This window comes from Diospyros lotus, chromosome 11 (assembly GCF_014633365.1).
Source record: "Diospyros lotus cultivar Yz01 chromosome 11, ASM1463336v1, whole genome shotgun sequence".
NCBI lineage: Eukaryota > Viridiplantae > Streptophyta > Magnoliopsida > Ericales > Ebenaceae > Diospyros > Diospyros lotus.
This window is the reverse complement of record NC_068348.1, coordinates 24,659,628-24,795,940: the sequence shown is the minus strand read 5'-3', so window position 1 is coordinate 24,795,940 and position 136,313 is coordinate 24,659,628. Positions and strand designations below refer to the sequence as shown.

The 136,313-nt window shown below is 35.5% G+C and overlaps 3 protein-coding genes across 24 annotated transcripts; 2 read left to right on the top strand and 1 right to left on the bottom strand.

Moving 5' to 3' along the window:
* Window positions 1-21,478: 21,478 nt before the first annotated feature.
* On the bottom strand, window positions 21,479-26,308 carry LOC127813702 (G-type lectin S-receptor-like serine/threonine-protein kinase SD1-1). 6 transcript variants are annotated; one of them, XM_052354814.1, is made up of 8 exons: window positions 25,225-26,304; window positions 24,594-24,872; window positions 23,468-23,596; window positions 22,907-23,049; window positions 22,588-22,798; window positions 22,241-22,484; window positions 21,982-22,132; window positions 21,479-21,895 (listed from the first exon to the last, which is right to left on the bottom strand). In XM_052354814.1, the coding sequence occupies exons 1-8, from the start codon at window positions 26,210-26,212 to the stop codon at window positions 21,590-21,592; spliced, it is 2,451 nt and encodes an 816-aa protein (XP_052210774.1). In that variant the 5' UTR covers window positions 26,213-26,304; the 3' UTR covers window positions 21,479-21,589. The 6 variants fall into 6 exon arrangements, with proteins under 6 accessions (XP_052210774.1, XP_052210775.1, XP_052210776.1 ...); XM_052354815.1 differs by having other exon boundaries at window positions 22,241-22,481; XM_052354816.1 differs by having other exon boundaries at window positions 22,907-23,046; window positions 25,225-26,303.
* Window positions 26,309-37,230: 10,922 nt separating this feature from the next.
* LOC127813645 (G-type lectin S-receptor-like serine/threonine-protein kinase SD1-1) lies at window positions 37,231-123,435 on the top strand. 11 transcript variants are annotated; one of them, XR_008026162.1, is made up of 8 exons: window positions 85,033-86,451; window positions 120,447-120,572; window positions 120,860-120,999; window positions 121,118-121,328; window positions 121,618-121,861; window positions 121,973-122,123; window positions 122,224-122,970; window positions 123,320-123,435. XR_008026162.1 is itself a non-coding variant. In XM_052354717.1 (8 exons), exons 2-8 carry the CDS (start codon window positions 118,643-118,645, stop codon window positions 122,527-122,529), a joined length of 2,475 nt encoding a protein of 824 aa, XP_052210677.1. In that variant the 5' UTR covers window positions 117,418-117,603; window positions 118,144-118,642; the 3' UTR covers window positions 122,530-123,280. The 11 variants fall into 11 exon arrangements, 9 of the variants coding, with proteins under 9 accessions (XP_052210679.1, XP_052210675.1, XP_052210678.1 ...); XM_052354717.1 differs by lacking the exons at window positions 85,033-86,451; window positions 123,320-123,435 and adding exons at window positions 117,418-117,603; window positions 118,144-119,939 and having other exon boundaries at window positions 122,224-123,280; XM_052354719.1 differs by lacking the exons at window positions 85,033-86,451; window positions 123,320-123,435 and adding an exon at window positions 37,231-38,641 and having other exon boundaries at window positions 120,935-120,999; window positions 122,224-123,289.
* LOC127813647 (G-type lectin S-receptor-like serine/threonine-protein kinase SD1-1) lies at window positions 96,110-105,153 on the top strand. Of its 7 annotated transcripts, none has more exons than XR_008026164.1 (9): window positions 96,110-96,347; window positions 97,415-100,135; window positions 101,253-101,378; window positions 102,836-102,969; window positions 103,085-103,295; window positions 103,465-103,708; window positions 103,819-103,969; window positions 104,076-104,477; window positions 104,826-105,153. XR_008026164.1 is itself a non-coding variant. In XM_052354725.1 (9 exons), the coding sequence occupies exons 3-9, from the start codon at window positions 98,833-98,835 to the stop codon at window positions 104,379-104,381; spliced, it is 2,475 nt and encodes an 824-aa protein (XP_052210685.1). In that variant the 5' UTR covers window positions 96,110-96,347; window positions 97,415-98,634; window positions 98,706-98,832; the 3' UTR covers window positions 104,382-104,654. The 7 variants fall into 7 exon arrangements, 6 of the variants coding, with proteins under 6 accessions (XP_052210685.1, XP_052210687.1, XP_052210683.1 ...); XM_052354725.1 differs by lacking the exon at window positions 104,826-105,153 and having other exon boundaries at window positions 97,415-98,634; window positions 98,706-100,135; window positions 104,076-104,654; XM_052354727.1 differs by lacking the exon at window positions 104,826-105,153 and having other exon boundaries at window positions 98,474-100,135; window positions 104,076-104,654.
* Window positions 123,436-136,313: the final 12,878 nt, after the last annotated feature.

The following is a 136,313-nucleotide window of genomic DNA, read 5'->3' as shown; positions in this document are numbered from 1 at the left end:
TGCCATCGGTTACCAATGTCTCCTCCACCTCACCCACTCGACTACTCTCTCTCTCTCTTCACCGTATCTTCTCCACGTGCACCGCACTGAAGCAAGACCCATCCGGCCACAAATTGACTTATTATCTTTAATTCGATCGTATTTTCATCGTCAAAGTGGTCCCGATCTATAAATAGGTAAGTATTTTCATCACAGATTTATGATATATATATATATATACATGGGTGTCGAGTTTGGTCAAAAGTTTAAGCTTAGATCTACGAAGATTTGACCGTTGAATTTGGTTGGTTTTTGGATATGTTGGTCGATGAGGATAAGGGTGTTGAGTGATTGCCTCTAATTGCCAGAAATCACCGGCCATGGTGGCCGACGATGACTGCCAGTGCATTGGGTTTGGCCGAAGGGGCTGAGATCTTTTTTTCATAGAACTCGATAGTGCAAACATTTTAATTTAATTATAACATCATAAAAAAAATTGTGCAAAAACTTCACATTAGGTTCTTAACCAGTGACTCTGGCTCTATGAGATTTTATTTTGTTTGCATATGTGATCCAATGCTGGGTTAGTTATTAGAGGTCACTTCTCACTTAATGGAAGAAATAAAAATAATAAGAGTGCTTATTGCAGATGACATTATTCCGTAATGAGTTTGATTTGGAATTAACTCTTGACTTAGTTCTGTGGTTATTACTCCGCAAGGCAGGAGTTAGTTCATATATTCCCTTTTATATCAATACTTGTCCCCGTATTCATGTTTGGTCTAAGCGTTTGAGAGATTAGTGGATAATGCTTCCATAATAACCTCATTGTTAGTAGATTGTTGTCTTCGAATGATTACTCCTTCAATTACATATTTGAAACTATGTTAACTTAGAGATTGTGTTTTCATGTTAGTCCTTCAATTATATATTTGAAACTATATTGATTTTTTATTCTTTACTTAAATTTAATGTCAACAATTATGGAGAAATTTTTCAAAAAGACAACTCCATTTTCTATTGAAGAGTAAAATACTAATATAGTTAGGAATCAAAGTGAAACTGATATTGTTCAATAAGAAAGTGATATTTGCATGGAAAGTAATGTTGTTCGGGATCAAAATGAAATTTATGATGAAGAAGATATTCGGGTTGAAATGGATGTTTGGGATGAAAATATTTATAATAGATTTGATGTTACTCAACTTCCTACAAATCTTGGACTATGAATTCCAATTATAGAATATGATGTTAATGTACAAGATGAAATTCGAAAAGTATACATACAATTGGATCAATGTCAACCTCATAAGCATAAATTTTCACATACAAAAATTGAAAAATCAACATTGAGATGTTTCCAAGCTTCTTAGTTTAATGAATTTATTTCTTGGTTAAAATATACATTAAAAAAGATGTAACATTTTGTTTCTATTATTATCTTTTCCAACCAATTGTAGAACGAGGAAGTAGTGACACTTCTGTTAAAAGAGGGTTCTCAAATTGGAAAACGAAATAAAAACTTCAAGAGCACGTTGGAAGTCACAATAGTCTACATAATAAAGTTTGAATTAAGTTCAAAGCCTTTATGAATCAAGAGAAAGATATTTGGATAATTTTCTTGAAGCAAGCATAACAAACATGAAATGACTATCGAATTCTTTTAGGTGTGTTAATAGATTGTATTCGATTTCTTTTACGACAAGGACTTTAATTTCGTGGACATAATGAATCTGAAGATTCAAATAATAAAGAAAATTTTCTTGAATTGTTAAACTTTTTGGCATATCATAATGATGGGATTAAGGCAATAACTGTCAAGAATGCTCTTGAAAATCTCAAACTTACATCACTTGACATTCAAAAAGATATTATAAGTGCTGTTGTTTTTGAAACAATAAATATCATTATCAACGAGATTGGTGATGGGTTATTTTCCATTTTAGTTGATGAATCTCGTGACATCTCAGTTAAGGAACAAATGTCTATTGTTTTGCGTTATGTGGATAATTAATAAGGGATGTGTAGTTGAATGTTTTGTAAGTGTCAAGCATGTTTCGAGTACCACAGCTCTCTCGCTTAAGGATGCTATTAATAATTTGTTCTCTAGATATAAATTGAGTATATCTAGTTTGAGAGATCAAGGTTATGATAGAGCTAGCAATATGCTAGGTGAGTTAAATGGTCTCAAAAGTACTTATTTCAAATTAGAACCCAAGTGTTTTTTATATTCATTGTTTTGCACATCAACTTCAACTGACTCTTGTAGCCATAGCAAACAAGCATGTAGAGATCGAAACATTATTTGACTTGGTTGATAGGGTTATGAATGTTGTTGGAGGATTGGCTAAATAGTGTGATCTTTTTAGAGAAAAACAAAGACTTCAAATTTTTGAAACACTCAATCATAATGAAATATCAAGTGGACGGGGCATTAATCGACAAACTACTCTTAAGCGTTCCGGTAATATACATTGGGGCTCTTACTATGATTCTTTATTGAACTTGATTCACATGTTTTCACCTACAATTGATGTCCTTGAAATAATTGCTAATGATGTTCTAAGTTCTGAAAAAAAGAGATGAATCACGTAATTTGTTGAGTTTGATAATAACATTTGACTTTGTATTTAGTCTACATCTCATGAAAAATATTTTAGAAATGTCAAATGAATTCTCAAAGGCACTGCAAAAGAAAGATCAAGATATTGCCAATACCATGAGATTAGTGAAAATTTGTAAAGAACAGTTTCAAACAATGAGGGACAATGGATGAGATTCTTTTTTGGAAACAGTTTATTCTTTTTGTCAGAAGCACAATATTGATGTTCCCAACATGGATGATATTTATAAACCTCCAAGTCGTTCATGGCATAACACTCTAAAAATGACAAATTTGCATCACTTGTGGGTGGATTTCTTTTTATGCAGTCATTGATATGCAAGTTTAGGAGTTGAATGATCATTTTTCTTAGGTAAATAGTGAATTATACCTTTGTGTAGCATGCTTGTGTCCAGATGATTCATTATCTGCTTTTGATGAGAATAAATTAATTCGACTTGGTGAGTATTATCCTGAAGATTTTTCATCAATAGATTTCTTGGCGCTTGATAATATACTTGAAACATATATTATTGATGTATGTAGTGACAAGAATTTTGAAAGACTACAAGCCCTTAATAATCTTACACAGAAGTTGACAAAGACAAAGAAAAATTATATGTATCTATTAGTTTACAAACTTTTGACACTAGCATTAATTTTTCCTATTGCTATTGTTACACTAGAAAGAGTAGTTTCTGCCATAAAACTTGTCGAGACTTGGCTAAGTAATCGAATTGGAAATCAATGGTTAAATGATAGTTTGGTTGTGTATATTGAAAATATATATTTAATGAAATTGATAATGATATTGTTATATGGTGTTATCAAAATATGAAAACACATCGAGAACAATTGTAATAATTTATTGATATATTTTTTTAATATTATATTATTTTAAATTTTCTTGTATTATTTAATTTTTGTCCACTTAAAATTGCTGACTCCACCCCTGTATACGTGCGAATGCTGGAAATATTATTTGTTGATAGTAAATGCAAACTAATGCTGGAGATCGATGGTTGAATGATAGTTTAGTAGTTTATATTAAAAAAGGCATATTTAATTAAATTAGTAATGATGTTATTACGTGGTATTATCAAAATATAAAAACGCATCGAGAATAATTATAAGGGTAAATTATATGAAATCCCCATGCACTTAGGGTCATGTGCAACTTACCCCCCTATATTTTCGATTTCATCAAAAAACCTCATTGCACTTTCAAAATGTTGCAATCAGCCATAATTTATTTTTTTTTTTACATAATTTTGTATAATAATCTACATACAAAATACATAATTCTACATATATAATTTTAATATATCAAAAAAATATAAAATTTTGTATTAATCAACCAATAAATTACATAAAATTATGTAAAAAAATAACAAATTATGGCTGATTGCAACATTTTGAAAGTGCGAGGGGTTTTTTTGATATAATCGAAAGTACATAGGGATAAGTTGCACATGACCCTAAGTGCAAGGGGGTTTTATATAATTTACCCTAATTATAATAATTTATTGATATATTTTCTTTAATATTATGTTATTTTAAATTTTTTTATGTTATTTAATTTTTGTCCACTATACTTAAAATTGCTGACTCCGCCTCTGTCTACGTGTGAATGCTGGAAATATTATTTGTTCATAGTAAATACGAAACTAATGTTGAATAATATTTTACTACATTAATTTAGGGGGTGAGCCACAACTGCAATGCTTTGGTCGTTTCATACCACAAACTCACCTGCTGGCCGCTGCAGCCACTAAAAGCAAGTTTTGACTATTAGTGGCAGCGCTCACCTCCATCGGTGTCCCTGTAATACGTTAATGTCTATTTTTCATGCGGGCACTGACATGGGCATTCATATGAAAACTCAACAGAGTCTGAGAACTTCACCAATCAAACATGGCACGTTGGTATTGGTCATGCCATGAACATGGCCACCCACGCACGCATGCACCACCAACTCCACATCACAACTTAATTAAGAGTTGAGTGAGGCATTGAGTTTCTTATTAACAGAATACAGACATATCCCAGATCTCCTTAGACAATCAATCAAGGATCTCCCTTAGACAAGATGTATAGGACAAGGGATATATATACCAAAGTCCTACACTCCACAGAAATATTAAAATATTCTTCTTTTGGATCTTTCGTCGTCAAGCTTCCGTCGACGTGCAATTTTTCCCAAGACAACTGATCTGTTTGATTGTTACTTAGTTATCTTTTTTCATACAAAAATTCAGCTTAATATTCTTGTTTATTATAATTTTTACTTCTTTTACGGTACATACATTGTATTATTATTGTAAGAATTTAATAGAAGAAGATTGGATTGGCCATTCATTTTTTCAGAATACTAGCCCAATGGCAATGATGATGATGGGCCCTTGCAGTTGCATACCCAATGAGCAAAATCTTCTTTTTTGTGCCACAACTGCCGAGCATTCTCAAAATGTTCAAATTATTTACTTTCCATATGTATACACGTCATGTTAATAGTCCCCAAGGAAAACAGACAGCTTCTAACTTAGTACATTTTATAATGAAAAATGTCACTTATATAAATAATTGAAGAAAATAATTAAAGGTGTTAAAATTAAAAAATATCCTTATTTTATTTGTTGTTGTCACCTCTGAATGAAGTCTCAAACTTCATCTAATGATGAAATCCGATGATTGATGATGAAGCTCGATCTATGAAATCCAATCGAATTTGGTCATAAGATAAAGTCCGATTTAATCATCAAATTTGTACGTCTTAAAGCATGGTCCTTTTATAATTATGCAGTGTTCTTTCTCTCTTTCCTTTTCCAAACAGGAAATATGATTTCCAGGATAGCCATCACCGACGCCATTGTTGGCCGGTCTTCTGGGCATTTCTGCACGCACGAGAGCCCAACTTGGATGGATGCATCTCAGCACCGGAGGGCTCAGGCATTGGAACTGAACCCTCCATCGATGGGTCTAATAGCTCCTCGGCCTTCCCTTCTGTCCAAGGCTTCCATGCCTAAAGCATACATCACATCGTTCGGTTTGGACCACTATACAAATTTAACATGATTTTGATTTAAAAAATATCCACAGAACCACAAACTCCTCTTTAATGGTATAATTTTGGAAGAGATAAAACTGAAAAAACTTTCACAATCTTCCCAACTTCAAGTAACTGGTTAGTGTTTTACTCAAATGACAATTAACGAAAACAAAAATGAGGAAATGTTATTTTTTAAAAATAGAAACACTGGAGAGATACATAAATTAAAAAAATATAAGAGTTTTTTTATAAATATAATTTTTAATATAAAAAATTATAAAACATATTTATTCAATTTAAAAATAAACATAAATTTCATAATGCATTTAAATAAATTTTTAAAATAAATTTTAAAAAAAATTAAAAATTTTGAGTTAGAGACGAAATTTTTTTTTATCCATATTCGTGGATGGAAATGAGTTTCCAAAAACGCTTTGATATTTTTCTTATATTACAAAATGACCACGAAAACTTTCTAAAATTATAAAAGTAGATCAAAAATATTTATTAGTATTTTGGAATTCAAAACGTCGAAACAGTGCCCCCGAGAAGCAAGGGTGGGTCCAAAAATTTAGAACATAGGGGCTGAAAATTAAGAAAGTCAATGTAATGAATTTATATATAATAAAATTTATTATAATTTAATTTAAAGTTGTTCTCGACAAGATTTTAAAGCATAAAATTCATCTACAACAGAATTTATATCTATTTTCTCAATCTACAATACAATCTAGATCTATTAAAATTTGAAAATTATTTTTAGAGATTCTTAGTAACTTTTAGAATGTTTTTAAAATTAAAAAAAATAAAATAAAATGCTCAATCTTATTCTTACTCGCATTGAAACTAGAAGTTAGGGTTTTATACCTAGATTGAGAACCCTCACCAGTCATCGGTGCCTTTAGAGGGACGAAAATTTGTGTAAAATTGATGTTTGAAATTTAGAGCAAATGGTAGAGATTGATAAATTGAAAAGAAATGAAAACAGTGAAGGCGTGAAGGAAGTTAAGAATAGTGTTTATGAATGTGAAGGAAGAGAGAGAACGGGAAGAATTTGATGGGTTTGGGTATTGGGTTAATTCAAAAAAATTTGATTTGATCCTGATTATGTCTTTGGTTTGAGATAACATATTTGAATTGAGACTCGAAGAACATAGGCTAGTTAAAAGAAATATGGGCTGACAATTTAAAAATTAAAAAATAAATAATTTACATGAATTTGGACTGAGACTAGTACATGATCGAGTCTAATCCTTTTCCAGATTTGCCTTCTGCTAAGATGTTTCGATATATCATAGAATGACACTAACTATTGATTCATGGCACGTTTTGTAAACACAAAACCCCAATATATAACTTGGTTAAATTACAATTTGATTTGGTTGAAATCACAATTTGATAAATAATAATCAAATTATAAAATAATAAACAACAATGCAAACTTAAAATAAAAGAAAAAATAAACTAAAAAAAGTAGAGTCAATTTACCCTACTTTTTGTAGACAAGATACTAACACAAATGTCTCAACAATTTCTAGAGTTCAAAGTTATTTAAATTTATTTGTTATGTATTTTCACCTTTATAGATAATTTATTGTAGATGCTGTTAGTAAATTTCCTCTGTTATTAATTAGTTTCCTCCCTTTTAGACTTTGTTATTTCTATCATAATATACATATATATATATGTATATATACACTTTAACTCGATTAATAAACTTACGATTATTTTATTTAAGTCATCAAACCTCTTTTGAAGGGCAAGAAAAGAAAATTTATTAGGAACTGAAACCGGGATTAAAATCTGTTAGTAATGAATGCTACTATCCATTCCGGAACATATGTTCGTGAGCCCATGTACCAAAATGCCAAATCTAATTATTTTAATTGTTATTATAAGATACAATAATAAATTTATTTAAGTGAAAATATGTTGCCTAAATCTAGGAGGATAAAAACAGGTACAGGGCGTGGGAAGGTCCCACGCAAACACTTCAATACTTAAGTCGAACACTGAAAATGATAAAATACCATATTAAAACTAGTATTAGAAATGTACAATTTTTTAAAATAAATGTCTCTTTATTTATAAAAAAAGTATGGAATAATCTGAAGTAATACAGAATTAACATTTTTACAAATAACGTTTATCTTGATTTTTTCTAACTCGGGTAGAATTAAGATTTTTACAGATAAAATCTATCTTGATTTTTTCTAACTTGGCTAGAATTAAGATTTTTACAGATAAAATCTATCTTGATTTTTTCTAAATTTGATTTAGGATTCTTATAAATAATGTCTATCTTGACTTTTCCTAACCTTGTTAGAATTATGATTCTTTTGAATAACGTTTATTTCTTATAGATGATGTTTATTTTCCTGAAAAAAAATTTAGATGTTGGAATTATTTAGTTTACGTGTTGTGTGAGACTTTCATGTACAAGAAAATTTACATATTTTATCCCAAAAAGTTATTTTAGACTTTGGGATTTTTTTAATCTCTTAATAATTTTTTGTATATAATGCAACATTAATAATTTATATTAAAACAATACTTTAAATAATAAGAAAACCATGGATTGTGGACCCTCCCTTTTAAGGTGTAAGAATTTTTTTGAATTGCCCTCTAAGTGTATGGTGCTGTGGTAAAATACTTGAAGTTTTATATGAAGTATCAGGATTAGAATCAGTGCAGAGACTTGTTGAAAGGTTTAAGTTCTGCGTGGACTGTACTGAATGTTCAACTATAGATGTGTATAGATTGTATCCACATTCGAATTTATCTGAGAAATGTGTCAAGGGGAAAGGTTACCCGCTCTTATGGATTAGTCAAGTAAAGTTCAAGCACCTCAAGTGAATCAAAAAAAGAAAAAAAAAAAGATTTTTTTTGAATTTCAAAAGAATTAAATTGCATTAGTTAATTAGGATTCAAGGTAAAAATTTAAGCAGTGCCCGTGCAATTTACAAAAAAATTGTCGACTTAAAAAATTAATTTGATTTAGTTAGTTAAGCAAAAAATTAAACTAAATGGTGATAGAAAAATTTAACCAAAACAAAGGTTAAATGAGTATGTGTAAAAATATTATATTATAAAACTGTGGCATGTGTTATACACGTGTAAATTTAAAAATAAAACATTTTAAATGAAGATTTATTAGATGTCAATTTATAGTTGTTGTCTAGTTTTTATATATATTTTAAGAGAAAGTTTAGTTGATGGTTAAAGTTAATAAAATTGTAAAATTAAATATTTTATATTTACAATGTCGTGAGATTAAATCTCAAATTTCTAGTCTCCAAGAGACTTGTAAAAGAGGAAGTTAATAAGGGTGATGATGGATTTTTTTGATGTTTATGTTAATCTCCACATAAAAGTGTAAGAAAATAAAAAAATTATAGTCTAAATAAAGTTATATAGTTCTCCCTCAATCGAATGAATTATTTCTTATTTATAAAGTTTGAAATTGATAAATAAAGACTAATTCATATTTTTTGGATAATCTATTTTGAATTTTTAGATAGAGATATCGGAGATAAGTTTGATATATTGTTGGATTCAAGAAAGACGTCCGAAAGGTCTCCTTGATGTACTTGAGAGAGATTTTCGAGAAAATCTTTGGAGAACAATTATGTCATAAAGGTCTTTTCAATTTCCTTTTTTAAACTTCTTTCTCTTTAATCTATCTCGGGGTTAAATCTATTTTTGTTGGACACAACACTTATATAATAGTATATATAGTTGTAAAAAAAAAAAAACAAAACAGAAATTGCCTGGCAAGTGTCCCGGCGTTGAATGTCCGGCTCAGCCAGACCAGGGCTGCATAAAAGGGGCCAAGGCTCCAATTGTTATACTTAAAAAAAAGGGGTTTTAGGTGCGGTCAATGTTTTTTTCTCACATTAATTTTATTTTCAAAAATTGTCTTAATTTATGAAAAGAGGGTTAATTTTATCACATGAAAGGTCTTGAAAAAAAGTAAAATACTTTAATTTAAATAATATCCGAATGAATCAAAATTAAGACAAGTATAATGATTTATATATATACTAGGGATAACCCGTGCCTAAAGGCACAATATAACTAAAAAAAATTGAATATTAAATTTAAACGCGAAATAATCAAACATTAAATATGGTTATCAAATAATGTATAACACCTTACTTACTTTGCAATCTAAAAGAAATTAAAATTAAAATGCATACAGTTAGTGTTACTGATATCAAATTATAACAACATAAGAAATTTAAATATTATATTATTATACACCAAAAGAGTGGGTTAAAACTTTACAAAAAATGGGTTAAAGTTTTCCAATTTGATAATGTGAAATTACCATTAGATTGAATATTTTTCCAAATTGATTCACCATTGATGTTCATTAATATTGCAAAAAAAAAAATGCAATAATGTTCATTAATATTGCCAAAAAAAATTATAAATATAAAATAAAAAATAAAAATAAAAATTATTGTATACTTGTTAACGTTTTATAATAAAAATAAACAAAATTACTAAATTTATATAATAAAGCACATCAATACTCTATAATCTGAACAAATTAAATTAAAAATTAAATATCAAACAATACATACCAGACGCCGCCAGGGACCTTTAGAGTCCCTGACCGTCGCTAGTCGAGGGCTTCAAGTGCCCCTGACAATGGCCGATCGGTGGCCTACGGGTCATCTCGAATGGCCATCACCCCCTTACCAGCCCTCGCAACGCCCCACCCCCATCCGACGTCTTTCCCTCCTGCCCTCCTCATCGCCGTCTCACTCTCGGGCCCCCACAATGTTTAGAATAAATGTTTTTTAAGAATCACATTAAAATGATAAAATTAAAATCGGAGCACAATTTTATAGAAATGAAATTAAAACCAAAATCAAAACCTAGTATGAATAATTATCACTTCGAAAGTCCAAACATAAATTTATGCAAAAGAATAAATAAATTTCAACGGATAACAAAGTCATAGTGAAGATTCACCAAAAATTTCTAAAATACAACATAGAATATTATCTTCCCTTAAAAAGGTGCACAAAAAAAAACAAAACATAAACTCTCATGTATATTACACATAAATGTTAAAACAGTCAATTTCTTTTTAAATAACTCCAAACAAACAATCTCTTCCTTCTCAGACCAATTTTGTTAGATAGTTCCACAACAAATCACTCACTCTCATTTTCTTTTTAAATAATGCTTAAAATACATTCAGTGCAAAAGTTTTTAAACTTTCAACTCTCGCCACTGCCATTGACTACGACACATGGGTAAGAATAATTTAAGTAAGATGACATAATGTAAAAATTTGACACATGATAATTAATATTTTTTGATAAAATTAAAAATAAAATAATATTCCTTATTTTCTAGTGCCATATATTCACAGTTTAGTTACATAATAATATATGATTAGATAATTTAAAATTACCATTAAATTTAATATTTTTTCAATTTGATTCACCATTAATGTTGGGTTAAGTGGGTTTCTGGGCAAATTGGGTCTTTATAAAGGATTTACTTAGTTTTAGGCTTAACTTTTTTAAGGTATAATAACAATTTCTAGTTTATAGAGAAATCATCCTACATTAAAAATAATTCTATTTTTATTTTATTAAGAGCATCAGTATGTAAATTTAATTTTTTATTAAAAATAAATTTACAAAAAAAATTCTTAATTAAAACTAAAGCTATATTATATGAAATAAAGGTGAAAAACAAAATTTAAATATAAAACAATATAACATCTCTCTAAATCATAACTCATAAATCATCATTTCTTTATATCCACACAACTCAAAAAATACATTTACATAAAATAAAAAGTGACATTTCTTGTATTAATAGACCAAAATACATTATCTAAAAATTTGTAATTTATCTAAAACTTTGTTAATGGACCAAAATACATTAATATTTACGTAATTTATTTTAAAATTTTAAGAAAAAAAGAGAATGTATAAATTGGATCTAATCAATTAGTTAAATTTAATTAAAGAATGTCAATTAAATAAAATGAGCAAATTGTATGATGGTTAATGTATGATGGTATTTACTATTTATATATTAAAAATATAGTTCAAATTGTAAAAATGAGCATATATTGTAAATATATTTGTATTAATATTATTAACAAATACAATACGAATTAACAATTAAATTACAATCAAAATGAATTATATAATACTTTTTTTTAAAGAAAACAATAAAAAATCACTATATATTATATTAACAAAAATCACTATGTATATTATATTATATTGGTTGTGCACGTTGGCACTAAGTTAGAGTCAGCATGAACCTATGGGACCTTTCACAAATACCCACTTGCAAGGTTCTCTTCTTTTTACAAATACCCACTTTCCCTATCTCTCTACACAAAAAGACATGCAAAAGGGTACCGTTCTCTTTTCCCACCACCCAACAACTTATCTCTACTTTCAAATTATAGCTATCAATGTACTAAAATAGCTCAACTAAAATGGTATATTATTCGCCTTCAGTCATATAGCTCAACTAAAGGAACTATATGCATTAAAACTATATACACACATTATGCGTATATTATTGTATTACACCAATTATAATTAAAATAATAAAATAAAAGTTGAAAACAAAGACGAACACATTATCTATATTATATGTATGTATATTACTGTATGTATCTGAAATGAAACCAAAAGAAAAACTTCCCAGCAAAAGATTCCAACTTCCATTTTTCAACTCACCCTAAACAAATTCAAATGCACGTATTAACACAGAGAGCCAAGAATCTGACTTTCATTCTCATTTCTCTTACCCTCCTTTTCAAATCAACCAAACAACAACTCAAACACACACATAGAGATTGATATATAAACCCATATATATATATACACACAGAACACACATAATGAACACACGCACACAACACAGATACATATACACAACAAACATCACACACACATACATATACACAGCAAACATCACAAACACACACACGCCGTTGCACACACCCATATATATAATATATATATAGATACATGCAGAACACACGCACACAACACACACATATCACACACACACAACACACACATACATATACACAGCAACTGAGATCTGGCCGCAGCAGCCAACGGTGGAGGGAGGGGGTGGGTTTGTGAGAGAGAGGAAGAGAGAGAGGCCGTGAGTGAGAAAGAGAGAGAGAGAGAGAGAGAGAGAGAGAGGCCACCGCCATCAGCCGTTCGCCACCGCGGGTGACCTCCCGCGTCTCTGCTACTTCGACGGACAATGCAACCCGCCGGGGTGGGTTTGAGAGAGAGAGTGGGGGAGAGATAGAGAGTGTGAGAGTGAGAGGTGAGAGCGAGTGATGCAGAGAGTGATAGGAGAGAGAGATAGTGGGTGAGAGGTGAGAGCTTGAGTGATGCAGAAAGTGAGAGGTGAGAGAGAGTATGAGAGGTGAGAACTTACTGCGTGAGATTTGATCGCTTCTGATAAATGAAATGAGGTAGAGATTGGGATTGTTGGGCGGGAAATTTTTTAATCCCAGCCCTCAATATTTCAGAAATTGATCACAGCAATCAAAATATCTACACATTTTAGACAATTCAAAAACTGTCCTGATTTATTATATAGATATATATTGAGAATGTTATATTATTTATGTCGACAACATAATATTTATCTGATATGAACAAAATGAGAGAGGGAACATGCCCCTTCCCCCCACCCCCAAACACCCCCTTTACATGTTTGTGTCAGACAAATTCAACATGAGAATGATAAATATGATATATATATATATATATAAACACATAAGCTGTAGTCCACCATTAATGACTAAACAGACAAGTGGGGAGAGCTTGAGAAGAGAGTTTATGAGTAGAAAGAGGGAAGGAGCTAAGAAGTAAGAAGCTTGTGAATCTTCTTTGTCCTATTTGGGAACAAAATAATATAATTTATCTTAGAAAATTTGTCTCCAAGTCTCAATTGTTCTACAAAATAGAAATGATTAGAGGTAAAAAGCATTTTTTGTATAAATACTATAATATTTAAATTAGATTTTTAAATAAAATTATAAAACTCTTTAGCAAGGTTAAGGTGTTTTAACCAAGAAAACGAACTTTTAATTATTTATAGTTGAGCTACAACAATAATGATAACTATCTTTAATTTCTCGAGATTGATATTGATGGAGATATGTTTGCACGTCTCTATTATAAGAAATACATGTGCTCATATCTTTGTTAGAGAGGTTTCTTGTCTGTTCTTGTGGAGTCTTTCAAAAGGGTCTCTCGAAGACTCTCATCTCCTTGATCTTGAGCCCATGTGCACATCATTCTTCAAATAAAATAAGGTGAGGGGCGTGAGTAAATTTTTGCATTAGTTGACATGATTATTTGATTTCATGAATGTTATTTTAAATATTTTATGAAAAATATTAAAAATTAGTATGTATATATTTGTTAGGCATTTTTTGAAAATACATGTTATAGGTAAATGTTTTGATATATTCAAAATTTGTTAAAAATGCTACACATACCAAATGTTTATGTAATATTTGATAAATGTGTAGCTCACATTTATCAAATAATCAATTGGTGTTACTTTTCTCTACTTAAAGGGTAAGTTTTGTGTTTTTATTTTTAATTGTTTTGTAATGGTAGATTGTGTATAGTTGTTTAAGATTAATTGAGATATTATGGCTATTTTTTTTGGGGCATGTACATCTAATTCTTTTTGGTTGAGAAATCATGTAAAGGATTTAAGATTTATAATTATCAGTCAAAAATAAAACTACAAACAAGTTGTGTTTCAAAACTAATGTCAAAAGGGATTCTTGGTTAAAATTAAAACTATACAATTGTTAAATGTCCTAAATTGTCAATTTAAGGGTTTAGTGAATTTTAGCCATATATATATATATATAGCGAAATTAAAACTATACAATTGTTACATGTACTAGATGGGTGATTCATGTTACGAAAATGCAAAGGAATAAAATATTTAAAATTTAAATAAAATGTTTAATAGTAATTATTTACTTTTTTAATTTTTTAGGTAACGTTTTGAATAAAAATGAGTTAGGGTGTAATGGTTGTTCCTTCTTGTCCAAAGGAATGGTCGAAGGCGGGTTTGCAACGACAAGGAATAAGCTCCGATAATTAGTTCGTCGGGGGGTGGCTGACACCTGCAACCACTTTGATGCTTAAGTAAGTAAGAGAGTAAGTTGGCAAAATATTAGTAGACGCTAGAGATGAACATACTTTGGCTTTAAAGAGAGTTGATTTATATAGAAGGAGAAGAGATTCTCCCGCATGCATGCTTGTATCAGGTGTTACAGAGTGATAGGACTAGATATCCGGCTTCGACAGGGCTTTTTGATGGTGACTTGGTGTTGACGGGACTCTCATTAATGAGGATGAGATATGCCATTAATGAAGATAAACGCAGGAACATCTAACACATAATGGTGAAGATGACTGTCATAGAGTAGCGTAAGTTTAAGATTGGGTCGTGCGTCGACAATCGGGATTGGGCGATGGGCCGAGAGTTGAGATTGGGTCAATACGGTCCAATGGTGAAGTTGTTTAAACAATTAATTAGTTTTTAGGGATTAAGAGTTTAAATTTTGTTAATGTATTTAACTTTTGTTTTTTAAGAAAGATATATGAATGATATTTTAAAAATACATTTTATTGACAAAGATTCACAAAGTAAAATATAATGTTTGTTTATATAATTATTAGAAGTACTGTATGTGTTATGCAATTGTAAAAAAAATAAAATAAAATATTTTAAATTAAAATTTATTAGGTGGAGTTAGTAATTGTGGTTTAGTTTTTATATTTTTTAAGGTAAAATTAAATAAAAGTTAAAGTTAGTACAGTGTGAGATTCAATAGTTAATATTTACGAAGTTATGAGATCAAATCTTAATGATTAAATTTTATTTTTATATTTTAAACAAAAAATATAAAAAATATTTTGTAAACTAAATTTAATATATGATTTGATAATACCAAAACACTCCCTTTACATATATATAATAATAGTGTAAATATAGATATAGATATAGAATGGATAAAGGCTGCCACTGTCATAAAGTTTTCATCCAACGTCGTCGTTTCCAGGTAAAATCCCCTTTTCCCGCCCTCTTGAGTACGTCTTGCCATCATCATTATTTATTTTGAGTTTCCCTTCCTCAGCAGTTGCAGTCCCCTCTCTCCATCGGAGGTACGCTGATCTGTCGCCGGCGTTGCATTGCCGATAGCCATGTCGGAAGCTTCTGTTCTCCGACTGTTGCCTTCTGTTTCCGTGCCGGTATGTTTCTCTCAACCTCTCTTCATTATTGTTTTAGGATCTATCAATTGAACGATATAGTAATGGTCAATTGATGAAGGATAGGTTGAATTGCCAAGATAATCGAACGCTGAAATTATGAGTTGCACTACCATCGGTTAGTTACCTATATATACATACACGTTATAGTTGAAGGTTCCAAGACATACACTGAATGCTTGCTTGAGAGAGCGATTGGATCGGGACTCTTCTAAATGTTCACTCAATTACTCTTCCAAGCCCTGGTTTGATTTCTTTATGATTGAAATTGGAGACTATTCAAAATACAACCGTGAATGGCAATTGCTTCCTTCTTGATTATTTAATCCTGCTCAATGCTCAAACAGAGCTCTACCCGGGTTAGATGCAATTAATTTGAAGAAAAAAAAAAAATATACACATTGATGCAGTCTTGTTAATTAAAGGTAATTTTGCAACTATGTACAAATCTCTGAATCCACCTCTTACGGTACTATTGATCTGATATTTGGCACAAGAGCTTCTGTACAAATAGAAAAATCATAATTAAATAAAGTGTTGATAGGTATGCAAGTTAGTAAGTAGGGGAAATGGAGACAAACCCGAAATACACATTATTATTCCCTTTTGGAAAAATTCGCAAAAATTCACTCTTCCCTTCCAAATCTTTCACTTTCCCTTTTAAGACCCCTCCAAATTGATTGGTATTACAAATTTGAATCAAATACAAACTATACTTAAACCATAATCATACACACGAATATAAAATTTTACATGAAAAATTAAAATTAAAAAAAAATTATGAGCAGAAAAAATAAAATATCATTAAGCCAATATTATTACAACAAGGTGATATTGTTGCTATCAAAATATCACTAAGATAATATTGTTGCAATTAATTCTAGAGCATTGAGTATATATTTATAGACCTAAAATTATCTATAGATATATACATAAAATTATATCATGATCAATCTTCCTTAGACGAGACAAATTTTAGTAAAAATCGAATTTGACAATATAATAATCACATTCAAATTTGAAGTCATAATCACGGTTGAATTAGGAGTTCCAATCTCAGTCAAATTTGAATTCTAGGTTGCAATAATAATAACAAGTTCCAACTTGACATGAAATTCAAATATGAAATTATTCAAAATTCTTTCTTCTAATAAAATTATGGAGAATTAATTTCCCTGATGAATACCAACCAAATTTGCACCACAAGGAATACCAACCGAATCCACACAAAATTTATTATAGTGAATATCTTCAGTTACACTTAAAGGATAGATAATGAGATCATTTTCGATATATTTTTATTGATCTTAATAACTTCATATTCTCCAATGTAAATCTATCTTAATGACTCCACCTTTATGTAAATTCATTTGTGTCAAATTTGCACACATCTTAACGAAAATTAAATATTCTTATCCAACAAAGAAATATCATATTTTAGAGTTCAAAGTAGCCATCACGAAGATCAAATAACTCTAAATAATTTCAAACGATGAATAAACAAAAATCACAACAAAAAATAAACCAAAATACCAGACCTGGGCAGCAAATTTGGGCAAACAAACATATTTGAATATGTTGGATATGGGTTGGTAGATTTGGAGTGGGTCAGATCCCTTGGTGGGTCGAGTCTGGACTAGATTTGGGTGTGCTTGAAACAACCAACAATAACGTAAGTACTTGGCAACAGTAGTTGCAATGATATACGACGAAAAAGACCAATGGTCGTCAATATGCAAGGGGACGACTATCGATCAGAGAAGGTTATGAGACAAAGATCGACGACGACCAAATTGAGGCGGTGATGTAGAAGGCAAAAAATGTAATGACCCGTTAGTAGGTTTAAGAGTTTATTAATATTTTATTTATGAGTATTGGAAATTTTTCCCCTATTAAATTAAATGTGAGAAATAATTTTATGTGGAAAAATATATGTAGGTAAATTATGTGTTAAATTGGTGGGTTGTGTTTTAATTAAATGGGAAGGATTTTGATTGGGCTTAAACCACATGTTTTGTGATGTGTTTAAATTAAATGAAAGTGGGCTTGGGTCAAGTGTTTAAGGCCAATGAAAGTGATGGGTTTAGAAGAAATTCATGGGCCTAAAATGAATTGGGCTTTTGATTGGTTTTGGGCCATTGGTAAAGTGGGCATTAGTATTATATATATATGTGCATTATTTTGTGTGTGCAAAATTTGTGAATATAGAAAAAGAGATAAGAAAATGAATTAAAGCCAAAAGTAAAAAATGAGCATGCTTTATGAATAAAGGTGAGGGCAAAGATAGGATTTGCATAATTGATTTGATAAAGAAAAGAGAAAAGAAATGAAAATATTGCAAAATGCCTAAATGGGCCTTGATATTTTGTGTGGTGTGGGTTGTGTGGAGGGAAAAATGGGAAAATGAGGTGGGGGTAGATGGAGTTGGCCTGAAGGTCACTTCTCTCATATTCTTCTTCCATTCTTTTTTTTCTTCTTCTTTCTCTTTTTCCTTGGTTCTCTCGACAAATTCTTCATCTTTATCTTCTTCTTCTTCTCTTTTTTCTTCCATTAAGTGTGGTGGAATCAAAGTCAAGGTGGGGGGATTTAAAGCTCTTGGAGTGCTTTTCTTCCCTTGGTTTTTAATCAAAAAGGCAAGCATTCATCTTTTCTCCTTTTATCTTTTAATGCAAGGTTATGTCCTCATGTGTAATCCGATTGTATTTTTGCATCTTAAAATGGTGTTTAAAAAGTTTGAGTTAAATGAGTTATTTTTCATGTTTTTCTAAAGTTGTGGGTCTCTTCTTGAGTCATTGTGGTGTCCCATTGATGGTTTCGTTGGGGCTTGATAATCCCATATTTTTCTTTCATGGAATGACATTGTGGGTTAAGAAGCAAGAATATGAGTTTTTGGGTATTTGGTGTCCATTTTGTGAGTTTTCGGTGGGTTTTTGGCCATTTTTCTTCATTCTTAACCAAGTCGACTCGGATTTGCCTCGAGTCGACTCGGCCGCAACTTGATTGCACTATGTATGGTTCGTTGTTTTGGCCATAACTTTTGATGTAAAACTCGAAATTGTGATATGTTTGAAGCGTCATAAACTAGACTTCGAGGGTTTCGATTTGATATATAATATTATATATTTTTGATATGATTTGAGTTGGTTAAGGATTTTCTAAATCCAAATCAAGTAAGATTATTAAAATAAGTTATTTGTAAATGCTTCATTTGATATCCCTCAATCCTCTAAAATGATAGGATGTGGTTGAAGACACCTATACGTATATATATGGGATTCATGTGATGATAGCATAAACGAGTTGCATAAGGAAGTATGATAATCATTTGGGAAGTTAATAAGAAATGTTCTTAGTTGGCGTGTCCATGGTAACTCATGTGTGTTGCATGACTTTCGTTATATGAATAATTGCCCTTAATTGATGTGGTGAAATCTATTCAATGTGAATCGTGTGGAGGAGCCAAGAGCTCTAATGGGAATCAAAGTGAGGATGTGTGAATGCCATTTATCATTACATTGTTGTGGTTGTATTGCATGGCATTGTGTTTTTATATTGTCTCAGATTGTGATGTTGGATCATAGGTTGCATTCATTATGGGGTTATGCTTGTATGTGATGGGGGTGTGAGCATTGACATGACACAGTTAGTCTGTGAGTACTGACTTGTGTATGTTAGGTAAGCATATGCATTAGAGCATTTGTGTGTGTGGATTCTTTTGTAGGCGTAACATGGCCTGATGCTTGGCTTATGGGGGCCTGGTCATCACGTTAATGCTGTAAGAGCCACTACTTTCCTTATATGCTGCATTGCATGGTTTCTTTGCGCATGATGGTGATGGTGGTGGAAATTGGCTTATGCTTGTGATGCGTAAGACTGTAAGTGGAGGTACACAACAATTGGATCCTGTGATGCGTAAGACTGTGGGTGGAGGCCCACAACAACTGGATCTTGTGATGCGTAAGATTGTGGGTAGAGGCCCACAATAGCCTGTGACCTTGATGAGATTGTGAGTGATGTGATACATGATGATGATGTTGATGGATGTGAGATAAGAGCCTCGGCCTCATGTTCTTGTTTTGGTAGCCTGTCTTTGGCTGCAACAAGTTTGTATACAGGGTCTTAGGCGCCATTATGTGCATTTTCTTATGTGGGCCCCAAAGACCATATGTGTGCATTATGTGTGCATCCATGCATTGATGTTATGGTTGGGTAACGTGTGATATAACTATATGGCATGGATTGTGTGTCATTCATGCTTTTGGGACTAGTGTGTGTCCATATGTGATATGATATGAATGATGTTTAGGGAAGTCTGGTCATATCTGTTTTCGTTGTTTTATACACTTGCCCAGCCTTAGGGCTCACTTTGAAAAAATAGTTTTGATGAAATGTAATAAATTATAATTTCTTGGGAGATGATGTTGTCAAGCGTAGAAGGCATGGATTCAAGTGAGGTTTACTTGTCAGGATTGTGATTTTTCTTGGCTCTGAATGGTTCATGCCTTCATATATTATCCTATTGATGTCTCTCTTGTGCTATATGCTTGCTGAGTCTTGTGGCTCACCCTTGTTTCTTTTGTCATTCCAAGTAAGTGGAAGATAATTATTTTGGGCGAGTTCTGGTTAAATAAGTACAGAGATGTCCCGGTCTCAAAGATTCGTGGGTATAATTTGAGGGCATGATTAGAGGGTTTCATTTTGTATTTAAAGCCTTAATGTCCTTTTATTTTTAAAATGAATGGGTTGTAAACCCGAGTTTATGATGTAAAGAATGATATATAATGTTTATTTTGGCTTCTATTGATAGTGAGCAAATATGGAAATAAAAAGAATTTTTGGCTAATTTTGAGTAATATTTGTATCTGTATCCATCTTGAATGGACATTCTCTCGGATTTCCTATGCTAGCGGGTAATCCGGGAGTGGACCTTGACAAAAAAACTCGATGTCAACAGCAATGGTGGATCGACTTCAGAGGGTGTCGATGAATGGAGGCTAAGGATGAAACAAAGGTCACAATGATGGCTGACAATAAATGCAGGCAACAGTGGGGATGGCAGTTGAACAAGATGGTGGCGAATGAATGACGACAGTGGCTGCTAGGAACCCTAGCCAAAATATGGTGCAGAAGTTCCAGATCCAACAACTAATGGTTTGATCTAATGGCTCTGATACCAGTTTGTTACGGAATTGGGTTGAAAACAAATCACAAGCAAACCATCAACCACACAAACAAATATAGAATTTTACGTGGAAACTTAAATCAAGAAAAATCACAAGTAAAAAAAATAAAATATCACTAAACAAATATTACTACAATAAAAGTGATATTCCTGCTATCAAAATATTACTAAGATGATATTGCTGCAACTAATTCTAGAGTCTTGAACACCTATTTATAGACCAAAAATTATTTATAAATATACACATAAAATTATATGTTGATCAGAAGATGATTTATGAGAATATCCTATAAATGAGATAAATCTTAGTTATAATCAAATTTGACAACATCTTAATCACAATCAAATTCAAAATCATAATCACAGTCAAATTAAGAGTTCAAATCTCAATCAAATTTGAATTTCGAGTTACAATTATAAGAATTATTAATTGTTCTCATGGGCATGTAGGATGATATTTATCGAGGCACTATTTGTGTCATAGTCATCTCATTGGTACCTCCAGTACTCTCAGAAAGCAAATAATCAGCCTCAACGTAATTCCTCTCCGTATAAAAGCCAGGCTTCTTGGGCTGGGGCAACATTACAGTATCAGTAATCAACATTAAGAGCACCGAAGCCATGCTTGGTCTGTCTTCAGGGCTTTTCTGCACACACAGAAGACCAACTTGTATATACTTTAACAACTCTGACGCTGAAAAGGGACTCTCCACCTTTGGATCCAAAAGCTCAATTCCCTTTCCTTCAATCCAAAGGTTCCAAGCCTGAAATTGGACAATATACAATAAAAATGGAAATCAAGATTAGATAAATGAAAACTAGAAGCTTAGGGCCCCAATTATAAGCTTACATGTCCAAGAAGATTAAGGTCATGGTCTGGATGATGGAACATTCTATTCCTTTTGCCACTAATTATTTCTAGAACTATGACTCCAAAGCTAAAAATGTCTGATTTCATTGAAAAAATGCCATCCACTACATATTCCGGAGCTATGTAACCACTGCACATGTTAAGAAACAAATTAGAAGCTACTGCAAAATGATATTAAGACATATATCAAATCTCCGGCTTAGCTTAAAGCAATGAAACTTACAGTTTGGTAACTTACTAAGTTCCAACAACATTTTTGGTTTGTGCTGATGATTGATGACCTCCAAAAGTTTTAGCAAGACCAAAATCTGAAATTTTTGGGTTCATTTCACTGTCAAGTAGGACATTGCTAGCTTTAAGATCCCTATGAATGACTGTCAATCTAGAGTCTTGGTGAAGGTAAAGAATCCCTCGAGCAATCCCAACGATTATATCCAATCGCCCTCCCCATGCGAGCAAATTTCTTGTGTTTTCTTGACCTGCTAGAAGTGAAATAAGTATATAATGTTTTCATTGATTTTTTCTACTACCTAGTACCTATTATAAGGCACTATATTTAAGCAAAATTTCTTTTGAAACTCGTACCAAAAATGAAGGAATCCAAGCTTCCATTGTTCATATACTCATAAACTAGCATTCTTTCTTCCCCATGGATGCAGCATCCCAAAAGCTTAACTAGATTACGATGTTGAAGTTTGGCAATCAACATAACCTCGTTTTTAAATTCATTGAGGCCTTGATTGGAGTTTGCTGAGAGCCGCTTCACTGCTATCACTTTTCCATTTGATAGTTGCCCCTATATACAGTTCACATGAAATTTGTTGCGATCATGTTAGACTCTAAGCTCTTCTACTCACTTCTTATGAAACTTTGAAAACAATGGAATATTTATATATATCACTACCTTGTAAACTTGTCCGAAACCACCTTCTCCAATTATGTTCTTATCTGAAAACTTGTCCGTTGCCCCGGCAATGGTGAACATATCAAACATCGGCAGTTCTAGATTTTCTTCATCAAAGGGTTGATAGTTGTGTTCTGAATCTACTAATCACAAAACACAAGAAGACGTTCATCTCAAGTGCAATATCTGGTTAACCCGAGGATACAGGTAGAAAATAAAGAGGAAAAACGTAGAAGTAATTAATTAGGTCGCCTTTCATGCAGTTGCAAAGCATATTTCCTGACTTGGTTTTTAGAAGGATCTCCATACAGGATGCATTTGACTAGTTATTTCTCAGAAAGTTTTTGGGAATTATTTTGTAAAATGAAAACTCGATATGTAGTGAAGAAAACTTTTTGTTTAGGTTAAAAACTGGAATTTTATGGCCCTATGAAACCATACAGGAGTTGATTATTATTAAAGTTTGAGAGATTGTGAGACCTAGGAATAATATTCAGCCAAAGAAAAGAGGACAAACTTAGTTAGAAATGGAAGAATAAGATCCAAAAGCAATTTGTTTACCTTTTTTGGTCCTCCTGAGCACCAGCCAACAAACGAAGTAGGTAATCATGACCACTGTCACAACAATTGATGTAACCACAATGGCCAAATTTTTTCCACGAAGATTTCCGGATTTCTTTGATTGTTGAGCTGAGGACAAAATGACAGAACATGGCGCCATTGATTCATCAAATTTGAGACAGAGTTAGTCATGTAGCTGAGAAACCTTAGAGACCACGGAAAAGTAGAGAAAGTGCCACAAAAAATGTGTCTATACACATTTGTAATAATATATGGCTTATTATACAAAAATGGATATGTCAACTCGATTTGTTAGCTTTGTAGAAAATAGATGACATATCTTATCTACAGGGTTTAGAAGAGGGTTCTAATCACTTTTCAAATTATCCAAATTAATTCAATTCCTACTTGTCTTCATGACTTATGACCTCTCTAGTTTTTCTATATATTTATTGTGTATAGAAAAATTTAGATTTTTTTCCCCATTTTTTAAAAGATGTATCAAGTTCGTTATAAGCTTAAAATATAGCTAATAACTAAGGAGAGTCAAAATCAAGTTTATTATCCAATATTCCCTTTCTTGAAGTTCTTATTCTTTATTCTTATGATACCCTTACTCATAAATTGAAAAGAAAATGATTTTAATGAGTTTTTGGAAAAAAGCTATAGAAGTTGGCATGCATGCACCATGTAAAGAAATGCAATTAGGTTGTCTTTTGGTGTTCAGGGCATTTAGAAGACCTGGAAAATAGAACATAGGATTTGTTTGGGAGAGATTCAGTAATGAAATAGGATGGAGAAAAATGAAGGGAAGTAGAAAATATTTTTCCTTTGTTAATTAAGGATGAAAAGTAATAGAAAATAATTTTTATTTGGACAATAATGTAAGTGGTTGAAATGGGATGATATTAAACAATAAATGACCATTCCAGTGTGATTAAGTTAAAATTAAATTTGTACTTCTAAGAAATTTTAAAATTAACGTTCCCAAAGTGCAAAATTAAAGTTTTCCATTTATTTTCATTTTGCCCCTTATCTCACAATTCGAGATAGAAAAAAGAAAATAAGAGTTTTAAATGTAATTGAAAAAAAAAAAAACACTGTTAGATAAGTATTAGTGACGTACTTGGCTCCTCTGCATCCACTCGAATGTACAAGTCTAGTCCCCCATTAAAAATCCTCATGTCCATTAAATCACCATGCCAAGTGACACACTCTCCGCTCTCTAAACTTGTGTAGGCCGCACAAGTGCAGTTGTTGAAGCACTCTTTCTTGCACTCTTCCATGCTCAACTTTGTCCGTCCAAATGTCTTCTGTGATGTGTCTGGAATCTTTACATTTTCAACTTTCTTGAACCATTCTCCGTTCTTACACATTGAAAGCGCCCGCTTCCTCTTGCACCCACCTTGTTAGAAAATTTTATAAAAAAAATTCAAATTGTCTGCCCTTAAAAGAGGGGTAGGTTAGTTGCCCTTAAAGAGGGGTACGTTTCAACTAACTTGAGTTGGAACGTAAACAACCTAACAATATTGACAGCTAAAACCTAAAAATAAAAAAATACTATTAATTATGCTAAAAGCTAAGAAGATTAATACTATCAGTTCCATAGCTCGTCTGGGTACGGTGGACGAAGTTCACAGGTATCCATTGAAATTCAGGTTAGCCCTTCCCGGAAGATTAATTATGGAACTGTTTAAGGCAGAATTAAACAAGTGAAGACAGCTATATAAACCTCGGAAGTGTTTTTAACCACAAACCTGACCCATTCCCCAATCTCCACTCGCGCGGCGACCTGGGCTCGTACCCAGGCAAGCAATTGCACTGAGACTCCACCCCCTTATTCGAATCGCAGTACCCAAACGGCCCGCAGCAGCCGTAATCGTCGCACCGGTCCTTCGGCAGCGACATCAGCTCCCCCCACCGCCGGTCGCGCTCCATCCACCGCATCATCCGAATGGTCCCAGACTCGTCCAGAAACTTCCACATAATGGAATCATTCTCCACGCTGTAAACCTCGGACACCTCGTCCTCGTTGTCTGCAAATATGGCTTTGAACAGAAAGCTATTCGCCATCGCCTCCCTGCCGATCCACCGGCTCCCCATCCACGGAATGCTCCGCCACCGCCGCTCTGACCCCCGGTTTACCACCAGCTGGGGCAACCCGTCTGGGTCGACTCTGTAATTGTACTCTCCCGGACTCGGGTCGGTTCGTGACTTCCACGATGTCAGGACCCGGTCCAGACCGGACCTCCGGTCCAGCCCCAGCTTCATCCCGGGCAGCTGCGTGTCGGTCGGATAATCAAAACTTTGCCATGCGACAACGCTTTTGCCGCTCTCATCATTATAAAACAATATCAAATTCCCGGAATCCAAAAGCCGAGCCGAGCAGTTGGTTGTTTTGACATTTGTCCGCGAGATTAGGATTGTTTGGTTGTTGTTTACCTGGAGGATAAGGTTGCCATCTTCGTTGATGGAAAGAACACCTGAGGTTCCATTGATGGGATTGGCTCTGTTTCCGACCCAAACTACGCTTTGATTGGAGATCTTGTTGAACCGTATTCCGACGTACGTGTGAGTGGGATTTCCGAGACTGAAGAACCCGAGAGCGAAGGTGCCGGCCGCCGATACGAGAAGGCCGTCGTTTTTCAAGGACTGGTTTGGAGTTAGGGTATCAAGTGAAGTGCAGATTTTAATAAAAAGAAATGGAAGCAAGGAAATGATCAAAACCCAGTTTTCCGGATTCATCCTTTGTTCTTTAAGGTTGCTGATGATGGAGTGATACTTGGGAACGACGGGGCTGCTGAAAAAAAGGAAGCAAACGGAAGAATTAATTAATACAAATTAATGCTATTCTAGATTCGTGAATGCCACGCTGACGCTCAATCTCGTTATTGAAAATTGTTTTTCCTTTCTTTTTCTAAATAAATTTATAAAAAAAAAAAATTATATATTCACATGCAAGTTTAACGTAGCAATCAATGTGCTAAAAATACAAGTCAGAACATGGTTTCCAATTTAATTAGAATTTAGTAAATTTAAATTAACTTTTAATATTTAATATTGAATATCCAAAACTTATTTATACTAATTAAAATATCTCATTTAAACTCACATCACTGAATTTAAAAACCCTCCACCTTCAAAAGAAATTAATGGGAGTGGCCGAAGGTGTTAAGAAATGGCATTTTTTGATGTTTTGATAAAAAAAATAAAAAATAAAAAACGTCAAAAGATCATCCGAAACTTTTTGTACATCATAGGCTAAGCATGGGTCGATAGTGCTAGGAAACTTCTTCCACCATATTTTGCTGAGTCAACGATCACGACTTGTGTGGCCAATTTTGAGGGCTTATCTTCAATTCTCGTTGAATCTTTTCTCTAGTTTGAAAGTTTTGGGCCAAGGCGGGCTATTCTGTGGAGAGATTTTTTTTTTTTTTTTATAATTATTGTATTAAATTTTTTTATTGAAGTACTATTAAATTGATATTAATTATTAATTTTATATATGATATGCCTTACAGATAACAAATAATTTAAATATGAATCAGACCCAAATAACAAATTTAGATCATATTTATAAATAAATATTTGAGTTAGACCCTGGACCAAAACACAACTCAAAAAGAAAGACAACAAAGAAGGAACCAAGACAACATGGCAATTAATGAGTGGGCTCCACTTGGTCATGAAAATTCAAGGGCCATGTTCCAATTTTAAAGGCATTATTAAAAAAATCTTCAATTCCAAGAAGGTTCTAGACTTGTTCCAATTGCCACATTACTTTAATTAATTAAAAAGTGGCTTGGCAATTGAAATTGAAATGGAAATCAATTAATTAATGAGAAGGCTTGGCAATTGAAGTTGTGGAGGTTGAATCAGGAATTAAATGATTGGAGGCAGCAAGGGAAGCGAGGCCATGCACACGAAGACACATAATTGAATATGGTTTGTATATTAAATTGGAGATAGCAAAGTAAACATGAATGAATATTAATAAATAAATTGAAGCAAGAAATGAAGACGACAAGGCATGGCGGCGGCATCTCCAAATTAATTAATTCAACTGAGAGGCCCTACTCGCCAATTGGGAAATAAAGAAGCAGAAAATGCTTAACTGAAGAAACAACAATTGGGGAGCAACACGGCCCCCACTCGGGCCACAACCGAAATGTGGCCATGGTGGCCAACCGAGATCTTCTCCGTCCTTGGAGTCCCTTTGTTTCTTTAAACCCTCGAGCTGAATATGTTGCAAAATATGTCCAGAATATTTTAAGAATATAACATTCAAAAAATTTGAAATAGCTAGCACGTGTCTCTCTCTCTCTCTCTTCCTCTTCTATAAATAGTTTATAGAAGGCTTGCCCCCTCATAGGGGGTATTTACTTTTCAATAAAAACTCTATTTTTCTCTCAAGTATTCAAAGGGTAAGTCAATTCTTTAGAGTCCGTCAATTATTTTAATAATACTATTCATCAAGGAGTTACTATTCACCAACACGAACACATGAACATCTATGCACATATCAATATTATCATGCATATTATCTGTAACATGTATTGGACATATTTTTCATAACATTATTTGATTTGATCGTCGAAGGGCCCATATGAGGGACTCCCCTACGTGACCTAATTGTTATTGTGCTCGTAGGTTAAATCCTGGACGATTTGCCCTTAGTTTTGAAAGACCAACATATTGAAGACCCCCTCAGGGTCCCACATCGCTTGTTACTCAAAAACCCTTCTAGACATATCGCATTGGAGATTCTAGACACTATTACAGGCCTATGCCTTGTTGAATTCTAACTTTGATGATATTCTGAACCTTTGATAGTGATTGATGCGTCTGTTTAGGCCGATATCGAGATAAATAAATTTTATTATTGTAACTTAACAATAATGGTATGAGAAATAACTAAATACCTATAAATAAACCTGCCAAGTGTGCCTAGTTTGTAAATGTGCTTACAGTTTCTTACCTTTAGACACATTTTATTTTTAAGTTTGATAATCAACACTGAATTAATAATTATTTATTTTTGAAAAAATAATATTCTAGAAGAGATGAGATGGGGCTGTCCTTTCAACATTGGGTCCAATGATTTGGATTGTTTGAAGGTGATATGCATTTTCCCAATATGATAAACAATTCTCAACTATCATTTTTTCTGAACTGGAAAAGTCTAATCACTGCATACGTATATGTATGAATGTATTTCATTAAATTGAGATTACGACGCCCTCGGACAGAGAATTACATGTTTACATTGGGAGAGGATGTTTAAGCCAGTCCCAGTTGTTTGGTGGAAAAAGCTGCTGACTCCACTGTATTTTTTTTTTTAGATTACACGTTATCACTTGTGTTCTGGTCGAATCCGTCCGTTCTGGTTGAATCCATCCCTATGTCATCACAAGAAAAGTAAATCAGAGATGTGTCTAAATGATCAGAATATATATTTTTTTACTGCTTTATTTGTTTATTTGTTGGATCATAATTGATTTCTCTGTTAGGATATCTTCTTTATTCGCGCGGGCATAGGGGGGTATGTGTGGAAGTAAAGCACCTATCTCTCTTTCTTCCCGATTTGGCCCTCGCTCTATTGTGAGATTATACTCAAATGCCTTTCTTTCTACCGTCGCGACGCTAATGATAAGAAATGAAAATGTTCCGGTCAAGTTTGGGGGTTTTTGAACCGTCCATTCCAATTGTGGTTGGAATAATGAACACGCTATTCTCATGTGGCTACTGGTTCGAAGTTATGATTTGGTTACATTGACCAAAATTAATTAGAACACAAAAAAAAAGAAAAGAAAACATAAATGTTTTCGTACACTAGTTTAATAAAGTGTGGTGAATGTACTGTAATTCAGAGCGTGTTTAGGATATATATAGTAGATTAGCTTACCATGATCCTTAATGTTAGGGTTAATGCCAACTTATAAATATGAAAATGTTAAGAGATAAGTCTATCACTGACTTAGTAAGAGGTAAAGAGTATTTTAATGGAAAAAATATAAAATTAATGCATTAAAGATAAATTATCATGCCATGTCATGCCAAGTAATAATTAAGACAATATAAGAAATGACGAATTAACATACATATTTAGGAATAAACAAGTTAGAACCATAATTTATATATTTTATTAACTTAGGGATAAAACGACTCTTACCTACAAATTATATTTTGGTGGAACCACTCACGCTTGATTTGAACATGATGACGGAACTTCTCATACTTAATTTGAACATGATGGTATAACCTCTCACACTAATCCTAATGTATACGTGGTGCACCAACGATTAATTTTTATTTAAAGTATTTTTAAAAAATAAATAATCAAATAGTGTAAATACTTTTAGAGTGTGTTTGATTGCACATATTTATTATGAAAAATATGTAATTATTACACATTTTCTATGAAAAATAATCAAACACTCTTAATTTTTCTATAAAAAAATATGCATGGTACAAGTATTTAAAGTTTCTTTCCATGAAATTTATTTTCTAAGGGTGTGAGGTGGTTTTTGTTTTCTAGACAATATTACCTAGAATTAAATTCTTGATAATGTAATCAAACACACTCTTAGAGAACAAAAAAGGCGCTCCTATAAAAGTCATTGAATTTCATTGATTTAATCTAAAGGTTTTGACATTTGATCCATACCCTAAAATCTAAGGGTTTGGCATTCATTTTTCAAAAAGGAAAATTAAAAGAGTTTTAATTCAAATTAGAAGAATTTAAATTGTAATATTAACATGGTTAGTATAATTTATTTTATAATGCCAATTTAGTGTAAACTTAAGAGGTCACAAGCATAAGAGGTGAAAATACAACTTAAAAAATATTAAGTGATTGGTTGTAATTATGAAATTATGATCCTTATTTGATAAGGACTAGGTTCTCTATATATAGATTGCTAGGGTTTCCAATATTAATACTCAAGCCTATATTATTTTTCTACCACTGCAAGAGAGTAAGCAAAGGTTTAAGTTGTTGGTTTGCTCTCTGTGAATATGTTAGGGTCCGCTTCTAAATATACTCATTAGCATAGGACATCCAAAAGAAGATCATTCCAAAATGGAGTACAGAAACCAACATAACCCAAAAACTTCATATTATAAAAGGGCTCACTCCTAGGAGTAATAATCATTCATACAATGTTTCTCAAGGCTTTAAAAGCCATACATTTTTCAAATTAAGCAAAGGGCGCCATTAACATACAAAAATGATTGACCTTCAACACCAGCCTTTCACACAAATCCCAAAATCTTTAGGTTGTGGGAGATCTCTGTACACGTCTAAAATCAACTTCAAGTCCCACCAGACTCCCCTTCTACTATAGATTTTCCCTTACCTGGAATGACAACAAGCAAACAAATGAGCCACAAGGTTCAACAAATATAAATATAGCAAAGGGAATAAGATAGATGGATCCCTGAAGGCATGCGTAAAATAAGAGTAAATGGAAGACTTCTACCCGATATTTAAAAACAAATCTTTTGATCATGCCTTCCTTATTAATAATACCTCAGAAATTGGTATTTCTTCACTTAACAACAATGCACAAATTTAATTCATAGAGTGATATTCGCACAATTTACACAATGGCATCACACTCTTTTTCCATACATGACTCATAGCAAGAAGTCATAAACCCATGCTCATGCAACATTATATAATGATAGAAATACATCCGCCTCCACATCCATGAGACTATGTGAATACATATATAGAAAAATTCATCAGCCACCCACAGTGGCAAGAGCATCGCCTACCGGGCTTATGGTCACCTCACCCGCGTCAGGCGCTCAATGGGATATCCTGTCTCACACTTGTGAAACTTAGCTGTCGCGCCAAAATAATAATAAGAGGTGCAAAGATAATGTTAGCAATGCATCACACAAGAGAAGAGATTTCCGTGGACATATCAACCAAAAACATTACTTAACAACTTCCCAAAACGTGATTATTATGATTAATATGGATTTAGGGAAGCCTTAAATGACTCAAACTATATCCAAAGTATATGATATTATATATCAAATCGAAACTCTCAAGTATAGATTATGAAGCTTCAAACGGATCTTAATTCCGAGTTCTGCATTAAAAGTTATGGCTGAAACAACGAAACACGAGCAGTACAATCAAGTCGTGGTCGAGTCGACTCAGGGGAAATTCAAGTCGACTCGCCTGAAATCGAGTTGACTTGCGCTGAGTCGACTTGACCTCCTGGACGAGTTGACTTAGGTGAAAAGGGGAAAAAAATGCCAAAAGAAACCATCTTCAACAGAGTCGACTTAACCCACAAACAAGTCGACTCTGCGCAACTCGAAATGCACAAAATGAATACAAAACCACCCATGGTTAATCCCCTAACCCCCAAGTTGCCATTCCTTGAAGAAAAGACAGGGAAAACAAGCCCTATAAAGATCAAAAACAAGACTCAATGACCTCTTGAAAGAAACCACATTTTATAAAGAAAATAGGAACAACCCATTCATCTCAAGCTTTAAAACACCATTTGGAGATATGAAGATATTAACTTGGCTAAATATAAAGATATAATCTTGCATTAAAAGATAAGAGAAATGAAAATAGATGCTTGCCTTTAGATGGAGAGACCAAGAAGATGATGAAGACCTTTCACTTGAAGCTTTATTCTCTACCAAGAGAAGAAAAGAATGAATGAAGAAAAAGAAGAAGACGAAGATGACGATGATGATGAAAAAGAAGGAGAAGAAGGGAGAGGCTACCGAGAGCACCAAGAAGAGAGAGAGGAAGAAGGAAAATTGAAAAAGAAACAAGAAGACATGGCAAGCCCTCCCGCCAGCCACCTAAACCCAACCATTTTGTCCCATTTTTCCTCATTTGTCCCTTACACTTACACACACAACACTCACTTTATCATACCCATTTTGTTCTTTTGCCTTATTTCCATTTTCATATCATTTTTTCCTTATTCACATTTTTTCACACAATATACATATATATATATTCCATGGCCTACTTTCACCCATGGCCCAAGCCCAATCAAAAGCCCACTTATAACACAATTATGCTTTATTTTACACACACACATTAATTCACTTTCAAGTAATTTCCACCAAAAAAAGATTATTCTTTTAAATTAACTACCTCTCAACCACAAGAAAACAATTGACACAATTTAAGGCCTGCATAAAATGCATTACACAAAAAGTATATCTACCATCTAAGACCCATTAAATGGGTCGTTACAGAATATGCTTAGAGACTAGACATTTATGTGACTTTTGTGGATATCATTACTCAAAGGAAGGGGCAATCAGTAAGAAATAATAGCTAATAGGTAGATATTTTTTCCATATATATATTTCATTGCTTAAACTTTGCATTTACTCGCAAATAAATTATAGATTAAAAAATAAAATTTAAATTTAAAATTTCACTATCCATATGATGCTGTTTTATAGTTTCATTCCTATCAAAAGTATCTTAGTAACAAATTCAAAAATACATTATCCGAAGCAATTTGTTCATCTCATCTATTCTTCTTCTAAGATTATTGTCTTTGCGTGGTCTCCCACCGATCGTGTGCTCGATTTCGATAAAAGAGGTAAATCGTAAGTGAAGATTTTGTCTCATTGCATAGGGTAAGGAGTCGAATCTATGATTTACTAGTGTGAATCCCAACTTATTATAACTTAACCATTTGACTTGTGTCCTGAGAGCATCTATTCATTTTCTAGACCAACAAACAAATGAAGTAGATAAGTGTGATTATAATCGCAACACCTAATATAACTTAATTTTTTGAGTATTTCCCACAAAGACTTTTGAGCTTCTTTGATTGTTGAGCTAGAATAAGATGGCAAAACATAACCATGGATTCATCAAATTTGAGACATAATTTGTAATGAAGTTGATAATAGGGAGAGACAATGAATATGTGAAGAGAAGTGTAGCAAAAAAATGCATGCCCATACATGTACAAATTGTGAGTCTAATTAACATAAAAGAGAGCTTTTTCTAGGTAGGTCTCCTTGAGCAATATATTGCTTACAAAGAACAGGTCATTTAGGAAAAATTAGCTCAAACACCAACTAATTTTCAAAGTTCAGAAGTTGCTTGACAGAGAAAGGGAGAGAGAAACAGAATCAAACTCCCTAAATCAAACATCAACAAACAAGTAAAGATTCAAATAGGAGAATCGAACAAATAAAGATTAAACAAACCCAACAATTAGTCAAGAAATTAGTAACCATCAGATAGACTTCTTAATTGGGAAAGAACCCTAATCGGAGACACAATGCAGTTTAACATGTTACAAATGCCCAAAATAAGTTACAAATATCATAAAAGCCTCAACACAGATTTAAGATAAAATTGCAAAAAAAAAAAAAAAAAAAAAATTCAAAATTGTAATTGATTTTTGAGTACCCTTAATCGAGTACACAACTAAAATAATTCAATGGCTATTATTTTGCAGGTACAAGTACCCAATGGTACCAAAGAAACTCTCTTGGGAATTTGATCAATCATTTCAACCACCTTTCTCAAGCTTAAACTATATTCGATTTTTCTAAAGATTTTTTTTATTAAAATAAAATAAATATAAATTGAATGACTCCAACAATGAGTTAGAGAAAAATATTAAAAGAATCTTCCTTATAACAATATATAATTGAACTTGAGATCTGAAAGTTTCAAAATTTTTACATTATCATTAAGCTAAGACTTCATTATTGATAATATTTTTGTCATTTTTGATATCATCTTTTTCAAAGAAAATACTAAGAAAACACGACTTTGTGTAAAAAAATGAGATGGAGATAATTTGTGAAAATTTAAAAAAAATACATTTTCTTGATCTCCAAATTATTAAGGAAAATTTATAAGAGTTACAAGTTTATAGTTTTTTGTTTTCTCTTAGATAATTGGGGTTGATTTTGACAACTAAACAAAAAGTAATGGAGTTGGATGAAATGGTAAAGAACAGAAACAAATTCTCTTCGCTTGCAAGAATTAATAATAATAATAATAATAATAATAATAATAATAATAATAATAATAATAAAATAAAGAACTACCATCAAACAAGTTAATAATTAATTAATCTCATTTTATTAATTAATTTCCTTTATTCTCATTTTATTTTCACTCAATTCCATTATTAATTAATCTCTATCAAACAAGTTAATAATTAATACTTGTTATTATATTAATACTTATTTTATTTAATAATTAAACAACTACCATCAAAGATTTAGGTAATGCGTTACATTACATGGTGGTTTAGCTCCAATTAATAGACACAACTCCACAGCCACAAGATTGATTGATGGATTGATTGGTTGTTTTCAAAATTAATGTTTCCTTTCCGTGTACTTAACTTGATTAGTGGTCCACTAAGAATCAATGCCCAAGCTTCAAAAAAACAACCAAAAGGCCATTTTAAAGCATTCATAAAGACTTTTGAAGTCCATGCGTACGCACTTGATAGAAATTGATTGCAACTGCAATATTATACTTATGAGCAGGTGAATTTTGGTTATGGTAATTTTACTTATAATTTCAATTCATCTTAAGTATTCTCTCTCTCTCTTCTCATGTTTTCTAACCTTTTCTCCGGTTTGCATTTTGCTTTCTTTTTGTTTCTCAAATTTCTTTGGTATTTTCTTTTTTATCTCTTAAATTTTGTTAACAAGTTAAGGAGTATTAAAGATAAATTTTCAATTTTCCTAGTTTCAATGAAGATGTTTTCGTAACTATAGGTAAAATCCCCTTTTTAGTTCTTTTATTTTTTAACATTTTGATGGCTTTAAAGTAGACAAAAAGTGATTTAGCTTATTTTCTTAATTTTGATTTATTGATAAATGATGTTGATTGTGGATTAAAAGTGTTTTTGATTTTTATTTGTCTTGATTTCATCGCTTATAGTTTGTCTTTACAATATCTGTATTTAGGTATATGAAATTTAAATTGTGGAGTTCAATTAAAGAAACTGAACTAAATAATTCAATACTGAAGATGATCTATTGAAGTTACCACTTCTTGATTATTCACCTTCTGACTTAAAAAAAAGTATATATTAGGTCTACTAATTATAAATATTAAATTATAATCATAAAAATTTTGAATATATAATAATTTTTTTAATATTATAATTGTTTTTAATTTATTTTTGTAAATTGGTCTTAAACGTATAATTTCGTATATAATCATATTAACGTGTTCAGATCAATTCACTAACCCTTTTAATTAAATGTGTCATTTCGTATATAATCGTGTTAAAGTGTTCGGGTCAACCCGTTTAATTAAACAGATTAAACAGGGTTGACTTGCATAAGACACGAAAATAATCGTGTCATAAACAGATTGATTCATTTATGACCCAAATCCAATTAACCCCAACTCTAACTCACTTATTTCTATATTATTTCGTGTCGTGTAATCAAATCACATAAAAAATTGCCGGATACAACGTGGATGGGACCATCGCCGTAGAAGACGGTGCGGTCTTTAATTTTTGGTCATTCCCCCGCGAAGATTTTTTTCACCAGCTTCGTTGATTCTTGCCGGTCATTGATTAAACATAATTTTGTTTTTCTTTTTGGCAAGCAGTTAATACAAAAATATAAATATAAAATACTATTTTGTATTTTTAGTTTTTGAAAAATAAAAATTGTGTTTATTATTTTGAGAAAAGAAACATACCACTTGCCTTATTTTTTTTTTAAATAAATAAAAATTTAAGCAGATTTCAAACAAAAGCATGATTCAAATAATAATTCTAATTTTAAGTTTTACTATTGAAATTGTAGTTTAACGATACATTACGGTCTTATTTAAGTCGATATCTTGTCTTTGAATTTAGTGTGGTAAAACAAATTAAAAATTCAAAACATCTAAAATTATTCTCTTAGGAGAGGGCTGACACAAAATAAAAGATTACCACTTCTTGATTAGTAGAAGTTAATTAATTTAAAAAATTACTGCTAGTCCATTGTTCTTTCAATATCATTAGATATTCCAATTTTTGAGTTTTATCAATGTGGATAATAATTGTATAACTTTAAATTTTATATTTTTTGTCATCTTTATTTGTCTTTACTACTTAAATATTCTAACTCCGCCCTTGCTAAGACGAACAAGAGGTGGACAGAAGAAATGAAGCTTTTATAGCTTTCTTTACGAAGAGTTAGACAAATCGTGGACCGATTCTTCCATTTCGATTCATATATATATATATATATATACACACTGAATGCTACCTTTAAAAATTTTATAAAAAAACAGGCGTTCATGGCTACATTCCATTCCATTAAATCTACCGTGACACATCCTTTGAAATCAAAATTAGGGGATTAGATTGTTGGCACCTCTGTTTCATTAAAGTATCAATCCATGTATTTTTATTTTTGGTGTGTGGATTTGAAGAAATTAAATTAAAGGAGAACAGCATCAACTTTTTATGATTTTTTTTTTTATTTTTTATGTGCCATCATCTATTTCTTTGATTCATGGAATTTGGACCCGCCGTTTTATTAGTCATCAAACCGGGAGAAATGCACGGTTATTGTTTTCCTGCTTAAAGATCACCTTCAGATGATTCATGAAAGAAAATGCACGTCATGTAATTAAAGTCGTTGTGTCGGCAAATAATTGCAGGTCATGAAGGAAACTCTTTTTGGCTTCTACTAATGAACAAAATCTTATCATATATGGTTCCACATACAAGTTAACAATATTGCCATTGGTAAGTCCAAAATTGTTCAGTTTTAACACAATTAGCTGCTTTTTGAAATCACAAAGCGAGTTTGAGAGGCACAGGGAATAGGATAACTGATATTGGGATGTTCTAAAAGTGTCGTGTGTTCTTGAGTCAATGTCCTTCAATTTCTACACCGAAATAAATCGTCAAGCATGGGTCTTCATTCCTTTGCTTCCTTTTGTTTTCTGCAGATTTTGCAGTTCCATTGATACCATAACTTCAAGCCAACCCATCAAGGATGGGGACCTTTTGGTGTCAAGTGGAGGGACATTTGCACTTGGGTTTTTTACCCCTGGAAATTCCAGATACAGGTATGTTGGAATATGGTACAAGAAGATCTCAGTACAAACCGTAGTTTGGGTTGCCAATAGGAATGATCCAATCAGGGGTACCACTGGAGTTCTGTCCATCAACAAAGATGGTGATCTTGTCATCTACAATCAGAACCAAAGTGTTCCATTTTGTCTGACAAATATTTCAACAGCAGTAACAGCCAGCAGCAGCTATTCAGCTCAACTCCTTGATACTGGAAATTTGGTGTTGTTTCGAGGAGATAATGCAAGTAGAGTTGTTGTATGGGAAAGTTTTGATTATCCCACACATACAATTCTACCAAACATGAAACTGGGGCTGGACCGGAAGACCGGTCTAGACCGGTTCTTGATATCTTGGAAGTCACCTGATGATCCAGGCACTGGGGTATATTATTTTAGGATGGATCCAAATGGCTTGCCCCGTTTAGTATTGCGAAAGGGATCAGTCCCTAGATGGCAAACCGGACCATGGATCGATAACAAATGGAGTGGTGTACTAGAGATGTCAACTCCCTACATATTCCTTTCCATTTATATTGACAATAGTGACGAGCTCTCTTTTATGTTTGGCCTTAAAGATGCCTCGATTGTGTCCAGAGTGTTCCTGGATGACTCTGGTTTTTTACAGAAAAGCACATGGCATGACGACAATCATAGATGGGTCCAGTTCTGGTCGGCCCCCAAAGATCAGTGTGACTATTATGGCAGGTGTGGTGCATATGGTAATTGTGATCCAAACAATGGGGTTGATTTTGAGTGCACATGCCTCCCGGGATATGAACCCAAGTCTCCACGTGACTGGTATTTGCGAGATGGGTCAGCTGGATGCAAGAGGAAGCACATGGCAGATCACATGTGTGGTGCTGGAGAAGGGTTTGTCAAGGTTGCAAATGCAAAGGTTCCTGATGTCTTGGAGGCACGAGTAGCAATGAACTTGAACATGGAAGAGTGCAAGAAAGTTTGTTTGGGAAACTGTTCTTGCTTGGCTTACACAAATGGAGGTAGGGGTGAGTGTTACACATGGCATGGGGATTTGATGGATGTAAGGAAGTTCACCCATGGGGGACTAGACTTGTATATACGGGTTGATGCTATTGAATTAGGTATGCAACCGCTTGATTTTTAGTAATAATTTTTTATCTTAAGTTATAGTTATTTTATTTATTGAATTAGTTATTCAAAATCATAGTTCAATTATTTGATATTGACCCTTTCTTGGGTGGCCCATGCTCCTGTCCAATTTTTCAGAGCATGAGTTCCTGTATCATTTACCTAGTTCACACCCTTTGCCTTAAAAGAACGTTTGGGAGTCGATGACCAAATTATCCATTAACTTTTTGGTGTGATGCATCAGAAGCTGTAAATGTAATTGTTTCTCTTTTAGCATTTATTTATGTTATGATTTTGGATCGAAAACCAACGACGAACAAACCATTAATCACACAAACAAACACAAGATTTAAGGTGAAAATCTAAATTAGAAAAAATTATCGATAGAAAAAAACAAAATATCCCTATAATGATGTTGGTACAATAATAGTAATATAATTGCTAACAAAATATTACTAAGATAATATTACTATTATAATAGTGATATAACTGCACTAATTCTAGTGATCTGGACACTTATTTATAGAGCTAAAATTATCTATAAATGTACACAGAAAATCATATCATGATCGATGAATCAGGAGGATATTCCTTCATATGAGACACATTTCACTCAAAATCAAATTTGATAACATCTTAATCATAGTCAAATTTAAAGTTCTAATTACGATCAAATTAAAAAACTCAATCACAAATGAATTAGGATTTTAAGTCATACTTATTACAATTTGATTTCATTCCTACTACCAGTACAATGATAGAGTTACAAGTTTCTTCACAATTGAATCACAAAGTGTGAGCGTGCCTTTATGTTCATTATTAAAAAAAAAAGGCCACAATTGTTTTTTATGCTTTATTTACTACTCTTTTTAGCAGCTCCAACATCATTAACTGCCCTATAATTGTCTCTGCTAATAATTCGATGGCCATGGTCGTCTTCTTTTCAGCTGAACAATCAAAGAAGCCCTGGAAGTTCCATGGAACTAAGATGGCCATCCTGGTAACTTCTGTTATCACGATGTCACTGCTGTTGAGCATTTCATTGCTATGCTGGCTTGTAAAAAGGAGAACAAAAGGTAGACAAAATTATTTTCTGTTAGTCTTGCATCTTTTCCACTCTTTCCCTCTAGCGAACAATTTACCAAGTCAATGCAATAATTTGAACTCTATATTCATAATAAGATCATATTTCTTTTTTGGTTATGCATGAACATAAAAGAGAAATTTGGGACTTAAATATTGTTTCCAGATTGGGATAGTGGCAGAAAACACAGCATTTGAACGTATCTAAGAACTAATTTTCCTCTGCTTTGTGATTAACAGAGGTAGGGTCCAACATTCAAGCCAGCGACAATGAAAATCTTGAGTTACCCATATTTGATATGGTGGAAATTGAAGAGGCAACTAACAAATTTTCTGACGCTAATAAAATTGGAGAAGGTGGCTTTGGGCCTGTTTACAAGGTAAATATAATCCTCTTAACACTATATTCTTGCAACCTAATGAGAGGTCCTATAAAATCAAAATTGAAAGGTGTTACTTAAGGGATGATGATCCAATCTACATTATGTGATTACAATAGGGTCAGCTGTCCACTGGAAGGGAGATAGCCGTCAAGCGTCTCTCAATCAACTCCAGACAAGGTCTCAATGAATTCAAAAATGAGGTTATTCTGATTGCCAAGCTTCAACACCGTAATCTAGTAAGACTTTTGGGGTGTTGCATCAAAGGACAAGAAAGAATGTTAATTTATGAGTACATGGCCAATGGAAGTTTGGATTCCATCATTTTTGGTTTGCTCTCTTTACCTTCATGTGATTCTCAGAATTCATAGTTGGTGATTATAGAAGTGTCCCTTATGTAAAGAATATATATGTTTGATTTTTTTATAAATTAATGAAGATTATTGTACCCACCTTGTGGGATTAAGGCTTGTGATTTTGTTGTAATCAGCATCTTTGTAAATGGTCTCTATTCCAAGCAGGTCCTGAAAACGCAAGAAGTAAATCCCTTGTGTGGAGGCAACGTCTAGATATTATTGTTGGAATTGCTCGGGGACTTCTTTATCTTCATCATGATTCAAGATTGAGAGTTATTCATAGAGATCTCAAAGCTAGCAATGTACTACTTGATGAGAACTTAAATCCCAAGATTTCGGATTTTGGCCTTGCTAGGGCTTTTGGAGGAGATCAATCTTCCGCAATAACAAGAAGGGTAGTTGGAACTTAGTAAGTGGCCAATGTTCTTTTCCCTTGCCAAGTTTAGCAAGAAAGGTGGCCAAAATGGCATCTCTAATGTTCATCTGACACTAATTCTATCTCGGTTGACATTGATATGTAGTGGTTACATGTCTCCGGAATATGCCATAGATGGCCTCTTTTCAATGAAATCAGATGTCTTTAGCTTTGGTGTCATAGTTTTGGAGATATTGATTGGCAAAAGGAACCGACTGTTCCATCATCCCAACCATGATCTTAACCTTCTTGGACATGTGAGTTCAAGAGAGTACACCCTTTTTACTTTCCTTTTATTTTCCAATAGTGATTGCCTTCCTTACTTGCATTTTCTAGTAGTGGATTTATTTGATGTGCGATATCGAGTGATTTCAGGCTTGGAAGCTTTGGATTGAAGGAAAGGCCTCTGATCTATTAGACCCTCGAGTAAAAGGATCAATTCCAATGTCAGAGATATTAAGGTGCATACAGGTTGGTCTTCTATGCGTGCAAAAATGCCCCGAAGACAGACCGGCCATGTCATCTGTGCTCTTAATGTTGATTACTGAGACTGTGGTCCTTTCCCAGCCCAAGCAACCTGGATTTTATATGGAGAGGATTTCGGAAGAGTCTCATTATCTGATGGCCGAAAGTAGTTCCAGCGTCAATGAGATGACTGTGACACAGTTAGAGGCCCGCTAAAACACTTTGTTGTGTGTACCTGGTACGTAAATAGTGAAGAAAGAAGCCGTACAATGTGTCTGCTGCATCTCCTTAATTGGAAATTAACTTGGATATCTGTTTCCTAGGCCCTTTCCGTCCTTGCTACCTTGTGTTGATCAGACAAATTACTTTTAAATTTTTATAAACTTGCCTTTTGTGTTTCTTCCTCTTTATAGCCACACAAGCAATCTTATGTAAGTTAAATTTCAGCTATAACAACTTTTTTTGCCTCGAAAAGCCCCTTTCTTATTAGAGCATATGATGAATGCATTCATTGAAATCAAGATATCTCTATACATATTTGTTTTGTTCTGCTATTTCAAAGTTTCCAGTGTGTTATATGTTACTGAATGAATGTTTTTGCATTGTAATTCAGCAGGGAGAGGTCTATATATTATGGGCACAACATTAACTTTGTTTTTCCAGTTGTGGAGAGCCATAAGGGAGTCCATTCATAGGTATGTGCTGTTGTTTGTTGTAGCTATTCCTTAGGAGCGAGTTTCCCATATGTAATTGTTGGGATTGAGCCCAGTTGTTACCAATAACATATGATATATGTAATACTACATTAGTGGGGGAAGCATTTTGGGTAATTTAGCAAAAGTGTTTAGCCCTATTTAGGTTTTCAATTTTAGCCCCAGTTAAGTTTTTCTCCAAATAAAATCAGGTCTCAGGTATTGTAATTATTACTTCTATTTCTATGCTGATGTGTAACTCATGAGGTTTTATTGTCTTAAAATTTTAGCATTGAAATCTTATTACTATACTAATTAATTTATATTCTCTTCTGCTTATGTGGGATTAATTGTGTTCACAATTTATGAGATTTTTTTTTTATATTTAGGAAAGTCCAGAGATTTTTTATTTTAATTAGTTGAGGCATCACTTATATTATTTTTTATAATAAGACATTCGAAGAGGGAAAAAAAGGGAGAGAGAAAAATATAGGAGTAACATAATAAATTTATTTAATTTTTTGTAGTAACTGAGAAACTAATCTTATGTATTTAGTTAACCTAGGAAAAGTGAATGCTATTTACCTTAATAATATAATAATAATAATCAATTATCGAATAAACCTCATCTTTTACTTTTGTTGCTACTTAACTACAATAATAAATTTATAGTATGGGTGAAATCTAGGTGAACCCACAAATTGGGCGTAAGCCTTTTGAACTAAGGGTGCGTTTGATTGTAAGGGAGAAATTTGAGTGGAAAGAAAATGAATTTCAAGGAATTGAATAGCAAAAAAAATAAATTTCTAGAAATTAAAAGTTTAACCTGTTTAATTAGTATAATTTTCTACCTGAAAAATGATATTATTTTCCTTCTTTTGGTGTTTGATTGGTAATATTTTTCATAGAATTTGATCATTTTCCTTGCATTTCGTGTTTGATAGGCATTATTTTTCATAGAAAATGACACATTTTTCATGGAATTTATTTGTGAAAATGTATTAAAAAATACTGAATCGTTTAAAAAAATCAAAATAGTAACCTATTTTAGATTAATTAAATCATTTTTCCAATCAAATCAAATCACAAAATTAAAAATTTTTTATTTTCCAAATTTACTAATTTTTACGTGTTTTTTTACACAATCACACACACATATATACAATCACACACATATAGACATACACAATCATACATACACATATACACAATCACACATATAAACATACGCAATCAGACATATACACAATCACACGCATATAAACATACACAATCACACACACAGAGACACAATCATATATACACACATACAGATATTGTAATGCCCCGCTCCCACTTACGGGTGTTACTCGTGAACAATTACCCGAATTGTACATCTGTTCGGCCTTTGGTGAAGGGTGGACCATGTTTCAAGACGAAACGCCTTAGGTGGGAACTAGGCTCATCATTCCCTTCCCTCAACCCTAGGATTCACTAGCAGAATTGAGCTTCAACTATACCGCATTTGGTTGAAAGAAAACTCATGAAGATGCCCAACCGCCATTTTCTTATTTACATTTAATTCTTTTTCCATCCAAGAATTTTACTGGCCTCCGAAAAATCACCATTTAAATCATTCTATTGCTTGATTAACAATTTTGGAGGAAAAACTCAATTTTTTAATTTTTCCAAAATTTTGGCATTTTCTCCAAAAATGCCCGAAAAATCCCTTTATTTTGAAAATTCCTCCGGGACCCAAAATCAATTTAGAATTTCCCCATAAATTCCAAATTTTAAAAAAAAATTGGCCGGTGGGGCCGGCTGGCGTGCCCGGGGCCCGCGCGGGGCCTCGCTTGGCGCTGGTCGCGCATGCCGCGCGTGCCCGCGCCCGCTCCTGCTGCTGCCTGGGCCCTGCTGCTGGCCTGCTGCCACTTTCACTTTTTTTTTTCTTTTTTTTCTTGGGCATTTAAATCCCAAATTTTCCAAAAATTAAAATCAATTAAAATACTTCATATTTTTTCAATTTTTGCCTTTATTTCTCCATAATTAAGACTTAAACAATAGTCTTGATGCTTCCACAACATACATCAAACACGCACTATTTTTCCAACAAAAGTTATATGATTTAACTTCTTCGTGTTTCCCACAACACACACCAAAATGAGACTTTCACCCAACCTAGGCTTCATCAAACCATAAGCCAATATCTCATTGTCTAAATACAACATACACTTCAACTAACAAACAATTTACATTACATAAACCAAACACATAAGCTTCCAAAAACCATAATATGCACTTGAATCTTCTTTCATGCTTTCACATGCCATTCCACCATTGCCTTTACTTTACCATGTTTTCACAACCTACATATGAGGGTAAAAACCTCATGATCTATTAAGCTCAATAAGAGTGCAATGCCAAATAAATATGAACATAACAAGATTATATGATGCCAAATGCATGCAAATGTGGCTAGGTTTCTTTGCCCTCACAACCCTCCAAGGTTAGAGGCATCAACCTACCATTTCAACTATGTTCCCAAACTAACCTATGGCCATAAGTCTCATGAACATAAAAGAACATGCCAAATGCAACATATACACTTATGAAATATACTTATAACACATTGCAAGGCCACATCCCATGGGACCATCATTTACCTATTTTCTTCTCTTTGAATCTTTAAATCTACTTCTCAAGAGAACTCCCACCATCATCTTCTTCCATCTAAGATGACATTCAAACTAGAACTCACTTTACATTCAAGCATATTAAAATAAAGAAAAAAAGGAATAAAGTTTACCTTGAATCCCTTACTTCTTCTTCTTCACTTTTCTTCCATGAGAGACTTCCTTATCTCTTCTTCTTTCTTTATTTCCTTCTTCATTTCTTTCTCCAAATGGCCAAAGGAAATCAAGACCTCCTCACTTGCCATTATATACTAGTTTTCCATATTTCAAGAATAAATCCTAGTCATTGGATTTATTTGGTGAGAATAAATCCGCACCCTCCAAACTAACACAATCCATGGCATTAAGTCTTGCTTAAAATCCACCATTGGATCTTTTCTCACTTTACAAGACAAAATCTTAGCCATCCAAAGAAAGCACAATCCAAGTGTTTTGCTGGGTTTTAATCCTAGCCTTTGATTTATTTTGGAGATTAAATCTCCACCTTCCAATCATCTCTCTTTAAAATATCTCCACCCATTTGGCAATCCATGCCAACTTCTAAGACTTAATGATAGCCCTTAGATCACTTTCCAAATCCAAGAATTAATCTCATCCTTTGAATTATCATTTCTTTCCCATTTAAATTAATGGGACTATTTTCATATCCATCAAATTTGAGAGACATAAATACTTTCTTATATATTTAAATAAATCTCATATTTTTCAAGGCATTAATGGTGACCATTTACCATTTTCTTTTGGATTTTCTTTAATTCATATAATCATGCCTCTCATTAAATGCTTGAAAGACCAATTAACATTTCTTTTACATTTAATTAAATCACCCATTTATACTTGAACAAGACTTTGCCAAGTGTCACCTTTAGACATTAACCTTGGCTTCCAAGCTTCCATCTCCACCATCCATGTGGCATCACCACAATTACCCACCAATTTAGGAAAAAATAATTATTTCCATAAATAATAGAATATCCATCATTTTCCCAATATTTCATAATTAAATTCCTCTATGAAATTAATTTCGAAATTCTCAAAATACCATTTTATGAATTATTAATCCCATATCTCCACACAAATACAAAATTGGGATTTAATTCACTTATTCACCTAATTCCACATAAGAATTATTTTCAATTTATCAAAATACCATTTTTATTGGACTTCACTATTCAAATTACCAAAATACCCCTCTCATAGGGCACTCTCAATCTCAAAATCTCTCACATTCTCAAGGGCATTTTTGGAATTTTCACACTTTCATTTTCATTCTCGTAACACCGGTTATACCGGGTGTTACATATATATACACATCCCTGCAGCTGAGACATATATATATATATACATAAATATATATATATATACACACAGATACAATTATACATACATATACATACACGTCTCTGCACACAGACATATATATACATAAATATACACACACACACACACACATATATATATATATATATACGCACACATACATACATATTTCTGGAAAGCAGCCTCCCTGCTCACACACCTGCCGTCGACCCATTTGCTTGCTCGCTCGCCCTCTCTCTCTCTCGTTCGCTCTCTGTTTCTTTCTCTCTTTCAATTGAAGATGATGAAGACGAGAGCACAATGGGCATTATTTTTCAATTGCCTGGAAAATCAGAGCTCCTCCCCCCAAGGAAAATGGTTTCCGTGATTTAAAGGAAAAAGCGATCACGTGACCAGAAGTTGGAAAATGAGTTACTTGGAAAATTTTGGCTGTCAAACACTACACAAGTGGAAATTTAGGTGGAAAAAATGTATTTTCCCAAGAAATAAATGGCTATCAAACGGGGCCTAAGTGACTTTTAGGGTGTCTTATAACTCTCGAAATGTAATATTCTAGTATTTTGAGAATAATAATAATTAATTTTTTTTATTTAAAAAATATATATATTTTTTGACATCCATTAGAGATTATAATTGAAAAACTAATGGGTTTAGAATTAGTGGGCTAAGTTGAAAAATGAATTATTAATACTTATTTTATTTAATAATCAAACAACTACCATCAAAGATTTAGGTAGTGCATTACATTACATGGTGGTTTAGCTCCAATAAACCCTCCCTCCGTCGATTATCTAACTTTTTGCTTTGCAACCTTTGGGGATTGGAACTTTCAGAGGCGTCGATCCGTACGGCTAGCTCTTCAACCTCTATTCCACTGCAACATGGGATCGATATACTTAAAAGGTTTTGGAAATTGGGGCTTAAAATTTTCATGATTTCATCTCATTTTTTCAATTTGAGCAACTGTCTGGGTATTGTAAAAGGAGGGTAGGCCGCCTTGCAAAAACTACTTGTAGAGTTGTTGATAACAAGTTCAATCCTCGGACTAGATATCATTTAAGATCCTTTTCTTAATTTGCATCCTTTTCTCATCCAATGTCTCTTTCCTTTATAAGCTTTTGCTCTTCCAGAGAAGCCTAGTGACAGTGGACCTGCACAAAAATCTAGGATCCTTTGCTTTGAAATTATTTTTCATGGAAAAATGTCACATTGAAAAATTTTAGATACGTTTGATTACTTAATATTTTTCATAAAAAATTTTCATAATACAACATATTGAACCACGTTTTAATCCATTTTTCATAAAAAGTTACTATTAGGGGGAGTTGGGAATTGTTTTTCATGAAATTAAAAAATATTTTTCTTTTTCATATTTTTCCAATAAAGCACACCCTAAATTACAATGAAATTGTATGAATGCTAATTTGCTTACCCCAAGATAAAGCAGTATCATCAGTTGTTTTGATTTTCTATATGCTCTTGAAGTTAATTTTATCTTTTATATTTATATTATTATTTTTATTTTTAATACATCATCTCATGTATAGTTAGGCTTTACTATATAACTGATCTAAATATGTGAAATAATTTAAATATTAGCAATGGGTTTGAATTCAAGATTTTTATTTGATCTGATATCATTTCAAATTGTTAATCACCATATAATTTAAAAATTTAAGATATTAAATGGACGATTAATTTTTATTTTAATATTATCATTTTTATTCTTAACAAAATGAAACTCAATACTTAATTGGATGTTTCAAAATTACTGGTCATCCCCTAAACAGGAATGGATGATGGACGATGACTTGTTTTCTTTGCAATGAGGACATCTAGCTTAATGTTTCCTTGCCGTGTACTGTACTCGATTAGTGGTCCACTAAGAATCAATGCCCAAGCTTCGAAAACAACCAAAAGGCCATTTTAACGCATTCATAAAGACTTTGAAGTCCATGTGTACCCACTCGATAGAAATTGATTGCAAATGCATCACACTTATGAGCAGGTGAATCTTTGGTTATGGTCATTTTATTTATAATTTCAATTTATCTTAAGTATCCTCTCTCTCTCTTTTCATGTTTTCTAACATTTTCTCTATTTCTATTTTCTTCGGTCTGTATTCTGTTTTCTTTTTGTTTCTCAAATTTCTTTGATATTTTTTTTTATTTCTCAAATTTTGTTAACAAGTTAAGGAGTATTGAAGATGGATTTTCAATTTTCTTAGTTTCAATGAAGATTTTTTTGTAACCATAGGTAAAATTCCCTTCTTAGTTCTTTTATTTTTTAAAATTTTGATGATTTTAAAGTAGATTAAAAGTGATTTAGTTTATTTTCTTAATTTTGATAAATGATGTGGATTGTGGATTAAAAGTGTATTTGATTTTTACTTATTTTGGTCTCATCGCTTATAGTTTGTCTTTGTAATTTCTGTTTCTAGGCATATGAAATTTAAATTGTGAACTTCAATTAAACAAACTAAACTAAATAATTCAATGTTGAAGATGATCTATTGAAGTCACCACTTCTTGATTATTCACTTTCTGACTTTATTGATGTTGTGTTAATTAATTTAAAAAATTGCTGCTAGTCCATTGTTCTTTCAATATCATTAGATATTCTAATTTTTTACTTTTATTAATGTGAATAATTATTATATAACTTTAAATTTTATGTTTTTTTGTCATCTTTGTTTACTCTTACTACTTACATATTTAACTCCGCCCCTGCTAGAACGGACAAGGGGTGGACAGAAGAAATGAAGCTTTTATAGCTTTTTTTACGGAGGATTGTTAGACAAATCATGGACCGATTCTTCCATTTCGATATATATATATATATATATATTAAATGCTAAGTTTTAAGAGTTTTATAAAAAAAAGGGCTTCATGGCTGTCGTGACACATCGTTTGAAATCAAAATTAGGGGATTAGATTGTTGGCACCTCTGTTTCATTAAAGTATCAATCCATGTATTTTTCTTTTTGGTGTGTGGATTTGAAGAAATTAAATTAAAGGAGAACAGCATCAACTTTTTTTGATTTTTTTTTTATTTTTTATGTGCCATCATCTATTTCTTTGATTCATGGAATTTGGACCCGCCGTTTTACTAGTCATCAAACCGGGAGAATCTAAATTTTGTCAGTTCATGTGCTTACAAAAACTTTGATGGGTTTTTATTTGGAAACTGGGGCTTAACATTTTCATGATTTCAACTCATTTTTGCAATTTGACTAACTGTCGTAAAGGCAGTTGGCCTTGCAAAAACTACTTCTACAGTTGTTGATAACAAGTCCAATCCTCAGTAAATCATTTATAATCTCGGGCTTCACCAGACTAGCAGAAAAGTCTAAATTACAACAAAATCAGAAAAGTCTAAATTACAACAAAATTGCATTACTGTTAAGGGTGCATTTTTTTTCTTTTCAATTTTTAGTTTTGAGTTTTTAATTTATTTTTTATTTTTTATTTTGGTAATCTGTTTTCAAAAAATTAAAAACACGTTCTCTTTATCATTTTGAAAAACCATTTTTCAAAACAAAAAATTAGAAAATGCTTTCTCTAAAATTTTGAAAATAATTTAAAAATAATATTTTATTTAATAAATTTGAATATTTAATAAATTAAAATTATTTAAATTTAAATAAATAAATAAATTGACTTGAAAATAAATAGCAAGTGGGATCATAATGTGATTATAAATAATAAGTATTAAAATAAAAATTAAAGACGTGAACTAGTATTACATAATATAATTATAAATTATAAGATTACATATAAGCACCCCCGCCCGGATATCCCAACCCCCCGGTCTATCCGAACGAAAGCCCTTACATAAGGGAAGAGAAATAAATACGAGACAAAAATACCCTAGCATGCATACATACAAAAAATACAACAGTGGAAACAAATCAATATACATGTATGCCCACAAGTACCCTGCTGGAACAACAGTCAAGGAGTATATAAAAATATACAGACACCTGTGCCAGCAAATAAAAGATATAAGGAACAGCCGGGCACAGTAAAAAATGAGAGTCAGAACTCCTAACAAAACATCAGAGAAGACGGAGGCAGCTAACTGTACACCCTATCGACACGGCTGGCTGCTAGGTGGCGCGGTCCTCGCCCTCGACTTTTGCTTTACCCTTACTTGGAATGATGGAAAGTAGGGTGAGTCGCAAGACTCAGCAAGTTTATATGAAAATGAAGGCTATAAATGAAATAGAAGAGGAGATCACTCCAAATATAAACCCACATGTACACACAAGCCATGTGATGCAACAATGCAACAGTGCCGCATAATAAAAACACATAACGATCCTTGGGGCCCACATAAAATACCTGGCACCCAAGTCCTCTACCAACCTGCCGCTGCCCTGAAAGGAAACAAGGATCTCCAACAAACCTGTGCGCACTGTCCCGGGTCGGTACTCCCATCACCCATATCCTTACCGGTACTCCCGACAACCGAGCCATAGGCTCCCTCGAAACGGTACTCCCATCCGAGAACTAAATACTACCAGTAACCATGCAATGCATATAAAATGCACTGGCGTAATGAGCATCAACGTGATACAAGGCGCCTATATATCCAGGCATCAGGCCACGCTCCGCCCATATAGTAAATCACACGCAATGCATATGCCCGTGTTGGATGCAACCTGACCAATTTAGAATGTCTGTGATCAAGCATAACCAGATCATGATAATCCCAACATGTAGCCCGTACCCATGTGTATACCAAACCATGCTACAAGAATAAAATGATACCAGATCATGCTATAATCACGTAATGATAGAGCCAGTCAATAGTGCTTGGCACCGATCAGCGGTCAGTGACTAGAAGAGACCAGCCGACGCCTAAGATAGACCGTACAACAGTCACACCGTCATCGAACAACTAATCCTTGCCCCCACTGCCCAACCGCTCTAGCCTATAACAATCAAAAGATATAATCATACCCGAACAGCTAAGAACCTAGCCCCAGGTGAGTATAACATCATTCCCACAAGCTTGGGGGGTGGCACAAACCCCCGTACGCAACTAATGAATAAAACCCTCGAGACCAATTTAATAAATTAAATTTTAAAACAAACCGTTTTAAATTCCATAATTTATTAACAGCCGAAATCAACGAAGGGAGGTCAAATAAATTGACATCGAAAGAATCGACAATGAGGGTATAAAGAACTTGTCTTTCCGAAGATAGCCTTAGGCTCGATTTGACCAAACGCTGTCAAAATTATATAAACTGGAATATCCCAATTATTGACAAAATTAATAAAATTGGGGTCTAAATAAAATTTTGACCGCAAAGAATATTAATTACTAGCTTGCCTACATACCTGGAAAATTAACTCTGGGATTAAACGTGATTTAATCCGAATTTTTTGGCTCCAAATTTCTGAAATTTTCTTCGCGTGCTGCTGTTGCTTCTTTTCTGTAAAATTTTTACTGCTCGTTTGTATAAAATCGTGCACGAAATCGGGCTTAAATGCGGCCAAAATTGAGCAAAGCAGGGGGCGCCATGTGGCAGCGCTGGAGCGGCTGCTGGGGAGGCCACCGCCTCCTAGCGAAATGACGTTGTTTCGACGTCCTTGGGCTGATTAAAATCAGCCCAAAAATCAGCCCTCGCGCGCAGCCCCCCCCTCGGATTCGAACCCGCGACCGCCTCGCACGCCCGCCCGCCTGCGACCACCTGCGCCACACACGCCTCTTAACCTATATATGCAACCATTAAATTTAAAGGAGACTTTGGCCCCTTTTACAAAATCGCGCCAGCACCCTCCTCCCTAAATTTCCATAAATTACACACACACACCCCCTATACTAATTATAGTAACGCCCGTAACTTCTAAAAATCACCCAATTCAATTTATTTCAATTTTTTTCTAATTCCAGAAATTCCTAAAATAACAAAATTAATTATCTTAATTTCTTATTTCCTTAAAATCACATAATTTAATTTTATTTAATCACAACAAATTATTTTAATATTAAATCAAATTATCCCAAAATTAATTTAAATCACCATTAACGGGGTGTTACATTGCATCAAACAATTCAATAACAAGCGGGATTCGATTATAAGTTTTAATACAAATATTAAAAATAAACACAATTCAAAAATTAAAACAATAAAATAAAATTACAGACTCATGTATGAGCCCCTTGATACTCATTCCACATTTGTGTAGCAATTTGATCCCTGACTTGTCCCATTTGAGCTGTTTGACTAGTATCAAAATGTATGGCTTCCCGATCTTGGCTTGACTCCGACATATAATCAAATACCATATTATCTACTAAATATTCAGTGAATAACCTGTCTAAAAAGTCTTCCTGACGAACAAAGTTATGTATTGTGCAACATGCAGTAGGGATTTGTCTTTGCCTACTAAGTGGATAATTTGTTATTAATCTCAAAATAGGAAATCTTGCCTTCAACACTCTAATGCAACGTTCAATTATGTTCCGACATGAGGAATGTTTATAATTGAACAACTCTTCCTTTCCACGTGGTCCTCCTCGTCCAAGATAATCACGCAGATGATATCTTCGACCTCGATAAGGGGCAAGAAATTCAGGCATGTTTGGATAGCCAGAATCAACAAGATAAAATTGATCTGCAAAAAACTATGATTTAAGATTGTAATACAATAAAAATATTTAATACATCATTTGAAGTGTTAGAATATACCTCCCCGTGGCATTGGAAAGTTGTTCGAGGGTCTTGTAACTGCGTTTATAAATACTCGTGAATCATTAGCAGTACCTTCCCATCAAGCATGCACAAATATAAATTTCATATCAAAATTACATGCCAACATCACATTTTGTGTTACATTAGTCTTTCTTCCACGAAAAGATGTTTGTCGTGATGCAGGTACCCAAGCTGCAACATGTGTTCCATCTATTGCACCTATACAATTCTTAAAGAAAGGATATTTGTGCAAGAGACGCTCATGAGGTCCATTTTGATTTGTAGGGGAGATTATCTCTGTGCCTAATGAATAAACAGCTCGTAAAACACGCTTAAACCATTTATGGATTGTGTTGTTGGACTGCTGAAATCTATCGCCAATAATACTATTTCTTGTAGTGTGCCCTATAATCATCAAAAACATAGCAACACCCTCCTTGACACTGACTTTTTTCCCATCTGTCAACAGCCCTTTATGTTTCAAAGTGTCACAAAAATTCATGAAAACATGTTTCTGCATCCGAAAATTACGATGACACACGTCTGGATGTCCATTTAAAATTTCAAGTATGTACATTTTTCCAATAAGCAATGATGTTCTACAAGGTGTCCTGTCAATAAAAACTCGTTTATTGGTAACAAAATAACTAAGCATTAGTCTATCACCAATAAACGCATCCAAATCATCTTCTGTAAATAAAAAATCATCATCACTCAAATCTTCATCAGTCGAATTTTGAACCCAACTTGATTCAGTAGACATCCTTCTACACAAATATATTTTTAATCAACATCATTATCTACATCAATTATCATTTAATATACTACTCAAACAACATTATTTATGAAAACTCAACACATCGATTAAAATAAAAATAAGCAAGCATCTGTTTAGAAATATAACATCAAAGTACTAAAAGAACATAATAGTCCAAGCTAATAGAAAACACGCAACAAACCAAAATATCAAACAAATCAAAGAAGATTCAAGATAGGTCCTCTCCTAATTTCTAGCATCTCCACAAATGACACCCTAAAATCTGGATCCTTAAAAGCCTTCATTGCTTTCATATAATCTTCATTAGACACCCCTTCCATACTATTTAAGATGTCTAGGCAAACCTTTGTTGAATACGGATCTGGACTAGTGGCTTCAAAATTGCTAGATTGAATAGACAATTTTCCTTGCATGTGTGCAAGCTTTTCTTTCAAGTAAAGCATCCTAAGTTCAGTTTCTTCACTTCTCATACTTACTGTAGATGAACATTGAGCTATACAAGCCTCAAGTTTTTCACTTTTATTGGTCTTGGATTCCTTGCGTCGTCATTTGTCATGACGAATACTTGTAACTTCATCATATTCATCATCATTTTGTTGCGCACGTACATGCACTCCCCTGTTCAGAAAATCATCTTCTATCTGCCTTTCTTCCTTTGATGTTGGAGGAAGTTGAGTGGAAGCATTGCCTAAACCTCCGGTGGTTGTAGTCCTACCAAATATCTCTCCAAGAACTGCATAATGCTTACATCCTTCCTTTTTGAATATTTTGTACTCAGCCTCGTTTATCTGCATTCATGAAAATAAGCCATATTAATAAGCTGTATATAGTAAAAGAATATAATGTCACAAATAAAAAATGGTGAAAATACCGTGAAAAAGTGTTGCCAAACTTCCTCTGTAGCATCAACTTTGTTGGCATTTGGATCCCATGTAACACCTGTATGCCTTACCAGTTCAACGAACAAGCGATGCACTTTATGTAAACGGTTCCACTTACCCTTTAGTCTATCTATCCCATAATCCATTTTGTGAGACCAATCATGTCTTGATTGATCTTGCCCCATTCGTCTTTCATGAATGTAGAGCATTGCAATTTTCCTACTTTCACGTTGTCATAAAGTATCTCGATAAAAGCATGTTCATTCTCATCAGGCCATGACATTGGTTCCTTAGTCTTATCTCTGTGACCACCCATGTTCTCTATTCAAGACATATAATAAATATCAACCACTTAACTAAGTGCAAATCCAAAATTTTCTTAACAGCCTACAAGTTATAGTTAGTTTCTGTTGTAACTTCTTTGTTATTTTATTTAATTTGTTTGATACCTATACTATTTTATTTAATCAGTATGTGTTTAGTTAGTGTTATGTCAGTATGTGAAGACTATTGTTTGATTTGAAAAATAATGTACTTCGCATCAAAAGACTTTACATACAGTTAAAGTAAATAGTCTAGTTTGTATTTACTTTACATACAGTTAAAGTCAATAGTCTCAAATGATGCTATGCATAAAATTTCTTTCAAAAGTATGGTCTATCCTTCGCCTTCAATGGCCTTACCCTTATGAGGAGGGCATATAGCATACAAAGATCTACAAGCAAGCTCATGATATAGTAATACAGAAATAGAGATCAGATGATAAAACCCCAACAAGCTAGTAAAGTTTACCTACTCCAATTAATAATTTTATTGGTAGTCCAAATAGCATGGTAGAGTCTCGAAAGAAGGACAATAATAATCGATTGGAGTTGTTTCACTATCGAAGAGATACTATACGTAGTAGCAAAAACAAGAAACCCTAGGACCACACAGATGAAAAATGGAAAGGAAAAGGGGTTATACTTACAGGGACCATAAGGCTAGCAAAAAGCATCAAGCCTCACTATTAATTGACAGTGTTGGGCATGTGTGTAGTGCCTAATTGGTTGAGTTAATTCTCTTATCTTCAATAAGATTAATTAACATTATATTATTACTCCTATACATATTATATATAATTACTATACACAGCTCATGATTTTATATAAAAATTTTAATTAGAGAGTCGAAAAATGATTTGATTTTATTTTATTCAAAATATATTATTGTTACATGTGATTTTGATGATATTTTTTTAATGTGAAACTTTGTATACACAACTGTCATTTTCCGTGGGAGGGGCATAGAATTGGCATAAATGATAAACCTCTCTTTTGAGAGTATTGCTCTAAAAAGATGGATTGGGATAGAAAATAAGTGAAGTGAACAACAGCCCCATGTCACAAAAAGGGGTTGCCCCCACGATGATATATATATAGGAATCCCAAGCAGATTAATCCTACATTCATATGAAGCTGAATTTGGACCAAAACAACAAAGTACCAGTGTGCTAATTACTGTAGTTGTATTTGTTGCTTTTCGTTTGTAATATATATTGTATACAGAATGTGGATGAGAAGGTTGTATAAGTTGGAACACAGAGAACACATTTGAGATGATAGGTAAGACACAGCAGAAACATTCAACTACAGTAAGAAATTAAAAGCATCTCACTGCAAAAGTGTTCTTATTTTATGTTAGCAAGCTGTTTTCTCTTAAATCCCTATTTGTTTTTTTAGCAAGTCATTTATTTTGAAAGCCCATTTCTTTTCTTTTCTTAGATCTTCCCCTTGTAATACTGTCTGCCTATGTTACAATCCCCTTGGTAGCAACAATAAGGTTTTTCTTTATGTCTTCTGTGATTGGAAGGTCAAATGTTTGAATTGTGAAAACAGCTAATTAAGGCTACAGTATTATTTATTCATTTTGGTTTGAATTATATTGGAAGTATTTTTATCTAGTTATTTCTGCACAATATATATATAGTGGTAGAATAGGTCAGAAAAAGCACATATATTGATGCTTTTGAAGCTCTGAAAGTGTGGTGAAAGTGTGGTAAGAACGTATGCACTCTCATATAATTTTCCAAATCTAAGTCTAAGAAAATATATATATTTTAACAGTTGAAGCCTATGCATGGTGCAACCATCATCAAAATATATATATTCAAAAGTAAAATGCCCAACCTATCAAAAGTATGGTCGACCCATCATCAAAATCCCACATAATCAACATCCTCCCACAATTAAAACAATGCGAGACAATGAAACAAAGCAGCCAAAGTCATACAAAATATTATTAAAGAAAGACCTATAAATTCCCATCTTCTGTCAAATGATAAGAAGGACAAATTGATCCAAAATCAAGCAGCTGGACAGAACAACAACAACAACCAAATTCCCATAACAGTAAAGCAATACCACAATTCGTATAACAGTAAAGCAACACCACGGTAGAAAATCAACAGTTACAACAAACATAATTTTTAACTATACGCTGCAATCCAAAGAGTACAACATGTTTTTAACTATACGTTGCAATGTAATGTAACAGAGCAAAACAAAGATCTGAAAAATCAATCCAAGGGTTCATCTTCTCTCAAGAAAAACAAAGAAAAACCCAAAATAGCCAGGCCATGATCAAAACTGAAAAATCGCGAATAAGATACAAGTCGTGAATATCCAAAGATCCAACGATCAAAACCGAAAAATCGCACAAAAGATACAAATCGCGAATATCCAACAGCCAAATATCCAAAGATCTAAGCTAAAACCTCTGGCCAGATACAAATCGTGCATACATATGTATATATCATGAATTTGTGTCGAAAATAGTTGCTGATCAGACTAAAAGACTTACAATCGGAGGCGAAAGATCTGGTCTTGAAGAGAGGAAAAGAAGAAGCGATGGCAGCAGATCTGGTTGATAGCAGTGATGGCCTTGAAGAGAGGAAGAAAATGTAGCGATGGTGGCAGATCTAGCTTGAAGAAAGGAAGAGAAGGAAGGAAGCACAGTGGCGACGGTGATGGTTCGTAGAGAGAAAGAGTGAAGGAAGAGAGGAAGAAGATAATATCAAAACACGGAAAACAACATTCGTTTTTCGTGTTTTAATTTTAGGTTTTGTTTTGGATGAAAACATCCAAAACAACAAAATATTGTTTTGGGTTTTCTTTATAATTTTTTTATTATATTTTCAAAAATGCATTTTTAAAAATGGCAAAGAGAAAGCGTTTTCATTATTTTTGAAAATCGAAAACTGAAAATGGCTTGAAAACGGCAAAGAGAACGCAACCTAATTGTAATACCCGGGAATAAATTGAGGATAAAAATGATATTTAATAAATGGCATAAATGGAATTTTGAAAAAAATAAGACTATAGGGTATACTAACACAGCTTTGGACGACCGAATTAGTCAGACGGAGTACCCCAGACCCTAGATAGCCAAGGAAAATGGTATAGTATCGACGAGTGATTTAAATTATGATTTTTAGTGATAAAAGAAATGAGATCGGGAATAATTTTCGGTACAGCAAAAATACAGCTGCCAATTAGGTCATATTACCGAATTGTTATAGACGATGTCCAAAAAATCAACGGAGTGTGTCTAGAACTAATATTTGATGTATAGAACAACCCTTAAGTGGTTTCAAGTTGAATCAAGTGGATTTGAGGTTAAATCGATCAATCGGGCCTAAGCGTAATTTTCTAAAAATTGCCCGAGGGAGGTCAAAACCGTAATTTTCCAGAAGTTTCAAGGGAGAAATGAGAAGTACTAATCTTGAGGGTCTTAGTGATGGTGCTAGAAAGATCAGGGGCTTGAGGATAAGGGCCAAAATGTAAAAGAAAATTTTAAGAGGGCCAAACTGCAATTTTCGGAAAAGCTCCACGCGCATGGCAGATCTAGCCGAGATTTTGGCCTGAAAATCTGACAATTTGGCAGCCTATTTTTGTCAGGGCATGGGCAAGGACGGTCTAGGAGGGGTGTAGGAAGAGTTTTGGCCGGAAATTGGCCACGTGGGGGTCGGATTTGGCCTATAAATATCAAGGGTTTTTGACCAAATTTGGAGCATCAAATTGCTCAGTTTTGAGGGCAAATCGAGGGAATCTAATAAGGGGATTTTGATTCTTGAGGGAAGAGGATCATTTCTGGAGATTTTGGAAATTTTTGGAGCGGTATAGGGGTGTTTTTGCATTCGGCCGTATATATATATATATATATATCGAGTGAAGGTGAAATCGGCTTGTAGAGTGAACGATCGAAGGATCTAATAAGGGGATTTTGGTCGCGAGGTTATGGGTAACTAATTTGGAAAGTTTCGTGTCAATCGGAGTTCGAATCGAAGGTCAATTTGGCTGATCGAAAAATGCAAAGCTTCGCCGGAGTCGGACTGTAAATCGTCAAATCGGCCTATTTTCGATGAGTTTTTCGGTCATATGAGGGTGCCATTGTGATCAACTTGAGGAGGGCTTCAAGGTGGTGTCGTCAGATCAGCCATCGGAGCAGGTCGCCGGTTGCCGGAGAAGATGACCGGATGTATTTTTTGTATTTTTTAAATACTGAAAATATAGGAAATTCTAGAAAAAAATAGAAATAAAGGAAATAAAATTTTGGAAAAATATCCATAAATTTAAGGAAAATAAATAGTTTATTTTGATGAATTTTTATCCTGTAAATTTCTTGAGGAGATAATTATTTTGGATTTTTAAAGGGAAAGGTAAATGGAAAATAAATATGAGGGATTTTATAAAATTCTGAGAAAATTCCAAAAGGATAAGGAATTTATTTTATGAGTTTTGGTGATTTTTCTTGAAGTAGATTCGAAGGAAATCAATGAGAAATAAATTTTCTCAAGGAAAAGTAATTATGGAAATTTGAAAAAATAGGAGAAAAATCTGAAAAATTTCCATAAAATTCCATGGGCTTATAAATATTGTTTTATGAATTTTTATGGAGAAAAATTTAGAAAAAAAAAATGCTTGAAGAGGTATTTACTTGAAATTATCGAGAGAAAAATAGGAAGAAATTAGAGAAAAATAATGAGAAATTGGGAAAATAGATATTGATTTTCCTTTGAATGCATATGATGTCTAAGGTATCGTTGAGGCTCGAATTTGAACTATAGAGCACCTGGCACGAGAATTGAGGTCGATCGAGCACGCATTTCGAGGAATCTTGAATTTAGCCCAAGGTGAGTGGTTCTATCCGAAAAGACTTATAGTAGCATGTGAATGGTTTACTGTGAGTGTTCATCCCTATGGCTTAGTTTATTGTGATAGTCTGTCCAAACGGTTATTTACACATGCATTGAATTTTGTACGATTGCATACATTGAACTGTTGATTTTAAGTTATGCATGTTATGATTTTCCGGTATTAGCATGTTGTGTTGTCCATGTGGGACGTGGGTTGTTAACCTGTGACGTAGCTCTCAAGTGTCAGCACTCGGAATGCATGCCAAGGGTTAATGCTATGTGACCCACTTGGGACAGGGCTGAGACGGACTTCACCCTACGGTACTCAAGTGGCGGGGCTGAGAGTGGACACCACCCCGATTGTTGGCTCAAGTGGCGGGGCTGAGAGTGGACACCACCCCGATTGTTGGCTCAAGTGACAGGGCTGAGAGTGGATACCACCCCAAGTTCCTTTGAGCAATAGCATTAAGGCCGAGGTGTCGTGAATTTTGGGGATAGTGCTGATGTGACACTCTTGGGGCTAGGGTTGTGTTGGGTTTTGGAATGCTTTTAAGTAGGCACATAAAGCCTAACAATGACAATGGGGTGATTCCCGGGTTCATATGTCGAGGTTGTCCCTCTTAAGTAGGATTGGTTTGCCAATGGGTCGGTGTGGTCGTGTCACCTTTAGAGGGATTGCATTTTCCCCGGTTAGGGCTAAGTGCTATGTGGGATTCTCTTAGGCTGGGGCATGTCGGGATTTATCGATTTTATATATGGTTTTGCATATCTGCATGAAAATATTTTTGAACTCTCACTTAGATGATTTAGCATCTAATTTGGACTATGTCCTTGGAATATTCAAACGTTCCAGGTGAAAGTAGTGGCTCCGAGGGAAAGAATGTCATCGAGATGTAGTTGCTATGTTTAGTTTTCGTAGGTTTTTGTCTATGATTACGATGTTCAAAAGTTATGTAAAATTTTGATATTTTCATGTGAAACATCAATCTGGATATTTAATTGTAAGAAGAATTGGTCGGTTATATATCATTGAGGTTTCGATCTTGCTTTCGCTGATGTGATTGATAATACCTGTCTTAGTCTATTAAATTTTAAATTTTGTTATGCTGAGAATGTACGATCGGGATTGTCGGGAAATGGCTATGATGAAGATATGTATGTCGAGTGGCTTATGTTGTGTATATGATATTAAAAAAAAAAAAATCCCGAAATCTCGAGGTAATGCACGTTTTGGGAAGACGGGGCGTTACACTAATTTTCTTACCCCTAAGATAAAAGCAGTATCAGTTGTTTCAATTTTTTATATGCGACGAGTTAATTTTATTTTTTATATTTATATTATTATTTTTATTCTCAACATGTTATTTTACATATGGTTAGACTTCATTGCATAATTGGTCTAAACATGTACAACAATTAAAATATTAACAATGGGTTTGAACTCAAGGTCTTTATTTATTCTGATATTATGTTAAATTATCAACTACCATATAATCTAAAAGGTCAAGATATTAGATAGATGATTAATTTCATAACAAAATTGGACGTTGTTATAGGTATTTCCCCGAACCGTCTTGGGCTATTGTGTGGACTGTTTTGTGCTGGGAATAGTCCAATGATAAGGCCCAACCTCTCGAGGCCCAATGAGCCCAAGGTCAAAGCCATCTCCACGAGGTCACATGGTTGTTAAAACGCGAGCACTGATCACGATAGCAAGCGAACTCTTGGCGACAACTCTAGCTCGTTGGTCAACTCAATCAGCTCGCAAGGAAGACCACGAAGCAAAATAGCTAGATCTGATGTCTACCTGTCCTTATCAGTGGAAAATCAGCCCCCACATGGTGCAGAACTTTTATTCCCTTTTTTATGGAGATAATAAAGGGACACTGTCCCTCACGATGTGGCCCCACCGCTTTGAATTTTGTGTAAACTGTCAATACCCCGCACTATAAATAGGGGGCCAAAAGCTATTGTACGGGCATGATAAAAAATATATACTGTTACTCTGCAAAAATAATTAGAGAATAGTCATTGACTAGATATCATTATGGTAGAACCACGTAAAAAAAACTCTTGCGTACTGTTTGTCAATGGTGTTATTGTATTCTTCCCCTCATATTTGTGGTTACTAGATCAGTACGGGCCGAAGAATCTCGGTCAACCATTTCTGAACGTCGACATTTTGGCACTAGAGGAAGGGGCTCGTTCTGATTAACGTCAATGGCAAGGGAGAGACACACGAGAAGTTCTAATGTGGTGGTCAATCAACCTGAAGATTATGCTATTCGACCACCGAAAATTCCACCTATAGGGGCACAGTTGTCACCGTTGCAACAACTTTCGTTCCCCCACTAGTTGGAACCACCTCAGGAATCCCCTCATGGGTTTCCCGTTAATCCACGACCCTCGTTTCAGGGATAAAGACGATTCTGACTTGGCAGCAACGTCAAAAGACGCTGGAGAATACAATCTAGAAGCTCACGGACGCAACAACGAAGTTGGCCCATGCATAAAACCAGGTTGTCTAGAATTGAGTGGCGGTCTCTCCACCCAAAGGTATCCTACAGCCTCGAGATGAAAGGCTCGTCCCAGGTGAAAGAGAAGGTAGAGGAACTTCACGACATACTGGATCTGCGCATTCCTCGAACTCACGATCTGGGAGGTCGGAAGAATGGCGATCTCGGAGAAAGGGGCCAGAGGCCCACCCCACAAATCTGAGAACGAGAGCAGATCATTATGAAGATCGTTGTGTTGAGGATCATGAAAGAAGCTAACGGCGTGGAGATCCACACCCAAGGGAGAGCTCGGCCAGGGCTAGCACAGATCACGCCACTCATTATAAATCACCAGGGAATAGGAGACGGCATCAAGCAAGAGCTCCCTATTTGCCGGATCGAGGTAGCAGATGTGAAAGGCGATCTCCCCTTGGACTATCTTTGGACTAAAATCCAACCGCGGAGGAGCTGTTGTAGAGGATTTGACAATTGAAAGCACGACATGGAACTCATGATCGGACGGGAGAACACGACGAAATGACCACATTCTTAAGAGAAGTAGAACATGAGCCTCTTCCCCATAGGTTTAAGATCCCGAGCATCCCCTCGTATAACGAAGACGGTGACCCCTACGACCATCTAGATGCCTTTAACATCCAAATGGATCTGCAGACCTCGAGCTTGCTAGCTAAATGTCGGGCATTCCCTCCGACCCTGGGGGACATACCTCGGAAATGGTTAAGGGGTCCCCCCCCGGTAGTATCTATAGCTGGGAAGAATGCCAAAGAAGATTCATCAATAAATATAGGTCGCTCCAGAAGAACTTGCTCCAACATGTCACCTCGTTACAATTTTCCAGCGATCTAGTGAATCTTTGAAGGAATACATAGAGAGGTTCAGGCACAAGGTCAATAACGTCGAGAGTCCCTCAGACGATAGTATTCTGACTGCGATATCCGCGGGACTTCGAAGGAATGAGAAGCTCTACGAGAGCATCTATAAGTCCCCTATAAGGGACCTAGGTGATTTCTACGAGCGAGCCGCGAAAGAGATCAAATGAGAGGAAACCTTCGGCTCAAAGAAGCACAGCAGCCAAAGGGATGGAGATGGGAGCAATAACCTAAACAGGAAGTGGGGCACGGGCGACCATGACGAAGGAGGCCAGGGCTGAAATCCTTACGAAAAGGTCGCTAAAAAAGTAAGGTGTGAATAGAGAAGTGAGCGACCTCCACACTAAGGTAGCTATGAACACTATAGTGTTCTATCTGACACGTAAGATAAGATTTTCGCTGTCGAGAAGGGAAAGAAAAATTTTGGGAGGCCTAATCCCATGCGGACCCCCGATAGGTATAGGAACAAGGACAAGTTCTGCGTTTAACACAATGAGGCAGGACACAACACCTCTGAGTGTTGGGCCTTGAAAAATGCGATTGAAGAACTGATAAGGAAAAATCGCCTGGGTGATTATGTGGTGCGGCCGAGGGATCAATAGCCCCAACATCCGGTCCAACTTGAACCTCGCCAAGCCCCTGAGCTGGATTGGGCACCTGCGGTAAGAACTATTTTCACTATTCACGGTGAGCCTCATATTACAGGAACCTCTAACAAGTCACACGAACATTATGTATAGGAGGCCGGTCAACTCCTACTTGCCAGGTGCGGCGGGTAGGAAATGCCATCAAAGAAAGCCAAAACAACCCTAACGACATCGTTTTTTCAGAAGAAGGCACAAGAGAGGTGTACTGGCCCCATAACGACGCCCTTGTGGTCTGAGCTCGAATTGGAAACATTGAAGTGTGAAGGATTATTGTTGACATGGGAAGCTCAATGAATGTAATGTACATAGAATGCTTCGACCAAATGGGCCTAGGGCCAGACCAACTAAGGGCATCCCTAGAGCAGCTTTATGGATTTACTGAAGATGCAGTGATCCCTACAGGACGCATCAGGCTCCCACTTACGATTGGGGACTCAGATTGCCAAGCTACTGTGATGATGGACTTCTTGATCATCGATTGGCCTTCAGCGTATAACGTCGTCATGGGGAGACCCGCTATGAATGACTTGAACCTGGTCATTTCGACCAAAGCGTTAACCGCCAAATTCTGAACTTCGAATGGGATTGGATGTGTGAGAGGCAAACAGTATTCAGCAAGATGTTGTTATGAAGAGGCTTTGAAAATGGGATTTAAAGGAAAGAAAGTCAATATTGTCTCATGAGGTGACTCGTGAGGTGTGAGTGAGAAAGGAGTCAGTTGCAACCTGGATCCACGCGAGGTGGATTGCGACCGAGCTATAGGCCCTATAGGCGAACTAGAAGATGTTATAGTCAGTAATGTGGATGCTGAGGGATGTCTCAAACTGGGTAAGGACCTTGTCCCTAAGGTAAAGGCTCGACTGACCGACTTTCTCAAAACAAATCTAGATGTGTTCGCTTGGAACCACGAAGACATGGTGGGAATAGACCTGGACGTGATGATACACTGGCTCAACATAGAGCCCGATCACAAGCCAATTCGTCAAAGAGAAGGCCTATAACTACAGAGCGTTATGTAGCCCTAAAAGAAGAAGTGGACAAACTGAACGGGTTCATCAGAGAAGCTCATTATCCGATTTGGGTAGCTAATCTGATTCTGGTAAAAAAGAAGAACGGGGGGTGGAGGACCTGTGTAGATTTCACCGACTTGAACAAAGCATGTACAAAGGACAGTTTTCCTTTGCCTAAAATAGACCAGCTCGTGGATGCAACGACAGGTCACCAACTTCTCAGTTTCATAGACGCTTACTCAGGGTACAACCAAATTCCTATGAAACTTGAAGATGAGGAGCACACCTCTTTCATCACAGATCGGGGGTTATACTGTTATAAGGTGATTCCTTTCGGGCTAAAGAACGCTGGGGCGACCTACCAGCGCCTTGTTAAAATGATGTTCAAAGATTTGATTGGGAGAACCATGGAGGTTTATGTGGATGATATGCTGGTGAATTCCTAGCAAGTTGATGACCATATCCGCGACCTGGAAGAAATGTTCCAAATCTTGAGGAAATATCAGATGAAGCTAAATCCACTCAAGTGCACATTCGATGTAGCCTCTGGGAAGTTCTTGGGCTTCATAATGAATGAGAGAGGGATCAAGGCAAACCCAGAGAAGATTGGTGCTTTGCTCGACATGAGGTCGCTGACCAGAATAAAAGAGGTGCAGAGCCTTAACGGCCAGATCGCCACCCTTAGAAGGTTTTTCTCCAAAGCCTCCGACAAATGCATTCCATTCTTTAATATGTTGAAGCAGGCCAAAAATTTCTAGTGGACGGAAGAATACGAGGTCGCTTTTCAGTAGCTGAAAGAATATATTGGCAGGCCCCGCTTATGTCCAAGCCAAAGAAAGAGAGAAGCTGATCACCTACTTAGGAGTGTCTCGATACGTTATCAATGCCGTACTAGTGCAAGAAGTAGACAAAGTACAGTACCTGGTATATTATGTAAGCCACAAATTGTTGGATGCAGAAACCAAATATACCCTAATGGAGAAGCTCGCCTACTGCTTGGTGATGGCATCAAGGAAGCTACGCTTTTACTTCCAAGCCCATCGGATTGATGTGCTGACAAAATACCAGCTAAAACAAGTCCAATGGAAGCCTAACTCATCAGGCTGGTTACTCAAATGGGCCATCGAGCTTGCTCAGTTCGATATAGAGTATAAACCGAGGTCGGCAATAAAAGGACAAGTGCTAGAAGATTTTATTGCCGAGTTCACGGGGCCAGCAGAAAAAGAGCCTGAGTCTTTAGAGAGTCCGATCTGGGAGTTATATGTGGACGGATCTTCCAGCGAACATGGAGTTGGAGCTGGGGTGCTCCTGATAAGCTTGGAGGGTCACAAGATCCCATACACGTTGAGGTTTGGGTTTAAAGTGACCAACAACGAAGCATAATATAAGGCACTGTTGGCAGGGCTACGCTTGGCGAGGGAAGTGAAGGTAGAACGGCTAACTGTCTTCAGTGATTCTCAACTCATGGTATGTCAAATACGAGGTGAGTAACAGGCAAAAGGTTCGAAGATGGTGGCCTACCTCCAAAGGGTTCAAGATTTAATGCGCACCTTTGAAGCATGTGAAGTACGCCAGGTGCCAAGGAACCAAAATTTTCATGCCGACGCACTAGCCCGTTTGGCTTCAGCTCAAGATACGGACTCCTTAGGAACTATATCGGTGGAATCTTGGTAGCACCAAGCACAGAGGGTCGAAGCGAATTTTTAGAAATCACGATGCCCCGGGGTCGTGGATGAAACCCATTATCGATTACCTACTGGAGGGAAAATTACTAGGCGACAGAATAGAGGCACATCATATGCGAGCTCGAGCGTCCAAATATTGCCTTCATAACGATATGCTCTACAAAAAGGGGTTCACTACCCTATTGTTAAGATGCCTCAATGATCCCGATTGCCAGATGGTACTCAGGGAAATCCATGCAAGTCATTGTGGAAACCATGTCGGGGGGCTATCTTTGGCTCAAAAGGCGCTTTGCCAAGGCTTCTATTGGCCCACGATGAAGCGAGATACTATGAACCTAGTGAAGAGATGTGACACATGGCAAAGGTTTGCGAAGGTCCCAAGAGCTCCACTAGCCTATTTGCAGCAGAGGAGCAGGCCGTGACCCTTCGCTATTTGGGGTATGGATCTAATTTGCCAACTCCCAACAGCTCGCGATGGATGTAAGCACGCTATAGTGGCAGTTGATTACTTTACCAAGTGGGTGGAAGCAAAGGAGCTCACACTGATATCCATGACAAAGGTGGAGAATTTCGTTTGGGGTAACATCATTTGCAGATTCGAAGTTCCCTAACAGATAATCACGGACAACGGGACCTAGTTCGCCAGCGAGTAGTTTGTCCAACTCTACGAATCCTTGGGGATCCAGAAGAGTTTCTTGACCGTGGATCATCCCCAGGCTAATGGTCAAGTTAAGGCTGTTAACAAGATAATTAAGCATATTTTGAAGATAAAGCTAGAAGACAAAAATGGGGCTTGGGCGGACGATCTATAAACGGTACCTTGGGCCTATCGAACAACAACTCGAACCACCACAAGAAAAAACTCCTTTCTTTATGGTCTATGGATTTGAGGCGATGATCCCCGCAAAGAATGAGGTGATTAGTCAACGAAGAGCCACCTTCAACCTTGAGGATACCGACTAGTTATTGGCCGCAAACCTTAATTTACTCGACAAAGCAAGGGAGTTAGCTTGCATAAGGGTGGCTATCTATCAACAACGGATCTCGAGGTATTATAATCGAAAAGTTTGAGTTTGGTACTATAACGTCGGTGACCTCGTGCTATGCCTTATTCTTCCAGGAGCTTGGAAGGCTAACGACGGGGCACTAAGCCCGAACTGGGAAAGCCCTTACATTATCAAGGAAAACCTGGGCAACAGAGCATATCACTTGGAAAATATGAATGAAACTATTCTCCTATGAGCTTGGAACGCGGAGCATCTCAGACTATATTTTCGGTAAGCAGCATATTTTCTTTGCATGTTATTTGACTGATGTTATGCTTATGCTGATATTGCTCCGTTAATGGATTGGATTTATTATTATTGCTGCCCATTCTTATCATTTCCACCTTTCGTTAAATGTTAAAGTGATAATAAATAATTCGAATTCGGAGTTAAAAGGCTAGGATATGCGAGCTGGGGCCCATTCAACTTAGCCTATGCACCATGGTCTGTGGCTTATCTGAGCATTCATCTTAACCTTTGCCCTAGGCCGTGGCCGGCAGACTAGAGCCCATTCATCTTGACCGTAGTGTCATGGTTTGGTCTCTGATTAAGTCACCACCTCGACTAGAAACTTATAACTCATGATTCACTAGTTGGGGTCCTTTTATCTTGATAAAAGTCATGGATTGCGACCTACCTGGGTGTTCATCTTGACCTCGCCAAGTCCTTAAAAGTCATGGTATGTTAGCTGGGATCGAATTATGATCTACTTGGGCGTATAACTTGACGACGAAATGCGATTTAATCTAACGTTCATCGAGTTATCGTATGTTAGCTTAGACTTGATCCCATGATCATGACCTACTAGTAATACGACTTGAACTAACGATATTTTACTTAATATATTATCCAAAGTTGTTTAAGTTTTAAGACTTATCAGCTACAAGCTAAGAGTATTCTTGAATTAACTAGATTTAAGCTTATGCGCAATCTTTTTGTTATGCTTTCAGTTCGCAACAAATGATAAAGAAACGAAAATCCGATTGAATAAGAGAAGTGTGTTGCTTCCAAAATCCAAGTACAAGAATAAAGCAAGAAAAAGAAGAAAGTCTAATGACCTAGAGAAGTTGAGCTTGGGGCTACTGCATATTGGGGAGCAGGGTTGCTGGCATCCTCAACAGAAAGATCGACCACGGTCTGATAGGGCTCGGACGAGGTGGCAACAACTCTAGAGCTCGCAGCATCAGCAGCAAATTTCTTGACCGTTTCCTCGCCAGAGTAGGAAAAGTCGAGATCTAGATGCACGTTCCATAAAGTGAAAACAAACGCACTACAGATGTCAGACTCGACCTCCTCGCGTTCCTTTGTGACCCGCACCTCGACATTGACCTTCAATTGCTCGACCTCATTTTCTGCCACTTCGGCCTGCTGCCGGGCCTGCTCCAAGTCGCCTCGCGTTGCGGCCAGCTCTGCCTCAGCCTTATTTAGCTTTGAAGTAGCCTGGGAACAAGCCGAGTCGTACTTCTAGTTTTCACGACACATGTTATCTTCAACCTCCTTCTTGGCTTTCTTGGCCTCTCTTACTCGATGTTCCAAGTCCTCGACTTGGTTTCGGTACTTCTTGGACTCATTGGTCACAAAAGCCAAATTGTCATCCAACTTTTTCTTGTCCTTCTTTAGCACCTCGACGACAGCCTCGAGCTTCTCTTTTTCCTTGATGGATTAAGCTCTCTCTTTCATTTGCTTGAAGATGCCCAGGGAAGCCTATAAGGCTTGAAAGGTCAGTACATTTGAAAGAGATAAAACGGGAAGTACGAAAGTGGATAAAGAACCTTACCAAAAGACTGTGGCGAGCAACGTAGTCGTAAAGTGTGTCACCCGACACTTTTTTCCTGTCCAGACCCTTGGTATAGTTACCAAGGACCATATCCAAGCTATCAAGAAGGGGGGAAAAATGCGTCCCACAGGCCTCGACCTCAAATCCGTTCGGATCGTTAGGAGAAGTCGTCTTCTTCCTTTTATCTACCGAGGCCTGTTGAACGACCTGCAAGGTGGGAGGAGCTTTTCTTTTTCTCCAGGGAGTAGGAGCTTCCTCGCGAACTACGGACTTACCAAGATTCACTGTTGTGGTCTCCACCGTACACTATGAGGAGGTGCCTGCAGGAATAGGATTTGAAGAAGTCGCGGTAGTTGGTGTGGGGTCAGGACCAGGTAGAGTGACGACGCTGCGGCTTTCGCTAGCCACCCCGCGCGAGAGGCTCTACTTTTTGAGTTTTGGTAGGAGAGGATGACTCGCGGACAACCTTGGGTAGGCTCGAGATCGCAGAAGTGCCGAGTCTTGCGAGTTGAAGCTTCATTGCCTCGGACGATGTTGGTAAAGTCGCAACCGTGACTTCTCCGCGAGCGATACTCTTCTTAACCAGGATTTAGCTAAAGTCAAACTCATCAAAGACCGACCTTATCTCCCTTTGGCTACGAATTCCAACATCCTCCTTCCTGATATCCTTGATGCTGAAAGGAGGAGCGAGCTGGTAGTCGCAAAGCTGAGAATCGTAGAACTCGTAGTCGTCTTCGTCAGTCTTCGCTTCTGAAGCTGTTTGGAGATCTTGCACCTCGGAGATGGTTAGCTCGGGCTTCCCACCTGCGACGTCTGCAAAAAAAAAAATAGTCAGAAGTGATTACAAATAAGCTATTACTACAAGAGTGAGTTGGAAACTACTTACTCCGCACAAGAACGAAGCTGAAGTTATTAAGGTTTTTTAGGGAAGAGCAGGAAATGTAGAACCATTGGGACTTGTAATCCCCTACGTTGGACTTGCCCTTGGCCTTCCCTTAAGGCAAGAGCCTCTTATAGTCTGAGGAACGAGCTACCATGTAGTACAGCCTGTCCTTGATACCTTTGAAAGAATAAAGGTACCTAAGGACCTTAGGGGTTGGAAGGGGAAGTTTATTCTTTCTGAAGAGTAGGGCTAAGGAAGTTATTTGGGCGTAAGAGTTTGGGGTCAGTTGGAAAGGTGCGAGCTTTAGATCGTTTAAGATAGTTATGAGGTAAGGCCGGAGTGGAAACCTAAAGCTAAATTCTAGGTGTTGGGGGCTGATGGCCACGAACCCGGCAGAAGGAAAAGTTGCGTGGTCACCAGGAGAAGGCACCATCAGACGCGTGTCGCAAGGAAGGCGGTATGTAGAGGCGCACGACGTCAGCTCACTGATCGTAAACTTTAAAGGATAAGGTTTGAAAACCTCGCGAGTTGCGCGTTCCTCAGTAGCTCACTGGGAGACTGTAGGAGCGGTGCGCTGAGGAACTCTCTCAGTGACCTCGGAGTCAAATGAAACCATGTCCTGAGCAGTCTGGGGCAGCATCCCTCTGCTGTGCCCCGAAGAGCTAGAGGCATCATCATCCTCTACCATGTGGTTGCAGCGCTTCTGACCTGATGTAGACATTTATGATGAAAAGACAAAAAGAAAAAAGTATCAAGTCGTTGAGAACAGATCGACCCTCGCGAACCGTAGTCCTTAGGGATTCTTCCTACCTATTAGGTTGTGCGCTTCTTAACAGGGCATGACTCAAAAGAAAGGAAACTGAGTTTCTAAGCCTATTAAACCTCCTAAAATAAGTGAAAGTTAGCCCTAAAAGACGCACGACCATCGCCAAGAAGAGAGGCATAGAGGCGGAATCGACGAAAAAAATGAGAGCAGAAACGAAATAAATCGAAAGATTGTGAGAAACTTACTATTCTTGATCGATTGCTGCAAAAGCCGAGGAAAAGAGCCAACAAGTGAATGACAGAGAAGCTTCAGAACCGTTGGCAATGGAGTCTTAGAGTCGGGAAGAAGAAGAAGGTTGTAGAAGCATGAAGTATTTTTAAAATGACGCGATAAAGGGAGGGAAAGGAATTTCCTCACGCTTTTATAGTTTGGTACACTCCACCATTAGATGAAGAGACCGACGAGCTACCCTAGATCCAATGGTGGTGCGTAAGAACATGGGGCCCACAAACATAATGATTGAACGGTTATGGGGAACGTGCGCATAAAAGGCGCCTCAGACAAGACGTGCGGTGTGAAACGGTGCAATTTGAAATGATTGAATAAGTCCAGGAAGTGGATTGATAGCTTGCATAGCCCAATCCGATTTGCATGCATTAGCTCGTGCTCCGAAGATCGCACCACGAGCTGGGGGGCTAGTATTACGGTATTTCCCGAACTGTCTTGGGCTATTGTGTGGATTGCTCTGGGATGAGAATAGTCCAATGATAAGGCCCAACCTCTCGAGGGCCAATGAGCCCAAGGTTAAAGTCATCTTCGCTAGGTCGCATAGTTGTTAAAATGCGAGCTCTGATCACGATAACAAGCGAGCTCTTGGCGACAACTCTAGCTTACTGGTTAACCCGATTAGCTCGCAAGGAAGACCACGAAGTAGAATAGCCATGTAACACCCCATTCCAACCGAGGGGCCTTAATATATGTGGAAAACATCATCATGGATTTCGGGGATATATTTTTTTTTATAAATATATAATATAGCGTCTGTACGCAAATAGTACACCAGGTAAGTTCCCAGGAAAGAGAGGTGGGTCACAAAAGGACACACTTAAATACCAAGTCTTTCATTAACCAGAACTTTCCTAGACATGCACTTCCACTACACAACACTTAAATCCATAACTTCCCCGACAATCCCGATTACCTTCTTAGCACATAAAACTTAGATCATCAAGATAAGGCAAGTAATATCATCATAAAACAAATGCGGAAACTAGATCAAAACCTGATATGGTATATAACCGAAATCATCTCATATATAATATCCAAAATCGTACCATTGTCTACCATGACATCATCAAAACGAAAAGCATATAATCCAAAATACATGTTACAATCCACCTACAAGTTGTCGTCAATTCTCAGCAATTCCTTTCCCTTATGCACTGTTGCATTCACCTAAAACGTTGAATATTCCAGGGAAAAAAGTCCAACAATTAGATGCTAAATCATCTAAGTGAGAATTCAAAAACATTTTCATGAATGTATGTAAGACATGAAACAACAGAAAATCATGACAAATCCCAGCCCAAGAGAATCCCACACAGCACTTAACCCTAACCGGGGAAAATGCAATCTCATTAAAGGTAACACAACCACATCGACAGATTGGCATAACAAAGTCCTAGCTTAAGAGGGAGTAACATCAATGCATGAACCTGAGAACCACCCCATTATCATTACGTTCCCACTCAAAAGCTTACGGAGCACGTCAACACAAATCCTGGCCAAATGATGATCAACACTATCCTGGGAATCCACGTCCACATTGGAAACAATACTACCGCTCAAAGGCCTCGTGGGGTCATGCCTACTCGTAGCCCTGCCACTTGTTGGTCCAAGTTGGTGTCCACTCTTAGCCCCGCCATTTTTCGATTCACAAGGGTGGTGTCCACTCTCAGCCCCACCATTTGTCGATTCACAAGGGTGGTGTCCACTCTCAGCCCAGGTCGACAAATTAGGTATTTTCCTTTGGCATGCTTCCCTAATACTGTCACTTTAAGTGCCACATCATAAGTTGACATCCCATCCCATATATACAACCTGTCACCCTAGTGTAACTTCCCTCACCACCAAGCCCGGCATGAAAACAAAGGCGGTCATCCCAGCACACAGCTCGAGATACCCCTATCTGACAAACACACTTGGGGACTTACAACTACACTATTGAGATAACATCCCAAGTTGACATCCCATAAAAATATGTCAATGCCACAAAACATAACTTGATGCATAAACAACATTTCATGTACAAAATTTATCGCACAAAATTCAATGCACATGGATAAAACATTTCGAGATGAACCCATATGAAACCAACCATCACATGTTAAAACCATTCACATGCAGCAAAACATTTGCATGGATCAAATAAAGTTTATAAGACGAGAGCAACTTTGAATAAACAAATTTTGGGGTTAGAACTCTTACCTTTGACAAAATTCAAGATACCTTGAAAACGCGCACTGTCTCGATTTGCATGCCCAATCTCAATTTTTGTGACAAACTCAAAAGTTGCACAAATCACATCACTTTAATCCTCAAGGCACCCTAATCAACATATAATAATCAAAAACCTATTTTTCTCAAAATTTCTCCATTTTCTCCATTTTTCTCCCATTTTCGCCTCTAAAAATCCAAATAAATATCTCTTAAGCGATTTTCTTCAATATTTTTTCACAACAAATCATAATATCCAAATAACTTCAAGAGAAAATTACTAAACTTACCCGGATGTTGCTTTTTCATGCAAAATGAGGCTCTTCGATGCTAAAATCTAGACACCAGAAAGCCCAACTTCAAAACTAACTGCACACACCTCAAGATCTCGAAATTCCAAAAATTTACAAATTTTTCTCACGATTTTCCATGCAAGGACACGCCCTCACACGCCAAAGGAAGCTGATCCACACACTTGTGAGTGAAGGCCACGAGTGAGCTTCACACTCCGAACTTCTTCTCTGGCGCTAGTACATCGGAGTTGTTGGATCTTTGCACCATGACTAACATCAGGTCTAGTAGATCATAATAGGCCTTCTTGAGCCTCGAAAGGATGGTCGGAAGGCCCTTAACCGGAGGCTCGAAGCCTCGGCTATCGCTACCGCCTCCCAACTCTGGCCAACCCTGAAACCCCTTCAAACTTTAATCAAAACACCTCAAAATCTCCAGAAATAATCTACCTCTCATGGGAAACAAAAGTCCCTTATTCCCATTTCTCAATGCATTCAATAAAGCCCTCGATTTGGAACTCCCATTTCTTTAAACATTCGGCCAAACCCTTTTTATTTATAGACAAACCCGAACCTTGAAATGCCCTTGACCACTCAATCCAACCCCTTAGGGATCCCCACCTCTCTTAGATCGACCTAAATACAACCTTGTCCGACCAAAAACATGATTTACAGAGCTTCAACATTTTGGCCTAACTTTTGATTAGAAAACTCGAGTATCTGACCATACTAGAGGCTGTTGTCGGCCCAACCTTAATCCCCAAGCCCCCTCAACAAACCCTCGTGTGACCCCTGTGCTTGAAATGGTCAGTCGGCGACCGTTTGTGGCCTGGTTGGATTCCATGGCTGTCATTTTTGAGTTTTTACACTTTTGCCTCCCTGATTTTGGTATTCTCATTTTGACTCTCTTTCACCAAGCCCTAAAATTTTTGATAATTGCCTTTGGGTCCCTCAAGTCTTAATCCTTTCATTCATCCCTTGAAACTTTCAAAAAAATGACATTTTGACCCCTCATGCAACTTTGAAAAATTACACTTAGGCTTGAAACTTCGTTTTGGTCGCAAACCCATTCGTTTATTCCAAAAACCACTTAAGGGTTGTTCTACACACCAAATATGAATATCCTAGGGGTTTCATTGACTTTCTGGAAGCACCCTATAATTATTCAATTTTACAGCCTATCTCGTAGCTGCATTTTTAGCTGTACCGAAAACTATTTCTAATCCATTTTCTTTCGATGCCATAAATCATTTCTTGAAGTACTCGACACCATCATATCATTTTCTTTAGGCATCTCAGCTCCAAGGCACTTTCTGTAGTCGATTGGGTCAATTTCTCGGGCTATTCTGATTCCTATTTTCCTCAAATCTCATTTTTCTAATAAAATACTCATTTCTAAATTACCCAAAGTTCTCAGGTATTACAAGCTGGATCTGATGTCTACCTGTCCTTATCAATGGAAAGCTAGCCCCTACATGATGCGAAACTTTTACTCCCTATTTTATGGAGATAATAAGGGCATAGTGTCCCTCACGATGTGGCCCCACCGCTTTGAACTTTGTGTAAACTGTCAATACCCCGCACTATAAATAAGAGGCCAAAAGCTATTGTACGGGCATGATAAAAAATATATATTGTTACTCTGCCAAAATAATCAGATGACAGTTGTAAACTAGGCATCATTCCGGCCGAACCACGTAAAAAAGACTCTTGCGTACTGTTTGTCGATGGTGTTATTGTATTCTTCCTCTCGTGTTCATGGTTACTGGATTAGTACTGGCCGACGAATCTCAGTAGACCATTTTTGAACGTCAACAGACACCATCCTAGATATTTAAGATGACTTCTCTTGCGCGGCCCTCAATGCTCGTGCCTTCGATTACGTCAGGGGAGGTAAATCGTAGGTGTGAGGTTTCGCCTTACTACGTAGGGCAATGATCAAACTCACGATCCATCGAACTGACACTAACATATCGTTTGTCCAATCACTCAACTTATGCGTTGGTGGCACCATCCTGGATACTTGATCAAATATTTCAAAATTATTGGTCATCCTCTAAACAGGAATGGATGATGGACGATGACTTGTTTTCTGTGGAACGAGGACATCTAGATTAATGTTTCCTTACTGTACTTGATTAGTGGTCCGTTGAGAATCAATGTCCAAGCTTCAAAAACAACTAAAATTCCATTTTAAAGCATTCATAAAGACTTTGAAGTCCATGTGTTAAGACCCGTTCCCAATTTTTTTCTTTAGCATAGGAAATTGGAGAGAAGATTCATTTAAAATGGATATAGATATGAAAATCACTCAAAATTTTTAAAAATTTCTTTTCATTTCCATAATTACTCACTATCAATAAGAGTTAAAATAAATATTATAACATTTTTATATCATTATCTCAGGCTTACCACCTATGTATTTTCAAAATAAAAAGGGCGCTAAGAATTTAAATACAAAAGGAAACACTCTACTCACACCCGCAAAACTAAACCCATGGATCCTGATGCTAGGACATCTTTGTATACATCTAATAAGGACTCGCTCCAAATAACTATCTTTCCCTTTCCTGGAATGACAAAAGAAGCAAGGGTGAGCCACAAGGCTCAACAAATATATAACAAAGGGAAGTATCAATAGATCGATATATGAATGCATGAATAACTCAGAGGTAAAGGAAAATTATTGCCTGACATTTAGATATCAATTGGATTCATACCTTTTACACTAACAACATCCTAAAAAAAAAAATACAATTTCTTACATTTTATCAAAACACATTTTTATGGTGAGCCATAGGGCTTGGCAAGTATATAGAAATAACGGAAAAAGAATACGAACTGGATGTTCTCATATACGTGTCTTTGGTTTTTTTGGCATGTTTGATGTCTTTATCTTGTTAGCTCTTTTCATACATTTGCTACTTGTATCAAAAGAATGGTATATTTATGTGCATTAATTCTTCTAATTTGTATCTAGGCTGAGCAAAGGGCTCGAGAAGAAAGTGAGAGGCTGAGGCAACAGGAGCGTGAACAAATTGCAGAGAAAAGGAGAAGGGATTGGTTTGTATATTGTTATTTATACTGTGCATCTCTATTCTGAAGTTCAGGATGAGTTTTTCTCTGTGAAGAACTTTCCTGATTTCTCTTATTCAATCTATTGATATCACTGCTTGTTTTTAATACCAGACTCTTAGGGCTCGTGTTGCCGCAAAGGCAGAGGAAAAAAGATTGGAGTTGTTGTTCCTTCGGTGGAGTGGGCACCATCGAAAACTTGGCAACTTTTTAAGGTCTAACTTTTCAATATGATTGTATGCCATGTTTAGTTGTTTCCTCACTATGTCTGAAATGGTGAATTGTGATGTTAAGCTTTATTTTCGTATCATCTTACCGACTTCTTTGCGCCACAGGTTATCTCTAATTTTGGTCCCACGTATCCATATTCACAATTTTATTGAGACCAAGATAAGTTTCTTTTTCATGTGCATAGAGTTGAGGCAGATGGATGACTGGAAGTTTCCTGCTCTGCAGGACTGTAGGTTGGCCTATGTGGCATTTTGTATGTTCATGATTCACCTTTTCATTTTTTTGTGAGCTTGTTTCTTGCAGGACTGAGGTAGAGCCTCTTGTATACTACTCATTTGCCAAGCCAATGGATGAGAATGTGGCAATGGCGGAGCAGCGGAAGGAACATGTGAATTTTTATCCTCGTTAATACAGTTTGGCTTCATGAAAACACTAAAAACTATCCTCGTTAATACACGTTAGCGTAACACGTTAGCAGTATAAATATAAGTTAAGCTTGGCCTAATCTCTAATTAGCCTTAGTCATATGAAAAGCTTGAATTATCTGCTATCCACTTTTAAGATCTTAATGTTTGGGGTGATCAATGGCTGGTTGCATATTTGAATTGGACATCTTTTTCTTAATTTCTGTGCTTATGCTTCTGAAGTATTTGGCTAAAATGGTTGATGACCATACATATATAGTTGTACTTCTATTTGTGAATTAGGGCATTCTATTATGATGCTAGTTGGACAGCTTGGTTGACTGCATTTCCACCTTCCTCCCTGCTAGGCTGTTTCTGGCTCTTTTTTTTTTTTGTTCATTTATGATAAAAATCAAGTGATTTCTTCAAGTGTTATCACAAATATCTAATTTTTTTTTTTCCAGTTTAAGCTGTTGAGTGTTTGTGTTTAGCCATTATAGTTTTATTGAAGTGGGGATTGGTGAAATAGAACTGTTCATAATGTCAAATAATCTATTCCTCATTCACTCATCTAGGTTGTTGCATCAACCAACAAGGAATATATTTAAAAAAAAGGGTTGATCTTTGCTGGCGGTTGTGAAAACCGCCGGCAATTTTATTACTTTGTTATTTGACTTTGCCCGCGGTTTTTTAACCCCCAGCAATAACTTTCTCGGCGGTTTAAGAACCGACGAGAAAAGTAAAAACTTTGCCGGCAGTTTTCAACTGTCGAAAAGCTTTTTCGACGAAGGTATTTTCGGCAGTTATAATTACCGCCGGCAAAACTTTTACTGGCGATTTTTTCACCGTCGAAAAAAATTGAAACTCTTGTAGTGACACTAGCACCCAATAACCAGTATACAAACTTGTTAGCAACCAATGACAGACTACCAAATCAATAACATAAGCCTAAGGCTCTCATACCAGGTCTATAGATATCATATTCATCACCGTCGTCATCATGTGCTAGAGCACTCACAATCTCATCAAGGTTACAAGTTGCTATGGGTCTCAAACCCTCTAATCTTACGCATCACAAGATACAGCTGATGTGGGACTCAAACCCTCCAGTCTTACGCATCACAATCACAAGCCAATTTCCACCACCACTACCATTATGCAATGAAACACATAAGAAATGCAATGGCACTTGCAGCATTAAGATGATGGCAAGGCCCCATAAGCTAAGCATCAGGCCATGCTACACCTACGTAGGAATTCACTCACACGAATGTAATTCTAATGTATATGCCCACCTAGCATACACAAGTTAGCACTCATAGGCCAACTGTGTCGTGCCAATACTCACGCTCCCAACACATTCAAAACATGATCCCAAATAAATGCAACCCATGACCCAACATCATAATGCGAAACAATATAATAACACAATGCAATATAGCGTAGCCACAAGCAATGTTATAACAAGTAACATTCACACATCCTAAATTTTTGTCCATTAAGATTCTTAGCTATTTCACACAATTCAACATTTAAATAGGTTTCACCACATCAATTAAGTGTAATTATTTGATAATATTGATAACTGGGTCAAGGTAGAAGTATTCGATTCTAGAATTTACGATTGAACGAATTTTGAAGAAAGAGAAAACTACAAATCAAGCATACATTTCAAAGGAATCCCACAGGTCCAATAGTTGTCCAAATAGTTCAAATCCTATACCAAAATGAAGCTTATCAAGTTAGGGTCGCAACCAAAAAGGACGAATCTTAATTCTGATATCAAAACAAAAAGTTATGATCTATAGAGTACAAGGTGCATAGTATGAAAAAATGAATTAGTCGACTTATTAGATTGCTTAGTTGACTGGGTCGAGGGCTAACACAAAAATTTGAGAAAATTGGCCTCTGCTAAGTCGACTAAACCTCAAAATTAGTCGACTTAACGCACATAGAAAGCACGAAATGGACACAAAACACCCTAAAACGACCACCACTAGCTTCCTAACCCACAAATGTCATTCCTTGAATGAAAAATAAGGTGAACAAGCCCCAATGAAACCAACAACAAGACCCAACAAAAGTTATGACATGACATATGGTTCGAAGGAAAAATGAAGAAAATATACAACCAAGACCGACAATAATGTTTAAGAATGAGTGGACAAAGAACCATGAAACATTTCAACGTTGTAATGGAAAAAAAGGAAAGTTTGCACAAAATAAAATAAAAGTGCAAGGAGAATGTGTCTTTGATGATACTTGGAAGAAGAAAAAGCTTGCCCCAAAAAATCTAGAGATCCTCCCTTTAAAAGCTTCAATATAAGAAGAAAGAGATAAAGAAAAGAATAGGAGAAGAAAAAGAGGAAACCGTCGGGGAGAGCAAAAGAGAAGAAAAAGATGAATGAAGAAGAGACATGAGAGCATGGAGAAGAAAAGGGGGAGGAGTGGGCTTCCAACTACCCTCTTTGGGAATTTACCATTTTGTCCTTAACTTTTCGCACACACACATAGCCTATAAGCCTTTATTTGGACATTTTACATTTATTTATTTATTTTTTATTTTCTTTATCAATTCAATTATGAAATTTTCATTTTTCCTAAGGGTGTTCATGGTGCGATTTGGCCGATCTGAACCATTTTCAGCGAGCCAAACTGCTAGTGCGATTTTTCAACCAAACTAGACCGCGGTCTGATTTGGGTGCAGCCAAACCGCACCCAACCGCACCGCATTTGTGGTCTGGTTTGATGCGGTTTACCGCGATTTGAAAATCTAATACAAGTGCCTTAAAAGCACTAAAAATGCTACTTAAAAATGGTAAATAAAAGCATAAATATTGGTAAATAAAGACAATCAAATGTAAATAAATAGAAACAAAAAATAAAGACAAGAGTGTAATTCAACATACAACATTTTAACATTGAAAGCAGAAAATAACCTGTTTAGTTTAGCAATGAATTATGCAATTAACATATTTAGAAAATAAATAAATTATCAAATTAACCTGTTTAGCAATGAATTATGAATTATGCAATTAAATTAACCTGTTTAGAAAATAACCTATTTAGCAGAAAATAACCTGTTTTACATTGAAAACAAAAAATAACTTGTTCAACATTTCAACATACAACATCCAACCTATTATAAATAAACAAAACATGCCATAACATTGTTATAATCTATTCAACTATTTAGCAATAATTCTATCCAACACATTCTGCAATTATAACCTGTTTAACAATGAATTATAGTTGGCAACCATCAATCATAACTAAGTATTCAAAGTCCAAAAGGGCAAAAACATGTCACGCAATAACATAACCATTCAAAATAAGATAAGTTACAATCCGATCCGATCGAAATACAAACTTAAAAATTCAAAGTTCATAACACAGCCACACATGCTCCAAGCCTCCAACTTCAACTTCATCACTAATCAATGTTTATAGTATCTGTTGTCATAGTGGACTTATCTGTAATATTAAGAGAAACAATAAAGTTAGAAAAATAAAATATTAAGAGTTAATGCAAATAAAATAATAAATATGTTTGATGAGTAAATAAAAAATTACCAGATTCAACTGATTCATAAGTAGCATACTCTTCTAATACTGAAGTCATATCCAATGGTAAAGACGTTCCTCTCAACCAATTTTGGCAACAAATCAACGCTTCTACCATAGATGGACTCAATGAACTTCGAAAGCAATCAAGCACCCTACCTTCAATGCTAAAAGCTGACTCAGAAGCGACTGTTGACACTTGGATGGCAAGAACATCTCGAGAAATCTCTGATAAGATATGGTACTTTGATGAAGTTACCTTCCACTAATACAAAATATCAAAAGTATTATTTCTTATATCCTCATTAGGCTCAGCTAAGTACCTTTCAAGCTTATTTTTCATTTCAAAAGCATTATCTTCAATACATTCTTTCTCAAAATCAGATTTGAACATGTTAACATCATCATCCTCATCAGAATCCACAACTGAAATCTTTTGTTCAGAACTTGTCCCACCCTATTTATGTTTTCCTGATTGTCTATTTGAGTTATTTGTTGCATAAAAATGCAATAACTTCCCTAGAGCGCTCTTGATAGAATCCATTACGTTTTTAACTTCATCTTCAGAATAGAGCTTGCGTAAACAAAATGCGACATATTTCATCTTGTACCCAGGATTAAGCACAACCGCCACATAAAGAAGTATATTTTATTTTTCAATGTTGCCCCAATACTTATCGAATTTTATCTTCATGCTAGAAGCCATATCTTTCAAGATTGATTCGTAAGATGAACTCCATTTATTTAGTCTCCCAAGTACATTACAAATTTCATGAAAATAATTATTTGCAGTAACATTCAAAGAAGCACTAAACATAAGGGTAGCATCATAAAAAGTCTTCAAAAACTTGCAGAACATTGCACAATTCTCCCAGTCTTTAGAATTTGGTGGCCCAATTGGCCTTTTTCCATTTCTATCCTCTTCACAAAAATATTGTAAATAGAGCAAATCCTCTTCTTCCGACAATTTAAATGCGTCAACAAATCTTAGTGCATGCTCCAACATTAAATAAGTGGAGTTCCACCTTGTTGGCACATCCAAGCACACAAGAGCCTTATCTTCTTTACAAGTATTCTTGACACAACTTTTGAATCTTGACAACCTTGAAGGAGAAGCTCTAACATATCTAACTATGTTACGTATAACCATAATAGAGAACTCCAATTCTTTTAAGCCTTCACCCACTACCAAATTAAGAATATGAGCCGAACATCTCACATGTAAGAATTCCCCATCACAAACAACACTCTTCCAAATTTATAATCTTTTCTTCATGTGTCCAATAGCCCTATTATTAGAAGTAGCATTATCAACTGTGATTGTGAAAACCTTCTCAATACCCCATTGTTTCAAACACACCTCAATTGCTTTACCAATTGTCTCTCCCTTATGATTTGAAATTTGACAAAAGTTCAAGATTCTTTTTTGCATTTTCCATTCAAAATCTATAAAATGAGCCGTAAGCACCATATAATTGACATTTTGAATGAAAATCCATGTATCAGTGGTAAAGGAGACTCTTTGTAAATTCTTAACAAAGAAATGACTTCAACTTCTTCTTCTCATCATTGTAAAGACTAATTATATCCCTAGAAATTGTAGTGCGTGAAGGAAGATCAAACTTAGGCATGCAACACCACAAAATGATCTAAAACCTTCTTGCTCCATAAACCTAAATGGAAATTCATCAATGACAATCATTTTGGCATATGCCATCTTACAAGCTGTTTAACTAAATCCCATAGGTAGAAGATTACTACCTCCAACACTTTCATCCTCATTGTCACTATTCTTTAGATAACGTAAAATCTTCTACTTCTTATCTTCTACTTTGTAAGGATTCTTCTTACATTGATTGTTTACATGGTTCTAAAGAGTACTTGTCCCATTTTTTCTAGTATCACTTGCATAATTTTTACCACAATAGTTGCACACAGCTCTAGGGTTAGAAGGGTCATACTCATTTCTTGTAAAATGATCCCATACTTCATATTGCTGCCTAGGTTTCTTTTTCATTCCTTTGTTCTTAAACTTAGAAGGTAATGGAGGTTTAGAACCACTACCTTCATTGAGGTTTTTAATGGATGAATCATTGGTGCTACTTTTATTGAGATATTTTCTTAGAAATGAATTATTTGGAATTAACATTGACTATAGAAGTTGATCCTTCTATAGTTTATTAATGATAATTCTGAGTGGTAATTAAGCAGATGATGTCATCTGTTGACAGAAGAGCACCCAATTAGTCATTCAACGTCATAATTAATGGACCTATATATTAGCATCAAATAAAACATAAACTAATAGAGCTTTCTGCAATTATGATTCTAGCTAGATTCCATTTTCAGCATGGGATTAGATTTCTATAAGAAATTAATAAAGCTTTCTAAAGTTGCATGACTTTCTTTTTCTTTTTCCCTTTCTGACCGCTTCAAAAAGAAATTATCAGCAATTTTTGTTGGTTCCTTCCTTCCGACTAAGCTTTTGGATTAGGAAGGGATATGTATATACATGAAGGATATATACCATTTAAAGCATTGCATGATTAAAGTCTATCGATATTCTTTTCTTAGCATTGTAAGTATACGTAGCAATGAATGTGATGCTTATATATATATTCATCTTAAACTTGAAGTAGATTAACATTGAATGATCCTCATTGGTGAGATCAACGAACCCTTTTAGCCCGAGCTTCGGCCCAGCTATGTCTTGTAGATAGCTCTAGATCTGTCGAGCTTCCTCTCATCTGCCTCGATCTGCCCGAGCTTCCTCTCATCTGCCTCGATCTACCAGGCTTCCTCTCCGCTTCGGCTTGAGCTTCCTTTCCTTTGCCTTGATCTGCCGTAGATGGCGGTGGAACCGTGGGTGTGGGCTGCAGACGATAATCTGAGAACAAGGAGAAAGAGAAAGCAGAAGATAAGACAATGGAAGAGTACAGTAGCAGGGGCAATCGGATGATTCTGATTGGGGGAACTGGGGAAGGGTTGCGCAGGTGGGGAAGGGCCGGATAGGACTGCCGATTAGGGTTGTGGGTGGGGGAGGGGGCTCTACCGATTGCGATTTGGGATTAGGGTTGCAGGTGGGGGAGGGGGTTGCACGGGGCTGATGGGTGAGTTTATATAAATATTTTTTTAATTTTTTTTATTATTTTCTTGGTGGTTCGGTTTTAAACCGAACCGCCTACTGTCCAAATCGTGAACCGCGTGGTTTGGACAACCTTCAAATTGTTTTCGACCTTAAAAAAAAAAAAAATCGGTCGGTTCGATTCGGTCTGGCCGGTTTCCGCGGTGCATAGGTTTTTTTGAACACCCCTAATTTTTCCCCTCACATTTTTCATAAAACATGCCATTTTTTGTCATTTGTCACATTTCTCATTTTCATTTAATTATAATGCCACTTTTTGGACCCAAGTCAAAATCAAAACTCAATTAAATAAAATGACGCACTTCCATTTTAGGCCCCAAATAAAATAACACACACACATATTTAATTTATTTTAAATCTAATGGCCTCAACTCAACTAATAAATGAATTTCGACTCTTCAATTCTATTGGGCCTTTTAATCCTTTGCTCAAACCCATTATTCACGCAATCATTCTTTAACTATTCACTATACATTGATTCCAAAAATAATATTTTCACTAATATAATTTTTTCGCTAGTGGCCTCTTAATCCCAATATTTCAAATGTTAAATTTGGCAATTAATATCCCCATATAAAAATAATTAATTCTAACATTTAATTTCAATGATACCCCACAATGTGACATACGAAATAAAATTTTAATAAATACTTTAGACCCAATAAGAGATCGTTACACGTGTACCCACTTGATAGAAATTGATTGCAACTGCATTATATGTTCACTGGCTCCATGCAACTGCACTTGATTGTGAGAATTGCAACAGACATTAATGTGTGCCCATTTGACTAGTGAATGCCCTCGATCGAGGGCTAGAAAATCTGTCTATTGGTCAATTCTTGGGGAAAGACAGAGGGGCCTGGGTTATTATTTTCCTGCTTAAAGATCACCTTCTAATGACTCATGAAAGAAAATGCACGTCATGTAATGTCTTTGTGTCGGCAAATAATTGCAGGTCAAGAAGGAAACTCTTTATGACTTCTGCTAATGAACAAAATCTTATCATATATGGTTCCACATGCTAGTTAACAATATTGCCATTGGTAAGTCCAAAATTGTTCAGTTTTAACACAATTAGCTGCTTTTTGAAATCACAAAGCCAGTTTGAGAAGCACAGGGAATAGGATAAAAGATATTGGAATGTTCTAGAAGTGTTGTGTGTTCTTGAGTCAATGTCCTTCAATTTCTACACCGAAATAAATCCTCGAGCATGGGTCTTGATTCCTTTGCTTCCTTTTGTTTTCTGCAGATTTTGCAGTTCCATTGATACCATAACTTCAAGCCAACCCATCAAGGATGGGGACCTTTTGGTGTCAAGTGGAGGGACATTTGCACTTGGGTTTTTAACCCCTGGAAATTCCAGATACAGGTATGTTGGAATATGGTACAAGAAGATCTCAGTACAAACCGTAGTTTGGGTTGCCAACAGGAATGATCCAATCAAGGCTACCACCGGAGTTATGTCCATCAACAAAGATGGTGATCTTGTCATCTACAATCAGAACCAAAGTGTTCCACTTTGTCTGACAAATATTTCAACAGCAATAACAGCAAGCAGCAGCTATTCAGCTCAACTCCTTGATTCTGGAAATTTGGTGTTGTTTCGAGGAGATAATGCAAGTAGAGTCGTTGTATGGGAAAGTTTTGATTATCCCACACATACGATGCTACCAAAAATGAAACTGGGGCTGGACCGGAAGACCGGTCTAGACCGGTTCTTGATATCTTGGAAGTCACCTGATGATCCAGGCACTGGGGTATATTCTTATAGGATGGATCCCAATGGCTTACCCGGTTTTGTCTTGCGAATGGGAACAGTCCCTAGATGGCGAACCGGACCATGGATCAATAACAAATGGAGCGGTGTACTACAGATGTCAAACCACTTCTTACTCTATGCCAGTTATATTGACAATAGTGACGAGCTCTCTATAATGTATGGTCTTAAAGATGCCTCGGTTGTGTCCATAATGTTCCTGGATGACTCTGGTTTTTTACGGAGAAGCACATGGCACGATGGCAATCAAAGATGGGTCCAGTTCTGGTCGGCCCCCGAAGATCGGTGTGACTATTATGGCAGGTGTGGTGCATATGGTAATTGTGATCTAAACAATGGGGTTGCTTTTGAGTGCACATGCCTCCCGGGATATGAACCCAGGTCTCCAAGTGACTGGTATTTGCGAGACTGGTCAGCTGGATGCAAGAGGAAGCACATGGCAAATCACATGTGTGGTGCTGGAGAAGGGTTTGTCAAGGTTGCAAATGCAAAGGTTCCTGATGTCTTGGAGGCACGAGTAGCAATGAACTTGAACATGGAAGAGTGCAAGAAAGTTTGTTTGGGAAACTGTTCTTGCTTGGCTTACACAAATGGAGGTAGGGGTGAGTGTTACACATGGCATGGGGATTTGATGGATGTAAGGAAGTTCCCCTATGGGGGACTAGACTTGTATATACGGGCAGCTGCTATTGAATTAGGTATGCTACCTAGCCTGGGCTTGATTTTTAGTAATAATTTTATCTTAAGTAATACTTATTTTATTTATTTAATTAGTTATTCAGAAACATAATTCAATTATTTGATATTGACCCTTTCTTGGGTGGCCCATGCTTCTGTCCATTTTTTTAGAGCATTAGTTCTTGTATCATTTGTCCAATTTTTTAGAGCATTAGTTCTTGTATCATTTACCTAGTTCACACCCCCAGCATTAGTTCTTGTATCATTTACCTAGTTCACACCCTAGCCTTAAAGAACGTTTGGGAGTTGACCAAATTCTCCATTAACTTTTCGCGTAATGTATCAGAAGCTGTAAATGTAATTGTTTCTCTTTTAGCATTTATTTATGTTATGATTTTGGATTGAAAACCAACAACGAACAAACCATTAATCACACAAACGAACATAAAATTTAAAGTGAAAAACTAAATCGAAAAAAATTATGAGCATAAAGAACAAAATATCCCTATGATGATGTTGGTACAATAATAGTGATATAGTTGATAGTAAAATATCACTAAGATGATATTACTACTATAATAATGATATAACTATACTAATTCTAATAATTTAGATATTTATTTATAGACCTAAAATTATCTATAGATATACATAAAAAATCATATCCTAATCGATGATTCAGGAGGATATTCCTTCAAATGAGACAAATTACACTCAAAATCGAATTTAATAACATCTTAATTATAGTTAAATTTAAAGTCCTAATCACAGTCAAATTTAAAAATCCAATCATAGATGAATTATGATTTTGAGTCATGCTTATCACAATTTGATTTCATTCCTACTACCAGTACAATAATATAGTTACAAGTTTCTTCACAATTGAATCACAAAGCGAGACACGCCTTTATGTTCATTATTAAAAAAGGGCCAAAATTGTTTTTTATGCTTTATTTTCTACTCTTTTTAGCAGCTCCACCATCATTAACTGCCAAGATGATTCCTATAATTGTCTCTGCTAATAAATCTAGGGCTATGGTCGTCTTCTTTTCAGCTGAACAATCAAAGAAGCCCTGGAAGTTCCATGGAACTAAGATGGCCATCCTGGTAACTTCTGTTATCACGCTGTCACTGCTGCTGAGCATTTCATTGCTATGCTGGCTTGCAAAAAGGAGAATAAATGGTAGATAAAATTATTTTCTGTTAGTCTTGCATCTTTTCCACTCTTTCCCTCTGGTGAACAATTTACCAAGTCAATGCAATAATTTGAACTCCATATTCATAATAAGATCATATTTCTTTTTGGTTGTGCATGAACATAAAAGAGAAATTTATGACTTAAATTTTTTTTCAAGCTTGGGATAGTGGCAGAAAACACAGCATTTGAACGTATCTAAGAACTAATTTTCCTCTGCTTTGTGATTAACAGAGGTAGGGTCCAACATTCAAGCCAGCGATAATGAAAATCTTGAGTTACCCATATTTGATATGGTGGAAATTAAAGGTGCAACTAACAAATTTTCTGACGCTAATAAAATTGGAGAAGGTGGCTTTGGGCCTGTTTACAAGGTAAATATAATCCTCTTAACACTATATTCTTGCAACCTAATGAGAGGTCCTATAAAATCAAAATTGAAAGGTGTTACTTAAGGGATGATGATCCAATCTACATTATGTGATTACAATAGGGTCAGCTGTCCACTGGAAGGGAGATAGCCGTCAAGCGTCTCTCAATCAACTCCAGACAAGGTCTCAATGAATTCAAAAATGAGGTTATTCTGATTGCCAAGCTTCAACACCGTAATCTAGTAAGACTTTTGGGGTGTTGCATCAATGGACAAGAAAGAATGTTAATTTATGAGTACATGGCCAATGGAAGTTTGGATTCCATCATTTTTGGTTTGCTCTCTTTACCTTCATGTGATTCTCATAATTCATAGTTGCTGATTATAGAAGTGTTCCGTATGTAAAGAATATGTTTGATTTTTTTATAAATTAATGAAGATTATTGTACTCGCCTAGTGGAATTAAGGCTTGAGATTTTGTTGTAATCAACATCTTTGTAAATGGTCTCTATTCCAAGCAGGTCCTGAAAAAGCAAGAAGTAAATCCCTTCTGTGGAGGCAGCGTCTAGATATTATTGTTGGAATTGCTCGGGGACTTCTTTATCTTCATCATGATTCAAGATTGAAAGTTATTCATAGAGATCTCAAAGCTAGCAATGTACTACTTGATGAGAATTTAAATCCTAAGATTTCGGATTTTGGCCTTGCTAGGGCTTTTGGAGGAGATCAATCTTCCGCAATAACAAGAAGGGTAGTTGGAACTTAGTAAGTGGCCAATGTTCTTTTCCCTTGCCAAGTTTAGCAAGAAAGGTGACCAAAATGGCATATTTGATGTTCATCTTACACTAATTCTATCTCGGTTGACATTGATGTGCAGTGGTTACATGTCTCCATAATATGCCATAGATGGCATCTTTTCAATGAAATCAGATGTCTTTGGCTTTGGTATCATAATTTTGGAGATATTGATTGGCAAAAGAAACCGGTTGTTCCATCATCCCAACCATGATCTTAATCTTCTTGGACATGTTAGTTCAAGCGAGTACACCCTTTTTACTTTCCTTTTATTTTCCAATAGTGATTGCCTTTCTTACTTGCATTTTCTAGTAGTGGATTTCTTTGATGTGCTATATCGAGTGATTTCAGGCTTGGAAGCTTTGGATTGAAGGAAAGGCCTCTGATCTATTAGACCCTCGAGTAAAGGGATCAATTCCAATGTTAGAGATATTAAGGTGCATACAGGTTGGTCTTCTATGCGTGCAAAAATGCCCCGAAGACAGACCGGCCATGTCATCTGTGCTCTTAATGTTGATTACTGAGACTGTAGTCCTTCCCCAGCCCAAGCAACCTGGATTTTATATGGAGAGGATTCCGGAAGAGTCACATTATCTGATGGCTGAAAGTACTTCCAGCATCAATGAGATGACTGTGACACAGTTAGAGGCCCGCTAAAACACTTTGTTATGTGTACCTGGTATGTAAATAGTGAAGAAAGAAGTCGTACAATGTGTCTACTACATCTCCTTGGAAATTAACTTGGATATCTGTTTCCCAGGCCCTTTTCGTCATTGCTACCTTGTGTTGATCAGACAAATTACTTTTAAATTTTTATAAACTTGCCTTTTGTGTTTCTTCCTCTTTATAGCCACACAAGCAATCTTATATAAGTTAAATTTCAGCTATAACAACATTTTTTGCCTCGAAAATCCCCTTTCTTATTAGAATTCCATGCATATGATGAATGCATTCATTGAAATCAAGAACATCTATATACATTTTTGTTTTGTTCTTCTATTTCAAAGTTTCTAGTGTGTTATATGTTACTGAATGAATGTTTTTGCATTGTAATTCAGCAGGGAGAGGTCTATTTATTTTGGGCACAACATTAACTTTGTTTTTCCAGTTGTGGAGAGCCATAAGGGAGTCCATTCATAGGTATGTGTTGTTGTTTGTTGTAGCTATTCCTTCGGAGCGAGTTTCCCATATGTAATTGTTGGGATTGAGCCCAGTTGTTACCAACAACATATGATGTATGTAATACTACATTAGTGGGGGAAGCATTTTGGGTAATTTAGCAAAAGTGCTTAGCCCTATTTAGGTTTTCAATTTTAGCCCCAGTTAAGTTTTTCTCCAAATAAAATCAGGTCTCAGGTATATTGTAATTATTACTTCTATTTCTATGTTGATGCGTAACTCATGAGGTTTTATTGTTTTAAAATTTTAGCATTGAAATCTTATTACTGATACTAATTAATTTCTATTCTCTTCTACTTATGTGGGATTAATTGTGTTCACAATTTATGAGAATTTTTGTTTTATATTTAGGAGAGATAAGATATTTTTTATTTTAATTAGTTGAGGCATCACCTATATTTTTTTTTATTTTTTTATAATAAGACATTTGAAGAGGGAAAAAAATGAAGGGAGAAAAATATAAGAGTAAAATAATAAATTTACTTAATTTTTTTGTAATAACTGAGAAAGTAATCTCATGTATTTAGTCAACCTATGAAAAGTGAATGGTATTTACCTTAATAATAATAATAATCAATTATAAAAAAAATCTTATCTTTTACTTTTGTTGTTGCTCAATTACAATAATAAATTTATAATACGGGTGAGATCGAGCGAACCCACAAATTAGATGTAAGCCTTTTGAACAGAGTGACTCTTAGGGTGTCTTGTAACCCTCGGGATATTAGTGTAATGTGCCCTAATGTTATATTTGAATGACATCTAACGAGTATGTAATTGGTCACATTTATTATATCTTTGTACATATTTATAAAAGACAAGTTTTCATCATTATGATCTCTCTAATTTACCACATGAATGAGTGCCTAGATATTTTATTTGAGAATTTTATTCTCAAGGTATTGAGACTATGTGATAGGATTTTCTGATAACAAAATTTCTTAAGTTATTCTTAGTCCTTAGATTCTTTGGATGGGGACTTTGATTAGTCGAGTATGGACTAGCACATGAGTTACTACCTCGTTTAGTATGAATTACTGATAGGATGATGGCTTGTCACACACCATATGATATGGAGATATCGTTAGTAGACATGTGGGTGATTGTTGGGAAACAACAAGCCGAATGTGACGTCGATGGCATACCACATGGCATGGTAGATAATAGTCTTGTCATTAAGTTGCGATGGTGTGTTGATCCTCGGACTTGAACCACCAAGGTTGTTTTGTATATTGGTGTGCGAGATTTGCTAATGAGTCGAACCATCTAATTGGAAGGTGGAGAGGTTCATCTATGTGGTTCTATATTGCTGGTATATGGAGACAAGTGTTGGGGATAAGATCTGTCACCCTCGTCGGTATTTGATGGGGTGAATGTCCTATGTAATCTACTGTTAGTATGACAGGACAGTCCCTAACTAAGGCAAATTGAATATCAAGAAAGGAGTTTCCTGAGGTGTCATTTAGTCATATCAACGAGATCAGACACATAGTTATTGAGTTTTCACTCTATGGCTTTTACTTAGTCGTTAGATGATAGAAGGATTATAGCATAAGGTAATCATCAGTCGTAATAGGTTCACTTGAAGTGAGACTTCATTACCACTTATATTGTCCTGAACTACATCTAGGCGCTATTCAGGAACTCTTGGATCGTTATCAGGATATGGAGATATTTCGATGATGGATCAAGGGGTTAGTTAGTATCGAAAGAAGTTTTGGTGCTATCTGATTGCTAGCTGATAGTGAACCTAGAAAGTTAAACACCATATAGTGTCGTGTTTGGTATCAACATCATGTGCTCGGAGTGTCTTAGGGATTGGTGGGTCAAACATTGATTTGCTGGCCAACAGAGTCGACTTTCCTGTGGCGAAAGTTGACTTCCAGGGCAACAAAAGTTGACTTTTGCCCTTGAAAAGTCAAACTTTAATCACCTAGTTTCCACTTAAATTGGAACACCACGTGGCTCGCAATTGGGAGGCTTGGTTAGGAAGGCGGTGGACAAATCTAGGGCAGAATTAAATTGGAGAAACAGAGAGTTTACTGCTTCATTCCCTGCGTCTTTTTCTTCTGCTTCCTTTGTTATTCTGTTGCTGCTAGGAAATTAATACGTGTAATAGTTACGTGCGAAAAAATTTGAGACATAAGTATAGGTTATACGGGGAAGCTTTGTATCTAGCTCGGGAAAAGATGACTGGAACGGTACGGAACAACGTATTAGGTGTGAACTGACTAGGACCACCACAATGTGAGGTGGAGCTATCTCAGTACAAAAATAGTTTATGTATCAACCCCACATCGAGTTGCAGGTAATTCATGTGATGAATATGCGTGTTACTTAAATATGCAAACTGTGTGTATGGAACGTGTAATCGATTTTGTTGCGCATATCTAATGTGTATAAAAATTTTAAAATTAACCGACATGGCCATACCAAGGATTTCCATCATGGGATGACTTGTGACTTCCTTCGATGATGTGAGTCTCCCTTGGTGACAAGAATTCCAAAGTGATAGGAGAGAGAGAGTTATCTGATGACCAAGAGACCTGTAGTGAAAGAAGCATGTTAGAGGCACAAGTAGGATCACTCATAGACCCTTCAATACTTAAGTACTCTCAGCTCAAAAAGAAATTAAAATTTTAGTGGCATACCTTGAGTGAGGAGTTGGCCTTCCTATTTATAAAGGGGCAGAGAACTAACAAGTAGCGCAAGACCTGTCCTTTTTGGGGGGCATCTCGAAGGCATCTTGGACCAAGCCTCACGCCTTCCTAGGAAGGCCTCTCGGTCATGCCTTAGGCTTGTGAGTGGTACACTTGCATGAGGCTGTTGCATGGTGTCAATGTGTAGCCTAGTCCTTCGGTCGAGGAGTGCCTACACATGAGTCTCTCGGTCATGCACATGTCATTCGGTCACAACATACTCATTGGGTCATTCGATCATGCAACATACTCGCCCCATACTCTTTCGGTCATTGTGACACTTAAGCCATGCAACTCATTTAGTCACTTGGTGCTTAGGTCATACTCCTTCAGTCATGTCTTCATGCACGTGGTCATTCAGCTTTAGTAGTCATTCAGTCACTTAGGACCCGTTCGGTTAGGCATCGTAGTCACTTAGTGGGCAAGACAATCACTCGCACATGGTATGGTAGTCACTTGCACATAGCAATCGCTCGTGTGCATCCTCTCGTGGTCGCATTGCCGCATGGCCTCACCAAGCCTTCACGTGTGCTTGTTGCCTGTTAGGCACACTATCTGTTGCCTTTCACCACTTGCTGCTAGCACTTTCTTTATACCATTATATAAATGTGCCGACATATATGTGGCCAAGTCTTTCCTTGCCTTCATATACTCTTGTATTATTAATTTGTTATAAATCAAATGGTATTTCAAATGGTTTATAGAGTTTTTGTCCCACTTTGATAAGATAGAAAGTTTTCCTCATCTTTTTATGTATGTTGAGTGAGGCTTATGAAAGCTATTAGAGAGTTGGGCTCACACCCCTGAGATTAGGCCAATTCAAAGCAAAATCTCCTATTCCCCCCCTCCTGGGTGCACGAGTTAGATAGCACATTGCAATCTTTTGTTTGGTTTTTTTTTTTTTCTAGCCTTACTCGAGATTGTCCTAAATTGCTCTTCAGTAGTTAAGAGAGAGACCGAGTCTTTACTAACCAATATTTTTCTTTTAATCTTTTATCCTTTTGTTGACCACCTTATCCATCTAGTCTCCAGCTATTGATTATCTCTCCCAATGTTCACATTTCTTCACTTATAAAAACAGCCCCTTAGTGCACTTGTGAGTGACGAAATCCATTATTCTTCCTCTCTGTTCATTCTTGTTGTTGCTTTTATAGTTGTTTTCCTTGGATCTTGCATTGTCTCTTGCTCTCCTTTTGTTCCCAAATTCCGTGGGTGTACATATGTTTGGAAGAGCTTGTTGTATCCTGGAGAATAATCACCTGAGCCTTTATACTGTTTATGGAGAGACAAAAATTATCCTTAAGGTCAATAATGTTTTTTATCCCACCACGAGCTTCATACACTTGTTATTTGCGTCTGTCCATATTATTCCAACATATATCTTTTGCATGGCTTGCTTCCACCTTCTCCCTTTTAAATATAAATATATATATATATATATCACATGCATAGTTTATTGCCTTCACATGCACCTCCACTTACATCTTTATTATTGTTTTATATATATCCCACATGCATGGCTCAGTTATGACTTGGTGGCGGGTCTCCTTCATGCACATTGCTTAGCCTATGATTCCTCAAGTCCTTTGGCTAGTGGCAATCACTCAATTATAATCAAGTGACTCTCAAAGAGGTCACTTGGTTATAACTAAGTGACTTCTCGGTTAAGCCATGGCCACATGCTCCTCGACGCACACTCGGGCCTTGCCTTGTGCTCATTGCCGCAAGCCTCATGCAATCTATCTTGGTCAAGTGACTATTTTGGAACCGAGTGACTATAGAAAAACCTAGTGACCTTTTAATTGGTCAACAAGTCCTTTTTGCCTTGGCCCACTTGGTCTACTTTAGCTCAAATTAAATTTTCAGCCCATCTTCATAATTGGCTTATCTTTTAGGTTGTATGCCTGTTTTATCACATTCCGGTCGATTATTTTGTAAAATATTATATATCAATTTTTTTATTTTTTCAATAGTACAATCAAATTTTAATTTATTTAAGTTTGTATATACGTTTGTCTTATCTTAAAATAGTCTATTAACTGTTCGTATGTCAGGATCACCTAACTTACTATATAAAAAGGTAACAATTTTTAATGTTATATATATCACTTTACAAAAGGTGATAAATTTTTAGTTGCTATTATTTAAATATTTAATTCGACCTATCGTGTTGATTATGCCCTCCCTCAAACAGTTCAAATCAAATGGAGTTCGACCAGGGTAAATTTTTTTAAGTGTGACTTTTTATACAAATTAAATAAAAAAATAAAAATTATTAATTATTAATTTTATTAAAATTATAAGAATTTATAAAAGATAAGGAAGAATAATTTGGGCTCTCATTAAAATCTTGTTTGGGGAAAATCCAATGGAATAAAACCCTAAACGAAGGAAAAATAGTACCTTGTATTATAAATATTGCATTAAAAAATGAAAACTACATATTTGAGTCTACATGCTTCCTCCCGAATCTCCGTAAGCATTTCTTGATTTTGATCAATCTTCCTTTCATCTAGAGTTGTCAAAAAATATCCGAAAATCGGTGAACTGGACCAAATTGGACCGAACCGTGCCTTTTGGATTGATTTTATGATTCAATGGTTAAATTCTGGTTCTAAAAAATTAAGAACCGATATATTTGGTTTGATTACTAATTTTTTTTTTTTCAAACCATGGTTCGAACTGAATTATAACCGATATTATACTTATATATATATTATAATTTTTTGGGTATATATATATATATATGCATAAATAGTATCACTTCTAGAAAACTAATGAGATTCATGAACTTTTTTATTTCTAAACTTTTATGTGCTATTACTATACTAAATAGTCGATGTAATCTCATTTAATGAAATAGTCAATGAATTATTTTATTCTACTTTTACTTCAAGACTTGAAGCATTAATGAAATTATGGATTTATTTTAATTAACAAATTTGTTTGTAATTTCATATTTTACGAAAATGTTTAGAAACTAAATATTAATTAGATATAATCGAAATCAAATCGAAACTGATCCGGTGTGACAGGTTGATCATGATTTGATTTTATATATGTAATGGTTTGGTTATGATTTTTATTTTTTCAGAACCGTTAAAAATTGTTCGGTTACTGAATTCTTATATAACTAGACCAATCCGAACCATTGACACCTCTACTTTCATCCTCCACAATTAATCAAAGCAAAAACAATCATCATATGTACTAACAAAATAAAAATAGCAATGAAATCTCTTTTGAGGTACAAGCGGCAACTTTTTTTATTATTTTTTTTTAATTTTTTATACACATACATAAGTTTAAAAAAAAAAAATTGGGCCCCCTCAGCTGTGGCCCTTGGGCTGTAGCCCTGGTTGCCCTGGCCCAGGCCGGCTCTGATTCCTAATCCATACTAGTCTGAATGTTTTTCAATCCAAACGTCTGGGTCGATTATGCCATCTTTTGCTCTGCGACCCCCTGAGGATCAAAGCGAATGCGGAACATTAGGGATTGCAACTTTCAAAGTCGCCATGGCTTTTGAACCTCTAATTCCCTAGAACCTGAATGTAGGAATTTTACACTCGTGAGTTGTAGAGAAATAAGTTTTCTCTTGGTGATGCTAGATTTTGGTGAAACGGATTCAACATACTTGGAACAAGCAGCCCTGTTCCAATTGGGATCCTTTACAATTTGGTCAGTGGAACAATCTTTTTCAAAGGCTCTCATTTTCGTTGCATTATTGTGTCTTCTAATGTCTATCTTTTCTTTGTAGACTATTCTTTTCTAGAAGAGTCTTAATGACGGTTGACCTGCAGATGTAGCTATATTTGTGCTAACCGTGGAATTTTCTGTAGGGTGAAAGTATTTTTTACACTCTCAAACACAAACTTATTTGAAGTAGTGTGACCAATTGCTAACTATTCCTCATACAAGATAAAGCAGCATCAGTTACTGAAATATTGATGCAGGGTCATAATTGAATTGACACTTGGCAGCCGAATGAATGATGAAATGGCATCCATAGAGCAACTTTCAAAGTCGCCACGGCTTTTGAACCTCTAATTCCCTAGAACCTGAATGTAGGAATTTTACACTTGTGAGTTGTAGAGAAATAAGTTTTCTCTTGGTGATGCTTGATTTTGGTGAAACGGATTCAACATACTTGGAACAAGCAGCCCTGTTCCAATTGGGATCCATCCTTTACAATTTGGTCAGTGGAACAATCTTGTTCAAAGGCTCTCCTTTTCGTTGCATTATTGTGTCTTCTAATGTCTTATCTTTTCTTTGTAGACTTTTCTCTTCTAGAAGAGTCTTAATGACGGTTGACCTGCAGATGTAGCTATATTTGTGCTAACCGTGGAATTTTCTGTAGGGTGAAAGTATTTTTTACACGCTCAAACACAAACTTATTTAAAGTAATGTGACCAATTGCTAACTGTTCCTCATGCAAGATAAAGCAGCATTAGTTGTTATTGAAATATTGATGCAGGGTCATAATTGAATTGACACTTGGCAGCTGAATGAATGGTGAAATGGCATCCATAGAGCAACTTATTTATCTGGATCTCTTTTAAGTATTAATGGTGTTATGGGCATGTACTTATGACCTGAAATCTAAACTCTTTTATGCGCATGTATTCATTAGATAGTCGTAGTTAATAAATAGAGGTAGACTTCGATATTTTCTATTTAAACCCTATGAATGGAGGGAGCAGAATGCATTTTCACTTGAAATTTTATTTTTGCTATTTTCCTTGCAGTGGTTGAGGGCTTCTAGCTGACTGTTTCCTTGCTGAGTGCTAGATTAATAGTGGACTGAGAATCACTAACCGAGCTTGAAATGCAATCAAAAGAAGACTGTTCTACAGCATTCATTAAGACTTTAAAGTCTATCTGTACCCACTTGGTAGAAGCTGATAGCCAATTGCATTAGACTTTTAGTCGCTCTGTCCTTGCGCTGCATTATATCGCATAAATTTCAACATTCAAAATGTGACTATTTGACTTGTTAATACCCTTGATCTAGCCAATCCATCTATTGCCCAGTTTTGGGGAGTAAAACAGAAGGACCCGGGTTGGTTAATACCCTATTTGTTCAGTAACATTTTGCATTGAGCAATAGAAAGCACCGACGTTGAGCGATAGGAAGGATTGAATCAAATTACCCTGATAAATCTATGCAAACTTTTTAAGGGTCACCCATCATTGGATTAGCCTAGCTCAAAAATATTTAATTTGAAAGTTCTTTATCTACATTCAATCTAAAAGGTATGCAGTTGGTGTTATTTTCTTCATTATTATCATTGATATATATACTACTTTCTCTAGAGTCCCATTTTAGACCTGACCTTGGGCTTTCGAAGTATTACATTCTCTCCCCTTGAGCATATGATGTTCTCGTCATGTGATCTTACAATTGGTTCTAAATTTTCTTCTCTTTGGGGGCTGGCATCCTAGAAGCCCGTCAGGAGCAACTCCTTGTTCAGACCCTTGTGCCCTGACACCACCCTCCGCTCTCATCGGATCACCTTCTCCAAAGGTCAACTCTGATACCCCCTTTAATATCCCGCATTGAGCGATAGGAAGAACCGGATCAACTTATTCTAATGGACTAACGCGAACTTCTCAGGGGTCAACCCATTCTTGAACTATCCTAGTTCAAGCATATTTAACCCGAAAATTCTTTATCCACGTTCAACTCAAAAAGTATCTATTTAATATTATTTTCTTCTTTACTATCTTCAATATATATACTAACTTTTCTAAAGTTACTTCTTAGATATGACTTTGAGCTATTACATGTTTGTTTCCTGTTTAAGCCCCCTTCAGAATACTGTATGTCAGAAGTGTTGGTCAGGTAGGGAAAGCCATGAAAATAGGTCATGAAAGATGGAAACACAAATTTTCTTCGTGACTCCGGCCTACTACTGAACAGAATCTAGTTATATACGGTTCCACATGCTTCTGTACATGGTAATTGGTAAGTCCAAAATTGTTCAATTGACTCCAGCCTTTGACTTCCATTTTCTGATCGACTTTTATGATATTCAGTCAGCAATTAGCTGCTCTTTCTGATCTCAAGGCCAGTTTAAGAAGCCACTCACATTTAAAAAAGAGTCACAGGAAATAGGATAACTGATATTGGAATGTTCTAAGAGTGCCGTGTGTTCTTTGTGTCATGTTCTTCAACTTCTACCCCAAAATAATATATCCTGAAACATGGGTCTTCATTTCATTTCTGTTTCTTTTCTTCAGACTTTGCACTTCCATTGATACCTTAACCTCAAGCCACCCCATCAAAGATGGGGACCTTTTGGTGTCAAGTGGGGAGATCTTTGCACTTGGGTTTTTTAGCCCTGAAAATTCCAGATATAGGTATGTTGGGATATGGTACAAGAAGATCTCGGTACAAACCATAGTTTGGGTTGCAAATAGGAACAATCCAATCGACGGTACAACTGGAGTGCTGTCCATCAACAAAGATGGAGATCTCATCATCTACAATCAGAACCAAAGTGTTCCATTTTGGCAGACAAATATTTCAGCAGCAATAACAGCAAGCAGCAGCTATTCAGCTCAACTCCTTGATTCTGGAAATTTGGTGTTGTTTCGAGATAATAATGGAAGTAGACTTGTTGCATGGCAAAGTTTTGAATATCCAACACATATGATGCTACCAAACATGAAACTGGGGCTGGACCGCAAGACCGGTCAGGAGTGGTTCTTGACGTCTTGGAAGTCGCCAAATGACCCTGGCACTGGGGAGTATTCTTATAGGATAGATCCAAATGGCGTGCCCCAGTTAGTTGTGCTCAAGGGCTCAGCCTATAGATGGAAGTCCGGGCCATGGATCAATAACAAATGGAGTGGTATACCACAGATGTCACCTGACTTGATATACAATGGCAGTTTTATTGACAACATTGATGAGCTCTCTGCAACGTATGGTGTTGTTGATGCCTCGGTTGTGTCCATATTGTTCCTGGATGACTCTGGTTTTTTACAGAGAAGCACCTGGCATGATGACAATCATAGATGGGTACAGTTCTGGTCGGCCCCCAAAGATCAGTGTGACTATTATGGCAGGTGTGGTGCATATGGTAATTGCGATCTAAACAATGGGGTTGATTTTGAGTGCACATGCCTCCCGGGATATGAACCCATGTCTCCACGTGACTGGTATTTGCAAGATGGGTCAGCTGGATGCAAGAGGAAGCACATGGTAGATCACATGTGTGGTGCTGGAGAAGGGTTTGTCAAGGTTGCAAATGCAAAGGTTCCTGATGTCTTGGAGGCACGAGTAGCAATGAACTTGAACATGGAAAAGTGCAAGAAAGCTTGTTTGGGAAACTGTTCTTGCTTGGCTTACACAAGTGGAGGCAGTGGCGAGTGTTTCACATGGTATGGGGATTTGATGGATGTAAGGAAATTCCCCTACTGGGGACTAGACTTGTATATACGTGCTGATGCAAATGAATTAGGTATGTTACTTAGATTGTGTTAAATTTTTAGTAATTTTGCATTAATTTAAATTATAGTTATTTCATATTTGGGTAAATTACACTGAGCTCCTATAAGGTTAGGAGAAATGTAGGGGACACCACCTCTATTTTGACATATTACAATGATCTCACCTGAGGTTCAAAATTTGGTACATTTAATCCCTTATCATTATATAACTACCGTCAAATTTTATGAAATTCCCCAAAATACCCTCATGCTCTTTTCCTCTCCTCTACAACTCTCTCTCTCTCTCTCTCTCTCTCTCTCTCTCATCCGGTCACTACCGTCCATTGCTTGGGAACCCCAACATTTCTGGGGTTCGTATTTACAGAAAAAAAAAAAAAACATTTCTGGGGTTCGTGATCAAACCCCAGTGATGCTGGGTTTTGGTGGCTGGCACCAGTTTTTTAATTTTTGATTTTCTGTATTTAGGAGGCGCGAGAGAAAGAGGGAGGAGAGAAAGAGATAAAGATTGGCCAAGTGGTCATTTTACTCTTTTTTAATTGGTAGGAGAGGTCACTGGAATCTCTCAAAAAGAGGTGTTGCCCTGTAATTGGGCCTAACCACAGTGTAACTTTCCCTAGTTATTTTTGTTAATTATTTTGAAGCCTAGTTCATTCCCTGTTCGATTATTGACATTGACCCTTTCCCTTTCTTGGTTTGTTACTGTTGTCTGCTTTTTTGGAACATTACTGTTAAGTCTGTTATCATATACCTAGTTAAGAACCAAAACCCGAAAAGAATACGTTGGGGAGTGGATGGCCAAATTCTCAACTGTTGGTGTAATGCATCTCAAGCTGGATATATATGTAGTTGTTTCTCTCTTGGCATTTAATTGATTTGGCACCTACTACCCATAAACAAAAAATAAAAAGTTATAAGCTTTCTGTTTCCAATGTTCGCATATATATATATATATATTTACAAATTGTGAGATGGCTTTATGTTTTATTGATAGCTAAATCTTTTATAGAACCCTAGTTGTTTTACATGGTTTCTATCTGCTCTTTTAGTAGCTTCCACCATCATCTACTGCATAGGCTATTCCTACATTTGTGTCTTCTGAATCTATTTCAATGGTTGTCTTCTTTTCAGCTGAACAATCAAAGAAACCCCAGAATTTGCATGGGAAGAAGATGGCAGCTGTGGTAACTTCTGTTATTTTAATGTCACTGCTGAGCATTCGCTTACTATGCTGGTTGGTGAAAAGAAGAAAAAAAGGTAGATAATTTAGTTTTTCTCAGTTTCCTGCCTCCCCACCTTATGTTTGTTGTTGTAGTCTTTCATCTTTTCTTGTATTTCCACTCTTCTCTTCCATTGAACAATTTATGCCAAGTAAAAACAATAATATACACTCCATAGTTTTATTAGTAACTTATGAACTTAAATGAGAAATTATAACAGTAGTTTTGTTTCCAGATTGGTGTTCTAGCGGAAAACACTGCATTTATATAGAGCTAGCAGCTAGTTTTTCTGTGTTTTGTGATTAACTTTGGTAGCATCCAACATTCAAGCCAGTGATAATGAAAAGCTTGAATTACCCGTGTTTGATTTGTGATTAACAGATCAAGTAGAGAAAGTGCCGCAAAAAATGTGTGCCTATACACATTTGCAATAATGTATGGCTTATTGTACAAAATAGACATGACATATCTAACTTGATTTGTTAGCCTTGTCGAAAATAGATGACAAATCTTATCTATAGGGTTAAGAAGAGGGTTCTAATCACTTTTCAAATTAGCCAACTTAATTCATTTCCTACCTATCTTCATAACTTATGATCTCTGGCTTTTCTATATATTGTGTCTAGAAAAATTTAGATTTTTTCCTCATATCTTAGAAGATGTGTCATGTCCATTATAAGCTTAAAATATAGTTAATATCTGAGGAGAGTCAAAATCAAGTTTGTTATCCAAGTTTCCCTTTCTTGAAGTCCTTATTCTTTGTTCTTGTGATACCCTTGCTCCTAAGTTGAAAAGACAATTATTTTAATCAGTTCATGGAAAAAGTTAGGGAAGTTCGTATTGCATGCACCATGTAAAGAAATGCAGTTAGGTTGGCTTTTGGTGTTCAGGGAATTCAAAAGGCCTAGAAACAGAACATAGGCTTTGTTTGGGAGATTAGAATGAAAAATAATTTTTCCTTGTTAGGGAGATTAGAGGATGAAAAGGAATGGAATATATTTCTTCTTATTTGGATAATAATGAAAGTGGTTGAAATGGAATGATATCAAACAATAAATGACCATTAGAGCATGATTAAGTTAAAATTAAATAAATTTTAAAAAATTTTAAAATTAATGTTGACAAAATACAAAAGTAAGTTTTCCATCTATTTTCATTTCACCCGTTCTCTCACCTTTTGAGAGAGAAAAAAGGAAATAGAGCTTTGGATGTAAATGAATGAAAACACTGTCACATAAGTATTAATAGGGTACCTAGCGTCTTCTGTGATGTGTTTGGGATCTTCACATTTTCAGCCTTCATGAACCGTTCTCCATTCTTACACATTGAAAGCGCTTGCTTCCTTGTCATACACTCCATAGTTGTATTAGTTGCTTATGAACTCAAATGAGAAATTATAACAGTAATTTTGTTTCCAGATTGGCGTACTAGCAGAAAACACAGCATTTGTATGGAGCTAACAAGTAATTTTTCCGTGTTCTCTAACTTTGGTAGGATCCAACATTCAAACCAGCGATATTGAAAATCTTGACTCGCCCATATTTGATATGGTGGAAATTGAAGGGGCGACTAACAACTTTTCTGACACTAATAGAATTGGAGAAGGTGGTTTTGGGATCGTTTACAAGGTAAATATAATCCATTAATACAATATTTACTGGACTAGGGAGGTCCTACAAAATCAGAATAGAAAGCTGTGACCTTCGGCATCATGATCCAATATATGTTATGTGATTGCTATAGGGTCTGCTGTCAACTGGAAAGGAGATAGCTGTCAAACGGCTCTCAGTCAATTCCAAACAAGGTCTTGATGAATTCAAAAACGAGGTTATATTGATCACCAAACTTCAACACCGGAATCTGGTAAGGCTTTTGGGATGTTGCATTAATGGTGAAGAAAGGATGTTAATTTATGAGTACATGGCCAATGGAAGCTTGGATTCCTTCATTTTTGGTTAGCACTCTTTACCCATCTTCATGTCTTTCTTGAAATTTTATTTGACCAAAGAGAAAGTATGCTAATTATAGAGGTCAAAAACTGATCCCACTTAGTATGATTAAGGCTTGTGATGATGTTGCTGCTATTGTAATAAGATCATTATAGAAGGTTGTTTTCGACGCAGGTCATGAAAACACAAGAACTAAATCCCTCACCTGGAGGCGACGTTTAAATATTATTGTGGGGATTGCTCAAGGACTTCTTTATCTTCATCATGATTCAAGATTCAGAGTAATTCATAGAGATCTCAAAGCCAGCAATGTACTACTTGATGGTGATTTGAATCCTAAGATTTCTGATTTTGGCCTGGCTAGGGCTTTTGGAGGAGATCAATCTTCTGCAATAACAAGAAGAGTAGCTGGAACATAGTAAGTGGCCAATCCTCTTTCCCATTATCTAGGTTTATCCAAGAAAAGAGACTTACATCTCTGATATTCATCTTGCTCTAATTTTTAGTTCATTTGATAATTGCATGCAGTGGTTACATGTCTCCAGAGTATGCTATAGATGGCATCTTTTCAATGAAATCAGATGTCTTTAGCTTTGGAGTCATGGTTTTGGAAATACTGAGTGGTGAAAGGAACAGAATGTTCTATCATCCCGACCATGATCTTAACCTTCTTGGACATGTAAGTTCACCAACAAGCGTCCCTTTTTTCTTTTTTCCCCTGTTCTCCACTAGTTCATTTTTTCTTTATAACATTTTCTTGTAGTTGATTTCTTTGGATGTGCCAGGCATGGAAACTTTGGATTGGAAGAAAGGCCTCTAAGCTATTAGACCCTCGAGTTGAGGGCTCAGTTCCAATGTCAGAGATATTAAGGTGCATACAGGTTGGTCTTCTGTGTGTGCAAAAATGCCCAAAAGACAGACCGGCCATGTCATCTGTGTTCTTAATGTTGATCACTGAGACTGCAGTCCTACCCCAGCCCAAGCAACCAGGGTTTTATATGGAGAGGATTCCACAGGAGGCCCATCATCTGATGGCTGAAAGAATTTCCAGCATCAATGAGGTGACTGCGACACAATTAGAGGCCCGCTAAAACAACTTGTTGTTCGTAGCTGATACATAAATAATTGAAGAGAGAAGCCTTACACTGCCTCTGTCGTGCCCTGTGTCTCCTTAAAAATGAACTTAGGTATCTTTTTCCCTTGCCCTTTCCGTCTTTGCTATCTATTACTGTTGAACAGAGAAATCTCTACTGAATATTCTTATGAACTTGGTACTTTTGCTTAGCATTGCTTTACTGATCAAAGCAACCGACAAGGAATCATGTATAAACTAAATTCTAGCAATAACACTTCCCAACTTACAACAAATTTTGTCTGAATCAGCCAGTTGTGGAGAATACTTTTACACTTCCCGACAAGGAATCATGTAATTTTGTTAGAATTACATGTTTATGATCTTTCTCATTGTTTTTGTCGTCTTTCTGTTTCGCACTTCCTCTATTTGATTCAATGAATACTTTTGCATTGTAATTCAGTTGGAAGAGGTCTATATAATATGGGTACGACATGACCTTTGTTTTCCCAGTTGTGGAGAGCCCATTCCTGGGTTAGTAGCTGCCACCAACTATTTCCTCCGGTAGCTCGCTTTTTCTCAAATTTTCAGCACTGATGTCTTACCACCATGAACACGATCGATTTCCTTCTCATCCGCTAGCATGGAACCGATCTGTTTTAAGGGTATCCACAGCGTTTTGCAAGAGTCGGGAAAGAGTTATTTTTGTATATAACATAGAATTATCAATATTTCAACAAGCGTCCATTGCAATTGTCACGGGAACACGTAACTGAGACCACTCAATATCACTTGAACTGGTAATTGATCTGTTTGTCAACTGCCAGTACTTGCAGAGGTTGCATCCGACTTTCAACCCAGTGATAATGGAAATCTAGAATTACCCACATCTGATATGTTGGAAACTGAAGGGGGCAACTAATAAGTTCTCTTATGTTAATTATAATTAAGATTGAAGATTGGAGAACACCGTGTTTACACTTTACAGGGTAAATATAATCTACTATCACTATGTTTCAGTGAACTAATGATGTCCTGCAAAATAAGAATAGAAAGCTGTTTACGTCTGGCATGATAATCCAATAAATGATACGCGATTATCATAGGTTCAAGCGTCTCTCAATCAACTCCAAACAAGTTCTCAAGGAATTCAAAAATGAGGTTATTCTGATTACCAAACTTCAACACCGTAACCTAGCAATCTATTGGGATGTTGCATCAATGGGAGGAAAGACTGTTAGTTTATGAGTACATGGCCAATGCAAGTTTGGATTCCTTCCTTTTTGGTATGCTCTCTTTCCTTTGTCTTTCTTCTGATTCATATTTGACCAAAGAGAAAGTATGCTGAATATAGAAGTTTCCCTTATATAAAGAGTATGTTTGCAATTTTTATTACTTAATGAAGATCGTTATAAAAGGTGCTTATTCAAAATATGTCCAACAAAATAAGAGGTAAATAGCTTGTGTGGAGGCAGTGTTTAGATGTTATTGTCGGAGTTGCTTGGGAGTTTCTTTATCTTCATCATGATTCAAGATTGAAAATTATTCATAGAGATCTCAAACCCAACAATATACTACTCTGATGGTGATTCGAATCCCAAGATTTCAAATTTTGGTGCTAGGGCTTTTGGAGGTGATCAATCTTTTGCAATAAGAAGAAGGGTAGTTGGGACTTAGTAAGTCACTAAATGGTCAATACTCTTTTCTCTTACCACGTTTAGCCAACGAAATGGTAACCATATTACTTCTCATGTTCAAATTACACTAATTTCTAACTCTTTTTGTACTTATATGCAATGTCACGTGTTTTCAAAATATGTTGAAGATGACCTTTCTATAATGAAATCAAATATCTTTTAACTTTGGAGTCATAATTTTGGAGATATTGATTGGAAAAAAAAAATGGTTCTTCCATCATCTCAACCATGATCTTAACCTTCTTAAACATGTGAGTTCACGAATTTAGAATATCACCTTTTTTTTCTTCTCTTTTCCTTTCCCATTCTTACTTACATTTTTGCGATAGTTAATTTATTTGACATATTATATTGAGTGATTTCGAGCATGAAAATTTTGGATAGAAAGACAAGCCTCTGATCTCTTAGACTCTCGAGCTAAAGGGGCTAACTTCAATATCAGAGATACTAAGATACATACAAGTTGGTCTTCTATATACGTAGAAATGCTCCAAAAACAACTCGTAATCTAATTTATGTTCTTAATGTTAACAGTTGAGATTGCAATCCTATCACAACTCAAGCAATTAGGGTTTTATATGGAAAAGATTTTGGAGAAGACATATTATTTGATTATTGGAACAATTTCTAACATCAATGTGGTTACTATGAAAGACCTAGAAGGTCGCTACATGACCTTATTGTATGTACTTGATACACATAAATAGTGAAGAGTGAAAAGATTTGAAATACTCTTATTGCGCCTCCTTATAAATGAACTTAGGTACCTCTTTTTAATTTCTCCTTAAATATATTTACTACCATGTGTTGATAAGAGAAATCTCTATTAAAAATTCTTATGAACCTATATTTTTGTTTCTTCCTTTATATAGCAAATTTATTAATAAAAAGTAAGCATAACAAAAGAGAAAGTATGGATAAGGTAGGGAAGCCTTCTATCCATACCCACGCTCTTAAGGTATTTTATTTACCCCATTTCTATCCCCATACCCATAGGTTGCATTTGGTGTCTTCCCAATAATTAAAATCTTAGGAATGTGACACATTCCTAGGAATTCAACATTGATGTGTTTAGTATATATGGTAAAATATGGATTAAAATCTTGAGAAAATAGCACTAACGTATTTGAGAAAGTATTTAAAAAATTTTAAAAATACTTTTTTGAATTATAATACAAATTGTGTACATAAAAGACATTTATTAAGTATTAATAATTTAAAAAATATATTTAAATAAATATATAACAACACAACATAATAACAATAATAAAGCATCTTATATATATAGATATAAAACATTACATATATACAAAACATATATTATACATATATAGCGCCTAACGACCTCTATGGAATAAAACTATAAAAGCTTTCTTATACTTCCACCCTTTGTCCGCCCGAGGCTCGAATGGTGATGCTGAAGACAATATATGAGCGATCAGAAACTGATTCTAATTATTGTATATTTTTTATTAGGTTCTATACCTATTTATAGGTATCACACAAATATAGATAGGCATATCTCTTTAGGAATTTGAATCTAATTCAAATTCCAATTATTTATCACATTACATTGTTAAAATTCAAATGCTAATAAATTTGAAACAAATTTAAATTCATAACATTTATCTTATCATTAGGAAACTTATTCCAATATAACCACAATTCTAACAAAATAAATGTAGGGAAGAGAAAGTGGAGAAACAATTACAAAGAGCAAAATCGGAGAAGAGAATGATACTGTAATCAACGGCGATAGATTGAGAGAAAATAAAGTTAGGGTTTTTTTATTTTTTGTATGCAAAGGTTTTATATTATTGGTTAAAGTATATCTGTCTAAGAAATATATCACGTTCTTATTAATTGGAAAAAATAACTTTTTCATGTTTGATGGTAAAAAAATAATTCTCACAAAACATGTTCATGTGAAAGCAGGGGCGGATCTAGGAGTAGATCTGGGGAGGGCTGGCCCCCAGATCCATAACTCATTTCAGCCCTCCTCCCTTGCAAATCTGGGGGAGGGCTGAATCTTGGGGGGGGGGGGCTGCAGCCCGTGCCTGCCCCCCCCCCTAAATCCGCCCCTGTGTGAGAGAGTCATGTTCTCAAAAATCTATTATACTAAATGCAATAATTTAAATAACTTTAAAATAATTTGATAATAAAATAATCTAATACTAATGCAAATAAAAAGTTAAAAATATCACCTTAGTTTGTCAATAGCAAGGGTGAGAGGCAAGATAGATGATGACAAAATAAGATCTTGAATATACACATACTCAGGTTCGTCTTGTTCACCGCCTACGATGCATGCAAGTTGAAAAATCTAGGAATTTACTCTGCTATGAATCGTAGAGAAAGAAGTCCTGTTTTGGTTGTTGGAATTTGGAAAAATGGATTGGATTCGACGGACTTGGATTAAGCAGCCCAGCTCGGATTGGGTTCCTCTTTAATAAATGGTTAGAACAGAGGATCTCCGTTTCCTTCCAATTCCATGATGAAATGTAAACACACGGGTTTGAAATGAAAGTTTGGGCGATTAAATGTCAAGAGTACCTTTGCTCTAGTTTTAACCATCACCGGGATTAAACCCAAAACAAAGGGTATTCTTGACATTTCATCGATTCGGCCAATAAATTTAGTCAGTCTTGAAAAGCATCATTGTCAAGAAAGCAGTGATACTTTTGATGAAAACGCAGGCTGGGTGAAATATCAAGAAAACTCTTGCTTTGATTTAAACATTACGGATAGTTAAAATTAAAATAGGGGCCATGACTTTTAGTGGAGGTCACGACCCCCACTAAATATGGCAAACACTCCCACTAATTGTTTCAGTGGGAGTCAATTTGTGTTAGACGAAGTGTCGCTACAGAAATTATCATAAATTCAATTAGTGATAGTCAAGATTGTCCTCATCATTAAAGAGATAATATTAGTGAACGCCAAATATAGCCTCTACTAAAACTTATATTAGTAAAGTTCAAAGATAACCCCCACTAAAAATAATATTAATGAAAATGTATTGAAGCCTCCACTAAAACTCACCTTATTGTCCAATAAAAACAATTACCCTAAACCCTAAGCTTTCACTACGGCCTCTGCTAAAACTCATATTCATAGGAACCCTAAATAACCTTCACAAAAAGCAATATCAGTGGACCCCATTTGAAAACTCTACTAAAACTCAGATTAGTGGAGTCCAACCCCAATTTTCAATAAAAATAATATTAGTGGAGACTAGACCTGTAGTAAAACTCATATTAGTAGAGGTCAACTTTGATCTCCAGTAAAAATGATATTAGTGAAGACCATTGGCATCTTCCACTAAAAGTAGTTTAGTTTAACAGTGGCAATTTCAACCACCACTAAATATTCAATTAGTTGCCACAATACTTTATTAGTGAAGGTTGGAACCTCTACTAAAATTTAATTAGTAAGAACCTTGACCTCCATTAAAAGTTGCATCTTCACACAAATCAAAATAAATTTATTTTGTAAAACCACCTATAAAACAGACAATCAAACAAATAATGTGTAAAACAAAACCAAATAACTTGTCCATGATACTCATCAAACTTGTTTCATTCAAACGTAAACATCAAATCTCACCAAAAAATTCATATTAAGTAAAACAATATTCTCTTTCACATATAAAAGAAAATTTAATTTTTATCACGAATTAATATATTAGATATAATCTCTTCCAAAATATCATGGAGTTTTTATACCCCTCTTCATTTATTTTTTGGTCTTCTTCGTTTCTTTTCCGATCCCCTTCCACCACTTCTTTTAATTAGGTCACTTCTTGCTCTCATTACATTGTTTTGAAATATTCAATTGATCGAAAGCTCAACCCGTGTTGGAGGTTTCCAAAGATGGAACTAGGTGTTGGACCTAATCTGTAGCCCCGTACACACCCATGTCTTTCTTGACCACCAATTTGTGGAAAAAAAAGCTCCTTGTGTTGTCAGATCAGAAGACTATCCCTCAACTTGCCTGGAAAGTTAAAAGACAAAAAAAAACATAAATACACCCTATCAAATACAATACTAGTGTAACCCTTGTTACAATGATAACCTCGAATAACAAATAATATCAAACAATATATATGTTAATTGACTATATATGTTAATAGACTTTAGCTACCACACTAAAGCCACATACATGCCGATTTTTACACTTGTGTTCTGCTTCACTTTTGTACTTGTGGAAACCAAATAATCCTCTAAATGTCAATAAGACATGATGACAACCAACAAACATCGGAAAATTATCCACTTTAAAATCATTATAATCTAATATTTTCCTCTAGTTATAATCAATTAGAATTGTGCTCTACTTCTTCATTATGTCTTGTTCTCAACAAAGGATAATTTATTGTGGTTATCTTTAACGTTTTTGGTAAGTGTAATTATTGTGGTTATCTTCAAAATCTTATTTCTTAATTGTTTAATACTCTATATGACTAAAGAAAAACGAAACTAAGTAAAAATAAAGAATATAACATATTGCCACTACTTCTTGTGAGACCGCATCAACTGTTCTCCCATCTTTTAGTTTATGTGTCATGCAAAAAATCTCCCATCGATTTGGCTCCCAACCTTTTTTCTTCACCTAAATGAATGATTGAAAATGAATATATTAAAACTAATTCTAATGAACCCTCACAAATTTTTCAAAGACAATTGTGCCAAAAATAATCCTTAAAATATAAAATAGTTATAAGTAGAAGTACAAAAACAATGCTTAAAGTAAATACCTCCTTAGCTCATCTTGCATGGGCAAAACTCTTTGTACTTGTAGTTTTGCTCATCTTTTGTTTTGTTCTGTTATTCTTGTTCCATGCACATAAAGTCTATGTATAAACACAAATATATATATACAAAAAAAAGAACAAAAAAAAAAATTGAATAGAGACATACTTGATATTCTAGTGTACCCACCCAATAGACAAACTATATCCATTGGTCTCTATTGATATATTTAGAACATTTTGCAATCCTTTCTTCATCATTGATACAAAGGTCACAACGTTTTAATTTTAATTTATACCTGTGATTTGCGAACCTTTTTCCCATATTTTGAAATATCCATTTTTTCTATTCCCAGTCTCCTCAAATTGAAATATCCATTTTAACTTTAACAATGCATATTTAAGTTTGTGAATATAAAACTATAATTTAATTTTAATAATATACAATATTTATTCATACAAAAGATGTAGAAAGAGATATATATAAATTAGCTAAAACAAGAGAAAGAAAAACAAGGGATCTAAACCAAGTGAAATGCATAAAAGATGAAACTAAAATGTATTAGTGAATGAGGGAGCGATTAAGGAGAGATGGAATGAGTATTTCACAAAATTATTCAATGATGGTGGGGACACAAGAGTTAGGTTGGGACATCTTAGTAACTTCGAAGGGAACATGATCTATATATTTTATCGACGCATAAGTTAAAAAGAAAAGCATTAAAAAAGATGAAAATCATAAAGCGGTGGGACCAGATAATATACCAATAGAAGCATGGAAATACATGAGAGAAGAGGGCATCTCATGGCTAACGAAATTATTTAACGTGATTCTTAAATCAAAAAAGATGTCAGATGAGTGGAGGAAGAGTACTTTATTTCCTATATACAAGAACAAAAGAGATGTTCAAAACTATAAAAATTGCATAGGAATTAATTTAATGATAAAAATCTGGGAAAGAGTAATAGAGTTAGGGGTGAGCAAAAGTTCGGTTAAACCGAACCAAACCAAAAAGTTTGGTCGGTTCGGTTCGGTTTTTCAAAAAGAGCGGTTCGGTTCAATTATATTTTTCTTTAAAAATTGGTCATTCGGTTCATTTCAGTTATTTTGATAAAAATACTCAAAAAACCGAACTGAACCGAACGTAGCAAATAACCCCTGGTGAACCGAATTGGCCACACCCCCTCATACCAACCGAACTGGCCACACCCCCCTCATACCAACCGAACTGCCCCCCCTCACTCGAGCGCGACACCCCATAGGCCTGTCTTTGTTCTTCATTCTTCTCTCTCTTTCTCTCTCTATCTATCTCTCTCTCGCGTCTAGCCATTTCATCTTCTCTTCTCTTCGAGTTTGAGTTCACAGATCTAGTGATGGCGAATACGAAGATGAAGGCGAAGGTGAAGATGAAGGCTCTTCGATAACGATAGCGAAGACGAAGGCTCTTTGATGCTTCGTAGATTAGGCACTGGCCGAAGGCTTTTCGTCTTCATCTCTTCACTTGTTCTCTCTCCCTCCACCATCCGTCGCCATGACCAATGGCGAAGAAGAAGACAAAGGCCGGTGATCTAGACGAAGACTACACTGATGGTTTTTTGGTAAGTTTGCCGGCTATTTCTCTTTTACATTGAAATTTTGAAACCTAGATCTACTAAAATCCCACCATTAGATGCTTTTAGTTTCGGGGTATGTAGGTCACTGTAGTTGGGGGAATCCGATGATCGATTCCGACCATCAGAATCGCCGACCAGCTAGGTGGCCGGCAGCAACAACAAACCTGGTCTCTTGGTCATTTTTGTCTTCCAATTCGATTTTTGGTTCAGTTCAGTTAGCACGGATTAGGATTCAGTTAGTTCAGTTTATTGGGGTCAGTCAGTCAGTTTGGTTCGGTTATTGCATATGGTTTGGTTTGATTCAGTTCATAATTTTTGGATGGTTCGGTTATAACTTATTGCACACCCCTAAATAAAGTAGAGGCTCAGAAAAGAAACAGACGTCTCGAAAAATCAGTTTGGTTTCATGCTTGGTAGATCAACAATGGAAGCTATATACCTACTGAGGTGCCTAATGGAAAGGCATCGCGATCTTCAGAAGGACCTGCATATGGTGTTTATAGATCTAGAAAAGCCTATGATAGGGTCTCTAGAGAAGTATTATAGAGGGTTTTAGAGAAGAAAGGAATTTGAATACACCATAAGAACTTTGACTTTTAGTGGCGGCCAGGACTGTCACTAAAAGTTTTAGTGGCTGCCGAATTGGTCGTCACAAGCTGTCACTAAAAAGTTTGTCACAAATAGTATTAGTGGCGATTATTGGCTAACCATCACTAAAAATACCCTTTTAGTGGCGACCGAATGTGACAGTCACAAAAATTTTTTTAGTGACAACCACAGTCGTTCACCACTAATGTCATTTTTTGTGACGGTCATGGTCGTCACAAGTAATGACTTTTCAGTGACGGCCACCATTGTCATAAGTAATGACTCTTCAGTGATGGCCACCGTTATCACAAGTAATGAATTTTTTGTGACAACTTTGCTAATTGTCACAAATGATAAAGTTTTAGTGATAGTTTTGGCTGCCACAAAATGAACGTTTTTTAGTGACCACATTATATTGGTTGTCACAAAAAGTGTTTGATATATATTTTTAGTGAGAGCCATGGCTGCCACAAAAGAAGACATTTTTAGTGACCACTTTTTGTTGGCCGTCACAAAAAGTTATTTTTATAAAATTTTTCCACAATCCACTACTTGTTTTTCTATATTTTAAACTCTATTAATTTAATACATTGCAACCAAAATAAACACCATTCTAATCATTAAGAAACTTCAAAAAACAACTCTAATCAATTAGTAATTGAGTAGCACTTTACATTTACATTGTCATTAAAAAAAGACATCTAGCACTTTACATCAAAAAAAGACATCAAACAATTAAGTCTAGTCAATTGTTATTTCTAATCCTTCCAGCCCTAACATCTTCCATAAAAGGTTCAAAAATTAATTTTCTTTCTTCGACTTGGTCCAATTTTGTCGACAACGCTTCATTTTTCTCTTTCAAAAGTTGCATTTCATTTTTTAAACCATTATTATATTGTCGCATTTGTTCTAGTTCTGTAATGAGCTCATGACGAGATAGAATCTTTCCAAGGATAGAAGAAGGAGTTGGTCTGAATCCATACCCATGAACACGTCCATGTCTTTCTCTTCCCATTATTTCAGAGAAAATTTCATTTTCATCATTAACTTGAGAAGATTCTTCCTCAGTTTTTTGGATTACTAAAGATTGAATTTTGTCCTGAAATTTGATAATAAATAAAATAGATATGTTGTAATATAATACTAAAATATATATCACAATAACAACATAAACTACTTAAAATAAAATTTACCACTATTTCTTTTGACGTGAAATCAACCATTGATCAATCTTTTTTCTTGTAAAAATCCCAATGCCACTCTATTGGAAAATTTATGATGATCTTAATATACTTTTTTACAAGATAACCACAAATATGGGGTCAAGCTCTGGGACAAACTTAAATTTCCAATAAAATAAAAGTAAACAAAAGAAAGATGAAAAATGGAAGAAATACGAGGAGGAGAGAAGAGAGATAAAAGCAAATGACATAAATGGCTAATAAGAGAAAATCTATGGTCAACTTCCCATGCTTAATGAGGTATAATGGACATAAATACCATCTCATGCTAAATCTTAAATAACATAAAATTCCCCAAAACCAACAAGAATTTAATGTGATCAACTTCTCCTAACCCCATGTAATGAGGTATAATGAACATATATACCCTCCCATGCTAAATCTTAAATAACATAAGATTCCCCAAAACGAACAAGAAATTAATTGAACTGAATATCTATCTTCATTTGAAATACCATGGTAAGAGCCAAATTTTGTTAGAGGTGCTTGCTTAGTGTATCATTAGAATGGGATACAATGGCTTTACACAAGATATGGTGATACAGGACTGCAGATGCAAAAAGTTGAAGAATAAGAGAAGAAAATGGGGGAAGATGGATAAGAAGAAGAATTATAGGGGAGGGAACCCCAGAGAGAGAGAGAGAGAGAATTTAGTATTCTTATTCAAAATCAATAACCTCAACAATTTATAGGCTAAAACTAAAAGATAAATATTCTAGTTAAAAGTATCCAAGGGAAAAAATAAAAGCTAAAAAATCTAAAATCTAAATAAAATAAAATAAATCAAAAACTAAATTCACTCAATATCATGTTTCTTTACAAGAAATGCCATCCATGGTAATCACATGCACTTGTACCTTATAAAGAACAAATTCACTCTATATCATAGATTTTTTCTACAGAAAATACCATGAAATGCAAGTTCTAACCAAAGCTGGTAACTATTGACATGCCTCAAATCCAAGAAAAAGATCTCTATAACGAAACATTGGGTCTTGCACCAGAAAATTCCAATAATAAGATGACTGATAGCTTCAAACTCAAAAGAGAAAGCATTCATATTAAACATCATCTCTAAACTTGAGCATTCAAAATCATAACAAAATTTATTTAAATCTCTTTACACATTAACTTCATTTTTTGAACAAGATCTATAGAACATAGCTAAATTATACATAGGATCTTCCATGTTCTCATATGCTCCCTCAGATTTGCTCCGGGAAGATAGAAACCTGGAACCAACTTAAAGAGGCACAGGATTCATTCCCACATCATTCCAACACAGTGACACCATTTTCGAATGAATAATTCCAACAAAATCGCTTCACGTGGTTCAAATCAAACTAAATAAATTCTAATTCACAAATCATTTTCATATAATAATCCGATACCAATAATGTTAACAAATAACTATTAGGTAAAATAATGTTGGACAAATAAAAAACAAAATCTATTCAACTAAAACACTGTAACAAAATACAAAATTTGTTCTCTACTATAACAAAATCAGAGATAGATCTGCTGGAGCTGGAGGCCGCAATGGAGATGGAGACGACTACGGTGTTGAGGCAACGGATGGGACAACGGCGTTGAGGTAGCAGATGCGGCGAAAGCCGCGACAGTGTTGAGACAACAAGGAGGCTGTGACGGAGCCGAAGCTGGAGCTGGAGACGGAGAAGGAGATAGAGGCAAGATGCTGCGACAAAAGAGAAGGAGGCGATGGGGAATGAATAAGGCAGGAGAGAAGGAGATAAAGAGAGAGATGGAGATGGAGGAAAATGGAGGCAGGAGAGATGAGGGTAATAAAAAAGATATTTTTATTTATTTTTAAAGTTTTATAAATAATTTTAAAATTTAAAAGTTATTTTTAAAATTTTGTTTATATTTTGAAAGAAAAAAATAAATAAAATATATTTTTTTGTTTTTGTAAATTTTAAATATTTTTCAAACTTTTGTTTATATTTTAAAGGAAAAGAAAAATAAACAAAATATCTTTTTCTTTTTTTGTAAATTTTTTAGTAGTAAAAAATATACTTTTAAGAATATTGAAAGAAGAATGAAATAAAAAACATACTTTATTTTTAATTATTAATTATACTTTATATTTCAAGAATATAAAAATATACTTTTTCAAAATAAGTATATTATTAATAATTAATTATAAAAGTATATTAAAATAAAAATATACTTTTTAAGAATATCAAAAGAAGAATGTTATTAAAAAATAAAAACATAATAGAAGATTGTTATTAAAAATAAAAATGTTTTTTTATTAATTATTAATTATATTTTATATTATTGTACTTTTCTGTATTAATATATAATTCACTTTTAGTAATTGTCAAAACTAGCCGCCACAAATAAGTATATTAAAATTATGCCAAAAGCTTTTAGTCGCCATCATGTGTGGTTGTTATAAATAATCCACCTTTAGTGGCTATCACATTATGCTATCACAAATACTCATCTTTTAGTGGCCACAAACCCTATCCCTCATAAATAAGTATAATGACTCAAACCTATTTTCCAAGCTTTTAGTGGCGGCCACTTCTAGTCATCACAGATAATATACTTTAGTGACTGCTAATTCTGGCCGTCACAAATAATGAACTTTTAATGGTTGCCTTTAGCTGTCGTCACAAATAAACTTGTTAGAGCGAGTTCTACATTTCGAAACTTTTAGTGGCTGCCATATTTGATTGTCACAAATACTCAACCTTTAGTGGCCGTCATTTGTGGCTGTCATTAATAATGTACTATTGGTGGTCGCCTATCTCGACCCTTACAAATAAGGTTGCACAAATCACCTTGTTTTTTGTTACAAATAATCCACTTTTAGTGGTCGTTATCGATGGACGTCACTAATAATGTATTATTGGTGGCCGCTCATCCCAACCCTCACAAATAAGCTTGCACAAATAACATTGGTTATAAATAATCCACATTTAGTGACCGTCACAAATAATTTACTTTTAGTGACCACCATACGTGGCCGTCACTATTAGAAATGATCCATCTTTAGTGACCGCCACACATAGCCGTCACAAATAATCCATTTTTAATGGCCGCCATCGACGGTTGTCACAAATATGCTGGCTGAGGAACCACCCCATCTCTAATCTTTTAGTGGTTGTCAAACATGATCGTTATAAATAATTCACTTTTAATGGCCGAGTGGATCATCAGACCTTCCGCTTTACAACTTTCCATCCTTTCGCCCAAACGTTGAGTCGATTATCCGACCTTTCGCTTTACAACTTTCCGTCGTTTCAAAACTGGGGATTGGGACTTTCAAAGTTGCCGCGCCTTCTCAATCTCTAGGCCACTACAAGACGAGTATACACGAACCAGGTTCGTCTTGCTATCGCCCTTGAGACGTGCAAGTTGGAAAGTGTAGGAATTTTACGCTCTCTGGAATTGTAGAAAAAGAACTTGTAAATAGTTACTAGATAGTGGTGGCCTTACGGTATATTCTAGTTAAAACCCTATGATGAAAGAGGCACAAAGGTTCCTTTTCACTTGAAAATTTAGGAGCTGTTTATTTTTCCAAGCTTCCTTGTTGTAATTGAGTGATTCGTCCCTCCAATCAAGTGTGAGGCTCAGTCAAATTGAGTGATTCTGCCATTAACAACATTGAACGGAATCATTGCCCTGAGTTGCGTGAGTTTTGGATAATTACCCCCATTTGTTGGCTAAAACCCCCATTGGTTGCTGACTATTTGATTGACACTCCACTGAGATTCACTTAACAAGCTTCAAAAGCAATAAAAAGAAGACTATTTTAAGCAAGCACGAAGACTTTAATGTCCTTGTATACCCACTTGATAGAAATTGATTGGAACTGCTTTAGACTTTTGTTCACTGTCTCCTTTCAACTCCGTGTCATTGCAGGAATTGCAACATCCAGAGTATGTGACCATTTGACTAGTTAATGCCCTTGACTAAGGGCTAGCCAATCCATCTATTGTCCAATTGCTGGGGAAAAATAGGAGGATCTGTGTTAGTAGATACTACAAACTCTTGTGCTGTTCAAGGATCTATCCTTCAAAGGACTGTATGTTTATATTTACAGTCAGAAACGTCAGTCAAGTAGGAAGGGCAAGAAAAATATATCATGAAATATGGGATGCACAAATGTTCTTCATCACTTGACCGGAATCTTGCTATACATGGTTGCACATACTAGTGAACAATGGCATTGGCAAAGGCAAAAATTGTTTCATTGACCCCGGCCTTTGGGTCTTTAGGCTTTTGTCATATTCTGCCAACTCAAATAACTGCACTTTATAATAACACCACCAGTTTAAGAAGCCACTCACAATTTAAAAGGGAAGCACATATAGGATAACTGATATTCGAACATTGAAATAGCATCTTATGGTCTCCAGTCATGTCCTTCAACTTTTACACCAAAATGATGCAACCTGAAACATGGGTCTTCATTTCCTTTCTGTTTCTTTTCTTCAGATTTTGCACTTCCATTGATACCTTAACTTCAAGCCAAGCCATCAAGGACGGTGACCTTTTGGTATCAACGGGTGAGACCTTTGCACTTGAGTTTTTTAGTCCTGGAAATTCTGGAAATAGGTATGTAGGAATATGGTACAAGAAGATATTAGGACAAACCATAGTTTGGGTTGCAAATAGAAACAATCCAATCAAGGATACCACTGGAGTTCTGTCCATCAACAAAGATGGAGATCTCGTCATCTACAGTAATAACCAAAGTGTTCCATTTTGGCAGACAAATATTTCCACAGCAAGAACAGCAAGCAGAAGCTATTCAACTCAACTCCTTGACTCTGGAAATTTGGTGTTGTTTCGAGGTGATAAGGCAAGTAGACTTATTGTGTGGCAAAGCTTTGATTATCCCACACATGTTTTCCTACCAAAAATGAAACTGGGGCTCGACCGTAAGACTGGTTTAGACTGGTTCTTGACATCTTGGAAGTCGCCTGACGACCCAAGCGCTGGGGAATATTCTTATAGAATGGATCCAAAAGGCTTGCCTCGGTTAGTCTTGCTCAAGGGCTCGACCCCTAGATGGCAAGCTGGGCCATGGATCAATAATAATTTTAATGGCATACCAGTGTCTGCTAGCGCTCACTCCGCATCCAGTACCAATTATATTGACAATAGTGATGAACTCTCTGTGATGTATGATTTCAATGCCTCTGTTGTGTATATAACATACCTGGATGAGTCTGGTTTTGTAGGCAGTACATGGAATCATGACAATGAATGGAACCTAATTTGGTCAGCCCCCAAAGATCAGTGTGACTATTATGGCCACTGCGGTGCATATGGTATTTGTGATCCAAACAATGGGTTTGCGTTTGAGTGCTCATGCCTCCCGGGATATGAACCCACATCTGCACGTGATTGGTATTCAGGAGATGGTTCCGCTGGGTGCACGAGGAAGCGCACGGAAGATCACATGTGTGGTCATGGAGAAGGGTTTGTCAAAATTACAAATGCAAAGGTTCCCAATACCTTGGAGGCACAATTAGCAATGAACTTGAAGGTGGAAGAGTGCGAGCATGCGTGTTTGGGAAATTGTTCTTGCTTGGCTTACGCAAGTGGAGACAAGGGCGAGTGTTTGACATGGTATGGGGATTTGATGGACACAAGAAGGTTCTCCTATGGGGGTCTAGACTTGTATATACGGGTAGATGCTATTGAATTAGGTATGTTATTTAGTTTGTACTTTATTTTTAGGAAATAGTATTATTCTAAATTTAGTTATTTTTGTTTATCTAATACAATTATTTTCAAACCTAGTTCAAACCCTTTTCAACTATTGACAATTAACCCTTTTCCTTTATTGGATCACAACTCCTGTCTGGTTTTTTAGAACATTACTTCTTGTATCATTTATCTAGTTCACAACCAAAGCCTAAAAGAACGTGTTTGGGAGTTGTCCATTAACTTTTGGTGGAATTACCTGCTCTAAATGTAGTTTATTTGATTTCATTCCTACTGCCCAGGAAAAAAAAAGAAAAAAAGATTTTAAGTTTTCTGATTCTGGTGTCTTCACAATATTTCATTGATAAAAAAGGGTCTTTGAGCATGCCACAGAGCCCTCCCATGCTTTTCATCTGCTCTTTTTAGAAGCCTTCCAGTATCATCTACTGCATGGGTGATTCCTATAATTGTGTCTTGTGAATCCCTGGCCATGGTTGTCTTCTTTGCAGCTCAACACTTGAAGAAGCCCCACAACTTGCACGGCAAGAAGATGGCCATTGTGGTAACTTCTGTTATTGTGATGTTATTGCTGAGCGTTTCCTTAGTATGCTGGTTGGTTAAAAGAAAAACAAAAGGTAAATAAAATAATTTCTATTAATTCCTGCCTCCCCACTTTATTATTGTTTCAGTCTTTTATCTTTTTCTGTATTTCCACTATTTTCTTTTGATGAACAATTTATACCAAGTCAAAGCAATAATTTACACTCCATAGTTGTAATAAGATATTATTTCTTTTGTGCTTGCATACCAACATCAATGAGAAATTATGGCACTAGTTCTTTTGCCTGCACACAAACATCAATGAGAAACACAGCACTTATATAGAAGTAACAAATAATTTTTCTGAATTTTGTGATAACAGATATAGGATCCAACATTCAAGCCAGTGATAAAGAAAATCTAGAATTGCCCATATTTGATATAGTGGAAATTGAAGGGGCAACTAACAAGTTTTCTGATGATAATATAATTGGACAAGGTGGCTTTGGGCTTGTTTACAAGGTAAGTATAATACATTAGTATACCATTTTAGTGGACAAATGAGGTCCCTACATACTCAAGAATAGAAAGCTGTAACCTTTAGCATCAAGTTCCAATGAATGTTATGTGATTATCATAGGGACTTCTGTCAACTGGAAAGGAAATAGCTGTCAAACGACTCGCAATCAACTCCAAACAAGGTCTTGATGAATTCAAAAATGAGGTTATTTTGATCACCAAACTTCAACATCGTAATGTGGTGAGGCTTTTGGGGTGTTGCATCAATGGTGAAGAAAGAATGTTAATTTACGAGTACATGGCCAATGGGAGCTTGGATTCCTTCATTTTTGGTTCGCTCTCCTTACCTTCCTTTATGTGTTTTTTCGAATTTGTTTTTGATGTGGAAGGTCATGGGTTTGACTGTTGGAGAACTGCTTATTTGCCAAAAAAACAAGGGAAAGGCTGTATACAAATAAAATCCTCTCCAGACTCTCGTGAAGTTGGGGACTTCATGCACTGGGCACTCTTTTTTAATAAATTAATGATCATTGTACTGACCCCACTTAGTGGGAGTAAGGCTTGTGATGATATTATTGTTGGTCTATTGAGATCATTATTGAAGGTCCCTATTCAATGCAGGTCTTGCAAACACAAGAAGTAAATCTCTCGGGTGGAGGCGGCGTTTGGATATTATTGTGGGGATTGCACAAGGGCTTCTTTATCTTCATCGTGATTCAAGATTGAGAGTAATTCATAGAGATCTCAAAGTCAGCAACATACTACTTGATGATGATTTGAATCCTAAGATTTCAGATTTTGGAATTGCGAGGGCTGTTGGAGGGGATCAATCTACTGCAAAAACAAGAAGGGTTGTTGGAACTTAGTATGTGACCAATGCTCTTTGCCCTTATCCGGGTTTAGCTATTAAACGTGACCTAATTGCATCTCTAATCATCTTGCATTAATTTTTAGCTCCTTTGATAATTACATGCAGTGGTTACATGTCTCCAGAGTATGCTATAGATGGCATTTTTTCAATGAAATCAGATATCTTTAGCTTTGGAGTCATGGTTTTGGAAATATTGAGTTGCAAAAGGAACAGACAGTTCCATCATCCCGACCATGATTTTAACCTTCTTGGGCATGTAAGTTCATGAACAAACATACCGTTTTTACTTTCTCCTGTTCTCCAGTTGTTAATTTTATCTTTCTTATTAGTAGTTGATTTCTTTGACGTGATATCAGGCTTGGAAACTTTGGATTGAAGGAAAGGCCTCTGAGCTATTAGACCCTCAGGTTGAGGGCTCAATTCCAATGTCAGAGATATTGAGGTGCATGCAGGTTGGTCTTCTATGTGTGCAGAAATGCCCTAAAGACAGACCGACCATGTCAACTGTGCTCTTAATGTTGATTACCGAGACTATAGTCCTACCCCAGCCCAAGCAACCAGGGTTTTATATGGAGAGGATACCTGAGGATACATTTCATCTGATGGCTGAAAGCATGTCCAGCGCCAATGAGGTGACCGTGACACGACTAGAGGCCCGCTAAAACGAGTGCGATTTTGTTCACCCTAGGGTGACTTTACCCTAGGGGTAAAAAAGTCATTTTGGACCTCTCTCTCTATCACACCCTTTCACTCTCCCCTTTCTCTCCTTCCTCCAGCCGCTGACTCACCGACCACCGTCTCGCCGCTGCTCGCCAACCCGCCGCCTCGCCTCACCATTTCTCTCTCCTCTATCTCTTTCCTCCTGCCGCTCTGCCTTGCCTTGCTGCTGCGCAACGACGAGGTGAGGCAATGAGTCAGTGGCGGGAGGAAGGAAAGAGAGGAGAGAGAAATGGGGTGATGGTATGGAGGGAGAGCAAAATGACGCTTTTACCCCAGGGTGAACAAAATTGCACCCCGCCAAAACACCTCATTGTATGTACCTGTAAATAGTGAAGAACGATGTCATACAGTGCCTCAGCTGCATTACCCAAAAATTAACTTAGGTATATGTTTCCCCTATCATTAAAATACATGATTGTATTGAAAACTCTTGTAAACTCGCCTTTTTGTTTCTTCCTCTGGTATATAGAGCAGTGCTTTGCTGATAAAAAGAACTATTGACTTCATATGTTCAGCCTAAAAATCATGTATAAGTTAAATTTTAGCTATAACACTTGTACTTGCGCATAAATTTTGTATGGATTAGCTCCTTTCTTGTTAGAATTCCATTTTTGTGATGAATTCATTGACTCATGGAAGGTTCTTTTGATTCATTTGCTGAAGAACATTTCCGTCCTTTTCTTTATCTTTTTGTAACTAATTTTCTGTTATCTCTTCTTCTTCTTGCTGCAGTTCCATGCGCATCAGTTTAGAGAATGAACTTTTCATTCAGTTTAAGTAGTCTGGACCAAGACATTCCCAAATGCAAATACGCCTTCAAAGTCCATGTCATGGCCGGGCTCTGTTCCTATATTGAGGTGCATGCAGGTTAGGGAATGAACTTTTCATTCAGCTCAAGTGGTCTGGACCAAGACATTCCCAAATGCAAATACGCCTTCAAAGACCATATCATGGGCTCTGCGCCTAGATTCAAATGAAGCAGTGGGTCAGCCTTTAAATTTTTTATTCACATGGTGGCATGGTCTCTTCTCCCATCAAGATTTATTTATTTTTTTTAGAATAAGCTTACATAAATTTTTGTGTGCTTGCTTAATATAATTTTTAAGATATTACACGTGTTCAAGTTTACCATCAATAAACGTATTAGCCAAAAAAATTCAGAGAAAAGTTAATGAAAAACTTTTAAGCATGAGACAGAATATAATGACTTTAAAAAAGATATTATGGTGGATAGATATATATCATTATTTTTTTAATCCATATATTTTTAGGTTTTGATGGTAGCGGTGTGGGAGGTGGGATTATTTTTGCAATAATAGTACTACAATAACACCAAGTCAACTTAAGAATATTTGTGGACTTAGTCAAGAGTTATTTTAGTAGTCCTTTAATAATATAAATAAATATTAAAAAAATATTTAAAATTTAATTTTCTTATTTTTTTAGATATAAAATTATTAATTAAATTTTTATATTCAATTTTAGAAAAAAAAAATTTAATTTGATAATATAGTCAAATTATTTAATCTTTTTGTGTCATAGTTAAACGTAAATAAAATTTTATTAATTTTAATTTAAAAAAAATCTGTCAAAATTAGAATAACAAGAATGGTTAAGAGTATTTTATAAGGCATTCATATATTTAAAAAAGAATTTACTTTTTTTTATGGAACAACAAAATAAATAAAACATAAACTTAAACAAAAAAACCATCACAGAATAGAATTTTAAAGTATAAGAGGCTCATTTTTTTGGGGACTCTAGACATAAGCTTTAGTGGCCTATGCCTTGAGCTGGTCCTAGCTAACACTCAATTTTGACATTATTAGAATTAACAATATTAATAAAATTGACATTAATTTATGAAGAAATACTTTTAATTCCTTGAAAAAGTGTTGCAAATTTGATTAGTATCATAATTGAGTGTCAGCTAATAAATGAATTCTTCTAATAAACTATATTCATAAAAGTATCTATATTTATCAAATATATTATTTTATTAAGTTGAATTATATTCATCTAATAAATTATAGATATAACATATTTTTTATATATATATATACACATTATAGGGTCCTAGAAATAGAAACGAACCCAAGCCTTGATCTAGTAGTAGTTCTCTGAAATTTGACTCACTTGTCTAATAGAGAGCACTGCATGTGATTTTTCTAACCCTAATTATTACTATCTCATCTAAATTTATCCTACAATTTTTTCACTTTTTTGTTCTATTTCTAATAATAATTGTAACGATCCATTAGTGGGTCTAGGCGTTATTGGTAATTTATTTCAGGTATTTGAGTTTTGCTCTAATTAATTGTTGAAAATAATTTATGTGTTGATAAGAAGCAATTAATGAAAATAATAATTTTGTGCGATGATAAATGTAAGTGAAATTAAAAATTTATAAGCCCATATAAATGGAGTTTAAATGTATAAAAGAGTCCAAAATTGTGGGCTAAATGGGCTTGGGGCCTAATATGAATTGACTCTTGTTTTGGGCTTAGGCCGTGTAGGTATTTGTAAGAACTCATATTTTGGTGAGATTGCCACATAATTTCGATAAGTTTAGAATGCTAAAAAATTGGCTTGATAACAGTGATAAGTATCGAATTGACTGCAGAAAATGCCTTGAAGTGAAATTGTCTAAAGAAAATCACATGATCTCGATGAGCGTTCCGAGATAAGATTTATTATAACACCCCGTATCGAGCGATAAGAAGAACCGGAATAACTTATCCTGATGGATCTACACGAATTTTTCAGAGGGATCACCCATCCTTGGATTACCCCAGATCTAACACGCTTAACTTGGGAGTTCTTTGCCAACATTCAGCCCAAAAGGTATCCAGCTGGTGTTGTTTCCTTCCTTACCTATTCTCGATATATACTACACTTCTTTGGGCTCTTGGGGTATTACATTATCCCCCCCTTAAGCACATGACGTCCTCGTCATGAGACCTTACAACCGATCCCAGATCTCCCCCGATGCATGGCCGATGTGGGATTTTCCTAAGGTGCCTACATGCACCCCCTTTAGGGACTCAGCGTTCTCGCTGAGGTTTGCCCCATCGCTGCGCTTAGAGGCTCGGGAGTTGACTCTAATACCACCTGCAACACCCCGTATCGAGTGATAGGAATGACCAAAACAACTTACCCTGATGGACCTACGCGAACTTCCCAAGGGGCTCACCCATCCTTGGATTACCCCAGATCAAACACGCTTAACTTGGGAGTTCTTTACCAATATTCATCCCAAAAGGTATCCAGCTGGTGTTGTTTCCTTCCTTACTTATTTTCGATATATACTACACTTCTCTGGACTCTTAAGGTATTACATTTATAGTATCAAAAGAAATCGAATCAGAAACGATTTTCGGTACAACTAAAATACAACTACTATTTAGGTTGCAAAATTGAATCATTGTAGGAGACTCTCGGGAAGTCATCAGAACCTTCAGGAGGTTTCAATTTTCGTAATGAGCAACCCTTCAGTAGTTTTGGAATAAAACGATAGCCCAGTGAGGATACTGGGACAGAGTCGTCATTATCTAGTAAACTTGGATTATTAATTTTGCGTTTTCGGTATTATAATGCAATTATGCAAATTAATTTGAGGATTAAGGGCATAGTTGCAATTAGGGAATTGCACAAGTGTAATAAAGATGAAATTTGGGGTTTAATGTGTAATTTTTCTTACTTTAAAGTGTGATATATAGTTATATATATATATCTAGGCGTACTCAGGCACGCAATGGCCACGCCTCTGCAACCCGAAAGTTCTTCTGTAAGTTTTGAAGATTTTGCATGCCAAGTTTGCTAGAGTGGTGTCCAAGCTTCCTTAGCTATAAATAGGAAGAAGAATCGGAGAGCTTAGCAGAATAAATCAATGAGAGAGAGAGGCTGAATTCGGCCACGACAGAGAGTGGGATGAATTAGAGAGCTATGGTCGAGAGTAAAGCTTGTGAGATCGAGAGCGAGAGAGAGAGGGAGAAAGATCGTGAGAGAGAGAGAGAGAGCCGGAAGCAACCGGAGCAAGCCGCGAGTTTCCAGCAAGCTCAAGCTACCAAGGCCGCGAGTATCAAGCCGCGCAGCGGCTGCAAGCGGCTACTAGGGTGGTTGGGCGGATATGCGTGGTGGTTGCGAGGCTGTCGGTGGTGGCCAGGAGCTTTGGTAGTGGCCATAGCAACTATAATACCCCATATTGCAAAATGTTAAGTAAGTTTAAGGAACTAAAAATCAATTTGAGAATAAAGTTAATTAATTGTTGAATTGATGGAAGGGAGTACCCTAGAATGTAAATATCTAAGGAAAAAAGTATGTCATTGACAAGTGTCTTGAGACATGATTTATGACACTTAAAGAAATCGGAACAGAGATAATTTTTCCGTACGATTAATTTTAGCTTAGAAAACCAAATGATCGTAAGGGATGTAATACTCGAGATTTTTAAATTCAAATATTTGATAAAATATGATATTTTAAGGGATTGTGGATGTTTGGAGATAAAAGTTCAATTTCTGAGCCAGGGAAAAAATCGTAATTTTTGAGGTTCGAGTAAAAGTGTAATTTACCTAAAAATCATGGGTATTAGCATAATTAATCTATTCTTCAGGGACTAAAATACAATTAAAAATTAGCCAAGGGACCATGTTGAAAAAGGTCTAAATGCAATTACCCAAAAAACTCGGGCCAAAGTGTAATTCTTGAAACATTTTTACTAGGGGCATTTGGGAGATTTAGAAAAAGCCTCATAAATGACTTTAGAGATAAGGATGAAGTCTCATGATGACGTTAAAGATAAAATGAAGCCTCGTGATGACGTTAAAGATAAAATAAAGGCTCGTGATGACTTTAAGGATAAGATTTGATTTGATAAGATAAGATTTGGAAAAGATTTGATTGGATAAGATTTTGTTAGATATGATTTGATTTGGATAAAGATTTGATTTGAATAAGATTTGATTGTTTTGTTGGATATGATTTGATTTGGATAAAGATTTGATTTGAATAAGATTTGATTTGGATAACAATGATTGCATAAAATCTTAGAAAATTTGGAATGATTATAGAAAATCTTAGAAGATTTAGAATGATTGCAGAATATCTTAGAAGATTTTGGAATGATTGCAGAAGATCTTAGAAGATTTTGGAATTATTATAGAAAATCTTAGAAGATTTACAATGATTGCAGAAGATTCTAGAAGATTTGAAATGATTGAAAAAGATTTTGGAAGATTTGAAATGATTGCAGAATATGTATTTCTTAGTGGCTAAGTTTCCAAAACCTATAAATAGGGGTTCATGGCCAAGGGTTTCTCATTCAAAATTGTGAAAAACTGGTGCTAGACAAGAGTGCTTCGGGTTTAGTGGATAGAGGGCTTTTAAACCATATGTGAGGCATCACACACGCAGAACACTTGGGCAGCGCATGAGGGCGTGTAAGGAGGTGGTTTGGTCAAAAGACTTGAGGAGTTGCACGAAAATCGAGGTTGGGCACAAGATTCGAGGTGTTTTGAGTTTCGTTCGAGGTGAGTGTTCGCCCCCAAAACTAGATTTATTGTGAGTTGTTCACTACTAAAACTTGGTGTTTGTACTTCCTAAAAGTATTGAGATTTCATGCAAAATGGTTTTGTGCATACAAATGGTAACCGGTGACGGTTGGTTTTATGAGGGAGGTTCGTCCCTAAACGTTTTGAACTTGTACATTGCATTTTATAAAATGTTGTTTATATGATGCATTGAATTGTGAAATGTGGCATTGTCTTGCGTTTTGTGTGTACGTATGGAATGTCAGCCTAAGATGTTGTCTGGATAGTGTAGCCATAATTCTCTAAGGGCGTGACGGAATAATAAGGGTTTCTGATGCTGGTGTGCATGTCAGGATAGCAGCCTTGGTTTCCATGCTAAGCCGTTTGGTCATGGAAGTTGCACTAGAATGACTAGGTGGTCCATATTGTGTTTTTCTTATGGGATGTCAGCTTAGGATGTTGTCTGGATAGTGTAGCCATAATTCTCCAAGGGCATAACCGAATAATAGGGGTATCTTGTGCTGGTGAGTATGCCGGGATAACTGCCTTGGTTTTCGTGCCAGGCCGTTTGGTCAGGGAAGTTGCAATAGGATGACTAGGTGGTCCATGTAAAATTTTGGAGTTGAGATTATATGGTGGTTCCTGGATGCTTAGAGTGGGAACGTAATCTGGAGAGATGCGTTAGCTTGCCCTCTTAAGCTAGAATTGCGTCTTATTGTCGAGTCGGTATGGTGGCATGGCTTTTAGAGAGATTACTCTTTTCCCGTGGTTGGTTAAGCACTTGGGATTCTATTGGGCAGGGCTTACCGAGTGTATTGGTTTATTTCATGTCTTGCATTCATTCATTAAAAATGTGTTTTTGAACTCTCACTTAGATGATTCATCATCTAATATGGACTATGCCCCTGGAATATTCAAACGTTCCAGGTAAAGACAGCATGCGAAGGGAAAGGGAATTGCCGAGGAGTGACGGCGATTAGTGGATAGTTTACTTTATGTCGTTTTCAATTATGTTGTTAATTTTGATGACGTCATGTAAACCTTGGTTCGACTTTATACTATGAATAAAGTGGTTTCGATTGTGTCTATTGAGGTTTCGATCTAACTTCCGCATTTGAGATGATGTACCTGTTTTAGTTTATTGATGGTTCATAGTTGATATACGAAGAAGGTGTAACGGGATCTTCGGTGAATGATTTTTTGTTGAGTTTCCGTTGATTGAAAAAAAAAATATCCCCGAAATCTTACGTTACCTAATGCTCCAAAGAAGTGGGGTGTTACAGCAGCACGGCGAGGGCGAGCAACAGCTGGTTCCCGCAAGGAAGCCAGTTGTGATGGTGATGGCTACGAGCGGCGACGTTGGCGTTGCGCAAGCGGGAGGCAAGAGATGGCCGGCGGAGCAAGGTCGGCAAGGCGGTGGCTGGTAGCAAGCGGTTGGGCATGGCCGAGGAGCCGGTTGCAGGCAGTTCGCGGGTGAAGAAGAAGAAGAGGAAGAGAGGAAGAAGAAGGGAAAAGAGAAGAAGAAAGAAAAAGGAAAGAAAGAAGAAAAAAGAAAAGAGAAGAAGAAGTCAGCTAGTGCGCGCAGGAGTTGCAGGGGCGGGAAGAGGAAGAAGAGAAGAAAAAAAAAAGAAAAAGAAGAAAGAAAAAGAAAAGAAAAAAGAAGGAAAAGAAAATGAAAAAAAATGTCAAAAAAAATCCTAGAATTTTCTAGAAAAATAGGAAAGGAATATTTACTAATATTCCAAAGATTTTGGACCAAAAAAAAATAGTTTCGGGCACGCGTTTCAAGGATATGACACACATACCGAGGTAACCTGAGAGGCCAACTTAAGGTAAGTAAAAATTCCCTAGAAACTTCAGTAAATTTGGAAAATTATCTTATGAATTTTCATAGTAAAATATTTGAGAAATATTTAGTTTGGATTTATTGAGGAAAATAGGAATAAATAGAGAGAAAAATAAAAAAATGCAAAAAAATTATGGAAAATAAATTTTAATGTTTATTTAATCAAATATGGTGATTAGGATGCTTTGAGGCTTAAGTTAAAGTGACTTGTGCGAATTTTGAGGTTGGCACGCAAATCGAGGTGATGTACAAATTTCGAGACAATCGCGAATATCGAGATAGCCCGATAAGTTTGAGAAGGTAAGTGGTACTTCTCAACTGAATTTATGTAATACCCCAAGAGCCCAGAGAAGGGTAGTATATATCGAGGATAAGTAAAGAAGGAAACAACGCTAGTTGGATACATTTTAGGCTGAATGTAGGTAAAGAACTTCGGGGTTAAGCGTGCTTGAGCTGGGGAAGCTTAAGGATGGGTGACCCCCTGGGAAGTTCGTGTAAGCCCATCAGGGTAAGTTGTTCTGGTCCTTCCTATCGCTCGATACTGGATGTTATAGATGGTATTAGAGCCGACCCCTGAGCCTCTGAGCGTAGTGGTGGGGCAAATCTCAGCGAGGACGCTGAGTCCTTAAGGGGGGGTGCGTGTAGGCACCTTTGGTGAATCCCATATTGACCATACAAATGGGGGAGATCTGGGACCGACTGTAAGGTAGCATGACGAAGACGTCATGTGCTCAAGGGGGGAGAATGTAATACCCCAAGAGCCAAGAGAATGGTAGTATATATCGAGGATAAGTAAGAAATGAAACAATACTAGCTGGATACATTTTGGGCTGAATGAAGGCAAAGAACTCCGAGGTTAAGCGTGCTTAAGCTGGGAAAGCTTAAGGATGAGTGACCCTCTGGGAAGTTCGCATAGGCCCATCTGAGTAAGTTGTTATGGTCATTTATATAGCTCGATACGGGATGTTACAGGTTCATCATCTAACTTGGGCCTTACCCTTGGAATATTCAAACGTTCCAGATGGAGATTGTAGCAGATACGAGGATAAATAAGGCATGAAGTGGCACTTAACAGAGTGCATGATGAATTGTATGTATGTTTTGTAATTCATGTATTTAAATTCTGTTACTTTGAATTCTGAACGTTTTGAGGAATAGTAATGTATAACCCTATTTAAGATTAATGTTAGTTGAGAACTTATGCTATGTATTAAGTTATGTTGAGGAGCGATAATGTAAGAATTGAATTTTGATTTATGTTAAGATATCAGGTTTGATCCTTGCTTCCGCATTTGATGTGTATAATAATTCTCTTTCGGGAAAATGATTGGGAATTCTGGAACGGATACGATGAATGATATGATTTAGGATTAGTTTGAAAGGAAAAAAAGAATTTATTATCCCAGAATTGTCCCAATTTATGACACGCCTGAAAAGCAGGGCATTACAACTTAGTTTTATGGAAAATGCTTGGTTTGTAAGTGGTTCAACCCAAACCCGATTTAAGTAAATGATTTTGTCATGTTGTCATATCTTGTTATGAATATGTCATGTAGATTGCATTTACATGCTATGAAATGCATATGTACACATTGATATCATTGATCACGCGCATTGTATCCGTAGGGAGTACAAACTAGCACCGCTATTTTACTAAGGGTTCCCCCATACACCCCGGCTTCGAAAAAGATGGCCGCAAAAATGGTAAGTAACATGAAGGGTGTAGTTGACCCTTACGATGAAGTAAGACATTGCATACATGCACAATAAAATATTTTGTGCCCTTACTTAGATGATTCATCATCTAACTTGGGATTTGCCCATGCAATATTCAAACGTTTCAGATGAAAATTGTAGCAGATACGAGGATGATGGAGATTGTAACAGAGTGCATGATGAATGAAATGTATGTAATGTAGTCCATATATTTAAGTTCTGCTACTTTAAAATCTGAATGTTGAGGAACGATGATGTAAGAACTTATTTAATGTTAAAGTAGGATATCAGGTTCGATCATTGCTTCTGCATTTGATGTGTATAATAATTATCTTTCGAGAAAATGATTAGGAATGTTGGGACAGATACGAGGAATAATGTGATTTAGGATTAGTTTGAAAGGAAAAAAATTTATTGTCCCAATTTATGATGCGCCCGAAAAAGCGAGGCATTACAATATTAATCTGGATTGATTAAAGAAACGGAAAAAGAAAGAAAATAGGTAAAAAGTCTATAATGGGCTTGATATGTGTTGTGTGTATGGATTGTGATGGGGGGCATAATTGGAAATTTGCTAAGAATAGGGTGGTTGGAAGGGGACGACAGCCCATCTTCCCCCCCATTCCTTCTTGTTTCTCAAACAATCCTTCTTCTTCTGTCTCTCCATTCTTTCTTGCTCTCTCTCTTACTCTTCTTCTTCTTCTTCTTCTTCTTCTTCTTCTTCTTCTTCTCCATTTCATTTCACTTGGTTGGAACTTTGAGAGGAGAATTCCAGATTTTGGGGTTCCCTTCATCCCTTTGGTATTGCACCATTTAAGGCAAGTTCTCTTGCACTTTCTTTTAATGGTTGTGCAAGTATTTCCTTCTCTTTTTCTCCATTTCATTTCAAAAAGCTTCCATTATAAATATTGTAATTTTTCCATGAAAATGTCTGGTTGTTTTCATTATTGTATCTTAGTGGGTCTTTTCGTAGGTATGAAGTTGGGTTTTGTTGGTGTTTCGTTGGGGTTTGTTTATCCCATTTTTACTTCAAGGAATGACTTTGGTGAGTTAGGAAGCTAGTGGTGGTTATTTTGAGGTGTTTTGGGTTCATTTCGTGCTTTCTGCATGCGTCGAGTCAACTAATCTTGGTGTTTAGTCGATTCAACAAAGGCCTATTTTCTCATATTTTAGTGCCAGCCCTCGGCCCAGTTGACTAATCAATTTGCTCAGTCGACTAAGAATTTCGTTAGTCAACTAAACTTTAGTCGACTATTCCTTCTATTAGTCGACTATTCTCTTTCTTTCTACACTGCGCATGTTACACTATTTTAACCATAAATTTTGATGTAGAAGTCAAAATTGAAATCCGTTTGAAGCGTCATAAACTAGATTTTGAGGGCTTCAATTTAATATATAATATCATATACTTTGGTTATTATTTGAGTTAGTTAAGGCTTTCCTCAATCCAAGTTAAGCATGATTGTTGATCTAAGTTGCTATTAATTGCTTCCTCTAGCATTACTCAATCCTCTAAAATACTAGGTTGTGATTCAAGATATATATATATGTATATACATGAGCTCATGAATGAATATGTTATTGAAATGTTTAAATGTGTATGATGTTCATGATGTGTACATTTCAATAATGGAGCATGTATGTTATACTTATGTGAGACTCCATGAGCATTGTATGGCATTATTATTTGCGCCCCTATTACTATTATTTTGGTGCACCAGCTATGTTCCGTCGATGAGAAAAGAAAATGATATCCTATGCATCGCCTCACATGGGTGAGGTGGCCGTATAGCCCGTGGCCGTATAGCCCAATAGGCGATGCTCAAGCCAATGGGTAGAAAATTGATTTATATATATATGTATGCATATGTGTATGTGAATAAATGGCTTTGAGAGCTGAGATGATCCATGTATATGGAAGGCCGTGTGAGCCAATGCAATGTATGGAGGTCTATGTGATTATGGGAAATGAAATGTTGCATAAATCCATAATGATGATGGTATGGAATGGTATTAATAATGAAAATTAAAAAATGAGTTTAAATTGTATTGGGGAGTCGGATGTACACTCTACTTTTGTTATCCATCCCTTCATTCTTGTTTCCGTTATTATATATATATATATATATTTGTTTAGTTTTGTGGTTCACTTTATTTAATTTTTGTCAATCCAGGTAAGGGCAAGGAGATTGTTAGGGACGAGTCTAGTGGGGCTTGAGCCTAAGTTTAGAAGTGTACAGAGATGTTCCCAATAAAAAGGTCTGCATTGGTAGTATTGCTAAGGGCACGTTGTGAGGAGATTTTTATTTTGTGAATTCCATTAGTACCCTTGTATTCAATTTGTATAGGCCCTAGTGCCAGGATAATGTAAATTTATATCATGGCTTCTTCTGATAATATCAAAAGTTAGAAGTTGTGATATTGAGTTATATTGTTCTATATCATTCTTGTGACAATCTTCTTTCGAATGTTCTATGTTAGCGGGATTATCCAAGAGAGGGTTGCTACAATAATTATCTTTCTTTTTATAAATCATAATTAGAAAATCATAAAATCTTGGTATTTTATATATTTAATTTGTTATCACTCACATATATGTAGTGAAAGTGATTTTTTTTTTGAATAAATGAAGGAGATGGAGGCAAAAAATGAAAAGTAAATTGTTAATATAGTATATTAATATAATGTTAAACTATGTAACATGTATAAGTAGATTTATATTAGTATATAAGTTACTAATAGATGATACTAACATAAATAATATAGTATCAATATATTGTATATTGTATATAAGAAATATTATTGACAATATTTCAAATCTATTTAATTAACCATAAGAATTTATATTTTCTAATTTATAATTATTTTGCAAAATCCATCTTTATTTAGAGACCAAAAAAGTTCAGTCGCTAAATCTGTCAAAATAATTAACTACATATATTTATATTTTTAATTTGTATTTATTGTCAAAATATTTGTCCCTAAATCCATAAAAATAATAATTCACATATAAATTTGTATTTTTTATTTAATAATAAAAAATTTTGACACTAAATCAATCTTTAAGTATTTCCCTCGAAAAATCTATCTCTATTAGCGACAGAATAATTTCAGCAACTAAATCGATCTCTATTTAATAAATAAATTAGCGACATAATAATTTCAACAACTAAATCTATCTCTATTTAATAAATAAACCTTCCCTTGCTAATTTAATTAGAAAATATTTATTTTTATTTTTTATTTTGTGACAGTAATATTTTTGTAGCTAATTCTATTCCAATTAGCTAGAGAGAAAATATTTTAATCTCTAAATTTTTCTCTATTTAGAAACAGAATAACTTTAGTCGCTAAATCTATTTCTATTTACAAACAATATATTTTTTCACTAATTCTATCAAAAAATTAATTAACCAAATAAATTTATATTTTTGAATTTAGCAACGAAAATAGTTTTGTCGCTAATCAATCTGATGAGATGATTCAATTACTAAATTTATTACTATTATTTCATCACTAAATTTGTCACTATTACCAACAAATGCATTTCTTTGCTAAATTCATTGAAAAATTAATTAACATATAAAATTCTATTTTTATTTTATTTTTAAATTATTTTAGTCTCTAAATCTATCTCTGTTGAGAAATTTATATTTTTATTTATGGAGAATATATTTTTTAATGATTAAATATATTTTCAATAAATTTGATTTATTGATAATTTTCAAAATATTTTAATTTTCTCTTAAATTAAAAAATCTCATACTCATATATCTCTTCAAAATAGTTGGGTATATTTTGTATTAGTCGAATATGTTATAAAGTTGGTGAGAAAACCTTTATGAAAATCAACTAAGTATAAAAAAGTTTTTTGATAAAACTCAACCGAGTATTACTCAGCATAATTTCAAAAACAATTGAGTATATATATTTGTCCAATTGACTATCACAAATTTCTACTCGAGTATGTTGTGCAAATTTTTGTTATTTTAAAAAAAGAATCGAGTACGGTGCTTTTGAAATCGAGTAAGGATCTTTCACTATTTTTGAAATAATAGACCATTAAAGTCCTAATACTCAAGTGCATTATGCAACTCTCTATATCTCAAAATCAATTGAGTAAGGAGTTTGATATAATTGAGTACCATTATGATAAGGATATTTTTAATCAAGTAAAGTTTTCTTGATAATCAATTAACATGTTTTTATACTCGAGTCAATAATCATATTAGTCAAGTGAAGATAGATTGGTTTCTAGTATTTTTTTCACATGTGTCTAAATATAGATTGGTTTCAAAACTTTAGCACTAAAGAAACTGGTACTGTGTTTATGGGAAATAATCATTCATGTAAAATAAAAGATATAGGTGACATCTCTCTGAAATTACATGATAACAAGATTAGAATGTTAACTGACGTGAGATATGTACCTGGATTAAAACTAAATTTGATTTCTCTTGGCACCTTAGATGAATTAGGGTTTTCCTATAATGCTGAAAATGGTTTTCTGCATGTGTTAAGAATGATAACCTTATTCTCTCTGGTACAAAGAAACATGATTTATATGTGTTGAATGGTCTAGAGTTCTGTAATAGGGATTTTGATGAATTATGTAAAACCCATAGTATTCTTA

Bases quoted from the DNA above. Each gene is read 5' to 3' on its own strand.
- LOC127813702 (XM_052354814.1), bottom strand. From the start codon at position 26,212: ATGAATCCGGAAAACTGGGTTTTGATCATTTCCTTGCTTCCATTTCTT. The intron at 24,873-25,224 runs GTTTGTGGTTAA...TTTTCTAACAAG, and splicing joins GAGATTGGGGAATGGGTCAG to GTGGGTGCAAGAGGAAGCGG. The intron at 23,597-24,593 runs GTACGTCACTAA...TTTTGTCCTCAG, and splicing joins AGTGGATGCAGAGGAGCCAA to CTCAACAATCAAAGAAATCC.
- LOC127813645 (XM_052354715.1), top strand. From the start codon at position 37,339: ATGTCCTTCAATTTCTACACCGAAATAAATCGTCAAGCATGGGTCTTC. The intron at 120,573-120,859 runs GTAAATAAAATA...TTGTGATAACAG, and splicing joins GGTTAAAAGAAAAACAAAAG to ATATAGGATCCAACATTCAA. The intron at 121,862-121,972 runs GTATGTGACCAA...AATTACATGCAG, and splicing joins AGAAGGGTTGTTGGAACTTA to TGGTTACATGTCTCCAGAGT.
- LOC127813647 (XM_052354727.1), top strand. From the start codon at position 98,833: ATGTTCTTCAACTTCTACCCCAAAATAATATATCCTGAAACATGGGTC. The intron at 101,379-102,835 runs GTAGATAATTTA...TAACTTTGGTAG, and splicing joins GGTGAAAAGAAGAAAAAAAG to GATCCAACATTCAAACCAGC. The intron at 102,970-103,084 runs GTAAATATAATC...TGATTGCTATAG, and splicing joins GTTTTGGGATCGTTTACAAG to GGTCTGCTGTCAACTGGAAA.